This window comes from Salvelinus fontinalis, chromosome 14 (genome assembly GCF_029448725.1).
Source record: "Salvelinus fontinalis isolate EN_2023a chromosome 14, ASM2944872v1, whole genome shotgun sequence".
In the NCBI taxonomy this organism is placed as follows: domain Eukaryota; kingdom Metazoa; phylum Chordata; class Actinopteri; order Salmoniformes; family Salmonidae; genus Salvelinus; species Salvelinus fontinalis.
In genome coordinates this window covers 43,657,576-43,773,114 of record NC_074678.1, presented here as the reverse complement: position 1 = coordinate 43,773,114, position 115,539 = coordinate 43,657,576, and the positions used below count along the sequence as shown (strand labels likewise).

The 115,539-nt window shown below is 42.6% G+C and overlaps 3 protein-coding genes, 1 long non-coding RNA gene and 2 pseudogenes across 14 annotated transcripts; 5 read left to right on the top strand and 1 right to left on the bottom strand.

Moving 5' to 3' along the window:
- Positions 1–4,539: 4,539 nt before the first annotated feature.
- Positions 4,540–12,906, top strand: LOC129810928 (amyloid-beta A4 precursor protein-binding family A member 3-like). Of its 9 annotated transcripts, none has more exons than XM_055861936.1 (12): positions 4,542–4,847; positions 5,109–5,129; positions 5,230–6,603; positions 6,740–6,770; positions 6,854–6,999; positions 7,584–7,670; positions 8,246–8,434; positions 8,954–9,133; positions 9,687–9,899; positions 10,336–10,455; positions 10,868–11,008; positions 11,179–12,906. In XM_055861936.1, the coding sequence occupies exons 3-12, from the start codon at positions 5,455–5,457 to the stop codon at positions 11,248–11,250; spliced, it is 2,328 nt and encodes a 775-aa protein (XP_055717911.1). In that variant the 5' UTR covers positions 4,542–4,847; positions 5,109–5,129; positions 5,230–5,454; the 3' UTR covers positions 11,251–12,906. The 9 variants fall into 9 exon arrangements, with proteins under 9 accessions (XP_055717913.1, XP_055717911.1, XP_055717912.1 ...); XM_055861937.1 differs by having other exon boundaries at positions 5,109–5,133; XM_055861933.1 differs by having other exon boundaries at positions 5,106–5,129.
- A 1,452-nt stretch (positions 12,907–14,358) lies between these two features.
- LOC129869288 (uncharacterized) lies at positions 14,359–18,960 on the bottom strand. The gene is made up of 2 exons (XR_008761878.1): positions 18,877–18,960; positions 14,359–17,557 (listed from the first exon to the last, which is right to left on the bottom strand). It is a non-coding gene; the product is annotated as an uncharacterized LOC129869288 (long non-coding RNA).
- Positions 18,961–23,362: 4,402 nt separating this feature from the next.
- On the top strand, positions 23,363–26,584 carry LOC129869332 (R3H domain-containing protein 4-like; annotated as a pseudogene).
- A 3,779-nt stretch (positions 26,585–30,363) lies between these two features.
- On the top strand, positions 30,364–79,458 carry LOC129810927 (AT-rich interactive domain-containing protein 3A-like). Its single transcript, XM_055861928.1, has 9 exons — positions 30,364–30,616; positions 46,280–46,987; positions 47,323–47,614; positions 71,430–71,502; positions 72,893–73,076; positions 73,505–73,752; positions 74,048–74,332; positions 77,003–77,092; positions 77,278–79,458. Exons 2-9 carry the CDS (start codon positions 46,647–46,649, stop codon positions 77,412–77,414), a joined length of 1,650 nt encoding a protein of 549 aa, XP_055717903.1. The 5' UTR covers positions 30,364–30,616; positions 46,280–46,646; the 3' UTR covers positions 77,415–79,458.
- A 13,234-nt stretch (positions 79,459–92,692) lies between these two features.
- LOC129810924 (CTD small phosphatase-like protein 3) lies at positions 92,693–105,126 on the top strand. 3 transcript variants are annotated; one of them, XM_055861924.1, is made up of 12 exons: positions 92,695–93,441; positions 95,219–95,348; positions 95,444–95,578; positions 96,471–96,582; positions 100,094–100,205; positions 100,338–100,424; positions 100,557–100,619; positions 102,410–102,489; positions 102,676–102,802; positions 102,907–103,002; positions 103,242–103,262; positions 104,121–105,126. In XM_055861924.1, exons 1-12 carry the CDS (start codon positions 93,346–93,348, stop codon positions 104,184–104,186), a joined length of 1,125 nt encoding a protein of 374 aa, XP_055717899.1. In that variant the 5' UTR covers positions 92,695–93,345; the 3' UTR covers positions 104,187–105,126. The 3 variants fall into 3 exon arrangements, with proteins under 3 accessions (XP_055717901.1, XP_055717899.1, XP_055717900.1); XM_055861925.1 differs by lacking the exon at positions 103,242–103,262 and having other exon boundaries at positions 92,723–93,441; XM_055861926.1 differs by lacking the exons at positions 103,242–103,262; positions 104,121–105,126 and having other exon boundaries at positions 92,693–93,441; positions 102,695–102,802; positions 102,907–102,997.
- A 499-nt stretch (positions 105,127–105,625) lies between these two features.
- LOC129810926 (transmembrane protein 79-like) lies at positions 105,626–107,665 on the top strand (annotated as a pseudogene).
- Positions 107,666–115,539: the final 7,874 nt, after the last annotated feature.

Sequence of the window (115,539 nt, the reverse complement as noted above, 5' to 3'; positions counted from 1 at the left end):
TAATTGTCCTCCTCATGATGCCATCTATTTTGTGAAGGGCACCAGTCCCTCCTGCAGCAAAGCACCCCCACAACATGATGCTGCCACCCCGTGCTTCACGGTTGGGATGGTGTTCTTTGGCTTGCAAGCATCCCCCTTTTTCCTCCAAACATAACGATGGTCATTATGGCCAAACAGTTCTATTTTTGTTTCATCAGACCAGAGGACATTAGGACAAAAGGTACGATCTTTGTCTCCATGTGCAGTTGCAAACCGTAATCTGGCTTTTTTATGGCAGTTTTGGAGCAATGGCGTCTTCCTTGCTGAGCTGCCTTTCCGGTTATGTTGATATAGGACTCGTTTTACTGTGGATATAGATACGTTTGTACCTGTTTCCTCCAGCATTTTCACAAGGTCCTTTGCTGTTGTTCTGGGATTGATTTGCACTTTTCGCACCAAAGTACGTTCATCTCTAGGAGACAGAACGCGTCTCCTTCCTGAGCGGTATGACGGCTGAGTGGTCCCATCATGTTTATACTTGCGTACTATTGTTTGTACAGATGAACGTGGTACCTTCAGGCATTTGGAAATTGCTCCCAGGGATGAACCAGACTTGTGGAGGTCTACAATTTCTTTCTGAGGTCTTGGCTGATTTCTTTTGATTTTCCTATGTTGTCAAGCAATGAGGCACTGAGTTTGGAGGTAGGCCTTGAAAACATTCCACAGGTACACCTCCAATTGACTCAAATGATGTCAATTAGCCTATCAGAAGCTTCTAAAGCCATGGCATCATTTTCTGGAATTTTCCAAGCTGTTTAAAGGCACAGTCAACTTAGTGTATGTAAACTTCTGACCCACTGGCATTGTGATAAAGTTAATTATAAGTGAAATAATCTGTCTGTAAACAATTGTTTGAAAAATGACTTGTGTCATGCACAAAGTAGATGTCCTAACCATCTTGTCAAAACTATAGTTTGTTAACAAGAAATTTGTGGAGTGGTTGAAAAACAAGTTTTAATGACTCCAACCTAAGTGTCTGTAAACTTCCGACTTCAACTGAACATAGCACAAGACAATGTGGAGCTTTTTTTGATATGGTGAGAAAATAGTGTGATAATAGTTCGTTTTTTATCTAAAAGATTTGAAAATGATCTGCTAATAGGCCTACGTTTTAATCAATCGTTTGTTCGTCGTCAGGGTTGGGGAGAAGCGGAGGACAGCCTACTTTACTCACCAGTCCTCGCAGACGTTTCAGCACCATGGCCACCTCCTCCAAAGACGCAAATTAAAGCGCTTGGTACATCAGCACCTGGACAGGGACTTGTTTAACGTTATCAATGTTATGTCAGTACTGGCACGCAGGATTCTTCCGTTAACTAGGCATAATCTGTTTCTAAAGGTTGTAGACACTAGTGTACAGTGGTTCTGATATGCTCATGTTTGTAGGCCTACGAAAATGGATGGTAAACATTTTGTCACGTCTGCCACTAGTACGTCACGAATGCGTTGTCATTCACATTGCAAAGCATAACATGCCCATATCATGCCAGCGTCAACATTGGAAAAACATTAGTTTACTGTACATTACAGAGAAATTTAATTGAACATAATTCAATTTTAACACAGTCAAAATGGATGGTAAACATTTTCTCACATCTGCCAGTATCAGATTATGCCATTCTTAGTGCAAATTTCGGAAAATAAAAAAGACCGAGCTAAAAGATAAATAGCAGTTAATTTTTTCTGGGGCTTTGTTGTTGAACTGGTGTTATTGTAGTCGCTATGAACCCAGATTCATTTGTTTTGTTGTTATTCTCTGTAAATTCAGAGAATAGCTGGTTTCTGTATTACAGCTCTACCAAGTATTCATACCACTGACAGACTTTTATAAAATATGTTTTGACTGCAACTAAATCAACTGTAATTTGGATTTTGTATACGCTCATACCTAGTAATAATAAATTATAACAACAATACCTTGTTAATCCATAGTCATTAACAAAGCATGACACGCCACTATTAAACCAGCTAAAAGATATGAAAAATACTAGTTTACTGTATATAACAACTTTGAGCCAACATAATCAAATTTTAACACTGTAAAAATGGATAGAAAACATTTTCTAGTTTACAAAGACGAGTAAGATAATATTGAATAAAATATAGCACAGTGTTAACAACCCAGATTAGGAGTGATGAAAAAGAGCCAGTGGGACCTGAAGCACATCGGTCTTCCAAGGCATCTTACAAGGCTGGATGATACAATAGTATGTGGACACCCCTTCAAATTAGTGGATTCTGCTATTTCAGCCACACCAGTTGCTGACAGGTGTATAAAATCCAGCACACAGCCACACAATCTCCATAGACAAACATTGTCAGTAGAATGACCTTACTGAAGAGCTCAGTGACTTTCAACGTGGCACCGTCATAGGATGCCACCTTTCCAACAAGTCAGTTCGTCAAATTTATGTCCTGCTAGAGCTGCCCCGGTCAACTGTAACTGCTGTTATTGTGAAGTGGAAACGTCTAGGAGCAACAACAACTCAGCTGCAAAGTGGTAGACCTCACAAGCGCACAGAACGGGACCGCCAAGTAATGAAGCGCGTAACATGTAAAAATCGTCTGTCCTCGGTTGCAACACTCATTACCATACTCCAAACTGATTTTGGAAGCAATATCAGCACAAGAACTGGTAGTCGGGAGCATCATGAAATGGGTTTCCTTGGCCGAGCAGCCGCACACAAGCCTAAGATCACCATGCACAATGCTGAGTGTCGGCTGGAGTGCTGTAAAGCTCGCCCCAATGGACTTTGGAGCAGTGGAAACGCGCTTCACCATTTGGCAGTCCGACGGATGGATCTGGGTTTTGTGGATGCCAGGAAAACGCTGTCTGCCCCAATGCATAGTGCCAACTGTAAAGTTTGGCGGAGAAAGAATAATGGTCTGGGGCTGTTTTTCATTGTTCGGGCTAGGCCCTTTAGTTCCAGTGAAGTGAAATCTTAACGCTACATCATACAATGACATTCTAGACGATTCTGTGCTTCCAACTTTGTGGCAACAGTTTGGGGAAGGCCCTTTCCCGTTTCAGCATGAAAATGCCCCATGCACAAAGTGAGGTCCATGCAGAGATTGGTGTGGAAGAACTTAACTGGCCTGCACAGAGCCCTGACCTCAACCCCATCAAACACCTTTGGGATGAATTGTAATGCCGACTGCGAGCCAGGCCTAATTGCCCAACATCAGTGCTCAACCTCACCAATGCTCTTGTGGCTGAATGGAAGCAAGTCCCTGCAGCAATGTTCCAACAGTGGAAATAGTGGAAATCCTTCCAGGAAGTGTTGAGGCTGTTATAGCAGCAAATGGGGGAACAACTCCATATAAACGTCCATGATTTTGGAATGAGATGTTCGAGGAGCAGGTGTCCACATACTTTTGGTAATGTAGTGTACCAGGAAACACACCCAGCTCTTCTGAGAGAACACAAGGACTCAACAAGACACGTAGAGTATGTATTGTATATTCCATATAAGGTACGTAGATGAAACCACACTGTGACGTATTGTTAAATTAAGTAATTTATTTGGTTAATTTTAAGATTTGTTCGTTTTTGCTATTTCAAAACAATAACAAACCTATTTTTAGTTGACTTAACTGTGTTTCAAGTGTTTATATTTTAATTACCATGCCAGGCTATTTTGGTTGATAGCGTATGCTGATTTGTGTTACATTTAGAAAAAAACACGTTTTTGAAACGTGTTTTTATGGCACACATAGCGACCAACAATACCAGTAAAACAACATACAAAGACAACAGGGTATCTGAACTTCGTTGTCGATCAAATGCATCCCTTTATGGTATATCCTTGCTGGAACCATTACTTATGAACCCTACCCTATCCTTGTGGCATGAAGCAATATCCAGCGGAACAAACCCATTGGCAGATAGATACATTGCTGCAATAAAGGGACGCACCTGATTGGCAATGACGTTCAGATATCATGTGGCATTCAAACGTTTATCTACCAGTATCAATGGGCATTATGTCTGAAACTAAAACACCCTACAACATCAAACTGCCACGCAATAATTATCCTAGCTTTCACCAGGTCAGTCTATTTCATGGAATTGGAAGTCTACCAGATAAAGTTGCCACTCATTTATTCATTTTTTTACTCCAGCCACACAGGGTGCAATTTGAGAAATGGAAACCGCGCCAACAAAATGTTTTATTATCTTACTTAAAAGTCCACTGTAACATAGAATAACCAATTATATTAACCCATATTTTAAGCTGGCATCGTATGGTTCAAAATGGTCATCACACTGGATGAATTCTCTACTAAAAAACATATCAAGCGATCTTGCTGTGAAGGTGTGTGTGTGTGTGCTTTGACAATTAAACATTTCATGAACAGCACCGCCGTTAGGCTATTGCAGCCTCTGCCGCCTCATTTTACTCGTTATATCAAACTGTTTGCTTTGAATGATTTCGTCTCTGTCTCTGCATGACAGCGCTTCCGACACTGTTCCCCCTACCAGAAAACACGCGGTACCGTAAAGTGGTGTGTATTCGCGCAACAAAATTCAGGCGGAAACTGAAGAGCGGATGAGTTGAGTCGACCGCGTTTTGCGAGTGTCGGTTTGACTGCAGTGAAACAACGACATCGTTTTATGTTTCATAAACACGATATGAGCGTCCATACAAATGTACTTCTCAAAATGCTGTTACATTTGTAGCTATTACTATTAGCTGACTTACATTGCTGACTTCTCTGTTTTGTTGCTGAGTTCCCAAACAAGGAAACTTCATCCGTGACAGTTAAATTCAAGCAGTTGTCAGTCATCGGATCCAGAATTTAACCGGGTGAGCATCTGGATCATGTCAGATTTATGTTGGTAATGCCAATATTGTCCTCAATGTCTCGTAGTTGGCAAACCAGCAGGAAGATACCTTATTTAGTGACGCTTCTTGACTGTAAATTAGCTTAGTAGCCAGAGGTAGCTAAATTAGATAGCTAGCAAATTAGCTCGGGTGATCCAAACTGCAATGACAATCCAGCTACTGTAATTTCTCTAGCAGCACTGCCAGCATATAATGTGTTTTCGCTGTAATTATTTTCAGAAGATTGGAGTCTTGTATTTATTTGTAAGTGAGTATCTCACCATGATCATAATCACTTATACAATGTTTTGATAGTGCTATTTTTATATTTGTTACAGCTCTTTTACTGGTCATTTTGTTACAGATGGATCAAATGTTATTATACACATAATAGCCTAATACAAATAAACCATATCATATTGTCATAGGCTAAATGCACAAAGGGTACTTTCTATATTGGTGACACGGATGACAATGACATGTACTTTGAGCCTGAGGCAATAGCATTGCAATCTTGATGGACATAGGTCAATGAAGAGACTAAAAAAGAGTGGTCGCTCTTATTATTCCCCTGCACAAGAAATGGTGAATGCAAAAACGGTCTACTTTCACAGTGACAAAATACAAACTTCCGACAGTTACCCCTATAAATTGCAGAAACACCCTACTAAGCATTGAAAGGGGCTTGTATGTGGAGTCTCCATCATTTCAACCTGGTGATGTGCTGCCTATGATCCGTGCTCTTATCCAAAAAATGGAGGCAGGTAATTGCCCCGCTGGAAACGAGGAGAAACAAACCGTTTCCTCACCTTCAGCTCAACAGGAGAACACTGTATTTCAGTTCTCTAGAGCTGCTTCCAAGGCTTCTTACCCTGAATCAGACGACCTGGACTCCTTTAACCTGATAGAGCCCCCTCCTCTGGAATGGAGGTCAGACGACTCTAGTGAAGCATGTTCAGTGGAAGAGATGGACGACCCTAGCTTCCCTCCCTCGGTCCCTGTGGACAGTTCAGAGGACGGACTAAGTGAGTCCCTACCTCCCTTGTACACCAGTGACACTGCAGCTTCTTCTGAGGTAGTTAGCCAGGAGGAGCTAATCGACTATGCTCCTGAGGATAACACCCCAACCAAACAGGTTCTGGATCCTAGCAAAGAGGGAGGAGAGGTGGGGGATGAGATGGAGGAGAAGGTTGAGATCAGGAGATCAAGTGATGAAGACCACACTCGGATCCACCACCTGCTAAGCCGACTCCAGGTCATTGGAGAAAGCCCTCTCCCCAGGGACTCAACCTCTGACCCTACACCACCACCATCAGCATTCTCTGAGCCCTCTGAATTTGAGCCTCCAGGCCCATCTCTGTTGATGGACATCAGCCCATTGCTACCAGACCCAGAGCAGAACCTGAAACAGGCCTCGGAGATGCTTTTCTCAGAGAGTCTCCAGAGAGACCTATTAGGGCTGTTGGAGTGTACAGAGGTAGGGGCTTCCCAGCCCAGTTCCTCTGACATCAAGGTTCCTCCTTACATGGCCCGGAGAGGGGAGATGGACGCGGTGGTGTCGGTCTCCTACAACCAGGAGGATGGCGAAGGATTCTTGGAACACTTTGGGAACGGCTGGCGGCTGCGCAATAGGGATGACTCCGTGGAGTCTTTCCCGGAGGACGAGGTCCCAGAGCCCGTATGGATAAAGTTAGGGGAGGAGGCTCCGGAGGTAGACTCTGCAGAGAACAGTCAGCGGGTAAGTTTGACATGCTAAAATATGTTTATCAATGATGAATGGTGGTGTTATTAGTGTATATTACTTTGCTGATGATTGGTTCAAATGAGCTGTGTCTTTCACTTTGTTCAATAATCACTGACCTCTTTATTTACAGGGCGCAGAGGACCGCCCAGCCTATAAAGACGGTAATCTCAATTTAGGCTGTATGTAAAACGTCTATGCTTCTCTCATTGGACTCTAAATAATAATAGTAATGCGTTTCTGTCAGTGCCTGGCCCCTGTGACCCAAATGACCTTCTGGATGGGGTCATATTTGGGGCCAAGTACCTGGGCTCCACCCAGCTCAAGTCTGACAAGAACCCCTCCACCAACGCTCGAATGAAACAGGCCCAGGAGGCTGTGGACAGGATCAAAGTGAGTTTTCATTTTACATTGTAGTCATTTAGCAGACGCTGTTATCCAGAGCGACGTACAGTAAGTGCATTATTCTTAAGGTAGCTAGGTAAGAAAAATCACATATCACAGTTGTTTGCGGACCGCTGGGGTAAGAGTACGCTGTGACAGAACCGTTTGCGGGTTATATTTCTTGCTATGGGGTGTTGCTACGATCATAGTAAGGAAAACCTTTCCTCAATAAAGTTAAACAAAGTCAAGGCTAGTATGAAAAGATAAATGCAAGTGTTAGTGCAGGAAAGGCAAGTGCAATGGTAAGGTGTTTGTTCTTTGGGGGATTATTTAAGATTCTGTTTGAAGAGGTAGGGTTTCAGACATCACGGAAGATGGACTGGGAGTGTAGTGACATTAGGGGGAAGCTTGTTCCTTCCTTAGGATGCCAGGACAGCGAAGAGCTTCGACTGGGATGAGTGCGAAACTGGCTTCTCATAAGGATTGGAAGGCCAATAGACCAGAGGTGGCAGAATGGCTCAGACCATTCTGCTAAGAATGGGTGATCTGCTTTAAAAAGTATCATCAAAAGGTTTGCTCTTGTCTTCCTCCAGGCCCCAGAGGGAGAGTCTCAGCCTATGACCGAGGTGGATCTCTTCATCTCCACTCATCGCATCAAAGTCCTCAGCGCAGACACACAGGTAGGCAACTGCTGCCATTTACACAATCAGCCGAGCATGACGTGGTTTGAATGGATGACAAAGTAGTTGAAGGTCATTCCTTGAATAGCAGGGTCTCTAATTTGAGTCAAACTCATCCTGTACAGTTGACTAGTAAAGAGAATCAAAGTGGGTCAGTTTGTCAGCTTGCTCCCTTCTGCATGGCTGGCTGCGTCTAGATATATAGTGGGTGCTGTTAGGCTGTGTTCAGAGGCAGCCCAATTCTAGTATTTTTTTCTACTAATTGGTATTTTGACCAATTACATCAGATATTTTCATATCAGATCTTTTTCAGAGCTGATCTAATTGGACAAAATACCAATTAGTGAAAAAAATATCAGAATTAGGCTGCCTGTGTAAATGCAGCCTTAGACTAACCTAGCCCTCTTCATTGTTAGACCTAGTGGGAATGGGTCCATCATGGATTTTTTTCACATTCTTTTACCAAAAATCATTGCCTCGGTACCATTAACGTGTTAGTTAACTTACATGAAAGTGTTAGTAAAGAGTTAGTACATGTTTCCTCCACACATTCACCCCTTCTGTTCCACCTACAGGAGGCCATGATGGACCATCCTCTCCAGATGATCTCCTACATCGCAGACATCGGCAGCACCGTGGTCCTGATGGCCCGCAGGAAGCCGGCCGGGGGGCGTAAGGGCCAGGAGGGGAACCCTGCTGAGGTCAACTCCCCCGGGCCACAGACAAAGTGCTGCATGATCTGCCATGTGTTCAACTCTGACGAGGTGAGTCATTCAAGCAGAAACCGTACAGCATTATGTCCAATTGGTTTCCTGTGGCGTTTTTTTGTTGTTGAAAATAATCAGATTAGGTTGCACTGTTTAAAAAATATATATGTTTTATTCCCAGTGCCAGTCTTTTTCTACAGGACTTGAGCCGTCAGTACTTGCCATGCAACTAGGTAGCGGAGCTTTGTTGAATACAAAAACAAACAGCCTGGCAGCCAGGTTACTTTTCCATGCCAGGAGTTGTTAAACAAGAGGAAATTAGCAGTTCATTACTGTTATGGTTAGATTAGAGTTTGGGATAGATTATGGTTAGGTTTAATATTAGGATTGAGGTAAACCAATGGGCCATATCTTGATGGTTAGCCACTATTTTGACAACTTGAAACGCTCTGTAAGATTGTGAGGAGGAACAGGATTGCCATATTGTTATATGACAAGGATTATTGTACTCTTACCTGCCAGTCTGGGACACGTTTGAACATGCCCACTGGCTCACTGTGTCTCTCCTGCATGCAGGCCCAGGTGATCGCTCAGGCGATTGGCCAGGCCTTCGGTGTGGCCTACCAGCAGTTCCTCCAAGCCAACGGCATCAAGGCCAGTGAGCTGAGGCCCAGCGAGTATAGTGACTACCTGGGGACACAGGAGCACTACAACGGAGACCTGGTACACTTCTCGGATTCAGATAACATCAGAGAGGTACAGAAACCCCTCAGTATTTCAGCACCATGTTGTTATTACCAGCCAGGGTTTCCTTTTGAGTGTAGGCCTTTAAACGCAGTATTCCTCCTACCTTTAGCCTAGATAAGCATCTGTTTTTACTCTTGATCTAATTGACTCATGTTCGCATATCGAAAGCAGTCAGTGGCGATTTAACCATCAACCAGGAGCCTATGAAATCTGTTTTATGTTAACATTTGGTGGTGCATGGAGTTAAATGTTGGCCTTCATAAACCGAATAGATATTTGCTGGTTGTACACTATGCAACAAGCACTTCCTGTCTTGCTCAAGACAGTGTTGAAACAGATCCATACATTTCATGATGTGTCTTAAGTGGAATGTACATCAACATTGTGTTCAGTTGGGGAAAAAACATTTTGAAATGGAGTGAGGTAATACCTGAACTTTTCCAATAAGTACATAGTTTTTTGTTTTCAATTGCAAAACGTTTTGCTACAGTGTTTCTCTACTGAACACCACCCATGAAATCCCCCCTTTCTCTTAAACCATCTCCCTACTGTCTGTGTCCAGGTGTCCATCTCCAAGGCTCCCGGGGAGATAGTGGGGGTGGCTGTGGTGGAGTCGGGCTGGGGCTCCATCCTGCCCACGGTGGTCGTGGCCAACCTGCTCCACGGTGGTCCTGCAGAACGCTGCGGGGCCCTCAGCATAGGAGACCGCATCATGTCAGTCAATGGCACTAGCCTGGTGGGCCTCCCCATAGCCACCTGCCAGAGTATAATACGGGTAAGAGAGGGACTGTGTCTGTGCCTGTTTCATTCGTTCCTGTGAGCTGTCTTGACCGTGTCTATTGTGTCGTTCCTAGAATGTACACTAGATGGTGCTGTATTGCTGAAGTCATAGAGACTGATGCGTGTGATATGTAGAGGGAGAAGAATTGGTGGAAATGTTTGCTTTCCAGGTATTATTTCAGCATGAGGTTGGACCTGATGGCAGGTTGTTGCATTTTGTCACCTAATGTTGTTTTGTTAAATGTATTCCATGCACATGCACGGACACACACACACAATACTCCTCTCATTCTGTGAATGTCTTTCATTATCTAAGAAGCACAGAATGCAGTTAGTGAACAGATACTTTAAGGTGACAGAGACATTTATCTTTGCAGACATCTTTCTAGTATTTGTATTATATATTTTTTCCATTTTTGTTTTTGTAAAAGGATTTTAAAAAACAAGCAGAGGTGAAGCTCAGTATCGTTCACTGCCCTCCTGTCACCATGGCAATTATCAAGCGACCGGACCCAAAATTTCAGTTGGGCTTCAGTGTAGAGGACGGGATTGTAAGTGACAGTTGCTTTATTATTTTACTCTACAAACTTGTATGGATACAACTGCCAGACAGAATCCCCAAACAGGGTCCAACATTCATGTTTTATTTACGTTTTTATTATTCTTTTTTTTTGTTTTTGCTAAGGCCCAGTCCAGTCACTACTGAGTAGTATTAATTTGAGGTTCTTTTCGTTTATCACAGTGAACATGGTCTGGAATAGAGATAAAAGTGAATCTTAAATTGATGTGGTCTGAAACAGCATTTTAGACTGAACAGTACGGCATCCATTTTAGGAACTCTATAGTAGTCAAGCTAAAATTGTCAATTGTCCTTTTTCACTCACCTCAAAACTCTCTCACTTATCTTTTAATCTGTATTTTTCTATCTCTCTCACCCATCCTCTTTCTCATTGCCTTGAGCAGATCTGCAGTTTGATGCGTGGAGGGATCGCAGAGAGAGGGGGCATCCGGGTCGGACACCGCATCATTGAAATCAATGGGCAGAGTGTGGTAGCCACTCCTCACGAGAAGATCATCCACATTTTGACTAACGCAGTCGGGGAGGTGAGAGAGGAATTGAACACCAACTCAGATCAGAAGCACTAGATTTCACACTGACTTTCATTTCATGAATCCTACTTTCTGTGTTGACAGAACATTACTCAATAAGTCAATTAATTGGTCATAGAAATATTAGCATTGTCATTCATAGCTGTGCTCGTCTTTCTGAACAGATTCACTTGAAGACCATGCCAGCCTCTACATATCGCCTTCTAACGGGACAAGAAACGCCAGTATTTCTCTGAGAGAACGCAGGAGAGAATGCTGCTGGTGCTCTCAGAAGAAAACAAGGAAGAATAGCGTTTTGAAGCTATACACATGCACACACGCAGCCTCAAATAGGACTATGCAATTGGACTGTATCACCTGGCTATTGATACACCACTGAACATAATGGGGTTATCCACCTGAACAGAATTTTTGATGATGTATGCTGGAATATCAGGATGATACAGCAAATGTTTTGAAAGATCGAATTGTTAATAAATCCCTGTTTATATTTATGAGATGTTAAAGCAGATAACCTCACTTTTTCTATTGACAATCTCAGTTATCTTACTACTATACTAATTATCTTTCTGAACAGGAAAAGCATGAGTACCTCCAATGAATTGCTTCCACCACCATTCTTTAGTTGCCGATGTGCCTCAGCTCAGTGGAACTTGAATTCATGGAGAGGAGCCTAATTTAAGATAGCTGGTCCATATCTCTCGTCATTACGTGCTTCCCACCTCTAGACAATGTCATTGAGTAACATGCACATCAACAAGCGACTACTACATCAGTGTTACATTGTTATGTATCTCCGAACAGTGTACTATTAATATGCTGAAAGATTTTACGTTGTGCATGCCATTCCCTATTGTTCCCATTTCAGTGCCTGGAAGAATTCAGAACGTAGTTCTGTATTTTCAGGATCAAAGGTAACTGCCTTTAGTGTTAGAGATATACACTGAGTGTACAAAACCTTAAGGACACCTGCTCTTTCCATGACATAGGCTGACCCGATGATTCCAGGTGAAAGCTATGATCCCTTATTGATGTCACTTGTTAAATCCATTTCAATCAGTGTAGAAAGATGAAGGGGAGGAAACAGGTTAAATAAGGATTTTAAGCCTTGAGACTATTGAGACATGGATTGTTTATGTGTGCCATTCAGAGGGTGAATGGGCAAGACAAAATATTTAAGGGTGCTTTTGAACAGGGAAACGCTCAACAGCTTTTCCATGGGTATCAAGAATGGTCCACCACGAAAGAACGTCCAGCCAATTTGACACCTTGTAGAGCCCATGCCTGACAAATTAAGGCAGTTCTGAGTGCAAAAGGTGCTGCAACTCAATATTAGGAAGGTGCTCTTAATGTTTTGTACACTTAGTGTATATTTTTAATGACTGCAGTTTTGTATGTTTATTTAAATAATATATCCCAAACAATTTCCATTTGTTTTTCAATTGAATTGATTATGAACTGGGGACGTGTGACTAAACCCTGTATTGTATACTGCTGTTCTGATGGTATTGTGTGATATGTTATGTCCTTGTTCTACCTCCAAAGTTTCATATTTGATCCAATAATGGAAAAATGTACACAATTTTTTAAACAATATAACTCTGTGACAATATTGATGCCTTAGAATGCTCATAAGTGGGAGTAGCTGTATGGTGGGTCATTCTCTGCAATGTATGGAACTTAGTTTTTATGAGTTTTAGGTCTGACCCTACAGTGACAGGGTGGCAATGGCATCTAGCGCCCTACATAATTTCTGTGATGGGGATATGGCCCGGCCACATTAGCCACCACAGGTGAGTATCAGGGTCATGTATTAAGGGCACACAATAGCAAATGTTTTGAAAGGTTGTGCAACGGAATAAAATGACCTTGATGAATATTTAATCACTCCACTATTGAAATCAGTTGTATACTGCAATGCCACTTATTCTTTTGCGAACACAATTCCTGTTGAATGTTATGTGCAATATGTCATGCAGAATGTTTTATATTTTTTAAAGGAAGGCGTCTACAAAAAAACTAAGAAATGTCGAGTTATATTGTTTTATTCTACAGTTAAGAATATATTATAACCTCTGTACTTTTTTCTGTTATTATGTAGCAATATTAGTCAACCTTGTTTAACCGTAACTCTCATACTCCTGGCCAATAGGCTTCATTTGTGTACCAAAATATAGGTAGAATTGACAGTGTTGCAACCACTCAGATAGGAAAAGGGTTTCTGTGACCGACTGTCATAATCATCTTTTAGCCAATCAACATCGACCAGTGGGCAGATGTTTTAATCTCCAATTACAAACACTTGAAATGGAGAGTTTAAATCAACGAGTTACTGAAATGACTTATTTGGGACAGCTTCACTTGTAAATAGGAATATGTTTGAATGAATGCTTACAAGCGAGCTGGTGCCCACCATCGCTCAGTCAAGACTGCTCTATCAAATCATAGACTTAACTATAACATAATAACACACAGAAATACGAGCCTTAGGTCATTAATATGGTCAAATCCGGAAACTATCATCTCGAAAACAAAACATTTATTCTTTCAGTGAAATACGGAACCGTTACGTATTTTATCTAACGGGTGGCATCCATTAGTCTAAATATACCTGTTACATTGCACAACCTTCAATGTTGTGTCATAATTACGTAAAATTCTGGCAAATTAGTTCGCAATGACGCAGGCGGCCCAAACTGTTGCATATACCCTGACTCTGCGTGCAATGAACGCAAGAGAAGTAACACAATTTCACCTGGTTAATATTGGCTGCTAACCTGGATTTCTTTTAGCTAAATATGCAGGTTTAAAAATATATACTTCTGTGGATTGATTTTAAGAAAGGCATTGATGTTTATGGTTAGGTACACGTTGGAGCAACGACAGTCCTTTTTCTCGAATGCGCACTGCATCGATTATATGCAACGCAGGACACGCTAGATAAACTAGTAATATCATCAACCATGTGTAGTTATAACTAGTGATTATGATTGATTGTTTTTTATAAGATAAGTTTAATGCTAGCTAGCAACTTACCTTGGCTTCTTACTGCATTCGCGTAACAGGCGGGCTCCTCGTGAGGCAGATGGTTAGAGCGTTGGACTAGTTAACCGTAAGGTTGCAAGATTGAATCCCTGAGCTGACAAGGTAAAAATCTGTCGTTCTGCCCCTGAACAAGGCAGTTAACCCACCGTTCCTAGGCCGTCATTGAAAATAAGAATGTGTTCTTAACTGACTTGCCTAGTTAAATAAAGGTGTAAAAAAAACTCTAGCTACACTAAACCCATCTGTAATGTACAAAGGTGTGTCGTGGAAATTCTACACAGGGTCACTCGAAGTCAATCTTAAATTAATAATTGTTTATTAACAGTTAAGTGGAGAGGTTCCAAGAAACTGGATGCACCATAGTACACACCTGTCAGGAGCTCTCTCGGGGCAGTCCCGTCAGATCTCTTATATACAGGTTACAGACACGTTACATTCAAATCAAATTTTTATTAGTCACATACACATGGTTAGCAGATGTTAATGCGAGTGTAGCGAAATGCTTGTGCTTCTAGTTCCGACAATGCAGTAATAACAACAAGTAATCTAACCTAACAATTCCGCAACTACTACCTTATACACGCAAGTGTAAAGGGATAAAGAATATGTACATAGAGATATATGAATGAGTGATGGTACAGAACGGCATAGGCAATGGTGCAGTACATGGTATAGAGTACGGTATATACCTATGAGATGAGTACTGTAGGGTATGTAAACATAACATTGGCGTAGTTCATAGGGTTGGTTCCAGCAAGTCTCTGGCATAGTCTCCTATCTTAACTTATAGAACATATTCTGGGTGTTCTGCCAGGTGGTCCTAAGGAGGAGGTAATGTCGCCACCCCCTCATATCTTTACCAAGCACAGGCAGGAACCAAGGATTATTTATGACACTAAGACAAGATGAACATTTTCAAGTCAGTCTCTTCACAAGTTAAAATGTTCCATCACAGGTGTATTAAAAAAGCCTGTTTATTTTCTGGATTAAGCTGGTGTGATCTACCGGTGTCGTCTGCTGCCTGTAGGGAAGTAGGATTTATAGGACAGTGTGCTCCTGCCTGCACCTGAATTATCCATGTACTTTGGCATTAAGTGGAAATACGATATCAGTTGAAATAACAAATATCCCTATTTTTCTGCCTGTTTGACATTTCCAAGTGGAGGTGCTAGCACTGCTGTTGTGTAATTCTTGGGGGGTCAGAACACAGATAAGTAACTCTGCTCTCCCTCATGTTTTGTTCCTATAGCGTTGCACAATGGGTTGGTAGCACCTTGCAGCGCAACATGGGGATTGGGACTCTGATATTGCTCCTACTCTGGAAGAACATCTACCGCAGAAGGAACAAGTTGGGAATTGAACAAAACAGGTTTTGTGGTGTAGCAGTAGTTGGCCCTACATCACATTAACAGACAACTTGGATATAAAGAACCAACATTTCTCTTTATACAAATTCTATAATGTATTCTGTTTCTGATTCTAACGTTTCTACTGAACATGTCCCCTTTTATCATGAATGAAATTGATATCCATGCTGTAGTCGAATGAATGAAGCCTTTATGGCCATTGGGCTATACTAGCCACTAGCCCTTGTGTGTATGATGATGTCTTCCCTTTCCCTTACTCCAGATCCCCTGTTCCTGTTCCTCATCCTCATCTCAGTGCGTCGCTCTCATCCTCCCTACGAACCGAGCGAATGTGAGTGCTCATCATTCAGTCTTCTCTGGTGTTGACAGTGCTGCTCCAGTATAAGCTGCCTACCACCTCTGCCGTAACACACAGGGTAAACGCTCCCTCCCTCCTCTGAAATTTCCAGCCAATCACATAAGCTGATTAGCTAGGTAAGAGTGATGCTGGGTGCCACACATACTTTCCCCAACCTGTTAGGCTCTTCGTCTTCATCTTGCTTATTAAGGACCTTTGTCATGCAGTGGTTCAATCACACAGTCATAATATTGTACGTATTTCAGGTTAATCTTAGTGTTTGCATTTGAGTCCATGGTTCACGTCAGTGAGAGTGTTTAGAATCTGGTTTCAAGCCAATCCTTGTCTTTCTAGGCAAACTGGTTGCCTCCCACATTACAATCCTCTGACTGACATTTCTGGGACTAGGCCAATCCCTCTGTGTTGAAAGGAAAGTGATTATTACACACATCCAAATATAGCACAGGAACTGGGCAATAGTTCACCATGTTGACATGTTTTGCATGTCTTAGGACAATCCCTCAGCTAACAAGTATACAGTGCATTCGGAAAGTACTCAGACCACTTCACTTTTCCCACATTTTGTTACATTACAGCCTTATTCTAAAATGGATCAAATATTTTTTTCCCCCCGCATCAATCTAATACACAATACCACATAATGACAAAGCAAAAACAGTTTTTTTGAAATGTTGACAAATGTATAAACAAAAAAAACTACTGAAATGGCTTATTTACCTACGTATTCAGACCTTTTGCTTTGAGTCTCGAAATTGAGCTCAGGTGCATTCTGTTTCCATTGATCATCCTTGAGATGTTTCTACAACTTGGAGTCCACATGTGATAAATTCAATTAATTGGACATGATTTGGAAAGGCACACAACTGTCTATGTAAGGTCCCACAGTTGACAGTTTATGTCAGAGCAAAAACCAAGCCATGAGGCTGAAGGAATTGTCCGTAGAGCTCAGAGACAGGATTGTGTCGAGGCACAGATCTGTGGTAGGGTACCAACAAATGTCTGCAGCATTGAAGGTCCCCAAGAACACAGTGGCCTTCATAATTTTTAAATGTAAGAAGTTTGGAACCACAAAGACTCTTCCTAGAGCTGGCCGCCCGGTCAAACTAAGAAAAATTGGGGGAGGGCCTTGGTCAGGGAGGTGACCAAGAAGCCGATGGTCACTCTGACAAAGTTCCTCTGTGGAGATGAGAGAACCTTCCAGAAGGACAACCATCGCTGCAGCACTACACCAATCAGGCATTTATGATAGAGTGGCCAGACAGAAGCCACTCTTCAGTAAAAGGTACATGACAGCCCGCTTGGAGTTTGCCAAAAAGTACCTAAAGGACTCTCAGACCATGAGAAACAAGATTCTCTGGTCTGATGAAACCAAGATTGAATGCCAAACGTCACGTCTGAAGGAAACCTGGCACCATCCCTACAGTGAAGCAAGGTGATGCCAACATCATGCTGTGGGGATGTTTTTCAGTCCCCAACAGTATGTATTCTATTCACATAATATCGTCTTTCAGCCACTCTGGTGGCTTCACATCCCTTTTTTGAGCGAGCTTGTGGCTCTGTGAGCATTCTCTCTCCTTCCCCCCCTTTTTGTGCATTGTCTGTGGCCTCAGCCTGTGTGGCTGGTAGATCTGGTAGAGCTCTGACGTGTGTTTTGTTCTTCCGTACCTCAGCTGAGCCTGGGTCAACCACATAGGAGTGTGGGGCATCCGCTTTCCTCAGCACTATTGCCGGTGTCTTTGAGTTTGTAATCAGTTCGTCAGTCAACTGTAAGTGCTGTTATTGGGAAGTGGAAACAACAGATTGACCGTTTTTAATGAAGCCAGCAATGCTGATACCCCCCCACTTTTTTTGTTGTAAACAAAAAGTTCACATTGTCAGAGAGAGATGCTTACACACATACAGTTTATGTAGCTAGGTCTACTGTAGAACTCACACTATATAATCAGATTGCTTCAACTGGATTAAAGTATTAATGTGGCCACGCCCCCGAGTAGGGTACAGCCTTTACTCCCATGTAATTAGCCTAACTTTGGCGGCATTCTAAGCAACTTACTGACCCTTTTTTGCCATTTCAATAAACTTTTTCTGCAGCCTCACGTGTCATTATTAACATACTTGGCTGTCACAAAGTTATTCTACCACTAATTTGTTACACGACCTGCTAACACTGACAGTAGTTGGCTGGCTAGCTAGAGAAGTTTCTCTGTCGAATTCGCTTGTTTTAGATATGTTGTATAACTACTTCCAGTCTTTGCTGCCCTCGAACGTCTAGGTATTTAAAAAAGTTGATTCTTGTCGGCTTGCCTATGTGTCCTTTCAACTTGCTGTTGAGCAGCTGGGGAGACGAAACTACCAAATGGCCCAAAGTAGCCTATGGCGATATCTACACCTACTACCTAGCCAATTTATTGAAAGCTAGCCAATTTATTGAAAGCTAGCCAATGTAACTTTTACTAGCCTAGCCAGCTACTGTAAATGTACATTTGCCTGCTCAGGAGGGGCTAATGTTTCATTAGCCATCTTTGTCAGTGAATAACAGTTTTGAATCATGATATGTCTCATTTCAAGTAACTAGCTGCGGCCTTAAAGAAACATTCAAACATTTACTTTGCACAGAAACCCACCTAAAAGCATGTAGATCCAAATATGTTTGTGTGTGTCAAGTATGCTAGAATGGAGTTTTAACAACTAGCCGCAGGCTTAAAAAACATTCAAACATTTACTTTGCATAGAAACCCACATAAAAGCATGTAGATACAAGTGTGTGTGTGTGTGTCATGTATGCTAGAATGGAGTTTTAACAACTAGCCGCAGGCTTAAAAAACATTCAAACATTTACTTTGCATAGAAACCCACATAAAAGCATGTAGATACAGGTGTGTGTGTGTGTCATGTATGCTAGAATGCATATTAGCCAACACAGCATATCCAACACACATAACATACATTGCAACATAATCTTCTCTAAAAACAGCTGGGCAAAATGTATCCAATGTGCCCTGCAATAAGATAAACAGAGCTTGATTTCTAAACTCATTCGTCAGTATTACAGGTTTGCCTAGACAAATACAGCCATAGATTTTTCAACTAACCTGGTATTGGTGATACTCTCTTCGTTATCGATTCTGGAAAACAAATCTTATAAATGTTAGTGTCCAGTTGCAGGTGGTTCTACAAACACCAGAGAAAACTCAAAGATAGTAAATCATTTTGTACCGCGCAAGCTGCCGCACATCTAGAATTCTCCAGCATCTTTGCCAGAACTAGTCATTTCTCTGCGACACAGCTGTGTCCATGTGTAGAAGTAGATGACAGTGTGTCACACAGTGCTACCAAAACAAAGATCTACACACGTCACTCGATAGAAAACACGGATTTACTATCTTTGAGTTCTCTCTGGTGATTGTAGAAAAGTATCAAAGTAGGCTATTACCACTTTAAGAATAATGAATACTTTGGGCCTTGCCAATGGATTGATATTCAAATTATTATTACATTCTAAAATATGTGAGAATAATGTGGACTTGCCTGACAAAATAAATTGGTTGCATGCATGGCGGTTTTTCTAGGCTATGTGGCTGACGCAGGCACACATAATAAAGCTATACATAGTGGTAGGATTCATTTCACCATGACGGTTTTTATAATGAGAAAGCGACCAAAAACCAGGTTCCTTTTTTAATGTTGGGATTTGTATGGAAAGCCATGTTGAACAGAGTAGCGCAATACCCTTCAGTTGAAACGCCGGGAAACAAACTAAATTGGCCATATCTCTCACAAAAACAGGGGAAAATGAAATCATAGAATTCAGTGGTGACCCGTCATTCAGGGCAGTTGAGGCAGAGGCCCACCTGTTTAGCCTGTTTTGCATGTTATTCTGGCATTAATACGTGTCACATACCTGATCGACCGGCTATATTGGGTCTTATGTAGCAAAATTTGAAAATGTGCTTTTTACATTGGATAAAAGTAGAGACTCCGAGCTAGAAAATTGTATATCGTACACTACAGTTGAGGAACAATGGGAAAGTAATTCTGCTTTGAAAGATAAATATTCAAGGGCCATTTTCTCAAAAGTGAGGTTACAAGTTTTGGTACCTACTTGAGAGCTCTTCTTTGTCTACACCCATTCAGTATCCTTCTAAAGGCTTACTAAAGGCTTACTTATACTACGGGTGTGTTAGTAAATTTAATCTGGAGTGCCAGAGTGTGCTCTGGCCGTTTGTAAATTCAGAGCGTTTCGCTCTCGGAGTGTTCAGAGCGCACACTGGAAGTAGGACACACTTATGCAGTCCTACTATGTGATATCTTTCCAAAAAGCTGTGTTAGAAAGGATTACCTACACATACTGACCAGCTCATATTAGAAAGAAGCGTGTTACATTGCAGACCAATCCGAACTCATCTCTCGGCATGTCCATGTCCACTCATTATTTTAGCTAATCATGGCTAGCGGGAAGGTTCCTGCCTTCTTCCGTGGCTAAGCCAACTAGGCTCATCAATTAACAATTGTATTCGTATTTACAGATGGCATACATGTTTGTTATTAAGGCACATGAAAGTTCACGTTGAAGAAGGTATTTCTGCCAGAAAACGCATTTGGATTTTTAAAAAAAAGTACGTTCAAATGGCGTTCCTGTGAAGTAGTGACGCGCGACATGCGCCTAGTTTCTTGATACGAGTCACATATCAGTTTGCAAACAATGTAAACATTTTTTTTTAGAATCATTGAGTTAAAGCCGCATTCAAACATGGTTTCTTTTTTGCTTTCTTGAGTAAGGCAGCTCCAAAATGCAGGGGTTTCAGCATAGCTCAGTGCTTTCTGTGGTGGTGGGGCAGCCCGCGGATAATACGGAGCGTAGGGGTTGGTAATGTTCTCTAGTTGTGCCTTAATTGACTCAGTTCTCTGTCACTCATGGGGACACTACTTCAGGTGAGAGATAGAAAATTCAAGCCCCTTGGGTGCTTCCACAGAGTTACATTAGAAGGGCCATCCAAGAAGGCTCAAGGTCATTGACCACAGAGAAAATGACTTTAAATCACGTTATATCTACAGTAGTTTTAATTGGACTGTCAACATCATACTTTCAAAATCTTAGCTAGCAAGCTAGCAGTCATCATCATGAATCAATGCGCCAATCTACTGGCAAATCCTTTTAAATCATTGTCATAGGAGGAGAAATAATGAATAGAAATTATAGATAAAACGTATCGGTGCTCATCGGCCATTGAACATAAACATTACACAAGTTGGAAATCGCAAATTCAACTATGAATGGTTTGGAAGTTAGCCACTGCCGGTGGCTAACTGCAAGTGTTGCAAAGCAGTCACTAGCCTGTTATTCAGTTGAGTGGATGTGTGGTCCCAAGTCTGTATTTAAAGGTCTCTTTTCCAAGCTTAAAAGGATAAACATTCAACATTGGCCATGCTGTCAATCCAACATGACTTCTGCCGTGCTCAAAACAACTGGAAACTCAGGACTGGGAAATCTAACTTCAGTGAGTTCAAGACAACTGGGAACTCAGAAAAAAAACAAGCTCCGACTGGGAAAATACGTTTTGAATGGTCATCCAATTCGGAATTGCAGTCGGGAACTCTGGCCTCTTTCTAGAGCTCCGACCTGAAGATCACTGATGTCATCATGATTCAACCTTGTTTTTCTCCGAGTTCCCAGTTGTCTTGAAAGCACTATAAATCCATAGAATGACAAAGTTTAATGACACAATTTGCCCACGAAGGACTGCTGCGCCACCTTTCTGTTCAAGTGAGCAACGCACAACACGCTGAGTCCAAAATGTATTGAATGCTGCTGCATGAATTATGTAATATGCCAGGGAGATATGTATACTGTAGCTAAGAAAGTGAATACTAAGTGTATGTTGTGTGGTAAGCTGTTAGTAGCCCATGTGCCTCACCCTAATAATTTGGTCCCTTTCTCCCTCTTAATTTAGCCTACTGTTCTGACTTGGTGGCGCACATGTAGCCTATAGCATGTTTTATAGAAATGTAATCATTGAATATTGTAAGAGCTTTCATTGTCTGCTTATATCCCCCTTATTTATCCTACGGTTCTGACTTGGTGTACTGGGAGAATACTGTAAGAACGGCCCATGTACAATGACGTAATTCAGAACATTTCAAACGTGCTGAACAAATAGTTATATTGGCTACGTGTATATCATAGCTCGCTCATTAATGTCTTAATCGAAATTACATATTTCCTCTTATCCGCTCGTCTTCCCCTTTTGCCATAGTTTGTACATCTCAATTGTCAATAGAAACCACATTTGTTTAAACAAGTCAGCCATATCAGCAATTTATTTTTTTAAAGGCAGTAAATGAGGCTGAATGAACGGTTTCACTGCCAGACAAGGCTCCGCTGATAACCAGGTGTAGCAGTAGTAAGGGTTTGGGACTGCTGTTGGGACAGCTTTATGTAGGCCCTAACAGTTTGTGGGCACCGTTTGTCACCGTTATAGTGCAATAAATATATTGTTGAGTGTTTTTGTGGCTTTGCTGGCATGCATCAAAAAATATATAATTTTAGTTTGCCCCACCAAGATTTACATGCTAAAATCACCACTGGTTATAATATTGAAATATGTTAGTTACTAAATATCAGTGGTGTAAAGTACTTAAGTAAAAATACTTAAAAACTTTTTTGGGGTATCTGTACTTTACTATTTATATCAACTTTTACTTTTATTTCACTACACTCCTAAAGAAAATGATGTCCTTTTTACTCCATACATTTTCCCTGACAACTAATAGTACTCGTTACATTTTGAATGCTTAGCAGGACAGAACATGGTCCAATTCGCACACTTATCAAGAGAACATCCCTGGTCATCCCTACTGCCTCTGATCTGGCGGACTCACTAAACACAAATGTTTTGTTTTTAAATGATGTCTGAATGTTGGCGTGTGACCCTGGCTGCTTGTACATTTTTATTAAGACCTTTTTTGGAAGTACATACTGGTATTAACGGGAGTAAATGAAGATAGTTTCTCAGCGAAACTCCATATTTTTTGAGTAACTAAAATATGTTGACATTATAACGCTTGCAGAGTTGTCTAATGGAAGTGTGAATCGTAGCTTCCTGGGCATCAGAGACGTGACACGTCATACTCATCAACATCGCCAACGCACAGATACTGTGTGGGGCAGATGTTACATTGATATTGAAGCCATTTCAAGTGGCTGACCCTAGTAAGTAAGCAAGTTGCTAAACTGGTTAGCAGTTTAATGCTCGAGTCCTTTACCCCTCTGCTCTGCTCATGCAAGATATCTGGCAGGCTTTTTTTTATAGTCAGTCGTTATATTCTCTGACTAGATCTCTTCTACATACACTTACGTACTTTTACGATGTAGCCAGCCAACAATTTTTTGTTTCTCATCATCACAGCAACTTCATTTGCATGAGCAATGTGTTTGTTTGTGCACCTTCTCTCAACTACAATGTTGCCATCTGGTCTAAAAGTGGCAACAGTGAAAAACGACCAATCAGAGCTCGAGAATCTGAATGGAGCGTGGCTTTGAAATCTAACCTATTCTATGCTCAGTATAGTTATAGCAAGATGGTATACTACTTTATTCTATAGTAAGGCCATTTAGAAGTAACTAGCTACACAGGAATAAATCAATATTTTGTGAAGAGGTCACCTCCAAATGCATCAGTCCTCAAAATTAATGCTCTCTATTTTTCCCAGCTTGATAGAGGAGCACAAATGCACCTCTCTGCCCAACTCCCCAGCCAAATGTGTGTCTCTGACCAAGAAGAAACAGTTCTTCATCAACCAGGCTATACGCAACTCTGACCTCACACCCAGAGTCAAAGAACCAAAGGCGGCAGGAGAACAGTAAGTTCTCACTCTGCTGCAGATGTTGGGTTGCTACAGATAGAAGATGCTTGTCAGCACATATTATCAATACCCACTAGCTTGATTGCAGCATGTCTGAACACATCCATTAGTCATAGCCATTAGCCACACAGCATTTTATCAACATCTTTATCAACATTTAACGATGCCTATTCTTTTCCTCTGTCCAAAAATAAAAGGTTGCTACCATGCCAATCTTCTTGAAAGAAATGAGTCCTCCAAAGATGAGGCAGAGGTATGCAGTAACTGCCCTCCCTTCAAACTTCACTGTGGTCTGCACCAATGGCAACTACGTGGAGGTAGGCTTCTACTGGTCCCAACATCTTTCAAAAGCCTTGCTTGTTGCAAGTGAATATTATACCACTACTAACCCTAACTACATTTTTTTCCAAAATGCCCCTAACTTGAAAGGGTAAGATGTAGCTCATTGTCCCGTTGTCTCTCTCCCAGCAATGGAATTGACTTCATGAACCGCTCTAGAGAGGAGCAGGAGAAGCTGCAAGTCCTTCTGGGAGAGGCCAAAAGGAACAACTGCAACAAGCTCCTCAAGGACCAGAGAAAGGGTGAGAGCCCAGGGTCAATGCCTGGCCACACCACAACATACACTCCCCTAACAAGCTTGTAGAGTTAAGCTGTTGAAAGTTCATTACCTGTGTCACAGCCGGCCGTGACTGGGAGACCCATGGTGCGGCGCACAATTTTGCCAAGCGTTGTCCGGGTTAGGGGAGGGTTTGGCCGGGGCGATTTCCTTGGCTCATCGTGCACTAGCGACACCTTGTGGTGGGCTAGGAGCCTGCAAGCTAACTTCGGTTGTCCATTTCCTCCGACACATTGGCGCGGCTGGCTTCCAGGTTAAGCGAGCAGTGTGTCAAGAAGCAGTGCTGCCTTGGCGGGTCATGTTTCGGAGGACGCATGGCTCTTGACCTTCGCCTATCCTGAGTCTGTTGGGGAGATGCAGCGACGAGACAAGATCGTAACTATCAATTGGATATCACGAAATTAACTTTTTAAAGAAAGTTAATTACCAAGCCTATATTATGGTTTGAGGTGTTTTATCACTACAAGTTAGTAAACAATGTTTCATAGGTTGAAACATGCATATTTTGGGACACATGAAGTTGACATGAACTGATAAATGTTCTACTCTGCAGTAAATCCAGACTTCAATGCTCAAGACTACTTCCAGAGGATTGATCGGAGGCTGTGTGCTACGCTCAAAAAATTCCCATTGTAAGAGTCACGATTAATCATTAATGTCATTTTGAGACATGCTTGTTAACCACACCATGGTTTAACCAAACATAGTGCCACGTGTCATCCTCGACACGTACTAACCAGGTTTCCATCCAACCATTTCATGCAGATGAATTACCTGACTCATAAAAAAAAAACAATGACAGGGCTGATGGAAACAGGAAATGTCGATTCAAATTCATAAATGCTGACACACTGTTCATTCGACATGGAGTCCATAAAATGAATCGAGAAATGGTGGTGGAAATGCCTTGATGTGCAAATATTGATATAATAACCATCATATCGATGTAAATGTGAAGTCATGTTACGTTGTAGGCCTACCACCACAACGTGGAAGAGCATGAAATGTTTATAGGCTGATGAAATAAGTTATTATTATCAGGTATCAAGGTAAAACCCAAGTGCAGACTGTGTGAAGTAACAATGTTTATTGTAACAGGGGCAGGCAAATGACAGGTCAAGGCAGGCAGGGGTCAATAATCCAGAGTAGGAGCAAAGGTACAGGACGGCAGGCAGGGTCAGCGTCAGGCAGAGTTCAGTAATCCAGAAGTGGAGCAAAGGTAGAGAACGGCAGTCAGGGTCAGGGACAGGCAGGGGTCAAAAACCAGGAGGACGATAAAAAGAGGCTGGGAAAAGATAGGAGCTGACAAACAAGACAAACTGGCAACAGACGGAGACACACAGGTATAAATACACAGGGGATAAGTGGGGAAGATGGGCAACACCTGGAGGGGGTGGAGACAAGCACAAGTGAAACAGATCAGGGCGTGACAATTAGGAACTTCACATGGTGGTTAAGTGCACGGTGATAATGCAAATTTACAATAGGCTAAATATCGAGTATAGGCTATTGAATGCTGGTGACATGATGATCAGTGCTTGGCTGCCAATTATCAAATAAAATGATCTTGCTCTTATCCATATGTCATCAAATAAGCCTAACCTGTCCACTTTAACAGCAAGCTCTTGTCTAGAGAGCATGCGCCAAAACCAGAATGGGCAAGTTTTCTATTTATCGCAAGCATTTTTGTGACAAAACCATCAGTAGAGTTAGAAACCCATTTAACTTATGTTTTATTTGTTACATGGGAACTTAATGCAACATTTATTTTTATGTGCAGGGCCGGACTACCGCATTTGGGGCGCCGGGGCATCAACCTCCAAGGCACTGCGTGACCGTTCAGTAATCCGGCCCAGTTTATGTGCACTACGTCATCAGCACAGCCTTTTATCCTCAACAAGTCAGTTTGATGGAAACATACCTCTCGTGAGAAAATCCCTGTATTGTTTTTAATACAGATTTTAGAAGATTTACATGAAAATTTGTCACCAATTGGATGGAAACCTAGCCATAGACACTTTTACTTCCCTCGCTCACATTGGTTTAGGGAACACTTGAGGTACTTGGAAGAGAACATTCTCAGTTTCTTTGGTGCTCAACCTCACTCTGTTTACGCCACCAACCTTGGAAGCAGGTACTTTTTCCCTCTGAAGATTTTCCGAGGTGAAAATGTAGACGTCCATCTTGGCGAAAGACTGGACTTGCATAGATACTGTGGGAAATGATGACCCAATTAACTAATTTCCAGACAAATGAGATGGAAGGATGTTATTGATTATTAATTTAGCTTTGAGAGGCTACTGCTGACCTTCATGTCTTAGAGTAATGATGGAATGTCATTTCTCTTTGCTTATTTGAGCTGTTCTTGTCAAAAAATGGACTTGGTCTTTTACCAAATATGGGTATCTTCTGTATACCACTCCTACCTTGTCACAACACAACTGATTGGCAAACGCATTAAGGAGGAAGGAAAGAAATTCCACAAATTAACTTTTAACAAGGCATGCCTGTTAATTGAAATGCATTCCAGGTGACTACCTCATGAAGCTGGTTGAGAGAATGCTTAATGTGCAAAGCTGTCAAGGCAAAGGGTGGCTACTTTAAAGAATATGAAATATAAAATATATTTTGATTTGTTTAACACTTTTCTTGGTTACGACATGATTCCATGTGTGTTTTTTCATAGTTTTTATGTCTTCACTATTATTCTACAACGTAGAAAATAGTAAAAATAAAGAAAAACCCAGTAATGAGCAGGTGTCCAAACTTTTGATTGGTACTGTATACACTACTGTTCGAAAGTTTGGGGTCACTTAGAAATGTCCTTGTTTTTGAAAGAAAAGCAAATTTTTTGTTCATTAAAATAACATTAAATTGATCAGAAATACAGTGTAGACATTGTTAATGTTGTAAATGACTATTGTAGCTGGAAACGGCTGATTTAATGGAATATCTACATAGGCGATCAGATTCCCATTATCAGCAACCATCACTCCTGTGTTCCAATGGCACGTTGTGTTAGCTAATCCAAGTTTATCATTTTAAAAGGCTAATTGATCATTAGAAAACCCTTTTGCAATTATGTTAGCACAGCTGAAAACTGTTGTTCTGATTAAAGAAGCAATAAGACTGACAAGTTTCAAAAGAAAGTTCTTTGTTTCTGGCCATTTTGATCCTGTAATCGAACCCACAAATGCTGATGCTCCAGATACTCAACTAGTCTAAATAAGGCCAATTTTATTGCTTCTTGCATCCAAAGATTATTTTATAAAATATCTGCTGCAATTTCTAAAGTGGGCTTTTTCCGTGTATCTTTGATTGTGTCAAAGTTTCAGAAAATTGGGAAAGAAAGCACAAACTCAGGATGTATGTTTAACTTACTGTTTATTTATTTTTGTACTTAAACCATGCTACGTTTTATACGTTGGTTAGTTAGAGGCTAGACTACCTGTGTTGCTGCTGCAGACTGAGGAAGGGATGGAGTTGGGTCGGAGCAAGGGTCTTTGATGCTACCACTCCTTTTTGACTTTCTGCTGTGCGTATCAGCCAATCAGACCGAATATTGATGATCAAATGGTATGCTGCTGTGGCAGTACTGTTGATGTTTAAACTAGGTAGCTAGCTAAACACACTTGACGGTTCAGAACAACAATGATACAACTTTATACAAACATTTCTCATTTTACCGCCACCCAAAAGGGCATTTTGCAAGTCGGGGGGCAAAGGGGTATGTGCTCGGCACAGGTTGAAGCCTGTCTGTGCATATGCCTGCTGTACAGTCATGCCCGTTACAGTTGGTTAATTTCTGGCAGTATTTCCTCCTGTTAGCAGTGTGGAAATAAATCACACATTTAGCATAGGCCTATATGTGCATGGTAAATGATACAATGTTTTGTTAGTGATCATGTCAGATGTTTTTCAACGCTGTCAAGAGTTCTGCTACAGTAAATTGCTTGCAAGACAGTGTCTTCTATTTTGAGAGTTGCCATAATTCATGAATCTATCCACTAGATGGCAGCATGATGTTGGTAAAGCTGTAAATATGGCACTTTTTGGGCAACAAGACAAAATTCACGTAGAAATTATAGTTATAAATCTGACATTCTCATTGAAAGCAAGTCAAAGAGGGGATTTATCTGTTTCATGTGTGCTATTTCTATGCTTGCTGTTTTAAAGTTTTGTTTTTGCATCTTTTACTTTAGGTTTTGTACACCAGCTTCACAGCTGAAAATACAATATTTTTGGTTATGGAAAATATATTTCACAGCCGTTTAGATGGTACTATGTTTCTCTACACTGTACTTGCTTGTTTTGTCACATAACCTGAAACTAGGCAAACTATTAGAATTGTTGTAACCAGGAAACGGAGATTTCTGCATAGTTAACTTTAATGTCTTAGATTTTTTTTTTTTAAACAATCTTTCATGTGTTAGAAGAAACTTAAGTTTTCCTCAGTAAACTTCAATAAACGATTTTATTTGTTAACTGACACAAAATGTCTTATAGGTAAATTGTTGATACTGATAAGAATTAAATTATGCTTCAATCAAATACTCAAATACTTGTGCTGAAAGTGGACTTAAAACGGCAATCAGCAGTTAGAACAATAACAAAGCGTACACCCCGCCCCTGTTTCAGTTAAACGTTGAGAGATGAGGCCGCAGAAGTGTAACCACTCTCAAATTCATAGACTGAGCCATGGATTCATGGAATGACCATCCATTATATCAAATATATCATTTTAACCATGTTTTGAGGCTATATGGGGTTTGTTTACATTTACTTTGTTTACAAACATGGAGTAAAACAAGCTTTATTTTGGGTTCTGATGGGGTACGAAAGTTGAACTATTTTCTTCAAGAATGAATGGGTACATAATTAATATATAAGTAAAACAAATGGATGTAGCAACTGCAGATTGCCTCTTTAAGTCCTGTCTCACTTCCGCATTGTTAAAACTGACATTTGACTATATTTGACTATAAAATATAGCAGGCCTACACTAGGCCTGCAAACCAAATATTTTTATAAATGTATACAATTTGTGCCAAAGATCTACATTCTTCATTATATCACCTTCAATGGCAAGAAAAAACATATATGAAACCAAACCTGATTTAAAAGTATAAATGATATCAACACATTATGCTGCTTAAATCAGAAATGCAATTCTGCTCAAGTATCACATTTGTTTAAATGAGTAGCCAAATCTTATCAGGATTGCAGTCTGGGCAAGAATAGGTGACCTCAACTAATTCTTGCTATGGTCAGTAGTTTGACTATTATTGTACTGTATTGACTCTTTAAATAATTTAAGGAGAGTAGTAGTAATTTGATACATTAATTAATGACACAATCATTTAAATGTATCTATTAGAGCTCATGCAGTTATTTTCGGTTTAGTAATTGGTATTTATAATTACAAATACTGTAGCTGTATTGTAGCTAATCTTTGCTGGGTGATTGAAATGCATATCCCCTTTATAGGACAAGTAGTCTAACTCTGAAGAAACGCTAGATTTCTCTTATTAATTGTTATGCATTAATGATAGTTAATATAATAAGCATTATTAATGATATTATAATAATGAAATAATTGACGTTTATTTCCCAAGAAAATTCACATGGTAAGTTTGGTAAGGAATAAGTTAAATGTATAAGCGATAATTAGGAGCCGTGGACTTAACTCTTCATTCGGTCTGCTTACTTCTTGTGCTATATATTAAGCATACAGTAGACACCACCCACCTACCCGCTGTATGGTTAAAATGATCACCACCTAAGGGAACGTCGCCAAAAGCTCTACATGGGTTAGCTAGTCTTCATTATCATTTCAAGGGACAATCTGCCAAGTTTCCAACCATGACGACGCCGAGGTGTGCTTAGACAGAAAATTGTTAACGCATTCCTCGAATTATAGAACGTTTCAACATCTCTTAGTTATTTCAACAACATGAAACGTATAAAGTCGGTTTATAATGCAATTATTTCCCCCCACATTGACAGCACATATATATTACACTTGCCGACATTCCCTTTGTATTGGGGTAGGTTGGCCCCCTCTGATTCAGAGGTTAGGAATTTGCATCCGATTGCTGTTTGTCAACCAATGATTTGACTCTACGACCGTGAGCACGCCTTGGATTAGGCAAATATACAATGTAACCTCTGAATCAAAGCCATACGTTGAAATCGAATAAGATGTATACAACCGAATAGAAGTATCACAATCAATTGATATCAGTTTACTACTATATATGAAATGTACAATCAATAACCACCAGAACGCCGTAGATTCAGGGGAAATCAGGAATGTTTGTTCCGAGTGCAAAAACAAAACGGAAGCTGATTTGGTAAGTTTTTTTTCCCCCTTTTTTTCTCTCTCTTATTGTGGCTCACATATTCGATTTGATTTGGATTTATACAAATAAGCGTCAGGCTTATTCTGCCTACTGTTTAAAAATATATATCATGTCTGATTTAACTTGACTAATCGGATACAGTCCAATGTATTCGTATACGTATGCTGCCATGTGTGCAGTACATGCACCTTTCGATATGTGGCGACGTGCCAAGTAATTAAATGATCGTTATGATATAAAAGCTTCAGTTATTATTATGGAACCCACCAATATGTTTCTGTGAAGCCTTTTCAACTGCAGTTATCCAGAGTTTGGGTTAATTTTGCATTTGCAAATAATTATTTAATAGACTTTCTAATATAAAAAAGTGTGCTGTGTTATTTTTTTTATTTAACCATTATTTAACTAGGCGAGTCAGTTAAGAACAAATTCTTATTTACAATGACGGCCTATACCGGCCAAACCTTCCCCTAACCCAGACAACGCTGGACCAATTGTGTGCTGCCCTATGGGACTCTCGATCACAGACGGTTGTGAAACAGCCTGGGATTGACCCCGGGTATGTAGTGACGCCTCTAGCACTGCAATGCAGTGCCTTAGACCCCTGCGCCACTCACTAATGTGATGGTCACGTTAGTCTGGGGAATGGGGAAGTTGCAAACAGATATGGTAGCTGTATTTACAACTGGCCTGAAGCCAAGTTAAATAGAAAACAAAAAACTTTCATGAAAGTTATGAATATAAAAACCAATGGGCCTATTATATTTATCAGGTAAATTACATGATATTGCATGGAATCAATTGGGCCTTTTCAGCACTGCTGGTCTGTTTTTGAATTGAATTGACTTTTTGTAGATGCATAAAAGTTGCAGCATTTAGATGAATGGTGAGGGGGAAACACTACACTCTTAGGAAAAAAGGTGCTATTTAGAACCTACAAGGTTTCTTCCGCTGTCCCCATGGGAGAACCCTTTGAATAACAATTTGTGGTTCCAGGTAGAACCCTTTTGGTTCCAGGTACAAAGAACCCATTTCAGTTCCATGTAGAACCCTTTCAACAGAGGGTTCTACATGAAACCCAAAGTGTTCTACCTGGAACAAAAAAGGGTTCTACCTGGAACCAGGTGGGAACAGCTGGAAACCCCTTTTGGAACTCCTTTTTCTAACAGTTTTAATACACAAGCAGTGTTACCCCAATATTCGATTGCACAAGCCATCCTTGCTTTGTAAATTGCTAATGAATGCCTACATGTGTATCAACTATAGTGCATAATGTGTATATGTGTGGTATATTCATCTATGTCTATATTTGTTTAGACAGCCCAACTTGTATGTTGAGATGGCAAATTTGAATAAGTAGAGCAAAGCAAGGGGATAGGAAGTGTCTTACTTAAGTGCCCAAAAAAGGGTGTTTCGGTCTAGCAGTATGGAAGGAAATGAAATCTGCAACAATCAAATGTCATCTCTTTGACTGTTACTACATCATGACATAAGGTCCCTGTGTCTATGGTTTCAATTTGGTAATCCATTGATTCTGGCCTGTAAAGGTTTTGAGAAAGCCTCATCACATGTCTCTTTTAAGTGTGTGACAAAAATGTCCCTTGGGTGAGCTGTAAGCATGGCATTTGTGATTTCATTGGAGATGACTAACCAGGGTTAAACTCTGGAAGAACTTGCTAAGACTTTCAATCATTGTGTGTATACAGAGGCTGACTTACAATATACTCTTGGAAAAAAGAGTCCAGAAAACACACACATGCAATGTTGTTGTTTGTTTGTTATTTGTCAGGCTAACATGAATAAAATAAATACATCAAAACAGTATTTTATCTCACTATCATGCCCAGCCAAGGTAGTATCTCTACTTGAAATCTGTGTGGACAGCATGCCAAATTATGAAACCATAGTTGCTCACTTGGTGCCGTTCCATATTTATAGCCTACTGTAACTCAGCATCCCATACATATTCCTTTTCCAATGGCGGGCCATTCTCCATATTAGCCTGCAATGAGTCCTCGTTAAGAAAAGGGGGATTTGCTCAGTGATTGGACCTCTTTGAATTAGAAACGTATGGTAGGCGATCAAGCTCAGATCTTAAAGGCCCAATGTCTTTGCATAATGAAGGCAGTCTAATGAATAACATGCCTTGTCAAGGCAGAATTGATGTTACAGCTGGCCACATGTTGTGTCCAAGAAATTGTTTAGAATGTGTTCAGAGGAAGCGCTTTTGTAGTTCCATCAAAGTGGAAACTGTAACTGAAATAGTGAGCCGGAAAACAAACAAGTACTTTTGGTTGGACATGTACCATCTATCATATGATTTGTACATGGTGTAGTCTCGAGATAAAGTAATTTTTCTAGGAAGCCGGGGAGTCAGCTGACTTTTTAAACGTTTTTTTTAACCTTTTGTGGAAAATATTCCTGGTCCCTCCCTCTTTTTTTATTTCTTGTTTTCTTCTTGTGTGAAAAAAAAACTATTGGAGATCTTCATACTTTTGTTTAATGGAATGATACCTAGTTATGTTTTACAGAATATGTCAGGAATTATGTAAACAACGAGATTCTGCACATTGTGTCTTGAACGCTCAATATAAATTCAGTGTTGTAACAGAATGATTCACTATTTCCAGTAACACAACACTAATCCTGTTGTTGCATCTGGAATTCAATCAGCAGTCATTTTATTTATTTTTAAAGTAGTCAAACAAGGGCAATTTGTAGAACAGTGACAGCATCTTCATCCTTGTCGATACATTACAATAGCTAAAAACCCATTTGAAATGAGCTATCGTGTTTCTAAGCTATGAGCTTAACATCCGTCCAATAGTTCTCTGCTATAGCCTTGTGTGAATGTCTCCTTTTCCCAGGTGCATTGAAAATACAGACTCGCCTCACAGCGTAGTTGTTTATGAACACACTGGCAAAATATGAAGAAGAAAAATGTGGCCTATGTTTGCTGTTGAAATGTACGTTTTTATAGACACGTTTATATCAGTTTTAGCTATAGTTACGATAGAAATGACATTGGTGAAATATTGTTACTATCCAATCTTACATCTACAGTGTAATTGGTTTCAAGTGACTTCATATCACAAAGGATGACCGTCCTCTAAATACACATTTAGTTTTGCCGTATTACATACATCTTGTGATATTTGCGAGACATATTCATAACAGACAAGTAAGCAATTTGAATAAGTCTATAGTATCAGTGAACAGTAACCACAAGGCCAATGAATTGAGATTTTGTTTTTAAAGGAGGATAAATCTTCAACAACGTCAAATACTGTATGCTTGAACTGAGTGCTTTATTTGTAGTGATCATGCTTTTGTACTGTCATCGTCTTGTTGTTGCTCAGATATATTTGTTACTATAAAATGTAAATTGACATCTGTTGTCTTGTATAATTGTAATATCGTATGTCGTTTTCTATTACTGCTGCTCAGTGACCACACAAACCCAAAATGTGTGTGTGTGTGTGTGTGACTGGTCCCCAACTGCCTGCCTGCCTCTTTACTCCACTACTGTAGTTTCCCTGCCATTTAAGGAGGAAGTGTAGTGAGTTGGCTCGTTTTCTGCAGTTCCTTTGCCAAAACCCACATTTCAAAGTCTCCTTCTGGCACACAAGCAGTTTCTGTGTTTCCCCTGACAAAAAAAGGAAAAGAAAAACACTACTTCACTCTTTGGGTTGAAGCCATGGGGGAATCCCGGAAGACTGATCGTGACGTAATGTAGGTGGAATGAAGCTTGGGTAAGAATCTCTCTGTGGGAAGAGCCATGTTATTTGTCCACCAATAACATTGATATACATTTTGTGTGGACAACTGCCAGTGCAATTATATTGAAAGCCAGAGTCCTAGTCATCCAGGACTATCCTTACATGTGTCTGCCTTGAGACCAACACAGAGCTTCGCACGTGTCCATCTAGGAGTTTATATGCGCTTCATATTTACACCCCTTGGCATGAATGTGTGCTGAATGAGCAAGTTGGCAACTTGCCTCCAGAATAAAATCAAGACGGAGGTACTGGATAACTATATTTTCCCGACTGGGCTCCCGAGTCGGTTGCATGTTTTGCATACACAGGCACACAGCATGTGTCATGTAGCCCACATGTATGTGTAAATTATTTCACCAGACTAGATTAGGAATCCATGCCAAAGAGCTGTTTCCTGCCTATCGCTCCTCACTTACCCAGACAATGGCTGGGTTGTACAAGATTAAATTGAATCAAATTTGATTGGCATCGCAGGTTATTGCAGGTGCAGCGAAATGCTTATGTTTCTAGCTCCTACGGTGCAGTATACCTAACAATGCACACAAATCCCCAAAATACAAAGAAATATCAGAACAAGCAATGTCAGAGTCCGGTGTGTGTGAATATATACTGAATAGGAAAGGTATGTACAGCAGTTATATAGGATGACTAGAAGACAGTATATGCAAATGAAGTGGGTAAAACAGTATGTAAACATGATTAAAGGTACCAGTGTTAAATGACTATGGACAGTGCATAGGGCAGCAGTCTCTAAGGTGCAGGGTAGAGTACTGTGTGGTAGCTGGCTAGTAACAATGACTGAGTTCAAGACAGGGTGTTGGGCAGAAGCCAGCTAGTGGTGACTATGGCCTCTGCAATTTTATGAATCAACAAGTTAATCCAGTTTGGGGCATTGGTGTTTCAATGTAAATACACTTCATACGCATATTAAGTTCAGCCTCTTCAGCTCAGTCCTTAGGGAGAATTATTATCCTGTGTCATGTAAAGAGTGAACATGGAAGTGAGTCTCACTGCGTCTTATCTAGGAAATGCATTTCTAGGGCTGTTTCTGAAATCTCCGGGAAATTATATAAATAATGGTGCTTTTTAAAGGAATTAATAGAATCAGACATTATCAATGTTATGTGCAAACAGGGAATAATGGATAATGGGCAGTGAAAGGCCAATATCCACAAGAGAGAACTAACTGTATCGACAGGCAGAATTTCATTTCAGGGGTCAAATAACATCTATGTGTGCTTCATTCATCCTATACAAGAGTAGTCTTACAGTTGCAACAGCTGTGCAAGGTTTAGTTGTTTGTTACGCAGGAGATCTGATATGTTAAGATCACCATTGATTCAGAAGCCAGAGTGCTGTTGTCAGAACCTAGACAACTGAGCACTAGCAAAACTGCAATGGCCATTGCTGGTGCTGCAGTAGAGAGAACCTATCAAACTGAATTAGTTACATCTCCTTAAGTTGTTGATGACTTTCCAATTACAGCAACCTTATTCTCTGATTTTAGCTTTCTTATTGGAAGTACGTGGCTGGTTTACTCTTCTGCATGGTCAATCTGGAACGTATAGTCTCAATTAGGGCTGTTGCGATGACCGTATTACCGCCACACCGGCTGGCTTGAAAATGAATCACACACATATTATTTAGTATATGTAAAGACAAGATTAAATCAAGAATAGTCTGATGAGTGACTATTAGCCTATCACCTGTGAATTATATAATATCACTTGTGAATAATGCCCAGCATAAGAAACTGCCTTATTTTTGTTTAAACTTTTTCGAATCGTGGTTGCACACCTCATGTAGCCTAGCCCTTAGGCTTATTTTTTGATGAGGTTTGTATCACAACTAAAGTGGCCAAATAACTTCATAAAATTAAGCACATTATGCCGCTTTTCAAGGGGTTTAGAGCCTAACTGGCATACATAAGCAGCCAGTGAGTTTCAAGTTTGGGGAAGATCATTTTCACCATTAAAAATTCACTATTTTGATAATGGTGTTTTCCTGCTATTGGAACATTTGCACTTATAGCCTACTGCCATGTGCGCATTGCTGCACTTATAATGAAGAAATAACGTAATAGTTTATCAACAACCTCTCCCTCAACATGATCAAGACAAAGGAGATGATTGTGGACTACAGGAAAAAGAGGACCGAGCACGCCTCCATTCTCATCGACGGAGCTGCAGTGGAGCAGGTTGAGAGCTTCAAGTTTCTTGGTGTCCACATCACCAACAAACTAACATGGTCCATGCACACCAAGAAGAAGGCACGACAAAACCTAATCACCCTCAGGAGGCTGAAAAGATTTGGCATGGGTCCTCAGATCCTCAAAAGGTTTTACAGCTGCACCATCGAGAGCATCCTGACTGGTTGCATCACTGCCTGGTATGGCAACTGCTTGGTCTCTGACCACAAGGCACTACAGAGGGTAGTGCGAAAGGCCCAGTACATCACTGGGGCCAAGCTTCCTGCCATCCAGGACCTCTATACCAGGCGGTGTCAGAGGAAGGCCCTAAAAATTGTCAAAGACTCCAGCCCCCCTAGTCAAAGACTGTTCTCTCTGCTACCGCACAGCAAGCGGTACCAGAGCGCAAAGTCAAGCCATAAGACTCCTGAACACCTAGTCAAATGGCTATCCAGACTATTTGCATTGCCCCACCTCTCTTACACCGCTGACCGCTGCTACTCTCTTGTTATCATCTGTGCATAGTCACTTTAATATCTCTACCTTCATGAACTCAGCAAAAAAAGGAACGTCCCTTTTTCAGGACCCTGTCTTTCAAAGATAATTCGTAAAAATCCAAATAACTTCAGACATCTTCATTGTAAAGGGTTTAAACATGGTTTCCCATGCTTGAACCATAAAGAATTAATGAGCATGCACCTGTGGAACTGTCGTTAAGACACTAACACCTTACAGACGGTAAGCAATTAAGGTCAAGGTTATGAAAACTTAGGACACTAAAGAGGACACTAAAGAGGCCTTTCTACTGACTCTGAAAAACACCAAAAGAAAGATGCCCAGGGTCCCTGGTCATGCGTGAACGTGAACGTGCCTTAGGCAAGGAGGCATGAGGACTGCAGATGTGGCCAGGGCAATAAATTGCAATGTCCGTACTGTAAGACACCTAAGATGGCGCTACAGGGAAACCGGACAGACAGCTAATCATCCTCGCAGTGACAGACCACGTGTAACAACACCTGCACAGGATCGGTACAGCCGAACATCACACCTGCGGGACAGGTACAGGATGGCAACAACAACTACCCGAGTTACACCAGGAACGCACAATCCCTCCATCAGTGCTCATACTGTCCGCAATAGGCTGAGAGAGGCTGGACTGAGGGCTTGTAGGCCTGTTGTAAGGCAGGTCCTCACCAGACAACACTGGCAACTACATTGCCTATGAGCACAAACCCACCATCGCTGGACCAGACAGGACTGGCAAAAAGTGCTCTTTACTGACGAGTCGCGGTTTTGTCTCACCAGGTGTGATGGTCGGATTCGCGTTTATCGTCGAAGGAATGAGCGTTACAACGAGACCTGTACTCTGGAGCGGGATCGAGGTGGAGGGTCCGTCATTGTCTGAGGCGGTGTGTCACATTATCATCGGACTGAGCTTGTTGTCATTGCAGGCAATCTCAACGCTGTGTGTTACAGGTGAAGACATACTCCTTCCTCATGTGGTACCCTTCCTGCAGGCTCATCCTGACATGACCCTCCAGCATGACAATTCCACCAGCCATACTGCTCGTTCTGTGCGTGATTTCCTGCAAGACAGGAATGTCAGTGTTCTGCTATGGCCAGAGAAGAGCCCGGATCTCAATCCCATTGAGCACGTCTGGGACCTGTTGGATCGGAGCGCGAGGGCTAAGGCCATTCCCCCCAGAAATATCCAGGAACTTGCAGGTGCCTTGGTGGAAGAGTGGGGTAACATCTCACAGCAAGAACAGGCAAATATGGTGCTGTCCATGAGGAGGAGATTTAATGCAGCTGGTGGCCACACCAGGTACTGACTGTTACTTTTGATTTTGATCCCCCCTTTGTTCACGGACACATTATTCCATTTCTGTTATTCACATGTCTGTGGAATTTGTTCAGTTTGTCTCAGTTTTTGAGTCTTGTTATGTTCATACAAATATTTACATGTTAAGTTTACTGAAAATAAACGCAGGTGACAGTGAGAGGACGTTTCTTTTTTTGCTGAGTTTATTACCTCAACTAACCGGTGCCCCGTACATTGACTCTGTACCGGTACCCCCCTGTGTATAGTCTCGCTATTGTTATTTTACTGCAGCTCTTTAATTTCCTGTTACTTTTATTTCTTATTCTTATCTCAATTTTTTTAACTGCATTGTTGTTTAGGGGCTCGTAAGTAAGCATTTCACTAAGGTCTACACCTGTTGTTGTATTTGGCGGATGTGACTAATACATTTTTATTTATTTGACATTTAAAACTAAACGTTCTGATCTGTTGCGTCAGCCACTTTGCGTAAAATTTTTATTTTTGATGCTAGTGGTTGTATGCTAGTGGGATCTATCACATCCCACAACTGTCCTAGACTATGTTTGGAATATTTTTTTCTAGCACAGAATAGGTCAACTTTTGTACTATAGGGATAGTAGATTGACATAGGCTAGTGCTTTTGTTGTTTGTTAGGCCTACTCTTTTTGTTGGCTGATGAAAAGTAAATGTGGACAATTCTTCCAATATCTTTAATATGCACCTCAGAATTAGATAAGGACAGGTGCAGTTGCATCCCCGATGTGTCTGTCTTCACTTGTAGCCTGTGAGAAATACCCAATCACATGATGGAGAGCCATGTGAGAGCGGGCAGCACTCAGGGAGAAGGGCACAACGCAGCACTCCAGCACAACGGCCATTGGATATCAGAAGGCATGGATTTTTTTAGGGTGCATTACAGCCACACAAAGCGGATGCCGCCGTGAAATTCGAGGCATTATCAAGTGCTTGTCAAATTGTGAATGAGAGACTGATAAAGTGTGTACAGCCTGCACAAAAAACAAAGCAGAGCCCATGCCTTACAAGTACCTTTTTTTAAATCATCATTACAGTTGCATCATACAGCATTAGTGTATTAAAAATCTAAACCTATAGCCCTACGTTTGTAGAACTAAAGTTACATAACTCTAAATTAAGCATACCTATTTCTTTGTTAACCACTCAACACAAATTAGTTGCATGTGCGCACTCGTTTGGAGAAAATATATTTTCTATTCAATTGTATTCTTCATAGTATATAATAATATAAAATAATGCCACGGAATTCTAAGCAAATCTTGTCTGCTAAATGAACTAGTGTAGCCCACAGAGTATGCTTTTCTTTTCTTCTGTATGCTTTTCTTCTGAAATAGACCAAATTTTCTTCATATCATGCTTCTTTAGACCCGTCTAAAATAAATCATGTATTTTTTGTGAAGGTGTAGGCTATATTGCATGGATTTATTCGACTTTTTAAAATGTAGATGTTCCCAAAGGTCTGCATCTGTGTGGAATCCAGGAGATGCTAAATGTGTTCATGTAAATTACCGTGAGACCGACCGTTATTTGTTTGACAATCAGCGGCTGACAATTTTGTGATCGCCACAGCCCTAGTTTCAACTGAAATCCTGACTACGCCAATCGTAGGTTGACTTCCACGTCACACTATTTCCCTCCCATGGCTCAATGGAGAGTACAATGCTGCTCTTGATAGCAGGGTTGTTGCTAGCCTTGTTGCTAGCCTAGTGTTAGCCTATCATTCAGAGATGAGCACAGGCCATAGTCAATCCATCCATCCTTCATGTATTTTCAGTCCCATTGATTGACCATGCTTTTGCTCTGAAAAATGAATAAAAACTGGTTTGCAGTTTCATTCCATCAGGACTATATTGAAGTGAATAGTCAGTAGGTTACTACCTGTGTCAGCATTTTCAAAATGGCTGAATATGTGTGTTTGATTGAAAACTCCCCAAAATTCCTCTAAACTTTTATAATAAGGAGATCATTGGATTACGATTATTCTGAAATTCGACCAACGTAATTTAATGGCTGGCTTTGCTAATCAGATTTGAGCCCCATTCTGAATGTATTGTGGAAGAGGTTGGTGGAAAGTGCTGGTGACACTTCCTGAATGATCGTGTTGTTAGTGTAATGGGCTCAATAAAAGCAGTGTTATTCTCTCCAGAGGTAATACTTGGAGGAATGTGACAGAATACCACATACCAGTAATCAAGACCAGCACTATTGACCAGGTTTTAGAAAAGGACCTTATATATTAGTGCTCTGTACTGTCTCATGTGTTCTTTAGGAGACTATAGTTGAATATTAGAGCACCCTTTATGTGAGGCGGCAGAGACCCTTTATCACTTTGGAATTAGACCCTTAGCGCTTTCCTTATCTCTTTGTCCTGTTTGTTCAGACCTCACAATCTTCCACCCTCACCCCTCCCGCAGCCTCTGTGCCAGTAGGTAACCAGAGGATTAACCCAATAGCTCTCATCATTCGTCCCTTATCCTTCTTTTAAACCGGCTGTCCACCCGGTTGGCTTCGTGGCAGTTCCCCCCTCATCCAGTTTCATCTAGCCTCCAACAATAACCCTATGGTCAGATCACTTATGCGTGTCCATTGCTGTAGTTTGAAGCCAAAATACATTTAAATAGGTTGCAATGATACAGTGATTGACTCAAGGTTGTGGTTCACATTGTGTGTAGTGTAGAGCAGTATACTGAAGTTACTCAGTTTGCCCTAGCCATTCACCACCTGTGACGCAAAATAACTTGTTTGTACCAGAAGGCTGACCACACCTACATCAGTTTTACATCAACAAAGACGAATGATAATGGCATTATTATGCAATCACATGAATCTTTGATATAGTCCCAAAGTTGTTTATATAATGGTGATTAATGCGATGCAGTGCTTCATTGTTCCCTATTGACAATCAGAATGATGAATGGATGATCTAACACATACAGTCCTCACTCTATCTTGCCATGTCTGTAGGAAATCAAAGATGTTGACCACCAAAAAAGGCATTTGAAGCAGAGAAACCACTAACACCTCCCACAATTCAATGTATTTTAATCAGGAACAGCAAAGACCTTGAAAGCAGTTTGCTGTTCTGCTATGGTGTGTCTCTGTAATGGAATATTTCCAAATATAGGGAAGCACATTTTGTGCCAAATTCGTGAAGCGGTCAGTTTTTTGAATTGGGCTTAACCACTGGCTAATGAAACTGTATTGTGAAACATTGGGGGCTGCAAATTGGCGTAAGATAAATAATTATGGTCAATGCATTTGACTGTTGATGATTCAACATGTATGTTTAGAATGTAATAGCAACACCACAGTTTTGGTCTGTAACCTCTAGTCTAGTTTTATGGTTGCAATAAATAGACAAGATACTTGTTACCATAGTGCTATAGAAGTTGATACAATATGATACGATATATGGCCAAAAGTATGGCCGAGCAGTCGCACACAAGCCTAAGATCACCATGCGCAATGCCATTCATCGGTTGGAGTGGTGTAAAGGTCGCCGCCATTGGACTCTGGAGCAGTGGAAACACGTTCTCTAGAGTAATGAATCACGCTTCACCATCTGGCAGTCCGACGGACTAATCTGGGTTTGTCAGATGCAGGAGAACACTACCTGCCCCAATGCTTAGTGCCAACTGAAGAGTTTGGTGGAGGAGGAATAATGGTTTGGGCTAGGTCCCTTAGTTCCAGTGAAGGGAAATCTTAACGGTTTGTCGAGATCGTTGTAGAAGAACTTGACTGGCCTGCACAGAGCCCTGACCTCAACCCCATCAAACACCTTTGGGATAAATTGGAACGCTGACTGTGAGCCAGGCCTAATCCCCCAACATTAGCACCTGACCTCACTAATACTCTTGTGGCTGAATGGAAGCAAGTCCCCGCAGCAATGTTCCAACATCTAGTGAAAAGCCTTCCCAGAAGAGTGGAGCCTGTTATAGTAGCAAAGGGAGGACAAACTCCATATTAATGCCCATGATTTTGGCATGAGATGTTCGACGAGCATGTCTACATACTTTTGGCCATGTATTATATGATGTTCTATAGCTACTGTTTGGATCCAACAACTGCAGTGACACAGTTGCCCTCTGTGCCAGAAAATAATGTTGCGTGAATCAATATTGAATGTCTCTCACCTCTGCTAGTACAACTGTTCATCTGGTGTTTATTTCTTGTCTGCTGACACACAAGCCCATAGAAGGGACAAAGAGGTTTGCCAGTGCTGTTTTAGTCACTGTATTATCCCATTCATACTAAGACGTTTTTCTGCCAACTTTACCGTACCGCAAACTTTTTTTCCGCCTTTTCATTTTATCTTAAAGGTATTGCCGGTATCAAAGCCAAAACTTTTTTACTTTCCGCTTAACGACCTAGTAATCATTTCGGTAAAAAAGTGGAGGTGGTATAGCTCATCTATTCGTTTGCTCATTTATCACTGATCAGAAACTTTTAGCATGCAATAATGCAGCCCAAATCAAGTGTAGGCCTATTATTTTGCCCGATTGCGTATAGGAAACTCCAAAAGCCAACGGAGGTCGTGAAATATGAACACAAGACAGCTTTTGAAAATAGGATTGCTATTATTTTCAGTCGGGGAAAATATTCTTTGTATTTTATTCTGTTATATTCCATTATATTCTTAATACAAAATATGTGTGTTGACTGTGATCGTGGTAGGTGTGTCTTGTCTGTTTAATGAACAAAATAATGAACTATTGATTTAATTCATTTGGGTGTAGAATAATTCAACTCAAACCATGCCATTTTATTGTTTTGAAAATGCATTTCGTTACTCTTATGTTTCTTAGGACCTGCCTAAACGAATTAATAATGGATTTCTTTTTGATGGTGTATATTCAATGGATTTATTCAAATAGACGCCCACCCACATCTGCACACCACTACTACCTCTCCTCCCCGGCATCCCAGCATGCTCATGGGAGGTTTAAAAGGAGGAGTATGCAGGCAAGAATGTGGTACAAAATGGGCCTGTTTGTAAGGGGGTCATATAAGCATTGGTCAATTTATTTTACAGGCAAAATAAGTGAATCCTATGTGAAAGCAGTAGATTTTGTAAAGAAGCACATTCATCGTGAACACTCATGACTGGAGTCATAGGCCCATGGTCAAAAGCAGTGCAGTACAGGGTATTGGCCAGGGTGTCATTCCAGAGGCAACCTGGTCTGTTCAACACCTGCTAGGAGAATCTGTCTTCATATCCCTGTCAGTGTGTCCTATTGTTTCTAGAGCAACATGTGTAAAGCTTATCTTTGTTCTGACCTAGATGTGACCTAGGCCTTGTTCAGTCAAAATGGAGACCGTAGAAGCAACTACAGTGTCTTCAGAAAGTATTCACACCCCCTTGACTTTTTCCACATTTGATGGTTACCAGGAAGACAGTGAATATGTCTGAGTTACAGTTTTGACTTAAATCTACTTGAAAATCTATGGAAAGACCTGAAAATGATTGTCTAGCAATGATTAATAACCAATTTAACAGAAGAATTTTGAAAATAATTATGGGCAAATGTTGCACAATCCAGGTGTGGAAAGCTCTTACCCAGAAAGACTCAGAGCTGTAATCGCTGCCAAAGGGGATTCTAACATGTATTGACTCAGGGGTGTGAATACTTATGTAAATGAGACATTTCTGTATTTCATTTTCAATAAATGTAAAGCAATTTCTAAAAACATATTTTCACTTTGTCATTATGGGGTATTGGTTGTTGATGGGCGAGAGAAAATTATATTTAATCCATTTTGAACCCAGGCTGTAACACAACAAAATGTGGAATAAGTCAAGGGTTATGAATACTTTCTGAAGGCACTGTAGGTGTCAAATCTGGCATATCTCCCTATGAATTGCTGTTCATGTGAGTCATTTGAGTACAGTACAAATAGGTCTTAGTCATCCTAGAAAATACTCTGAGTAATGTTTTATTGGACAAATTGCATACTGGTCATGCAAATCGGGGCTGTGTCATGGATTTCCCCCTTATATTTGAATTTCTGACCAAAAATATGTCCTACCATGAATAGGGTGCCTTTTTATGTCCTTCAGCCATTATGTGTGTAAATGTTGGTAAAACACTAAATTTAACTGTTGGATCACAGACATCTAACTAAATGAAACAAAACCATTCTAATAGCAGTGTGTTGTCATTAAAGTATGTCCTTTGTTTTCTCAGAAAATCCCAATTTTGGCTTGTCTCACGTAATGTTTGACCAACTTCTAGGAATATTTTAACCCACCTAACCCCAAGATTTTCCCAAGTTTCTACCATCACTGTAAAGCCCTAGTTATTTTGTAACTTTGGGAAAGGAATTTCTTGAAGATTTTTACTTTTCTAATGTGATTCATTTACGTTTGTCCCTCAGGTTGAAGGTCAACCCTCTCCTGTGAGTTGAACTCTCGTTTTAATATGTTAAAACTATTCCTTAAATATAGATATTATAATTAAGAAACATTGAACATCTATTAGTGAAATCATAGTGTCAAAGCTGATGAGCGTAACACGTTGACCCTGTTACCCATAGAAAGATAGGCTAGTTTACATTTTTTGTTAGGCTTGTATTCAATTGCCCCTCCCTGTTGCACACAACACACATTTAAGAGAAAATGGTCAACCCTGTTACAGTCCACCCTGTCGTTCAAATGAAACTGAGTGGCTGCGGATCCAACTTCTCTAGACCCCTCTTCCCGACAGCTAAAGGTCAGAAGCTTCTGCGCAGGATTCTTTACTTTGCGCACCGTCTCTACTCGTTCGGCTACCCAGAGAACAGACTACTCTGGCGAATGGTGCTCATTTAAGAAAGCTGAATCAATGTCTGAAAGATCACATAATGACAGTATTATACAGAACCGAATATAATAGCATAGTATAACGCAACTTTAAGACAAAAATACCACCTCTTTAATTATAGGATTTTATAATGATTGTGCGAATGGTGGCCAATACTCAACAGCGCGCACCACTAGGCAAAATAAACTTGTTTATGCCCCCCCCCCCATGCATGTCTTGTTTTTGCTTTGTGTAGTGCCAACTGATTCAACCAATCAAGCTTGATGATGAGTTGGTAATTTGAATCACCTGTGTAGTGCAAAACATGTACCCAGGGGGGCCCCAGGACCGACTTTGGGGAAACCCTGCTGTAGCTTACATAACTCAAGATCTAAATGCATCTTCCCATGAAACTGATTGAGATCACAAGGTTGGCATGCATAGACATTTTCCAAATTGACTGGCTTTCATGTCTTAAAGTAATGATGGATTGTCATTTCTCTTTGCTTATTTGAGCTGTTCTTGCCATAATATGGATTTGGTCTTTTACCAAATAGGGCTATCTTCTGTATACCACCCCTACCTTGTCACAACACAACTGATTGGCTCAAACGCATTAAGAAGGAAAGAAATAACACAAATTACCTTTTAACAAGGCACACCTGTTAATTGAAATGCATTCCAGGTGACTACCTCATGGAGCTGGTTGAGAGAATGCCAAGTGTGTGCAAAGCTGTCATCAAGGCAAAGGGTGGCTACTTTGAAGAATCTCAAATAGAAAATATATTTTGATTTGTTTAACACTTTTTATTTTGTTTACTACATGATCCCATCCCTACATGATTCCATATTTGTTATTTCATAGTTTTGATGTCTTCACTATTATTCTACAATGTAGAAAATAGTAAAAATAAAGAACAACCCTTGAATGAGTAGGTGTCTAAACTTTTGACTGGTACTGTGGGTGCTTACCAACATGTGAAAAATGTTGAAGCAGTGGCTGGTGCTTTGTCTCACGTGTTTTTCTCTTTTCCACCGGCCCTGGTAAAGCCCTTCCCGTGAAGTCCACAGAGAGATCTTCAGCCACTAGTTCTTAAGTACAGCACTCACATGGACGCTGCTAAGTGGTGAGACTTCACTGACCTTCCCTGCACTGAGAAACGGCACAAGTCTTCCGGCTCGGGAGCTGTGGACAGTGTCCGAGTGCATGTCTCATCGCTCTAAGAACCCTTCCCACTCTTCAAGAACCTACCCGTCAAAAGAGCTCTGCAGCCGCTGAGTTAGTTGGTCAGGCCTTCTATCCAGCCCCTCAGCATCAGGACTTAGAGAGGTGGCAGCCCCCACCGGCCCCTGTGACTGGAGCTGTTCAGGGGGGAAGGGAAGGAGACCACTGACTGGTGCATCACTTTCCCTTGAGATGAAGCTTCAAGCCGTGATGGAGAACCTTCACAGGCAGCAGAGGGCCAAGTTGCTGATGGAACTGGAGCAGCAGCAGCTGCAGCAGGGTGGCGCTCTGCAGGGTCACGGATGTACCTCCGCCCGCATTGGGGATGAGCTGATGGGAAGCCCCGCCCCCGAGGCGGAGCACGCCCAGATGGCGGCGCTGGCAGCCATGAGAGCAGTGGCGGCAGGGCTGCAGAGGGCCTCAGACAGCCCCACTTCAGAGCGCAGCATTAAGGGAGAGGAGGAGGATGACGAGGATGAGGAAGGAGAGGAGCAGTACAAGGATATGATGGACTCTGTGGAAGAGGAGCAGATGTGAGTAGGACTGCCTCATTCTTCTACCCTGTTGTCTTCATTTCACCTTGAATGTCTGACTGGGTGCTTTGCTCTGGTCTAGGGTTTTGTCTGGTCTTTGTTCATTTGTAATGGGTGAGCGTTTCATACACATTTCCTCAATCTTTACCATTTAGCCTATATAATGCAACACCTTTTTAAAGTTTCAATAGTGTGTTAGCTAGCTTTCCATCGGATGTGATCATTGCCCTTACTGGTTACACAAGTGCACCAGTATACAGGTATATTTCAGGTATATGCCATTTTGTGTATGGTGTTGTAACATGCGGGTGGTGTGGCTTTTCTCTCGGCTGCAGAAAGCAGAAGTGGGATGAGGAGGACTTTGAGGGGGAGATGGAAGAGGACTACGAGGACGAGCTAGTCAACGAGGGCCTGCCTACAGGCCGGGAGGCGGTGGCCCCGGGGAAGGGCATCCTGCTGCTGCCTCACCGCCAGCTGCACCCCCACTCCCAGCTGCTGAAACCGGCCCGGCCCAGCACCGACCTAGACCAGGAGCCCAGAGCGGCCATCCTCCCCCCACATGGATCCCAGAGCCAGCTGGGTGGTCTGGACCATGGGGACTGGACCTACGAAGAGCAGTTCAGACAGGTAGGACTCGGGGGGGGGGGGGGGGGGTCTGTCATGAGCCCTGTAACATGTCACTTAACCCATATTGCCCCTGTATACTCTGGATAGAGAGTCTGCTAAATGACAAAAATGTAAATGTTATAGTACACTCAGTAGTAGTAGGATATCATAATACACAGCGGGGCTCTCCCATTTGCACCCTCCCTCCATTGAGGTATGCTCACATTGGAAAGAGTCCTGGCAAATTTCAATTCTGTTGATGTAAGCAGGAAGACGCCTAGTTGTGTATGAGGATGTCATATATGCTGAGTCTACCTTTAAACTTCCTTAGCAGTCTCGTGTTTACTGTAAAGGATTTTGGTTATGAGTAGCTGTAGTTGAGCGCAGTCGTACATTTAGTTGCTCTCAAGAACAAACATTAACCATTTGGTACATACATTTAAATCTGGGACATTGCATTTATACTCCTAGCGTAAAACAATGGCAAATGGCAAAAACAAAACATGTGCAGGACACAGGGCAGTCCTGCATCCACATTGTTTATGCATATATTTCCATTGTAGCTAATGCCTGGTTTAGCAATGCTAAAAGTTAGTTGTGGGAAAATAATAGGTTAAACCTGTGAATTCAATTGCATTATTTAAACCTAAATGATATTATCTGGTGTGAAAACAAAGTGTTATCAACCATAAAACATGATTGTTAGCACTAACATGCCTAGCTGTCAGAAATATGCACTTCTACATAAGCCAGCCGCTGTAAACGCTGCCACAGGGTATTTTAGAAAAATTGGGAAATGCAAGGTTTGCTACACAGATTGTCATTATTTGATCAGACTTCGGAAGTTATGTAATAATGACACAAAAATGGTGGTAATGTATAGAGGAGTTTGTGTACTTGGTCATATTACAGTGTAACTAGATTTTTTTAAACCATAATTACACGTCTTATGAGTTTATCTAAAAGCATATATGCCTTTTTAATGTGAGTTACTTAAATTGTTGCTTTCAACAAATGTTTGACTGTGTTATAAGACCCACTGCAAAATGTGTTGCATTTGTCATGTTGTAGTACATGTTATCAGGAAATGTCAGTAGCTAGGTTTCCATCCAATTGGCGACGGATTACCCTGTGAATATTCACGTTTTTCCACCAGTGGTGGATTTCCACCAAATTGTCTTGTTGCAGATAAAAATCAGCGCGTGATGACGTCCTGAAAAATGTACCTTTTCCCTTAAGTTTTCATGTACGAATCATTTTTTAAAAGTTCCATATGTTTCCATCGCATTTTCAACTCTACAGTTTTCTCACAAATAGCAAATGTGCCTACTCTGGTCTCGGCACGTGCGCTCTAGCCGACAGCTTGCGGATACAGTCTACATGGTGAGACTATTATGGATAAGAGAGAATATTTCTATTTGTCAAACGGCTGTCAAGCATCGATCATCATGTCACCAGAATAAGATCCTCGGTATTTATTGGAAAGAAGCCCTGTAACATGTCACTTAACCCATATTGCCCCTGTATACTCTGGATAGAGAGTCTGCTAAATGACAAAAATGTAAATGTTATAGTACACTCAGTAGTAGTAGGATATCATAATACACAGCGGGGCTCTCCCATTTGCACCCTCCCTCCATTGAGGTATGCTCACATTGGAAAGAGTCCTGGCAAATTTCAATTCTGTTGATGTAAGCAGGAAGACGCCTAGTTGTGTATGAGGATGTCATATATGCTGAGTCTACCTTTAAACTTCCTTAGCAGTCTCGTGTTTACTGTAAAGGATTTTGGTTATGAGTAGCTGTAGTTGAGCGCAGTCGTACATTTAGTTGCTCTCAAGAACAAACATTAACCATTTGGTACATACATTTAAATCTGGGACATTGCATTTATACTCCTAGCGTAAAACAATGGCAAATGGCAAAAACAAAACATGTGCAGGACACAGGGCAGTCCTGCATCCACATTGTTTATGCATATATTTCCATTGTAGCTAATGCCTGGTTTAGCAATGCTAAAAGTTAGTTGTGGGAAAATAATAGGTTAAACCTGTGAATTCAATTGCATTATTTAAACCTAAATGATATTATCTGGTGTGAAAACAAAGTGTTATCAACCATAAAACATGATTGTTAGCACTAACATGCCTAGCTGTCAGAAATATGCACTTCTACATAAGCCAGCCGCTGTAAACGCTGCCACAGGGTATTTTAGAAAAATTGGGAAATGCAAGGTTTGCTACACAGATTGTCATTATTTGATCAGACTTCGGAAGTTATGTAATAATGACACAAAAATGGTGGTAATGTATAGAGGAGTTTGTGTACTTGGTCATATTACAGTGTAACTAGATTTTTTTAAACCATAATTACACGTCTTATGAGTTTATCTAAAAGCATATATGCCTTTTTAATGTGAGTTACTTAAATTGTTGCTTTCAACAAATGTTTGACTGTGTTATAAGACCCACTGCAAAATGTGTTGCATTTGTCATGTTGTAGTACATGTTATCAGGAAATGTCAGTAGCTAGGTTTCCATCCAATTGGCGACGGATTACCCTGTGAATATTCACGTTTTTCCACCAGTGGTGGATTTCCACCAAATTGTCTTGTTGCAGATAAAAATCAGCGCGTGATGACGTCCTGAAAAATGTACCTTTTCCCTTAAGTTTTCATGTACGAATCATTTTTTAAAAGTTCCATATGTTTCCATCGCATTTTCAACTCTACAGTTTTCTCACAAATAGCAAATGTGCCTACTCTGGTCTCGGCACGTGCGCTCTAGCCGACAGCTTGCGGATACAGTCTACATGGTGAGACTATTATGGATAAGAGAGAATATTTCTATTTGTCAAACGGCTGTCAAGCATCGATCATCATGTCACCAGAATAAGATCCTCGGTATTTATTGGAAAGAAGCACTGTGCACTTTCACCACCCTGTGAAGTTCATCTTATTTCATCTTCAGCCTGACAAACTGCATGGTTTACCGAGTCGTAGTGAGAGGACGATGGCCATTATATTAATATTTGCACATAAAGGCATTTCCACCGCCATTTCTCGCAGAATACATTTTACAGACACAAAAAAATCCCACCATGTCAAACAAACAAATGATCTGTCGGCATTTATAAAATTTGAATCGAAACTTCCTGTTTCTATCACAGCTGTCCGGATTTTATTTTGTACGGTATGACTTTATTCGCATAAAAACTGTGAATGGAAACATGGTTAGTGTTGCTGAAATGATCCGAGTTATATCATGGTTACCTCAGAAATGATGAATATTGTTGACAGTTAATAATTAAGAGTGGCAGTATGTTTTTTCTTTGCCTACCCCTCCCCCCCAGTTAAATGTGTTTTTCTTACGATAATAGCTGAGTAGAAGTATTGTGATGGTCTGTGCCTCTCCCTGGGGAGGAAGGGGTTAAGACTGTAGAGTTTATTTTGGGTAGGTGGGTGGAGGCAGTTGGAATGTGCCTGAGGGAGCGTGATAATCTGTCCCTTCTGGACCCTCTCAGAATGCTGCATGTCTCTATCAGTCTGTGCCAGTTGGAACCATTCCAATCTGATATGTGGGCCCTACATACAAACTAGACATTCAGGTGAGCGTATTATGGATGTCCATGTTACATGACAGCCAGTGTATAGCTGCCTTTAGTCAAACCTGGTCATGAAACATAGGAGTGTCTATGCTCTTGGCTGAAGAAAGGTCTGACTAAATCAGCCTCAATGTGGTCTGGGCGGAGGTCTGATAAAATATGTGGTCATTAATTCATCAACTTTTCTAGGCAGGTTGCCACTAGCCTCTGATAGAATATATCTGCCAGAGGCAGCTGAATTTAAAAAATGATTCATTGGGTGGATATCAAATTATACTAGCAGTGGATAATGTTTGCCAGTTAAACTGATTTGCCCCTGGTATAGTGCCATTTGAACTGTGTTATTTTAGTGAGACCCATCCCCACCCCCTGGCCCCTATACATACACCTATCCTCAGATATTTTTATATGACAGCACTTGTTTTACTACTACCTGGCCCTCTTTTTCCATTCTGAGTTGTTTACTCCCTCAAACATGACGGAGAATCTTTCACTTTTCTTTTCTTTTCTCTACCAACATGTAGGCCTACATGTATCTGTTACTATTTGACATCTGATAAGGCATAGGTCATCATAACCATCCATTATCACAATCACATGAGGTGAGAATCTGGTGCTTTTGGGGCTACTTCCACAGTGAAAATGTACCTGTGTTATGTCCAAAATGGCACCCTGTTCACTGTACTACTTTTGTCCAGGAAGTAGTGCACTATCTAGGGAATAGGGTGCCATTTCAGAAGCAGCCTTGGTGCTCATTCACCAGAGGCAGGGTTCTACACTTGTCACGAACGTCGTTGTAAGGATTGTCGGACCAAAGTGCAGCGTGGTATGGGTTCAACATATTTATTTAGTGAACCGGCACAAAAAAACAATAAAGCACAATTGAAACGTGAAGCTAATGGCGTGCTCACAGGCAACTAACCAAAAAAACAATATCCCACAAAACCCAGTGGGAAAAGGCTGCCTAAATATGATCCCCAATCAGAGACAACAATAAACAGCTGCCTCTGATTGGGAACCATACGAGGCCAATATAGACATACAATAACCTACATAACCCACCCTAGTCACACCCCGACCTAACCAAAATAGAGCATAAAAGGCTCTCTATGGTTAGGGCGTGACAACACTGACCTTTTTTTACAAGGAGCAAGTGTGCGCCTAAGTTGGAAAATGTAGGCGCACGCAAAGGAATTTAGAAGCACAATGAAAAATATTAGAAATGATTCAAGCTAGAATCTTAGATTTTTCTAGCCGCACTTTGGCTCCTAAATTAAGTCTAGGTCGCACAGCAAAATATTTAGCATAAAATGGATGCACTGTAGAACCATGAGAGGGTAAACTCCATGTTTTACCTCCCTGTTCAGAACTGACTGATTAACCCTGCAGCTAGTGTGTAGACATACATATTCACCTCTTCTATTTGTTCAAACACGTTTTAATTATGATGACAGCATGCAGTGTATTCAGACCTCTATAACCTGTCCAATTCAAAGATCATTGCAAGCACTTTTTAAATAGAGAGACATTTTTAAGTAAAATTATTAGCGTTTAACTTAGTGGTTTCGCCTGGAAATCGTTATCTGGGATTTTTGTATTTTTGGTCCTTTTAGGATAACAATTACCACGTTCCTTAAAGTTGACTAATCACAACAGTCATTGTGTTGAAGGGGAATCTGCTGCTTGTCCACAAACAAGGCGGATAGTGCTTCAGAAATAATTGTGTTGACCTCCCGACTGTCCATTGCCTAACCCTTCTCCCATTACACTACCATTCTCAGGCTAGAAAACTCCAGAAGCAAAAAAAACCTTTGTACCCACTCTTGTCTCTCTCCTTCTGTATTTTTAAATACACACAGCAGGGAAGATGGAACACAGATGGACAGTAAAGAGGGTATCTCTTTAAAAATTCATTGCACTCCCTATTATCAGGGACTTGGCATTAAATATTGATTTGCACACACACACGTGGAATGGGGGAAGGGCAGTGACCACAGGAAATGAAGGCCGAATTGGAGCCAATACAGAGTGCCACTTATTGGGATTGCTCGCCAGCACGATTCTGCTGATACAACTCCTTGTGCTGATGGAATTCCTTAATGTTCGCTTCTTAAATGTGTTAACAGTTACTTCCTGACTGTTTAGTCAGCGCTCAAATGACTAAATACATGTAGCCTATAGCTAGGCCAGCATACTTGTTCGTGTCAAAAGCAATTGCCATGCAGTTTTGCGTTTTTGCTTATCTCAGTATTTTTCAAACCGTTATTTATTTTGTATGACTTGGTGTTTACCAGCTGCTGTCTATTTATTGTAACAATTACATTTTTTCATTCTAAAAAAATATGAACTGTCTAAAAAAACAATTTCACTATATCCTGTAACGGGGGTCCTCCTCCTCTTCAACCGAAAAGGAGGAGTAGTGATGGAACCAAGGCACAGCGGGTTGTGAACACATCATTTATTTAAAGACAAGACGAAAAAACACGAACTTCACTATAACTAACAAAACAACAAACGGAGTAGACAGACCTGGACGACGAACTTACATTAAACACGAAGAACGCACGAACAGGGAAAATAGACTACACAAAATGACGATGAACAAAAAACAAACCGAACAGTCCCGTATGGTGCGACAAACACTGACACAGGAGACAACCACCCACAACGAACACTGTGAAACAACCTACCTAAATATGACTCTCAATTAGAGGAACGCCAAACACCTGCCTCTAATTAAGAGCCATACCAGGCAACCCTTAAACCAACATAGAAACAGAAAACATAGAATGCCCACCCAAACTCACGTCCTGACCAACTAACACATACAACAAACTAACAGAAGTAGGTCAGGAACGTGACATATCCTGAGGTTTAGCTTTTAATATAATTTAACAGACTTCTACATTTAGGCCTAAATCCTAAAAACATGATATTGATCAGCCAATGACTCTGAATATTAGTGAAACATTCTTGTAACACACAGTCTTGCTCAAATGTGACTTAAGCCTTTTTGCCTTTGGTGTAACCACTGTAAAACAGTTTGTCTCTCTGAAACCATTTAGCCTATAAAGGTTTGCTCATACAAATGTAATCCATTGGCCGGATTATAAATAAATGAAATCAAAACTTGGAGCAAAATCAGTGAAGTATTGCGTCCATTTCGCACAGCATTTACTTGTGAGCCAACCATTTTGTATTGTGCACAACAGACCATTGGAGGATCATATGCTGAAGACAGTTTGACAACTGAATTTTTCTACAGATCTGCCTTAGTGCCCTGGGAAACCTTTGGGTGTGCGACAGGCTCCGTTTAACACAAAGAAGGAACAGGGTTAATGGAACTTGGCATCCCACAAAAAACAATGGCATGAAAACAAAAGAAACAGCGACATGGGAAGCCCTATTAAAGTCTTCCTGTTGAATCAAGGAGAAATTAAGGGATGTAACTAAAGGGTCTGGGAGGGAGAGAGCAGGGAGGAGTTACAGTTTGAACAACAGCCAAGCAGTACAAGTGTAGTGAATACTGGCCTTTGGCTATGAAGTAGTGTTGGAAAGTGTCCAGCTTCTAGTTACTGTGCAGCTGATGTCAGAACTGTGCAACCAAGGGAATTCTGGAAATTGGCAGGCGCTCAATATGGCGTTGAAGGGGGGTAGCTAGTAGCAGGAATGTAAACAAAGATTGCATAAAGGCCAGCACTTTTTTGCGTGTTCCCATTTTGGTGCTTGAACTTTTTTGTATTTGGTTTGAAAGGGAAACCTAGTCAGTTGTCCAACTGAATGTATTCAACTGAATGTATTCAACTGAAATGTGTCTTCTGCATTTAACCCAACCCCTCTGAATCAGAGAAGGCACCTATACAGTGTTTTTAGTTATCTGAAAAGTCTAGCCTTGTATTTCTTCATAACTTGATTTGATTTAGGCATAACCGTGAGTTGTCTCCTAATACATTGTCAGGGAGTGGACTGAGATTATACAACTTTCGTTTCCTTTATTGGCTTAAAGCAATAAAAAAAACTAAAAGGGTTGACTTTGCTGGACTTCTCAAGCCATACATCTGTCTTTGTGGATGCCTTGTGTCTTTTGTAGTGTCTAATCTATACATTTCTATACAAAGCTTAAACTCTCATGTCTCCATTTGGTTCTCCCCACCTTCTTACTGTATGAAAGCCTAGAATGTGACCTTGTGTAATAATACAAAGATATGTATTAATGTTTCACACTGCCTCGCATTTTTGAATCCACCTTATTTGAAATAGATTGGTGTGATAGGAAAATGTCAGTAGGGTAAAATATGAACTTACAATTTAATCTGTAAAGACCCATTATGAGTGTAACATTCATACAAAGCATGATGTGTGAGATTAGCAAGCCACACCTGGTTTGGAATACATTTACATCTGGAAGATGTTTAGGATTCAAGTCAAAACAGTGGACAGTGTCATGACTCCCCCTGATCTCATATGACAATGGTGGGTCTTCGTCAGCTGTTTTGTCTTGGTAGGAGATGGGCTTGCCAAGTCCAGGCTGAGTAGCACACCTCCTACCACCTCCATGGTTCCTTTCTTTGTTCTTTAACTCAATCTCCACAACATGGGGGAGGACAGCTGACAAGGAGAGGACAAATCAAGGGTCAGCAGAGGTTAAACGTTCACCCATACAACCTATTGATCTGGATGGTCCGGTCACGCGACCAGGACATCTCCTTCCCTAAAGAGCCCTATGGAAAGGGCTGCTGAGGGGGCAGGACCTGGGCTGTCGTCAACCATTACCTTCATAGCCCAAGCCATCAATCATTCTGATTGACACGTGAGGCGCCTTACCCCATCCCTCTGCTGCACAAACAACTGGAGCCTTTCTCTCCAGACATAACGTCTTCTGTTCCCTCCAGATTGTCTGCTGGTCCTGTTAGGTGACGCAGGCTCTGGTTTGTTTTGTGACACTGGCTTGAACCCTGAGTTTCGCTCCTATCTCTGTCTCCATCTCTCCAACGTTTAGAGACAACATTATCACTTCATCTCCACTGGCGCTGAATAAATGCTTCCAGCTTGCACATGAATAGTCATTAGATGTTTATCTCGTTGCTAATGTAGCGTGGTTCGTTCTGCGTTGTGTAATTCTTAATGAAGACGCTGCCACAACTGATGGTCTGCTCGTTGAAATCTTTTTATTTGCCCTGCACACGAAGAGACAACACACACGTTACCCTTGGTGCAGTCACAGCTCTCCGGCACCTTGCTAGCCGAGGGTCAGGCAAAAGAGAACGATAAAGTGGTATGGGGATACAGATAACCCGCGATGGGCCAAACCAAAATATACAAAACTTTTACAATCACTTGTATGTACAATATTGGTATGAAAAAGTGTTTGTACACCAAATAAAAACATTAGCTATGCAGCTGTAATTAAATAAAAAAATACACTGAATTATTATTATTATTACCAGATTATTAACATCCCCTCTTGACCTGGCCTATTTGAATTGGTCCTTGTGTGCAATTTGGTGCGTAATCTAGGGGAACAACATCACACTGCTACATTCACCCCCACTGTTTTACACTAGATTATAGACCCAAAACAAAACACATTACCTCAAAGGTAACAAAGCAAAGAAAGAAAAAAAATTCACACCCACAGGGCGACAGAGTAACCCAGTGTAGTCCCTTAATTCTAGACCCACAAATGGTCGATCAGCTGAAAAGCTATCCCGCGAAGGATTAGGAAAAATAAGGGGTAGCTAATCCCTTATTCAACCGTATACGAAAAATGCCATATACATTTTATGCCGATGGACTACACACAAAGTTACATGAATTGTCAAATATATTAGACAAACCCACAAATCATTCTAAGACATGCTTAGATTTCCTACATTCCTACAAAAGAAAAGGTAGGCAATATCCTACCGTCACTGAAAAAACAAGAACTGTTTCATTTCCTGTGTAGACATAGTTTGGATTAACCTATCCACTGGCTTAATAAGTCTACCCAGTCTAGTCCGAACACCCTCACCCACAAACCTAGCAGGAATGTCACAGACAGCACTAACCCTGCTCAGAGGTCTAACCTCAGGATGGGGAGTACTACAGATCCGCATCTCCGGAGCCAGCACACTTTCAGTTACCGACTCAACACTAGTAGTGTCAGACGACTGATCAGAATCCTGGTAGATTGTCACAGACCACACTGACGAAGCATCTTCAACCAAGGTAACATCATCCACACTGAATGGAGTTTCGCAATCAGAACTCTTGTAGGCTTCGGGGATATCTCTCTGGTCCACTTCTGCTGAGCACACCTCACTTAAGGGGACTTCATACGGTTGTTCCACCTCACTTCCATCAGCCGGGACTTCACCATCCTCTTGGAGTATCCTCCCAGAAGACTCAGGAAGGCCTGCTACCCAGTGGACAGTCCTGGCGTCACTCCCATCCATTTGGCTGGACATTGCAGACATCTCAGAGATCACGTCACCACTCGATAGAGATCCGTGACCCTCAGGTTCCTCCCACGAAGGTAAAGGCAGAAAGTTGACTGGCATAATCAGGTTCCTATGCACAGTTTTGATGCGTCCAGTGGTAGGGTGTTGGATACGATATGTGTTCAGTGAGCTGTTCTTTGCAACCACTATGTACACCACACTCTCCCAGCGATCAGCCAGTTTCTTCTTGCCCCTCTCCCCCTTGTTAGCAAGTAGAACTCTATCTCCCTTCTGCACCGAGTGACCCTTAGACCGTCTGTTGTAGACCTCGGCTTGTCTCTTTTGTTGCTTACTGGCATGCTGCTGGGCCAATGTCATGGCCTCTCTCAGATCCTCACCCAGAGACTGGACATACTTATCCACATCTACTGTGTCCCCATCCAACAGCACACTTTCAAACATAACATCTACCGGCAACCTAGGGGTGCGTCCGAACATCAAGAAGAAGGGTGGAAACCCAGTAGTCTCATGAACAGTGCAGTTATAGGAGAATGTCAATGTGTTCAACATCTGAGGCCATTTAGCCTTAGACCTAGCTGGCAGAGCTCTAATCATCCCACCCAGTGTGCGATTCAGACGTTCTGCTTGACCGTTACCCATGGGATGATAAGGTGTGGTGTGGGACTTTTCAACACCAGATAACTGAAGTAATTCTGCAATAAGTAAACTCTCGAAGTTTGCACCCCTGTCAGAATGGATGCAATCAGCGAACCCATAAATGCAGAAGAAATTATTCCAGAGAACACGAGCAACAGTCTTAGCAGACTGGTTTGGACATGGATACGCACAGGCCAGCTTAGTAAAGTGATCAGTCACTACTAACACATCAATAGACTTGTTGTTTGAATCTTCGGCAGTCCAGAAATCAATACACACAAGTTCTAAAGGTGCCGTTGTCACAATGGAGACAAGTGGGGCTCTCGCTTCAGGCTCAGGTGCTTTACTCAACACACATCTCTTACAGTGGGCCACATATTCCTTGACATCCTTCTCCATAGATTCCCAGTAAAACCGCTGTCTCGTGAGCCACAATGTGCGCTGCTGACCCTGATGACCAGCATCATCATGAACTCCCTTCAACACAAGGCCTCTCAAAGACACAGGTACGACATACTGGAATATTTTCTTCTTACTCACTGGGTGTTTTGAGACACGATACAGAATCCCTAACCGCGTGGTGAGTTTCCCCCACTGTCTTAGAGTATAAACTGTTTCTTTAGCTTCAAAGACTCGCTCTCTCCTAGATGGGCGCCGGCCTCTATCTACAAAGAACATTACTCTGCTGATGATAGGATCCAGTGACTGGTTATCATACAGCTCCTTGTGTGTAAGGACAGGTAAAGGGCTCTGACCCATGGACATCAACTTCTCAAGGTGCTGCACATGTGAAACGGACCTCACTGTGGCACCATCATCCCATCGGCGATGGGCTTGAAGGACAGCAGACACCTCTTCACAGGAAACCAACCCACTGACATCGTCTCCAGCTCTACTCAACTCACTCCCAGGAGCCATAGACGTTCCACAGCCAGCCTCGGGCTGCTCACAGGAGAGACGGAACATGTCTTGTACATCATCCAGTCGAAGACCTCTGGCTTCCTCCAGCAGGACATCATATGGAATTCTTGTCAGTCGGTGCAGAACTTTGGGGCGGACAAATGGCTCTCTGCTCAAAGCATCAGCAACGACATTCTTGGGCCCTGGTATGTACTGGATATCAAAATCAAAAGGTGCCAGCTTTGCAACCCATCTCTGCTCACATGCATCAAGTCTCGGCTTTGTAAGAATATATTTGAGTGGATTGTTGTCGGTCCACACCGTAAACTTATGCCCTCGCAGCCAATGGCTGAACTTATCATGAATGGCCCATTTCATGGCTAGAAATTCCAGCCGGTGAGCAGGATACTTGGATTGTGCATGATTAAGAGATTTACTAGCAAAAGCTATTGGCCTGGCTATGGCCTTCCCATCTTGCACTTGGGATAGTACCGCTCCCAAACCACTAGTAGATGCATCAACAGAAAGCAAAAATGGCTGAGAAAAATCTGGATGAGCCAGCAGTGCCTGGTCAACTAGTGCTGCTTTCAAAGCTTCAAAAGCGAGTTGACACTCGGCAGTCCAGTCTGCAGCAGTGAGCCTGCGAGAGGGACCAGGCCTCTTTCTGCCCTTGCCTCTCCTAGGTTTCTTCTGACCTGTAGTCAGCTGAAACAATGGCCTAGCAACCATGGAACAATTCTCAATGTAGTGTTGATAGTATACTACCATACCAAGGAAAGAACGGATTTTGCTAGGAGACGGAGTGACACCATCAGCTTCCATCATCTCACTCTCAGTCACATTCAAAATGGTTTGAATCTAAGCAGGATCAGTGGCTACGCCCTCCTGAGAAATGATGTGGCCCAAAAACTTAACAGACCTCCTCAAAAACTTGCACTTAGACGGAGACAGTTTAAGATTGTGCTCCTGCAACCGCTGGAAAACCATCTCAAGTCTCTGCAGACTCTCTTCCTCCGTCTTAGCAAAAACCATCAGATCATCCAAATAGCAAAGGAGACTTAGAAAGTTTTGGTCCCCAAAGATGGTCAGCATCATTCTCATAAACGTAGCCGGGCTGTTGCAAAGGCCCTGAGGCAAACGATTGTACTCGTGCAGACCTAAAGGAGAGGAAAAGGCAGTGTATTTCTTATCCTCTTCATGCAGTGGCACATTGTAGTACCCTGATGTCAAGTCCATTGTGCTGAAGAAGGCATTACCTCCCAGCGCCGCCAGTACATCAGCCTGATGAGGCAGGGGATGAGCATCCTTCACTGTGCGGGCGTTTAACCACCTAAAGTCAGTACATAGACGCAAGTCCCCATTCTTTTTCCATACCAGCACCAATGGTGAGGCATACTCGCTGCTGGATTTTCTGACGATTTCCTTTTCCTCCATATCATCCAGTGTTTCCCTGAGTTTTTGGTAATCAGCTGGAGAAAGCCTACGATAAGGTAATCGAAATGGGCGGTCATCAGTCAGCCGTATGCGATGGCAGAACTCTTTTGCCTCTCCACAATCCAGGCTATGTCTAGAGAACACCGTGTCATACTTCTCAATTAAACCGACAAGTTTGTCTTTCCAGAACTGTGAGACTGGACACTCCTCAACCGACAGGCCTTGAAGTCCAAGATTGCTCAGTGTACTGTTTCCATTAACTACACTGCCATCAACTGAACTCTTGGCTGTAAGACTGCCATGTGAGCTGTCACATTGTGCTTTTGCCACGTTCTGGTAAGCAGCTTTCTGCTTGACATCATCAAAATCCTCCAATGCAATACAAGGGTACACATCTGCCACTTTAGCATTTCGTCTCAGGGTAACTGGCGAAGTTGTTGGATTCACAATCTTCACAGGGAGCCATCCATCCCCCCACAGAGGCGTAACTACTCTCCCTACTAGTATGTGTCGATTCACACAACGAGACGTGCTGGGTTCGACAACAACAGTACTGCCCACAGAGAGTTTTGTCTTTGGGGGTAAGCGGCCCCACACAAGATGCTCACTCATGGGTTGGAGCGTTACTGCCCTCTTCAACTTAATGGTGCCCACTTTATCTGGGATGGAGTCTCCTCTCCATCTCTCCAGATTTGATAGGAGACGCAGGAACTGGCTGTCCTCACACTGTCCAGAGGGACCTGGCGTACCCACCACCTGCCAGTAGCTGTCATTTGATTTGAACTGTCTAATCAGAGACTTCAACACGTTAGTGCCAACAATGAGTTCATCAACCTGCCCATCTACAATCAGCACTGGGACTACATAACTGAAGCCATAAAGCTGTAGTTTCAAGTCACACATGCCCACTGGGCTAGTTTGCGTCCCACCACAACCCACCAGTATGATGTCTGAAGGAGCTAGAAAGTTCCCCTCTACCACTCCTGCCTCCCTCAACCGAGGTACAATATCTGCGCGCAGAGTAGTAGCCATGGACCCACTATCTAACATCCCCTTCAGCTCAACTTTATCCTGTACTAGCACGGTGGTGTAAAACAAACTGTCATTCTGAGAAATTCTCATTGTGTTCTGAAAAATTACTGTGTTGTTCTTGGGTACTGACTCACAAAAATAAGAATAAACAGATTGGATATCATCATCAGTGGAGGAAAAATTAGACTGCCTCACATTGCCCTCCTCAGAATGGAGACTTTCTAGTTTTCCTGAGACCTGCCAGTCTGCCCACATACAGGGCTCTTTCGCTTCCCAGTCTCACTACAGTCAAAGCTCATGTGGCCAGGAGAGAAGCACTTGAAACACAGCTGGTGCATCTGACAGTGAGCTTTGGTCCAGTGATTAGTGCTTCCACAGACAGCGCACTCACGCTCACGTTTGGGGAACTGTTTACGGGGCCCTCTGTTCACAGACTGAGTATTGCTGACAAGAGCCTTCTCTAGCATACTCAAAACCTTCTCTAATGTCCCACCCTCAGATACAGATTGGGCCTGTTCTGGTTCACGGCCACATCGAGAAAAAGATGACACATTAGGTCTGCTCTCAGGATCCACTTCCTCCTGGGGGGAGTCGAAGACAGCAGCCACCTGCTGTGAAAGTTGTGTTCTACATGCTTTACGCTCCCTTAACAGTTCATCCAAACGATCCTGTACCTCACTGGCTGTCCAGTCACGAAGGGGTTTGCATTTGAACACTTGGGCCAACTCTTTATCAGGACAGTTACGTACAAACATGACTGCCAACTCTGAGCACTGATTGGGCAAGGTTCTACCCTCACTTACAAGGTACTGTTCAGCTGCTTCTGCAGCTTTGTTAAGCCTAATCCAGAAATCTAGTGGACCCTCATTAGCATATGGTCTCATTGAATAGAAGTCAGCTAATGGCATACCTGAGTAGACAGTATCCCCAAAGTGTTGCTTGAGAACACTGAACACTGCCTTAACATCTGTGACAACAGGGTTGTTACGCATCCAGACTTTGGTCACATCCCGTGCCCTCCCCATGAGCCTAGACATCACCTCCCCAACATTCTCAGACCCAGTGTAACCCCTCTTCTCTAGGTAGACTCCCATTAGCTCCTCCCACTCCAGGACAGAGTACTTATCTGAGCCATCACCCCTGAAGAAAGGTGGAGCACTAACCTCTGACTTCACAACCAGATTCAGCTTGGACGCATCAATTAAAGTTGACCCACATTGTTGAGGCAGGGGAAACTGCTGGGATTGGTCAGGGGAATGGGCAGGAGAAAGACTTGAAGCCCCAGGCTGCAGTAAACTCGCTCTGATAGATTCTCCTATCTCTGAACCAATCTGCTTAATAAGGTCACTAAGCTGACTCGGTGTCCCATTATTACTGAGGACTGGGGACAATGGTACATCAAGAGACAGAGGTGGGATACCCTGGTCAGGTGGAGTAAACAGCCTACCCCTCCCAGTGCTTGTAAACTCAGGACTAGCAGCCACTCTACTCCCAGGAGCTGACTGTACCAATGGTGTAAATGCATGGACACCCCTCCCTCTACCCACACTAACCACACCAAAATCCCCAGCATAACTCATCTTATGGACTTGAGAGTCTTCCATGGCTCAATAGAGAACTAAACTACAATGTAATTTACTGCATACAAATACAAAAAAAATGCAATAAACAAATTCCCTCAAAACATGCAAATAAACGCCAATACAATTATCTAGTGAATATGCTACATTCACCTTCACTATTTACAGTATACATTCACTTATAGCAAACCATCAACAAGTGCGCATGCGCGGGTCGCGCATCTCCTCCACATGCACAGCTCCGGTGGTCAGCTTGAGCTAACCAGTCGGCAGGTCGCGGCACCAGTTTGTAGCGTGGTTCGTTCTGCGTTGTGTAATTCTTAATGAAGACGCTGCCACAACTGATGGTCTGCTCGTTGAAATCTTTTTATTTGCCCTGCACACGAAGAGACAACACACACGTTACCCTTGGTGCAGTCACAGCTCTCTGGCACCTTGCTAGCCGAGGGTCAGGCAAAAGAGAACGATAAAGTGGTATGGGGATACAGATAACCCGCGATGGGCCAAACCAAAATATACAAAACTTTTACAATCACTTGTATGTACAATATTGGTATGAAAAAGTGTTTGTACACCAAATAAAAACATTAGCTATGCAGCTGTAATTAAATAAAAAAATACACTGAATTATTATTATTATTACCAGATTATTAACATCCCCTCTTGACCTGGCCTATTTGAATTGGTCCTTGTGTGCAATTTGGTGCGTAATCTAGGGGAACAACATCACACTGCTACACTAAGCAGAACTTTTAATTACGCTTATCAGTCTCTAACGTGGTAATGTAGTGTGGAAAGGTTGCAATCTATATAAAGGACCTCTTTGTTTTGTTAGGTGATGTTGTCGTTCCTAGAACCTGTTCTTGTTCGTGCCAATAAAACATTTCCCCACCCACTCACATTGCTGCCATGTGAAACTGCAGCTTGCTCACAGTTCTGCCCTACCTTCTTTGTCGTTTATAAACATGATACTATTCATTAGACCGTATACAATGGGTGGGTCTAATCTTGGACGCTGATTGGTTAAAATCGCATTCCAGACGGTGTCTATTCCACAAGTTACCACCGGCTAAAACTGCCGTTGAAATGCCTTTTTACTCTGTTCCATCTCACTGCGCAATCCACTCTCTTCAGCCCAGCCAGACAATTTATAAACTTTATCTCCACTTAAAAAGCATCTAGACATTATCTCCCATTTCTTTTAGAATAGAAATTGTTTTTCAATAGCGGAGATTTGTTTAAACATTGCTGTCTGTCTGTCTGACATTTGCAACATTGTTTCAATAATGAAATTCGATCTCCAGCTGTCCTATAATAATGTCGGGATCGGGAGACGAGACAGACAGGCAGGCAGCGTTTCTCAGCCAGTCGAAATCATGAATCAGCGTAATTTGTATGGATATAAACAAAGAAATGTCAATAGCTGCATTTCATTTCATTTGACCTGTTTTCTGTCTTTCCAGCTTCAGTTTGAAGTGATTGTGTTAGCTGTGTTGTTGGCTAGCTCCTCTGAACAACAGTGTCCTGACGAGAGAACACATTTTCTATGCCAGGTGAAATCACGCGTCATTAGCTCATTCTTATGAATGTATCCAAATAAATGTCACTAGAAAACAGCTTTAACAAATGCAAATGCAGCTATTTTGCTGTTATTCTGGCAGCACTTTTTGACGTGACTACGTTAGCCATAGTTGGCTAGCTAACAAGCAAGGGATAAGAACATTGCCAGCCAGTATAACATTTAGAACAAACGATTGTGTCGCATCCATAGATGCAGAACAAAAAGACTTCACAACTGGGTCGTGTCTCTGGCAACCAAACCGATAGAACGAATGACCAGATGGCTTGCGTAGCAACCTCAGATTTGTGTCAGGACTATATCTCGTGGAATGATGAAATGGTATGAATAAATTAATCTAAATAAGGTTTTTCATGAAAATATGTCGGTCATTATTTGAATAGGTTGGTAAGCTGTTGTTTTGGAGGATATATTGGCACGGTTTGCCAGGCCTCAACTTCGTCTCGGGCCTAACGACACCCATGCCAATATATCCTCCAAACATCGGCTTCCCTGGCATTATCATTTAAGTGTAGTAAGGATAGGCCTTTAATACATCATCAATGCAGTGAGCCATGTAGAGGCTCTCACAAGCTACCAACTATTCTACATTCATTATCAAAGTCTGTACTGGCTGTATGTAAGAACAGCTGGGGTTAGTGGGAATGGGATACATGTATCATTTGAATTTTGTTCATTCTATTTCCATGTCATGTATCGTCAAGTGGTGTTCCCTCTCTTTTCACTTCAAATGTAAATATATACAAGAAAAGACATGATTATTACTTTGCCATAGGCCCTATATAGGATTACTTGAATCATTTAAATGTAGTTATTTTATTGACTACATTAATTGTCAGAATTCAAACATATTACATGTGCTATCACCATTACTCTTAATCCACACAAATCAATTCCTTGAAATTATTTTGACAATCCTCTCAACTCTCTTCAGTTCTTAGAAAATGCAGCAATACTCACTACGAGAAACAGCTTTTGTTTTTGCTTTTGAGTATTTCAGTTTCAGTTTTAAGTTCTATTATGTACAGGATACACATTGTATACACCGTTCAACGAAATGCTTACTTCCCTGCATCTTAGTCCCTTGATTGTGCCCCCAACCCTCTGTTCATAAGGTGAATCTTGGATTTAAAGATTGGGAATTCAGTCAGGATTAAGATGTGTTGGAGCGTGTTTGGCAGTGGCTTCTGTCTCTGTAGGTATAGTGCTCAGAAAGGCTGCATTTGTTCTCAGGTTCAAAATGAGTAAATGTCTGCTCATGCATAGGTTTCTGTATTTGTTTGGGTATAGAAAGAGGAGAGAGAGACAGACTGGAAAGTCATAAATGGACTAGTTTCAGACTCATTTAAATACAGAGTGGAACTTCTTTTGCTATTCATTCATTGACCATCCGCAAGTGTGCATTCTTTCTTACTGTGTTAATTATGTCTTCGCACTACACTAGAAAGAGGTACAGACTGGGGATGATTTTGGAAGACGTTAATCTTTATTTGCATACAACGTTGGTATATTCTGCAAGTCACTTACCCTGTAGGTATTAGCTCCTTATTTTCACTTCAAAGACAAACTACAGTATACTTTGCCGGTTCCTTCTTCTTGAGCTTAGATATTGGGAAAGGTTGATACCAGTTGTACAACTGAATGCATTCAACTGAAATGTGTCAGCATTTAACCCAAACCCTCTGATGCAGAGAGCTGCGGGGGGGCTGCCTTAAATCGATATCCACGTCATCGGCTCCCGGGGAGCAGTTGTATTTGGGGGTTAACTGCCTTGCTCAAATCAAATCAAATTTTAGTGGCAGAAAGACAGATTTGTGCCATGTCGGCTCGGGGATTCGATCCAGTGACCTTTCGTTTATGCTCCGACCCGCCAGGCTACCATGTAGTCTTCATTTCCTGTTCCTGCAGCCCAGTAAAACTTTGACTTGACTTCTACAAATTATTTTCCTCTTGAGTGGAAATATTCTCTAGAAGGCACAAAATATACACAATTATGATGATAATTTTTTTCTTAGGGGAATAAAAAGGTAAGCTCTTAGTTGTGTAATGTAGTAGGCCCTAGCATAAAATAAGGGTATTATACTCAACACAATGATTTATCTGTTTCTACACGCCAACTCAAATTGATAAATTCAGAACGGTTGGTTCTTTTAATTCAATGCTAGCAAACTCAGCTAGCGTACTGTTAGCTCTTTAGCTTCCTTACCTCACTGTGATGCATTTCCATTAATGTGGTTTCTTATTTGGAACTGTGGTTTTTATTATCTCTTTGAGTTGAGTGTGTATGAGTGTGATAATGAGTGAAAGGGAACAGCCAGCACCACATTGTGGTGTTGAACTGTCCTTGTTCACTTGACAGCCATGTGAAAACGCAGAAAGCTAGCATAGGAGGGATACAACTAGGAACAATGCACTATTTGAATAAGAGCGATCATGTACCGATGTTCACAAACCATATCCAGAACCTTCTCACACTGGTGAAGTCAAGCTGCATGTTTGCTCCCTCCCCCTCCTGACCTTTCCCTCCCATCCCCCACTCGTGTGTGTGTGTGTGTGGTGTGTGTGTGTGTGTGTCAGCCCTGCCCGGGGGTGATTGTCAGGTGTGAAAGGATGGGTAAGTGTTTGTGTGACACATCAGCTCAATGCAGTTCACTCTCAATGTCCATGTGGGGATACGGTTCAATAGCTAAGCCCAATTATGTGCTACGTGACACTTCTCGCCTGGTGCCATGATGATTTGCATGGGACTCCGGTTGCTGTTGATTATCTTAACTGGTTTGAGTACCAATTCCAGCTACCTGCGCTGGAATTATTTATGATATTTGACATGAAACAGATTTCTTTTTGTGTGTGTGTGTTTAACCCAACAGCCACACGACAAGCTTGACCTGCACACAGTAGTTAGAGCATTTTGAAATGAACATGTTGCTTATCTTGTGTCCAATGATCCAAGAGTTACGAATGAAGAAACATTGTAAACAGCCAAATAAACATGGCGCGCTCAACCATTTTATGTAGTTTGCACAGACAATGCATTGAAGTGGTCTCTGACTATCCGTTTGCCTATTCACATTGTAACATTCTGGGTGGATCTAAGGAAATCTGGTTTGGCAGGAAACCTGCTCACGTTAAAACTCCCTGCTACTAAGAGTTACATCTAAAACGCCTGCCTACTTTGCCGCAGTATCACTGGGGTACACGTAAAAGTAATGTAGAGTAATGCTCACCACCAATGTTTTTGCTCATTGACACAGCTCTTTGCGAGACAATCGCACACAAGGAGACGGTCAACGCCCTATCAGTGTGTATACTATAGATTTAGGTTAATGTGACAACCTGTAGTCCCCAAACCCCACCCAGCCCAGATAAACAGATGTGTTCTACTAGAGGTATGTGGGGGAGGGGGGGGGGGGGGTCTGGTTTGGAGGGGGGATTAGATGGGTGTGTGTGTGGGGGGTCTCTAAGAGTTTCCTGGGAAAAGGATGCAGCTGTATCCAGTAATACGAGAGAGAGGGGCCCAACTAAAGGGAGTGGTGGTTGATAGAGAGAGGGGGTGGGGAAGGGAACCTGATTGGTGGGTTTCTCTAGTGTCAGGACAGTTAACTGTTTAAAGAAAGAGGAGCATGCTCCATGGCTTTGCCTAAGTAAATTGATTCTGCTTGTCAGGGATGGTGTCGGTAATCTTGTTCAGAGTGGTTGCTGCTGTCCCTCAACCTCTCCAACTGTCTTGTTCACCAGCCACTGGTACTCCAAACCCTTTGCTATGGCTTGGCCCAGCTAATCAACTTTCCTTTGACATGAATCTCATGCTAATCTTCAGTCTAAACCAGGGACCTCCAAAGTAATTTTAGCGAATGGCCCATTGTTTTTAAAGAAAATCTTATTTTCAATATACAGTACAGTCTCACAGTATAGCAATTACCACATTGCCAAACCAGAATTGACTGAATTCATTGAGATTCACATTAGATTAGGTGGCTGGATACAATTGGGCCCCCAGACCACATGTCTCAGACCCCTGGTTAAGCTATGAAGCCAAAAGGGTATCCTATACCAGATGAACAGAGCACACAAATCACCCTATTGACTACACACAGTTGAAGTCGGAAGTTTACATACACCTTAGCCAAATACATTTAAACTCAGTTTTTCACAATTCCTGACATTTAATCCTAGTAAAGATTCCCTGTCTTAGGTCAGTTAGGATCACCACTTTATTTTAAGGATGTGAAATATCAGAATAATTGTAGAGAGAATTATTTATTTCAACTTTTATTTATTTCATCACATTCCCAGTGGGTCAGAAGTTTACATACACTCAATTAGTATTTGGTAGCATTGCCTTTAAATTGTTTAACTTGGCTCAAACATTTCAGGTAGCCTTCCACAAGCTTCCCACAATAAGTTGTGTGAATTTTGGCCCATTCCTCCTAACAGAGCTTGTGTAACTGAGTCAGGTTTGTAGGCCTCCTTGCTTGCACACGCTTTTTCAGTTCTGCCCATAGATTTTCTATAGGATGAGGTCAGGGCTTTGTGATGGCCACTCCAATACCTTGACTTTGTTGTCCTTAAGCCATTTTCCACAAATTTGGAAGTATGCTTGGGGTCATTGTCCATTTGGAAGACCCATTTGCGGCCAAGCTTTAACTTCCTGACTGATGTCTTGAGATGTTGCTTTAATATATTCACATAATTGTCCTCCTCATGATGCCATCTATTTTGTGAAGTGCACCAGTCCCTCCTGCAGCAAAGCACCCTTCCCACCCCCTCCCCACTTCGGCTGTTTGGCTCATTAAGGCCAAACAGTTCTATTTTTGTTTCATCAGACCAGAGGACATTTCTCCAAAAAGTACAATCTTTGTCCCCATGTGCAGTTGCAAACCGTAGTCTGGCTTTTTATGGTGGTTTTGGAGCAGTGGCTTCTTCCTTGCTGAGCGGCCTTTCAGGGTATGTCGATATAGGACTCGTTTTACTGTGGATATAGATGCTTTTGTACCTGTTTCCTCCAGCATCTTCACAAGGTCCTTTGCTGTTATTCTGGGATTGATTTGCACTTTTCGCACCAGAGTACGTTCATATCTAGGAGACAGAACGCGTCTCCTTCCTGAGCGGTATGGCGGCTGCGTGGTCCCATGGTGTTTATACTTGCGTACTATTGTTTGTACAGAAGAACGTGGTATCCTTCAGGCGTTTGGTTCATCCTTGGGAGCAATTTCCAGACTTGTGGAGGTCTACAATTTTTTTCTGATGTCTTGGCTGATTTTTTTAATTTTCCCATGATGTCAAGCAAAGAGGCACTGAGTTTGAAGGTAGGCCTTGAAATACATCCACAGGTACACCTCTAATTGACTCAAATTATGTCCATTAGCCTATCAGAAGCTTCTAAAGCCATGACGTCATTTTCTGGAATTTTCCAAGCTGTTTAAAGGGACTGTCAACTCAGTGTATATGTAAACTTCTGACCCACTGGAATTGTGATACAGTGAATTATAAGTGAAAATCTGTCTAACTAATTGTTGGAAAAATTACTTGTCATGCACAAAATAGATGTCCTAACCGACTTGCCAAAACTATAGTTTGTTAACAATAAGTTTGTGGAGTGGCTGAAAAACAAGTTTTAATGACTCCAACCTAAGTGTATGTAAACCTCCGCCTTCAACTGTAGATACTCTGTGGCAAACAGATATGCCCTCTTGTTTATGTTTGCTGTAACTTATGTGATCTCATTTTGTCCAGACAGTTCTATTGTCAAGGCGATTGTCTTGTCCCAGGCAGGTTAGGCCTATCTCAGGAGCCTACAGTAGGAATGCTGGCAGAGCAGACCGGTGTGGATTGGATAGAAGGAAAAGGAAGAACACGGCAGTTGCTCTGTGGAGGAGGAAGAGGTGGAGGGAGGCATGGGGGGGAGATCTATTACAAACTTGAGCGAGAGAGACTGAGGGGAGCCATTTTGAAGATTTATGGCACGGCACTCCTCGAAATGCAGGCATCCTGTAATTAAGACTTGCCTTGCCTCCAGCCCTACATTACCGCTCTCCCTGCCTAATCATCCAGCCCCCCATCCCTCTGATAATAAGATCTTACGACAGCTTGGCGTCACTAATGAGCGCTAAATGCCACAAAGAGAATGGCCTGTTTGTGGTTACACAGCAAGAGCCTGAAAAAAGCACTCCCAAACCAGAGTAAAGTTTTACATTGTGTGTTCTGGCCGAACTGTTAATATATATATATAATTTCTTTCACCTCAGGTATACATTTGGTTTGTAAGATGCACATTTGTTTAACATTCTAGCCAGTCAAAGATACTCTTCACACCAGCAAGTATGAATCAGACTGTTGTGAACAATCTTCACACCGCAATGGAAGTTGCCTCAATAGCCCACTGTATTCCACTGAGCATGTGATCCACTTTTACTGTTAACTTTCACTGAGCTTTCCAGAGCCATAGCAGCAGGGCCACATCAGGTTTTCATCAGACTGGGCCTCCTCTCTCGACTTGATGGCATTCTAAGGCTGAGGCTCCATCCTCCATTTTGGGGCAATAATGGCTCTCAACCTCCGTTGGTAATCTGCTCCCAGCTGTAACCTGTTTCATCTCTTCCCCCTCCCCTCTTCTCATCTCCTCAACAGCTCTATGAACTAGATGGCGACCCTAAGAGAAAAGAGTTTCTGGATGACCTATTCAGCTTCATGCAAAAGAGAGGTGAGGGAGTGTCGAATGTGCCAGAGAGTACTGTACCTTTCTGTCCCTGTATCTAGCAGAGCCACATCAATGCCAGTAACTGCCATGACTCAAAGGAGACTGGAAGGCTGTACTGTTTGCCTTGGTGGATTAGTACTGGGAGGCAGCGTTCTGTTCTCTAGCCCAGTGGTTCCCAACTCCAGTCCTCAACTACCCCCAACAGTACACATTTTGATAGTAGGCCCAAACAAGCACACCTGATTCAACTCAAAGGGTTTGATGATTAGTTGAATCGGGTGTGTTTGTCCAGGGCGACAATCAAAATGTGTACTGTTGGGTGTACTTGAGGACTGGAGTTGGGAAACACTGCTCTAACCCCCCCTGTCCCTCCCCCCTTCATTGACATACGAAACACCACTCTCAGCTTTCACCTCCATGGGTGGATCGTTATTCATTTGGAGATGATTGCCAAGCCCTCACTGTTCCCAGCGCGTCTAAAAGTAGAGAGTACACAAGAGTGCATGTATTGAGTTAGGAATGTATGTACGCATATGTTTAGGCTCCAGAGTTTGTATGTTGCTCCGCTCAGTTATGGTGTTTGGTTTGGTTCAGCATTCCAAGTGTGAATTGCTGCCTCAGAACATGGCAATTCCACACAAGCATATTTTATTAATCATAGTCAGACTGTATCTACAAAACGATGCAGAGAAACATCATGGAGAGTAGTCATTGTGGTTTCATGTAGTGTTTTTATTCAAGCATTTCAAACTGCACAGTACATTGTATAATGTTGATACACAAATTAGTTCTACTTTGGAAATACAAGGCCAACATGTTAAATGTAATAACAATAAATATAAATAAACGTCAAGATAGTCCGTGTGGAAAATCCAGTTTTGGATGTTTACAGTGTGTTTACTCTCAAACAAATGTATGGGCGGGTCTGCGTGCATAGTTTCTCTAATAATTGGACACTGCCCTCTAGGGACAATATAGGGAATTGACAAAAGACAAAGGAGAAAAATATCCTTTTTTTTTTTTTTTCAATTGCTTTCTTAATTGTTAAAGAAGATGTCACGTATTTGAAAGGATAATAAGACCCAATACCATAACAAGAATAAAACAGACATGGAATTGACAATGTATTATGTATTGAAGTATTGTGTGCTCAGAAAAGGTGTGACACTCTGTAGGAAAACAATACCCTCTGTCTATTAGACCATGACATTTCTGTCACCAACGCCACGCCCATTGAATGTAGTGTTGTACTCCTGAAGCGTTCAAACCGTTTCAAAATACTAGAAGGCTTTGTCAGTTCACACTCAGTTCCATAGCAACGTATCAAAAGAGAAACCTAGCAAAAGAGTATGGCGTAACCACAGGCAGTGAGTTGTCTTTTCCCTGTCTCCAGGAACCCCTGTGAACAGGATCCCCATCATGGCCAAGCAGGTCCTGGACCTGTACATGCTGTACCAGCTGGTGACAGAGAAGGGAGGCCTGGTGGAGGTCATCAACAAGAAGCTGTGGAGAGAGATCACTAAAGGACTCAACCTGCCTACCTCAATTACCAGTGCTGCCTTTACTCTCAGGACACAGTGAGTACCAGGGGTTGGAACCAACATAAACAAAGTAACTGTTTATATCGTTCCTTTCTGATCCTTTTTAAACCTTTGAAATCAACTTTTTATTTTATTTATTTTTTTAACATTTAGCACAACATTAAATAACTACACCAATCAATGTGGATAGAGCAGCTTGCTATGGAGCGGAAAGCTATTTACATGCATTGGACAGACAAGTGTAGGGTGCGAGATGTGATTGAAATTTTGCGGGTGGTAGGAGCGGAAGGAGGAGGAGGCTTGGCATGAAGCGCTGGGCATCTTGTTGTCATGATATACATTATCTGAATTAGTCCCAGTTTACAATTTGTAAACTTGTTTCAAGGTATACTTATCCATTGTAATAGTGTTTTTCACATGATTTCATAATGTTCCTAATACCAACTCAAATGACGTTTTCACAGATACATGAAGTACCTGTACCCATATGAATGTGACAAGAGGAGCCTCAGCAACCCCAATGAGCTCCAGACAGCTATCGACAGTAACCGGCGGGAGGGCCGCCGGCAGAGCTTCGGCAGCTCCCTCTTCACCTACTCCCCTAATGGGACCCCCACCATGCTGTCCTCCTCCAAGATGTCCATGCAGAACATGGGGATGAACGTGACCACCAACGGAGCATCTCTCACTCCCATCCAGAAAATCAAGAAAGGTGTTGTTGGAGAGCAACGGGTTTTGCTCATATCTTTTAGAGGATAATTATGCTGCATTGAAATTAGGAAGTTTGTTTTATTTTATTTAAATTCTTCTTTGGGTTCATTCAAATCATTCAGATTGAAGTGAACAGTAAACCATATCACGAACACAACCACAAAGTGTTGGGTGGGTTCATACAGATTACCACAGAACAGTTGAAGTGAACAGTAACCCATAGCATCATATATTTTATTTGAAATGCCAACACATCCAACACTATCCTGTTCCAAACTTCTCCATTTCCCCTGCAGAAGATGAGGGCGGTCAGCCCCTGTCTGGCGTGGGCCGCATGTCTGGGCATCCTCTGGCGGGTCACTCGGTGGCAGTGGTGCAGGCGGCAGCGGCCCAGGCAGCCATGGCGGCCCAGGTAGCGGCTCTGGAGCAGCTGAGGGACAGACTGGAGGCGGGCGAGCCCCCGGAGAAGAAGATGGCTCTGCCTGCCGAGGAGCACCAGCGACTGCTGCAGAGAGCGTTGCAGCACAACCTGCTGGCCATGACCGCCCAGATGCCCATGAACATCCGCATCAACAACCAAGGTAAAGAGTGTTGCCATTTTAGATGCACTTTAAATAAAGTTTGATTTGAAGGTACCAATATTGGGCCACCATTGCAGCCCACCAGTAAAATAACATATGTCTTAGTATGGTTAATAACCAAAGTATGTCACTCACAGCGTAGAGGCCTGAGGGCACACAGTGTGTTGTGAAATTTGTGAATGTATTGTAATGTTTTAAAATTGTATAAATTGCATTAATATTGCTGGACCCCAGGAGGAGTAGCTGCTGCTTTGGCCGCAGCTAATGGGGATCCATAGTAAATACAAATACAGCATTGGTTCCCAAACTTTTTTACATTGTGACCTAGCTAATGAAGGACTTTCAATTTTTCCTTGACAACCACCACATTAGACAAAACCGTATCTCTAAGCCACAACCCAGTCTGTAGCTACAACCCAGGGACTGGCTACACAACCCATTAGTGGTTCTCAACCCATCATCTGAGAAAACACTGGTCTACAGTACAGTCCTAAAAGGGTATTTATGTCATGTAGATCAGGCCTCCTGTTCTGAAGCAAAATTGTCGACCTTGAACTGGCCATGTCAAACAATTGCGTACATTGACCCCTTTTGCACATACAATGTGCCCCAGCAGCATAGACTCTATACGTAGGGGATTCAACAGCAGAACTTTCTTATCCTCTTATCAGTGTCTAGTAAAAGTACAGAATGCTGGGGAATTTTCCTTGACATTAAGTTTTTTTGTTCAAATGAATGAGTACTATTTCATGGAAATGCCCTAAAGCTATGTAGCTTTTCCCCCCTCAACTCTTCTCTTATGTGTTTTCTGTCTATTTAACAGTAGTCTCCACAGAAACGTATGAGGTTGTGTGTGTGTCCGTGCTTCAGTAGTAGGGTTGTGTTTATGGTTGCTCAGACGTTTGGTTGTTCAGGCTGTTTGTATGTATAGTTCAGCAAGGCAGTTTACATAATAGGTTGTACAGTTAGTATGTAAATGTTAGGTTGTTCAGTGACTTTGTTTAATATATTAGCTTGTTCCGTTTGTTAGGGTTGTTCACGTAGTTAGTTTATTCAGATATCCATTTGTACGTGTTAGATTGTTTAATGAATTTGTTTGTTTATAAATTAGGTTGTGCAGTTAGTTAATTAGTTTACAGGGCCTTCAGGAAGTATTCCTGTCCCTAGACTTATTCCAAATTGTTGTTACATCCTGAATTCAAAATGGATTCAATGGATTTTTTTTCTCACCCATCTACACACAATACCCCATAATGACAAAGTGAAAACCTGTTTTTAGAAATGTTAGCAAGTTTTTTGAAAACGAAATACAGTATCTGATTTATATAACTATTCACACCTCTGAGTAAATACTTTGTAGAACCACCTTTGGCAGCAATTACAGCTGTTAGTCTTTCTGGGTAAGTTTCTAAGAGCTTCCCACACTTGGATTGTGCAAAAATGTTCCATTGTTCCTTTCAAAATTCTTCAAGCTCTGTCAAATCCATTTTTGATCATTGCTAGACAACCATTTTCAGGTCTTGCCATAGATTTTCAAGTAGATTAAAGTCAAAACTGTAACTCGACCACTCAGGAAATTTCACTATCTTAGTAAGCAACTCCAGTGTAGATTTGGCCTTCTGTTTTAGGTTATTGTCCTGCTGAAAGGTGAATTCATCTCCCAGTGTCTGGTGGAAAGCGGACTGAACCAGGTTTTTCTCTAGGATTTTGCTTGTGCTTAGCTCCATTTTTATCCTAGAAAACTGCCCAGTCCTTAACGATTACAAGCATATCCATAACATGATGCAGACACCACTATGCTTGAACATATGGAGAATGATACTCATTCATGTGTTGTATTGGGATTTGCCCCAAACACAACTTTTAATTGCTTTGACACATTTTTGCAGTATTACTTTAGTGCCTTGTTGCAAACAGGATGCATGTTTTGTAGTATTTGTTTTCTTTACAGGCTTCCTTCTTTTCACTCTGTCAATTAAGTTAATACTGTGGAGTAACTACAAAGTTGTTGATCCATTCTCAGTTTTCCTGTATCACAGCCATTAAATTCTGTAACTGTTTTAAAGTCATGGTGAAATCCCTGAGTGGTTTCCATCCTCTCCAGCAACTGAGTTAGGAAGGACACCTGTATCTTCGTAGTGACTGGGTGTATTGATGCACCATCCAAAGTGCAATTAATAACTTCACCACATATAATTGTACATATCATTTAATGATATTTACCCATTGATTCTTGAAGAATAACATATAAATGCATCATGAGCTTAGTTTAACTGTCATATCCCATCAACCTGAAATAATATAAGCATGTTTTACTCCAATGTTTGTAAACAAGTATCCTATTTTTCGAAAATCGTCAGTCCACATGTCAAGTGTAATTGCGCCATTGTATTTGCCCAAGTTCTCTCTCAACTCCAGGACCACCCTCCAGCAGATTTGTAAACAAAATGAATGTAAACAAACACTATATAGCCTCAAAACATGGATAAACTATCATTTTGATATGGATGGTCTGTCCTTGCATCCATATCGGTGTCTATGAATTTAAGAGTGGTTATGTTTCTCCAGCCCCATCCCTCAGCTTTTTATGGAAACAAGCAGGGAAAACTCTTTGTTGTTTCAACTGCTGATTGCCGCTGTGTACGTTACATGCTGTGTGTGTTTTCTCAGATGGCCGGCAGGACTCCGCTCTCAATCTCACCACAAATGGCATGAGCAGCATCAGTATGTCAGTGGAGCTCAATGGAGTCATGTACACTGGTGAGTCACCAGTCAGTCTACAACACTCTTGTGTTACAACTGTCACTCCTGACTTGTTGCAACTCACAACATTGGACCGTTGTAGGTCAGGAAAACACAAGTTGAACTTTCAACTTGCTATCTTTTTGCAATGACATAAATGTTACTGTAAATGTTACTGTAACTCTGATTTTGTTTTCATGCAGGTGTGCTTTTTGCTCAGGCAGCAGGGTCAGCCTCGTCAGGCCCCTCTGGATCATCAAGTAACAACAAAGCCCCTGGTGGGCGCAGTGGATCCCAGCCGCTACCCTACACACCTACCTCAATCAACCCATCATCTTAACAACTCAACTCCTTCCCTTTTTGATGCCAAAACTAAAGCCAAAAGAAACAACCACATTTTCTAAATAGTCTATGCCAAAAAAACATATACAGTAAAACACAAACTAAAACTCAGTGTACTTCAAGTGGTCTCTCTCAGGTTCTCTCATATCTTCTCCCCTCTTCTGTTCTTTAGCCAAAATAAGTTTGAATAACCCAACAAAGAGCCGGTATATGATTACGATATATGCACAGCCTGTGAATAATTTATTTCTACATAAATGCAGTGATTATCTAAGAACAAATAAAAATAATAGGTTGGAAGGGTAATACACTGTTTACACATTTAACACAGCTACTGACTCACAATTAAACTTATTTTATTTTTAACATTATTATTCTCATCTTTATTATTATTATGATTATCATCACTAACAATATAGTCAATGCAAAACATATATATATTTGGATTCTATAAAGCAGAACATTTTAAATATCTTCTATTTTAAGTAGAAAAGCCTTAAAGATGTTATTTCTTCAGGGCATAACAAAGTAACATTGTGACCTCATGTTATAGAAAACCTCTACATTTGCATAATGCAGTCGCACACAAATCAATCTTTGTTGAGATTTTCTATTAATTGTACCTCAGACACAGATAACTCCCCCCCCCCCCCCGTGGAAGTCAACAGGAATTGTTAATTCTCATTGGTACTTACATGTGCAGACATGTTGGTTTTTCTCAGGTGTCCGCCAGCTTGCTGTGAAACAATAACTGTGTGTTTCACTGCTCTATGTTTCTGTCATAGTTACAAACTATACAACTGTATTTGCTGGTTTGAGTGTTTGTTACTTTCATGACCCGTTTAAACCATTTGTTTTTAGTTTTAGAATTTAGTTTTCTATCCGGTTGTCTCATCAATTACCCAGGGTCCTCTGTACTTTTATAAGTAGAGGGATCATCACTCTGAAGTTAGCTGCTCTTTTGGATGTCTTTACTTGCAGCTTTTAGTAGGGGATTGATGGGTGCAGGAATTCTTAGCTCTGCAATAGTGCGGCTTTAAAACAGATTTGGGGTTGAAGTAGCTTTACTTAGGGGCTTGAAATCATGTCTTAAAAGCACCTACACATTGATATGACATCTTCATAACAACAAAGCGTTTATGAATTTAGCTACAGGATTGGGGTGGAAAAGCCAATCAATTCCTGTCTTTGGATCAGCACTGCTCTTTAAATTGACCTTTTGACCCCCTTGTCCCCAAGGCAACATCTGAGCATCTGGTAATTAAGAAAATATCTATTTTTATCAGGTAGGTATCCATTGATTTGCAGCGATCAGAAATATTAGCATTTTAACTGCTAAGGTACCACAGCTACTATGAAGGTTGTTTTTGCATCTTCAAGAAACTGCATGGATTCACACTCAGTACTTTTTTTTTGAATTTAGAATCCTCAGCGAGGGTGGATTTTTGAATTCATTGTACTGACAATCAGGAGATGTTACAACATTGTATACCTCGTGTGCTCTATTTTTCCACAATGAAGCCCCTCTACCTCAAAGACTATGATTAGACTATGTCTCTTGTAAGATCATTACACAGTACCTTAATGAAGTAGTATATTGCGGTTATATCTTAAAGTGTGATATATCATGCTGCGCTTCATGACTTGGGTTTATACTGTACAATGCATTGACAGAGATAAGAGATTGTAGTTAGATTGTGGTCAGGGAATTCAGCTTTTGATAAATAATGGTTGGAAGGATAGATTATTGCAGACAATCATATTAAACCTTTAATCTTTCCTCTATCATAGCTGATGATAATTACTTTGGATTGTTTTGGCAACATGCAATGGAGACCAGGGTAGCCTCAGTCAGAAATACTTATTTGACTGCTCTGGGATGCTGCCCCCTGGTGGATTTATTTGTTACAGCGCACAACCACGTTTCAGGGATGGATATGTTTGTTCTTTTGGCCCTTATAGCTAGCGTACAGAAGTATTGTCTTTAAAGAAATTACTTGCCTTTCCCCTGTTTATATTTGATTGCAACCCCCCCCCCCCCCCCCCCCATTTCTTAATCTCAACCAAAGTTAAGAGACCTACTTATTTCTAATCAAAATCATTCCATGAATTTTTAGCCTTGATATGAGATTTACCACTTGCTTTAACTATTTGTTTGGTAGATAGTATATCGCAGGGACAACCAAAACATGTGGAGATTAAATGAAATGTTATGATAAAATATCTGCTGTAATTGCAAGATGCCTTATGCTGTGACAATTCTTCTATGAATTAACCTGTATAGATAACACTTCTGAAAAGGCTTTGGATGGCTGTAGATATGACTTACTTTGTTTTCACGTTTAAGTTCTTCTTTAAAAAAATATGATATAGAAACCTAGCACAGAGATTACATGATGACATGTATCATAATATTAATAATAACAGTCATAATATTAATGACGATAATAGTATTGTGAGATTTGGGGAAGCACTAGGTTGACATACCGGCCTTGGTTTTGTTAACTATTTTGTTTTCATGTACAGTACTTGGAAATTCAGAGTATAAATGAGGCTTTTTGTCTTTTACTTCTCAGGAATATACTTCTACCTCCAGTTTTACAGATGTATCCCTGCTAGGGCTAAAGTTAGTGGGTGCACAAGGGGTCGCACTCTTCATTGGTGTTCTAGTTGGTTTTTCAGCTTTCAACTACTTCTTATAGATACAGGCACAAAAGTATTTTTTAATCTGTTCTGTACACGTGTGCAATTATTATTTTTTTTCAATATTTTCTACGATGAACCTTTCCACTGAATGGGATGCTTCCCAAAATATGAGGAAACAAGTGAAGTTGAAGTGTGGCATGTGGTGCCTCTTTAATAACCAGTTATTAGTATGGTGTAGTGCCCAAATAACAGATCATCAACATGCTTTTTAGAATGTGTGACCTCTAATGCTTTTAACCATTTTCTGAGGGGTGATGAACTATTCTTGCATATTTAATCAATATGTATTTGTGTGAATGTTTTATTTGGGATTTTAATAAATATCACTTTTTCCTAGAATGTCAGCTGAGGTGTTACGTGCTGTTCTTGTCAACACAAATATACAGTACCAGTCAAAAGTTTGGACACCTACTCATTCAAGGGTTTTTCTTTTTTACTATTATCTACATTGTAGAATAATAGTGAAGACATCAACATGAACACATGGAATCATGTAGTAACCAAAAAAGTGTTAAACAAATCAAAATATATTTGAGATTCTTTGAAGTAGCCACTCATTGCCTTGATGACAGCTTTGCACACTCTTGGCATTCTCTCATCCAGCTTCACCTGGAATGCTTTTCCAACAGTCTTGAAGGAGTTCCCATATATGCTGAGCACTTGTTGGCTGCTTTTCCTTCACTCTGCGGTCCAACTCATCCCTAACCATCTCCATTGGGTTGAGGTTGGGTGATTTGTGGAGGCCAGGTCATCTGATGCAGCACTCCATCACTCCTTGGTCTAATAGCCCTTACACAGTCTGGAGGCGTGTTGGGTCATTGTCCTGTTGAAAAACAAATGATAGTGGGACTAAGCGCAAACCAGATGGGATGGCGTATCACTGCAGAATGCTGTGGTAGCCATGCTGGTTAAGTGTGCCTTCAATGCTAAATAAACCACCGACAGAGTTACCAGTAAAGCACCCCCACACCATCACACTTCCTCCATGCTTCACGGTGGGAACCACACATTCGGAGATCATCCGTTCACCTACTCTGCGTCTCACAAAGACACAGAGGTTGGAACCAAAAACCTCAAATTGGGACTCATCAGACCAAAGGACAGATTTCCACCGGTCTAATGTCCCATGCTCGTGGTTCTTGGCCCAAGCAAGTCTCTTCTTATTATTGGTGTCCTTTAGTAGGGGTTTCTTTGCAGAAATTCGATGATAAAGACCTGATTTCACGCAGTCTGAACAGTTAATGTTAAGATGTGTCTGTTACTTGAACTCTGAAGCATTTATTTGGGCTGCATTTTCTGAGGCTGGTAACTCTAATGAATGTATCGTCTGCAGCAGATGTAACTCTGGGTCTTCCTTTCTTGTGGTGGTCCTCATGAGAGCCAGTTTCATCATAGCGCTTGATGGTTTTTGCGACTGCCCTTGAAGAAACGTTGAAATTTTCCAGATTGACTGACCATGTCTTAAAGTAATGATGAACTGTCGTTTCTCTTTGCTTATTTGAGCTGTTCTTGCCATACCAAATAGGGCTATCTTCTGTATTCCACCCCTCCCTTGTCACAACACACCTGATTGGCTCAAACGCATTAAGGAAAGAAATTCCACAAATTAACTTAACAAGGCACACCTGTTAATTGAAATGCATTCCAGGTGACTACCTCAAAGCTGGTTGAGAGAATGCCAAGAGTGCAAAGCTGTCAAGGCAAAGCGTGGCTACTTTGAAGAATCTCAAATAGAAAATATATTTTAATTGAACAATTTCTGGGTTACTACATGATTCCATATGTTTTGATGTCTTCACTATTATTCTACAATGTGAGAAATAGTCAAAATAAAGAAAAACCCTGTAATGAGTAGGTGTGTCCAAACTTATGACTGGTACTGTAGTTTATGAAAGTTAAATCAGGAAGGCTGGTCTGAATGGCTTGTCACTTAATTCATCTTAGTAAACACAATTCACATTGGTTCCTATGTCACTCATCAGCATAGCAGGTGTTTATATGGTAGTGATTAAATCGTTACCTCATGCAAAGCAGGTATCCTTATGGATGGCTGCATGTTGCAGTTGGTCGGAAGCAACTGCAGCGACTTGACGGCGACTTCATCAAAACCAAGGCAACTTCAAAAACTGCATGACCGTTGATCACATGATTTTTGTCAAGTTCATAGTCGACATGCAAGTCAGACAACTTTTATACCCATATTGCAACACACTTTAAAAGTCGGTGACCAACGTTGATCAATGTTTTGACAAAAGTGATCCGCTCTAATGCGCCCGTTGACTCAGGTTGTTTCTGAACCACCATCCATTGATTACAAGTGCAGCGTTACAAGGCTTGTCACTAGTTACCACAGCCACTTTCTGGTTTTCATTTAAGGTTAGACGTGTTTACTCATCTCATATGTATATACTGTATTCTATTCTACTGTATTTTAGCCAATGCCACTCTGACATTGCTCGTCCTAATATTTATATATTTCTTAATTACATTATTTTACTTTAAATTCGTGTATTCTTGTGAATTGTTAGATACTACTGCACTGTTGGAGCAAGGAACACAAGCATTTCGCTACACCCGCAATAACATCTGCTAAATATGTGTATGTGACCAATAAAATTTTATTTGACTTGTCAAACCCCAGTCGTCACTGGCCTGATCTACTTGGTTTGTTTTGCAAGGGCTCCCAGTTGTCTTGCGATGATGCGCTTCTTGGTTTAGAAACTCTGTGGGCCTGTTCAAGCGGATCACTTTTGTCAATGGTCACCACCTTTCAAAGTGTTGTAGCGACCCGCACAGACAGCTGTGTGTTATGTGTTAGGCTAGTAGGTGGTTGTGTTCGCGGGGTCCGACATGTCAGTCAACCTGCTATCTGCCAATCACGGGAATGCCTGGAATGTTCTGATGCCGGGCATCCTGGTGGTTGGCGGAGTGGCGTGGAGGGGGGTTGGGCAGGGGGATGGAGCATTGGAAGTTAAGACCAGGTTTTGCCTTTGTTCTCTCTCTTACGTCTGGGCTTCACAAGAGAAGGTCACGATTGGCTTGTGGGCTATCTTTCATTTATTTGGCGTGGGCTACGGCCAAACAGTAGCCTGTGTAAAGTTGGTTTAATAAACCGTCCATTCGTAAACTCAATCCTCTGTCTGGACAGTTGTTCTTTTATGATCTAGTCAGGTCATTACATTGGTGTCAGAAGTGAAAACGTTGATAAAAGTTAGCCAGCTAGCTAGCTGACTTCTGTGGCTAGCTACCGTAGGTGAGAACGGGGGTTGAAAATGCTTCGAGGGAATCCGAAAGTGAAGGTGGAGGTAGGGGACGATTATGGCCAAGGAGAAACGTGTGAATGGACGTCGGAGGTTCTGGCTGAGGAGATCGCCAGGGCGTCGGAGCGCAGAGGCCGCTTGAGGGAGGACGCTAGAGTGATGGCGGCTGAAGCGGGCATGAGCGCCTCGTCGACTGTGTTTCGCGCGGATTCTGGTGGGCGGGCCGAAGTGGTGACGTCGACACGGCGGGACGAGGAATCTGGGGCTCAGGATGTAAACAAACATGGCGGCGCCCAGTTCCCAGCTGCGTCCGTATCTGTTAAGACCCCGAAGTATTCCGGTAAGGCGGATTGGGAAGCTTTTCATGCTCAGTTTGAACTGTTAGCTAATTTTAGGGGGTGGTCGGATGAAGAAAGGGCACTGCAGTTGGCTTTATGCCTCACGGATGAAGCTCTGTCCTGTTTGATATTGATTAGCCCCGAGGACAGACATGATTATGGCGCTTTAGTGGGAGCACTGAGGAGGCGCTATGGACAGTGTGTACAGCCCTGGCTACTGCGCTCCGAACTGAGTAATAGACGCAGGCAGCCAGGAGAGCCTCTACGGGTGTTAGCTAATGACATTGAGAGCCTCTCTCGGCGGGCAAATGCTCACATGCCCCCCTCCGTGCAGAGCGAGCTAGCACGGGACCAGTTCATACAGGCGCTCTCTCCTACGGAGCTGCGCATACAGACCCAGCTGGCTCATATTGAGTCATTGCAGATAGCCTTGGAGATGGCTTTGGAGAGGGAGCTGGTGTGGGCTGGGACTTCAGCTGGGGCTTTGGTGGGGGTGCAGGGAGACACACCCTCTGTGCGAGCTGGGGGGCAGAGCAGCCCGGAGCCGGAAAAGCCTGCATGGGTGGCTGAAATGACAGAACTCATTCGTGCTGTGTCGCTACAGGCGGCACAAAACACACACCCTGGTCCCAGGGTCTGCTGGGGTTGTGGCCAGCCAGGCCATCTGCGCCGAAATTGCCCCATGTCCCCCAGAGCTCAGGGAAACGGCTCGGGGTCCGCATAGACCGGGTAGTGCGGACCCCTGGCTTTCTATCCCAACCACCATCATCTTCAGGAGGAGCCCACCGGCACAGACGGGGAAGCAAGGCTCCACTTCCCCCAGAAGCAGACGAGAGCAAGCGGATGGAGCCTGTTGTTGTGGTGGGCCGGACCTGTGTTGTGGACTTTTGTCATGTCCCTGTCACTGTGGAGGGTGTGCCCTGCTCCGCCCTGGTGGACACTGGGTCCACAGTAACCCTGGTGAGGCCAGATATTGTGGCAGGTTGGACTCAGTGTGAGCCTACAACTGTGCAGCTCCGCACAGTCACAGGTGAGCTGGCACCCATGAAAGGGAAGGGAATAATGACTCTGACAGTAGGGGGCAGGACTGTGCGTCATCCTGTGTGGGTGGCGGCTGTGCAGGACCCTTGTATCCTGGGGTTGGACTTTCTTAGGAGCACAGGCTGCCAGTTAGACCTAAATAGGGGCACACTGAGCTTCCAGGGAGGGCCGGAAGTCACCATGGCCCCCCCTAATGTCACATTTACTCAACCCAACAAACCCTTTACTCCAACAGTTAAAGCAGCAGAGACTCATGGCTGCCCCCCCTCCCCCACAGCTGTGTGTGACTTTTCCCCAGCCCCCCTGTCACCTACTGCGGTGTGTTACATTCCCCCAGCTACCTCCATGACACAGCCCTCTGTGAGCCCAGGCCGCGCCCCCCCAGCCCAGCTACCCCAGATGGGAGAGGAGAGGACACTGTCTGCAGTGAGGGAGATATGGGGGAGGAACTGTGTTGGTCTTGACCCCGAGCAGCAGGAACGGTTGTGGCAGTTGCTGTTTGAATTCAGAGACAGCTTTGCGCTGAGTGAGGAAGAGGTGGGTCAGACTCATCTGGTGCAGCATGAGATCGACACAGGTGATGCTCGGCCCATCAAGATGCGTCCCCGCCGTATCCCGCTGGCACGCCAGGAGGCGGCAGACAAGGCTGTGTTGGAGATGCAGCGGGCAGACTTCATTGAGCCCTCAGACAGCCCCTGGGCGGCGCCAGTCGTCATGGTTCCGAAGAAGGGGGGCAAGCTGAGGTTCTGTGCGGACTACAGGCGGCTGAATGAGGTAACCAGGAAGGACTCATACCCCATACCACGTATCGATGAGTCGCTGGACCTGGTTAGGGGGTCCTCCTGGTTCTCCTCACTAGACCTCCGCAGTGGCTACTGGCAGGTGCCCCTCTCCCCAGAGGCCAGAGCCAAAACTGCATTCTCCACTAACAGAGGACACTGGCAGTTCAAGGTCCTGTGCTTTGGCCTGTGCAACGCTCCAGCTACTTTTGAGCGTTTGATGGACAGGGTGCTGGATGGCATCCCCAGACAGCAGTGTCTGGTATACCTCGATGACATCCTGGCCCATGGCAGCTCCTTCCAGTCAGCCCTGGGGGCGCTACGGCGTGTGCTGGAGAGGGTGGCTGCCGCAGGTCTGAAGCTCCACCCCGAGAAGTGCCACTTCATGAGGAGAGAGGTGTCCTTCTTGGGCCACCGAGTGGGGAAGGAGGGGATCAGCACCATGGAGGACAAGGTAGGGGCTGTCAGAGACTGGCCCACCCCCACCGACCAGCGTCAGCTGAAGAGCTTCCTGGGCCTGGCCTCGTACTACAGGAGGTTTGTACGGGGCTTTTCAAGCGTTGCTGCTCCACTGAACCGCATGCTGCCGAAGGACAAAGCTTTCACTTGGACAGTGGAGTGTGAGGAGGCGTTCAACACCCTCAAACGTGCACTGATCGAGGCCCCCGTGCTCGCCCCCCCTGACCTCACCTTGCCCTTTATCCTGGACACAGACGCGAGCAATGTGGGCATGGGTGGGGTGCTGGCCCAGGTGGGGCCAGCGGGGGAGAGAGTGGTGGCGTACTTCAGCAAAACATTTGACAAACATGAGCGCCGCTACTGTGTCACCCGGCGGGAGCTCTTGGCTGTTGTGGCTTCCGTCAAACACTTCAAGTACTACCTGGGTGGTCTGCCCTTTACTGTAAGGACTGACCACTCTGCTCTCCAGTGGCTCATGTCTTTCAGAGAGCCAGAGGGCCAGGTGGCACGCTGGTTGGAGGAGCTTCAGCCGTATGACTTCACGGTGGTGCACAGGGCAGGGGCACGCCACTCCAACGCCGACGCCATGTCCCGTCGGCCCTGTACTGCAGACGGCTGCCGCCACTGTGAACGGAGAGAGGGACGGGAGAGAGAGCTGTGTGCAGAGGGGGTCTGTGCCACAGTGTGTCGGGCGAGCGGGCCTGTCTGCTGTGAGCTGCAGACTGTCGACGTGGCTGAATGGCGGCAGCAGCAGGGACGGGACACAGACCTACAGCCAGTGCTACAGTGGGTAGAGGCGCAGGTGAGGCCACCATGGGAAGAGGTGACAGCGCTCTCACTCGCGACCAAAGGGTTGTGGTCAAAGTTTGAGAGACTGCGGCTGGCTGATGGCGTGCTACAGCGGGCATGGAAGGAGTCAGCTACGGGAGAGGAGAGGTGGCAGGTGGTGGTCCCAAAAGCATTGCGGGAGGCTGTGCTCCAGAGTACTCATGGCGGGGTGGGGACTGGACACTTTGGGGTCACAAAAACACTGCGCCGTCTCCGTCAGGGCTTCTACTGGGGGCAGCACAAGAGGGATGTGGAGGACTTTTGTCGCCGCTGTGACAACTGCACAGCGAGAAAGGGCCCCCCAGGCCGCTCTCATGCTCAGCTCCAACAGTTCCCAGTGGGGGCTCCCATGGAGAGGGTGGGAGTGGATGTAGTTGGGCCGTTCCCCACCACAGACAGTGGAAACCGCTGGGTGCTCACGGCCATGGACTATTTCACAAAATGGCCCGAGGCCTATGCTCTGCCTGACCAGGAGGCAGAGACCATCGTCGACGCCCTGACAGCGGGGATGTTCAGCAGGTTTGGAGCTGCAGAGTCCATCCACAGCGACCAGGGCAGAAACTTTGAGTCCCGTGTGTTCGCCACCATGTGTGAGAGGCTGGGTATGCACAAGACCCGCACTACTCCTCTCCATCCTCAAAGTGATGGCCTTGTAGAGCGCTTCAATAAAACGCTTGGACAGCAGCTGGCCATCGTCTCTTCCAAACACCAGCGTGACTGGGACAAGCACCTGCCTATGGTCCTCATGGCATGCCGCTCCGCTGTCCAAGACTCCACCTCCTGCACGCCTGCCCTCCTCATGCTGGGGAGAGCGATCCGCACCCCTGCGGAGATGGCGTTTGGTCGGCCCCTGGATAGCCCTCATGTTCCCCCGGGGCCGGAGTATGCCCGGAGACTCCAGGACCGCCTGGAGACAGCCCACACCTTCGCCAGAGAGCAGCTGGTGAATGCAGGTGTGAGGCAGAAGAGGAACTATGACGTGCACACCCGGGGAAGGCACTTTGTGGCTGGGGAGCTGGTCTGGGTCTACAGCCCGCTAAGGAAAAAAGGCAGATGCCCCAAGTTGGACAGTCACTGGGTGGGACCCTGCAGTGTCCTGGAGAGGGTAGGGGAGGTTGTTTACCGGGTGCAGCTTCCTCCCAGGGGGAGAAAGGTGGCACTGCACCGGGACAGGTTAGCCCCATAGAGGGGCCTCTTCTCCCCAAACCCCAGGAACCCCCACAATTCCCCTCTCTGGCAATGCCATTCTCCAGGCACCCACCCCCAGGTGCCGCAGACAAGGCTCCAGACAGCCCACTCCCCCTGTCTCCCCCCCTGTGTCACCGCGTGGTTCCCCAGAGCCACGGACTGTATTACCCGTTCCCGCTTCCTTGTCCCCCATATCCCTGCCTTCATCCGCTGGTTCCCAGAGGGGCACTCTGCGACCATCACGGCCACGCAGGCAAAGGAGACCTCCGGGTCGCTTCAGAGACTTTGTTTGTTCCCTCGGGGACGAGGGACTTTGTGGTGGGGGGGCTGTGTAGCGACCCGCACAGACAGCTGTGTGTTGTGTTAGGCTAGTAGGTGGTTGTGTTCGCGGGATCCGACATGTCAGTCAACCTGCTATCTGCCAATCACGGGAATGCCTGGAATGTTCTGATGCCGGGCATCCTGGTGGTTGGCGGAGTGGCGTGGAGGGGGGTTGGGCAGGGGGATGGAGCATTGGAAGTTAAGACCAGGTTTTGCCTTTGTTCTCTCTCTTACGTCTGGGCTTCACAAGAGAAGGTCACGATTGGCTTGTGGGCAATCTTTCATTTATTTGGCGTGGGCTACGGCCAAACAGTAGCCTGTGTAAAGTTGGTTTAATAAACCGTCCATTCGTAAACTCAATCCTCTGTCTGGACAGTTGTTCTTTTATGATCTAGTCAGGTCATTACAGTGTGTTGCATGGATAAAATTGTCTGACTTGTGACTGCATGAACTTTACAAGGTCATGAAGTTGACTGTAGTCGACTACAAGTTTCTGCAGTTGCTCTTCACCAACTTCCTCCTGCAGCCATCGGCTGCATTGTGGGAGGCTCTATATATATCTAATACATTGTCAACCAATCATTAAGGTGTTTTTGTTCGACCCACACGATGACGGAAACAGCAACCAACTTTGCCATAATTCATAGTGGCTACAAGTTAATGTGATATTTAAGGCTCACTGATTATACAATGTACACACATGATTTCAGTTTGAGTGTGTGATATGGGGTTTGGAGACGTGTATTTCCACATTATATATTTTTATATATATACAATGGCAACACTGCTATGTTAATCTGAGCTTTGCTGTTGGAAAATCACATTAGTGTCCGACTTTTGGCTGTCGCATATGCACATCCCCCGACTTCACTCCGACTTGCATCTTGTCGGTTGGTGTAGCCTTACCATTCAAACGCGCCCTGTGTTAACAAGGCAACTCTCCATCTTAACTCCTCCTTCGCATTTACTGGTCTGGTTGAACAGTGCAGAAGAGTACCTCCCCCGACAGTTTTTTTTTCTTCTCGTCAAATGTAACAGTATTACTTTAAACCGTCCCCTCGCCCCGACACGGGCGCGAACCAGGAACCCTCTGCACACATCAACAACAGTCGCCCACGAAGCATCGTTACCCATCGCTCCACAAAGGCCACGGCAACCCTACTTAAAGTCTCAGAGCAAGTGACGTAACTGATTGAAATGCTACTAGCGCGTACCCGCTAACTAGCTAGCCATTTCACATCCGTTACACTCACCCCCCTTTCAACCTCCTCCTTTTCCGCAGCAACCAGTGATCCGGGTCAACAGCATCAATGTAACAGTATAACTTTAAACCGTCCCCTCGCCCCGACACGGGCGCGAACCAGGGACCCTCTGCACACATCAACAACAGTCGCCCACGAAGCATCGTTACCCATCGCTCCACAAAGGCCACGGCAACCCTACTTAAAGTCTCAGAGCAAGTGACGTAACTGATTGAAAATGCTACTAGCGCGTACCCGCTAACTAGCTAGCCATTTCACATCCGTTACACAAAGACCAGTGTAGAGCACAGGTGTCAAACTCATTCCACGAAGGGCAGAGTGGCTGCGGGTTTTTGCACCTCCCTTGTACTTGATTGATGAATTAATGTCACTAATTAGTAAGGAACTCCCCACACATGGTTGTCTAGGACTTAGCTGAAAATAAAAAACAAAAACCTGGAGACCCTAGACAGTTCATTGAATGAGCTTGACACCCTTGCCGTAGGGGATCTAGCTCTGTGAATAGAAGATTACGCACATACAGTTCTATGAGCTATGGACTATGCTAGTCATTCAATGGGATATCCTTCCGCCTGGCGGCAGGATGAGTCGAGATATTAATATCCGAGTAATTCCGTGCCGCGGGTGTGATGCGCGTGCCCCCACCCCTTATAAATACCTGGGCGCATAGCATCACTTCCTCGAGACTCTTCCCGAGGCTACAAGGGAACCGACATCTGGACTAGCATAGTCCCTAGCTCATAGAACCGTGGTTACGTGAGTAACCTTTGTTCTATTTCACTTGAGGGTCTATGCTAGTCATCATCTGGCAGCCGCACATGTCAGACAGAGCAGTGCCCAGGAGGTGGCAACGTTACCACAGACTATGTGACTGGGCAACCAGCTAGGCTTGCAGGATAATGTCTACATTCTAATGTGAGAGGCTTGCTCTGTACTTTATCGCCAAAGCACACAAACAGCTGATCAGAGCGACGGATCACCTTGCTCCACGTACATGTTTAGGGATTTCACAGGACAAAGAATGCATCCATCAACATCATTAGCCCCAGTGGGCATGGAGGTGGATAAGGCTGTTAGCACCATTTGTTCACGTGACCTGGGGGCAGGACCTTTGGTAGGAAGGAAGGATTAGGCCGCATTGTAACACATGCCTGGGGCTCCCGAGTGGCGTAGGGGTATAAGGCATGGCATCTCAGTGCAACAGGCGTCACAGCAGTCCCTGGTTCGAATCCAGGCTGAATCACATCCGGCTGTGATTGGGAGTCCCATAGGGTGGCGCACAATTGGCCCAGCGTTGTCCGGGTTTGGCCGGGGTAGGCCGTCATTTTAAATGAGAATTTGTTCTTAACTGACTTGCCTAGTTAAATAAAGGTTAAACAAAATAAAAATTAAACAAATAAAAACACTAACCGATAAAGCATTGAGCTCGCCAATCCTCTTGGTAGAGGCGATGGTCACCAGAAACACAGTCTTAAGAAGAGGTTTCAAGTCTATAGTGTCTTAAGGTTCAAAGTGAGGTCTAGATAGTACTCCAAGAACCAGATCCTGGCTCTTTAGGCTCGTAATCGGCGGACTCCCTTAAGAAACCTTGCCATGAGCAGATGGCTGCCAAGTGGACCGTCTTGCTCTTCATCATGACATGCTTAAATGACTGCTGCGTACACCTTAAGTGTGGATGCAGCCCTGCCAGCATTGAACAAAGACCTCAAGAACTGGACCACGGTTTTTATGCCGCAAGCCGCTGCTCCCCACACCACTGGCAGAACATGTGCCACCTTATGTCATAGGTTGACATGGTGGACAGGTTCCTGGCAGTCTGTACGATGTTAACAACAGAGGGCTCAAGATGTAAACCAGACCATTTTCGCTGTTCAGCGGCCAGGCCCACAGCTGCAGGCCGGAGGGATTCGGATGCCGCAATGTGCCCCCCGCTTGTGACAATAGGCCTGGCCTCCAAGGTAGTTCCCATGCTGCCCCCTCTAGGAGTGACAGTATTGTGCTGAACCAGTGGCGTTACGGCCATCTCGGGGCAATCAGAAGGACCTGGTGACCCACTTCCCTGATTCTGTCCAGGATCGATGGAATCAGCCACTAGTGGGCCAGGGCATCTAGGCCCACTAGAGGGTTGGGGTTGGATATCGAGAACCAGAGGGGGCACTGTGTATTCCTCTCTCTTTTGTTCTTTTTTTACCCCCTTTTTCTCACCCAATTTCGTGATATCCAATTGGTTGTTACAATCTTGTCTCATCGCTGCAACTCCCCAACAGGCTCGTGAGAGGCGAAGGTCGAGTCATGCATCCTCTGAAACATGACCCACCAAGCCGCTCTGCATCTTAACACCTGCTTGCGTAACCTGAAAGCCAGCCGCACCAATGTGTCGGAGTAAACACTATTCAACTAGTGACTGAAGTCAGCTTGCAGGTGCCTGGCCTGCCACAAGTAGTCGCTAGAGCGCGATGAGCCAAGGAAAGCCCCTCGGCCAAACCCTCCCATAAGCCGGACGACACTGGGCCAATTGTGCGCCGCCCTATGGGACTCACTATTCGGCGAAGAGCAAGCATCGCCCAAAAGTAGTATACTCTACACATTCAACGAAAAACTCACCTATGGAGTCTTCACATCCACTTCCGCTCACCTACTCTGATATTACTATCTCGACTCATCCTGCTGCCAGGCGGAAGGATATCCCATTGAGTGACTAGCATAGACCCTCAAGCGAAATAGAACTAGTTTCAGGCATTTCTTTTATGCTTGCTACATTAGGAGTGTCGCCATAAGATAAAGTATTAATCTTTATATCGGTGCCATCATAGTGTCTGTGACGGCATGGGCAGCACCATTGAGGCTACAACCCATTGGAATCCCCACCTAGTTGACTACTTTAAAATGGCAGAAGCATGGTGGAAGTCCTCAATGGCCATGCCCATGCTAAAAAGGGTTATATCCATGATGTGTTATCTATTATCTCTGAGTGTTGCCTTGTTAACATCCAAAAGCGGGAAGTTGTGTCACAGGCTCTTTCCATAGGGGAAACACTCTTTTCATACCGAAGTGACTTTTTCGTAGCAGGTTAGGAGACTGATGTTAATGTCAAGAAGGGGGTTAGGGTTAGCGAAAATCACTTTGTATCGAAGTGGCATGAAAAGGGTATCCCACAGCAGCCGTAACAACAGTTTCTAAACACAGAGGCGCAACATCGCAAGACTTCCGGGAACGCTTGTAAAACAGAACAAGCAGACCAGGTCAGGGTTTGGGGATTGAGAAGTCAATGAGAGAAGTGAACAATTCTTCCTTAGTTGTGACTTTTCTAGAAATCTAAAGGTACAACCTAGATTCGAGCCAGTGTTAGTTGAACATGTTAATACTCCAATCTCATTTTCGTCAAAAATAACTTTAAATCGACAGAGTGCCTTTGATTTTACGACCTTTACATGCACAGTTCGGCGCGAGACGACCGTTAGACCCGATAACGTATTGTGGGCATGAGTTTAGATAACCAACATCGCCTACAAACGTGATCGGGGATTTATATCGGAGAAGCAGTTTCTGTCTATCTTCACACTATGCTTTCTTCGCGTGAACCTTTCCGGTAGATAAAAAATAAAATAAAAACCAGACGGAACAAGAACAATCACAAACAGGAACTGTTTTTTTCTCTCGACATTTTGAGTAGGCCCAAGATTATTTTCACAAGCTGTATAACGTGTAATGTTTGTGTAACTACACAACACATTTCAGTTTGTGAAGATGAGACTTCGGTCTCGAAGTATTGCTGACCCTTCATCAGCACGGTTTAACGGTCGGTGGAACTCAAAGAGAGAGGCGCGGAACGTAACTCAAAAGGTAAATCGAGAAACTTGTTTTGCCAAAATTGCTTGGCTTAATGTGAACTTCGAATGCGTATTACGCACTATCGTTGGCGAACAAACTACAGTAGCTAACTGCCATAGGAGCTTGATAGCTAACTGGTTTAACGTTATCTAGCTAATGGTTGTCAAAATTGGTTATATCGTAAAGATTTATGAAAACACATGCTTTTTGGTCTTCATTTAAGGCTATTCATAAGGTTGGCAGTGTGGTTAAGGTTTATAGTCAGATTATTATGAGACAGATTGTAGAAATAGGTGGGTTTAGTCTTATGACTTTGTCTGTGGGAACTTGTGACGTCCCCTAGCTATGTTTGTACAATTCGAAAAGTAAAACAATTACGCGCTTGCGTACATGTGGCTAATCGACTTATGGCGCTTTCATAACAACTGGGAACTCGGGAAAATAGGTCAAATCATGATGTCAGTGATTTTCAAGTCGGAGAGACGGAGCTCTAGAAAGATGCCGGAGTTGGATGACCATTCAAAACGTTTTTCCTAGGTGTCTAGAACGTCCGGAAGTCGGAGATTTCCAAGTTCCCAGTTGTTTTGAACGCGGCATTACAATGTACCACTCATTGCAGGGGCAAACGGAGAAAAACGAGTTTCCAATGGACAAATTCAGGTAGGCCCCTAAACCGTTCTCTTCCGTTTAAAGGGTAGGACACATTTAGTTTTTACTCACCAAAGACTTAGTAACGTAGTTGTAGTCACGATCTGGTTACCTGTAACTACAAACCGTTCAGTTTTAGCGTTTTTAAGTAACTTATTTTCGGATATCTTAGGAACTACCCACAATGCACTATTTCTCAACGTCATATGGATAACTTTTCCTACCTAGCTAGTTCTAGCTTGCTAATGTTAGCTACTAGCCATACTAGCATGTAATTACATTCCAAACCAAGTGTTGGCGCTGGTAAGCTACTATGTACATCCACAATGAAACCATGTCCTGTGTGTTTGGTAGTCGAGCGAGTGAGTGTTAGAGTAGTTTTCATTTGTAGCTAGTGCAGTAATACCCACAGTGCAGTACTACTCACAAGGATGTGATTACGACTCGTTTGTGTCCCAAAAATGAGAAGGAAACTGAAGTTGGAACGGTTTGTCCGGTTGAAGCTAGTGTATTGGAGTATGGGAACCATGCTCACGTCTACTGTATGTGGTGCTCGTTTCACCCCGGAGGACTTTGATGGCTTAGTATAACCAGTGGAAGGCAGGGTTGGGGAATGATATTCTGACAGAAACCAGGTTCTGTGCTGAGTGTGAATGTGAAGCCTGTAACCTATATTAATATATCTTATTGGTTAGCTAGCTGCTTCTCCTTGGCTCTTCTTTGACTTTGGTAGCTAAGTCAATCGGTAAGTCAATTTCTCTACTTTATCTGCTGGCATTTTTTGTGTTCTGTGGGTTCCTGTCTGGTTTTTCCAAATATATTTATAACTAATCCTGTCTGTGGTTGTTCTCTAGCTAGGCTGGGCAGCCGGCCAGGCTAGGCTAGTTGGCTAACTGGTTAGATGGAGTTTATGTATTTTCAAAACTTTAGTTTAGTTTAATGTAGCTGTACGCTAGGTGTTGATAGCAACTGGCTGACTCACGCAGGTTGGTAGGGCTAAAATTAGCAGGCTTTGGTAGCTAACTCGGCCATCAATCGGTAAGTCTCCGCTCTCTCTACGTCATTTAGATTCTGATCCTTTGAATGAGAACTTTTGGCTACTTTTTCATACTGTTGTCTCAATTATATTTTCTGTGTGTAGGATGAAGAGGTACAACAGCCAGACGACCAGTCACTCTACTCTGATGATATCCCCACCGCTACAAAGCGCCCTCTTGTACAAGGGCGTGGGAGGAAAAGGGTGGCAGCCCTAGACTATGAAGAAAGAGAAGGTACCTGTTTATTTTGGTGAATGCAATTGCTCTATTGACATTTATTTCTAAATGGCAACACAATACTGACTGAATCATTCTGTATACATTTCCAGATCTGGGCTTCAAGACCCCTGTTAATGTGCGCCATCACCGGGTGCTGTCGGAGCTAAACCCCTCCTTTCCCCTCAATTCCACTGTGCGAAATATCTACTCCCCTGTTGTCCATTTCCTCACTCCTACCAAGGAAAGTAAGTATAGGTTCAAAATTGCATACTTCCACACAAGTGGTACCGGAACGCCAAGTCAAGGACCAAACGGCCCATTAACCATTTCTACCCCCAAGCCATAAGACTGCTGAACAATTAATAAAATGGCCACCTGGACTATTTACATTGACCCCCCCCCCCCCCCCCCCCCCGCACGTTTTAATACTGCTGCTACTCGTTGTTTATTATCTATGCATAGTCACTTTACAAAATACCTTGACTAACCTGTACCCTCGCACATTGACTCGGTACAGGTACCCCCTGTATATAGCCTCGTTATTGTTATGTCATTTTATTGTTACTTTTTGATAATAATAAAAAATAAAAATAAACTATTTAGTAAATATTTTCTTAACTCGATTTCTTGAACTGCATTGTTGGTTAAGGGCTTGTAAGTAAGCATTTTACGGTAAGGTCTTGTATTCAGTGCATGTGACAAAATTAGATGTAATTATTAGGTAAGCATACGAGTGTGTGTGTTAGCTTTTGTATGCAGGTGGGATAGTCTGCCTGAAAGACCAGAGGCTAGTTCATGGGTGTGCAGTTTTTCACAGCGTTCAGATTGAAATGTTTTGTGTAAAGCAGAACAGACTTTCTTCGTCTTGGAGAATAGGCCATCATGATTTGGCACTTTCCTCGGTCCATTGGGTAGGCCTTTTTGTTTACAGAGAAACTGTCATTTGTCAGTTTCAAATAAACAAACTACTGTATAGGCTAGCAAGGACTTGCATTGTTTATCAAACATGCATGTCATTCTGTGATTCTTGAGGCAAGGGTGGATGAGGTCAAAACAGTAACATCTTAATTGGTCTAGTGATATACCAGGGTGAATGAGTCCTATTCATTTTAATCGAGGCAGTTTTTTCCTATTCAGATGTGAGAACCCCCAGCAGTGGTGATGTGATGAGCCCAGAGCAGTGTGTGTTTGGCTATGGTTCCATTAGCCTTCTCGCTGGAGATGAGGACCGCAATGACACTTTCAGCCCGTGAGTTATGCCATTTTTATATTGTGTTCTTGGTGCTGTGGAATACAATTATAGGGCTGCACAATATATCGGTGAGCATATCAGAATCGGCTGATATTAGCTAAAAAATGGTCTAGTTTTCTGATGTTCAAAACCAATGTCAAAGCTGATGTGAATAACGTAGGTCGATGACATAATGACGCCATGAAAAATACAGCGCTACCAGAACAAAAGCAGAAAAATACTAAGTGCACACTTCCAACTACTTAACAAGTTCAGGTTGAGCAGTCATTTGAAAGGGTAAGAAAATTTCAGCGAGACAACTCAGGCAAAATCCGTTAACCTGTTGAGGCTGGGGGCGCTGTTGTCACTATTTATGCTAATCGTGTAATTTTTGAAACGGCTTCCTACAAAATTCTTGATCGTACAATATGCATATTATTATTATTATTGGATAGAAAACAGTCTATAGTTTCTATAGGAGTTGAAATTTTGTCTCTAAGTGGAACAGAACCCATTCTACAGCAATTTCCCTGACATGGAGTCAGATTTCAGAAATTTTGGCCACTGTTCTGGAGTCAGTTTTAAAGCCAATGTTATTCCTATGAGTATACGGACACTGCTTACGTCTTCCCCTGGATGCCTTTACGTGATGACGATTTGAATGGGGTCGATTGCGCGTTCACAGGCACTATAAATTAAAAAACCCTGTAGCTAGTAAGTCTTTTGCAGCTGCGTCATGCGCGTGGAGGACACCGACCCGCACCTGTTCCAAGCATTAGTGTTGGGAGTAATCTTTCTCCGGTCATGTTAAGACTCGTTATAGGAGTTAAAAACATCATAAGGTAGTTAATTTAAAGCGTTTTATAGCAATTTATATCCGTTTAGTGCGATTTTGGGACATTTATTTCTGAAACGCTGTGAATCGCTGGGCACGCTTCCAGTTCATGCTGAACGCAGTTGGCATTTCCACATGGCAAGAGGACAGCTTTCCACCAAAAGACGATTAGACCCAAGAAAGGATCCTTTGCCCAAGATACTGATGGAAGAACAGCTCAAAGTAGGAAATTTTTATTATGATAAATCGTGTTTCTGTCGAAAAATGTTAGTGGCTTAGGACGCCATGTTTTTTGACGTAGCTTCGCTTGGCGCAAACTGTATTGAAAAGTAAGGATAATTTAAAAAATGTAATTCCGCGATTGTATTAAGAATTAAATTGTCTATCAATCGCTGTCCACCCTATATTTTTTAGTCACGTTTATGAGTATTTATGTATACGAGTAGATCACTGTCTAATATGGCGCACGGACATTTTCTCACCAGCTGGGCTACTTTCCCCATTGTCTAACCATGATTTTGGTGGCTAAATATGCACATTTTCGAACAAACTGTATATGCATGTTGTAATGTGATGTTACAGGGGTGTCATCTGAAGAATTCTGAGAAGGTTAGTGAAAAAAATAATATATTTTGGCGATGTTTACGTTATCGCTCACTTTGGCTAGAATTAATGCTGGGGTAATGTTTGCACATGTGCTATGCTAATATAACGATTTATTGTGTTTTTGCTGTAAGACACTTAGAAAATCTGAAATATTGTCTGTATTCACAGGATCTGTGTCTTTCGATTAGTGTATGCTGTGTATTTTTACGAAATGTTTGATGATTAGTAAGTAGGTAAACACGTTGCTCTATGTAGTTATTCTAGTCCATTTGTGACGGTGGGTGCAATTGTAACCTATGCCATCTACCTGAAATATGCACATTTTTCTAACAAAACATATCCCATACCATAAATATGTTATCAGACTGTCATCTGATGAGTTTTTTTCTTGGTTAGGGGCTATAAATATCTTAGTTTAGCCGAATTAGTGATAGCTACTGTTGTTGGTGGACAAAGAAAAGATGGTGGATTATGCTAATGTGTTTTTAGCTAATAGATTTACATCTTTACATATTGTGTCTTCCCTGTAAAACATTTTAAAAATCGGACATGTTGGCTGGATTCACAAGATCTGTGTCTTTCATTAGCTGTATTGGACTTTAATGTGTGAAAGTTAAAAATAAAAAAATAAAAAATTAAAAAATTTGAATTTCGCGGCTCTGCCTTTTCAGTGGGGGTGGGGGGGGTGTGCCGCTAGCGGCACCCTCATCCTAGACAGGTTAACGGCAAAATAATGGAATTCATTATGCTACTTGCTATGGGCGTCACGACTGACATTTGGACCAGCGACGTCAGCCCCATGAGCATGCTGAGTCTGACAGCACAGTGGGTCGACGAGGATTTCGTACTGAGGAAGGCCATATTGCATGCTCATGAATGTGCTGGTTCTCATACCGCTGCTGCCATTTCAATGGCATTTGAGAACATGTTTGAAACTTGGAAACGTGAACACACTCCTATCGCCAATCGAACTGACTAGAGAAATAAGCTAATTAACTGCCTCTGCCTCAGATGTGGTACCCTCTGTCATGGCATTGAAACGCCTGCTCAACAAAACTCCCAACACAGACCGTGGGGTTAAAACTTACAAAAGTACTGAAGGCTGTGGACAAGCGATTCGGTGGTATTCTCTCTGAGCCTTTTTACTGTGTTGCCACCATGCTTGATGCTAGGTACAAGGACCGCTACTTTGACGTATTCAAGAAGCAGAGTTTACGTGAAATGTTACATACACAACTGGACAAGATGGAAATGGACAGTGACAGTGTGCACCGAGGAAGAGAGGCCACGGACAGACAGCTGAAACTTCACTGCTTGACATGTATGTTGAAATCCTGGTTGAGAATGAAACGACTGAACAATGAAACAGCACAGCAAGTAAGTGAAAGAAATAGGTTTTGATTGTTTTATTGGTAATGGGGGACATTTTGTAAATGGCGATTAAAATACGTTTTTGGTGTGTGTGTGACCTTTATTTTAACTAGGCAAGTCAGTTATGAACAAATTCTTATTTACAATGACGGCCTTCCTGGGCCAAACCTGGACGACGCTGGTCCAATTGTGCGCCGCCCTATGGGACTCCCAATCACGGCCGGATGTGATAAAGCCTGGATTCGAACCAGGGACTGTAGTGACGCCTCTTACACTGAGATGCAGTGCCTTAGACTGCTGCGTCCATGTGTGTTAACTATTTAACTGTACTAGAGTGCTTAAAAGCCCGCTAAAATTTAAAATATCGGTATCTGTATCAGAAAAAAATATCGGAATCGGACAAAAATGTCATATCGGTGCATCCCTTCTGCACGCCATACCATATATTATTAAATCCAATGTCTACTTATTGAGTTGAATCAACTATGGGGTTATATTAAAATGCAGGATCAAAGAGTTACCAACAAACCACCAAAATGGTATCAAATAACTTGCAAGTTAGCTGGCCAGCTTGACCAACTTAATAGTTCCTGCTTTGTAATGCACTTCTGCTGATATAATCCACTGCCCGGAATCGCTTTTCCATTGTCTGTGGTTCTGGAGGACTCACTGCCTTGTCCTGAAAGTAATTTTAATCCGTTGCATTGTTGTCTTTAGCTTCTCTTTCATCAAGAACATTCCATCCAAGTGCCAGCAATCCAAACCCTGCATAAGAGACATCCCACCTAAGACAAGGAGTACTCCCCAAGCCACGCTAGTTTTAGATCTGGTGAGTGTTTGGTTTAACTTTTTGAGTTCAGTGACTAAACAAAGCATTTACCTGATTATATTAATATTTATTTGATGTATTAAATCAAACACTATGTGGTACCAATTGTTTGGAATTATTTCTGTGTTCTAGGATGAAACGCTCATGTACAGCTCTCTGAATGTGATTGAGGATGCAGAGTACACCTTCCGCACATGCTTCCAGGACAATCCGTACAAGGTGAGTGAATCAACCAGTTCCTTCTAGACTTGTAATGACTGGTGTTTATTATTATTTTTTAAGTAGAATGAATGCCTGTTTTATAATGACAGTAAACAGAAAAGATTGTAGTATCTTCTCTTAACTCAATAGGTCTACGTGATTCTACGACCATATGTGAAAGAATTTCTGGAAGCCATGACAAAACATTTTGAGGTAAGCTTCTAGGCTTGATTGCTAAGTTCTTATGTGTGATGTACCCATATATATTAGTTTCTTTTGCAACATACTCAACTTTTCCCCCATTGTGGGGGTTCTACTAAGCTACAGTGCATTCGGAAAGTATTCAGACCCCTTGACTTTTTCCACATTTTGTTAGGTTTTTAGAATTTTTTGCACGTTTAAATAAACAACATACCTTATGTAAATAAGTATTCAAACCATTTGGTATGAGATTTAAAATTGACCTCAGGTGCATCCTCTTTCCATTGATCATCCTTAAGATGTAAATACAATGTGATTGGAGTCCACCTATGGTAAATTTAATTGATTGGAAATTATTTGGAAAGGCACGCACCTGTCTATAAAGTCCCACAGTTGACAGTGCATGTCAGAGCAAAAACCAAGCCATGCGGTCGAAGGAATTGTCAGAGCTCCGAGACAAGATACAATTCCGCAGCATTTAAGGTCACAGTTGCCTCCATTCTTAAATGAAAATAAGTTTTGGTAGTTTCAGACTCTCAATTGGGGGGGAAGGACCTTGGTCAGGGAGGTGACCAAGAACCCGATGGTCACTCTAACAGCTCAAGAGTTCCTCTGTGGAGATGGGAGAACCTTCCAGAAGGACAACCAATCAGGCCTTTATGGTAGAGTGGGCAGATGGAAGGAAGCCACTCCTCAGTAAATGGCACATGACAGCCCCGCTTGGACTTTGCCAAAAGGCACCTAAAGGATTCAGACCATGAGAAAAAAGATTCTCTGGTCTAATGAAACCAAGATTGAAGTCTTTGGCCTGAATGCCAAGCGTCATGTCTGGAGGAAACCTGGCATCATCCCTTCGGTGACGAATGGTGTTGGCAGCATCATACTGTGGGGATGTTTTTCAATATCAGGGACTGGAATACTAGTCAGGATCAAGAAAAAGCTGAACAGAGCAATGTACAGAGAGATCCTTGATGAGAACCTGCTCCAGAGTTCTCAGGAAGTCATACTGGGGCAAAGGTTCACCTTCCAACAGGACAACGACCCTAAGCACACAGCCAATACAACGCAGGAGTGGCTTTGGGTAAATTCTCAGAATGTCCTTGAGTGGCCCAGATTGAACATCTCTGGAGAGACCTGAAAATAGCTGTGCAGCGACACTCCCCATCCAACCTGACAGAGCTTGAGAGGATCTGCAGAAAAAAACTGGAGAAACTCCCCAAATACAGGTGTGCCAAGCTTGTAGAGTCATACCCAAGACTGTAATCACTGCCAACGGTGCTTCAACAAAGTACTGAGTAAAGGGTCTGAGTACTTATGTCAATGTAATATCAGTTTTTATATATATATATAAATGAAAAACAAGTTTTTGCTTTGTCACTATTGGGAATTGTGTGTAGATTGATAAGGAGGGGAACAATATAATACATTTTAGAATAATGTGGAGAAAGTCAAGGCGTCTGAATACTTTCCGAACACCATCGTGTTCGTGAGAGTCGTCTTTCCATAGGGGGTCATAATAGTTTGTAGGCCAAACCGTTTGGACGCTACAGTTGATTTTGTGAGAAGACCAATTTTCAGGATGTCTCATGGTCTGGCAAACACCACTGTAGCTCTGTCACCTTTCACCACAGATGTGTTGGATTGAGACACGTTCAATGTAACAAACAAAAAAACATCTGGTTTAAACTGATGGATTTGTATAGGGATTTTTTTATTATTCTAACTGATTTCTGCAGGGGCATGGACCAACTCAAGAGGGTTAAGGACATTTAATTAAATATATCAAATGTGTTTGTTTTCAGATGTTTGTTTATACATCTGCGAAGAAAGAATATGCAGAGAAAATACTGGACATCTTGGACCCGAAGAGAAGGCTTTTTCGGTATGAGAAGTTAACATTGTAACTTGTGTTGCTGTCTGTTATTTTAGCCATACTTGTTTTTCTGTATTGTTTTAGAGATATTGCAGCTGCAGAGTTTTGTTTACCAGAGACAGGCTGACAATATCATCTGATTTCAGTTGATATTTGGATGTACTTAACTCTCCTTTTTAAAATTTCCTTTTATAGACACCGTTTGTATCAACAGGACTGTACCTGTGTTCTGGGGCACTATGTCAAGGACTTGGGTGTACTTGAGAGGGACCTTGCTAAGACAGTGGTTTTGGACAACGCTCCACACACGTACCCCTACCATGTACATTTGCTGTGATGTTATTCACTTAATTATAAAATGCTTCGTTGTTTTTTTTGGATGCAGAGTGGTTTTAATAAACTTAACTTCCTACTTTATTTCTGCAGCTGATGAATGTGCTTCCCATCAAGAGCTGGTCTGGAAATGATGATGACAAAGAACTTCAGAAGCTCATCCCGTGTCTTGAGAGACTGTCAGGAGCAGTAAGTTGACAATGATTTGGTATCCCACCTCACAGGGCATAAGTGTTTTTATTTTGGGTATTGTCTTTTTAAAGAAATCTTGACATTTCCATAATTTGCTACCTATACTGAACAACAATATTAACCCAACATGTAAAGTGTTGGTCTCATGTTTCATATGCACAAAAAGCTTATTTCTCTCAAATGTTATGCACAAGTTTGTTGACATCCCTGTTAGTGAGCATTTCTCCTTTTGATAGGATAATCCATCTACCGGACAGGTGTGGCATATCAAGAAGCTGATTAAACAGCATGATCATTACACAGGTGCACCTTGTGCTGGGGCCAATAATAGGCCACAGATGTCTCAAGTTTTGAAGGAGCGTGCAATTGGCATGCTGACTGCATGAATGTCCACTAGAGCTGTTGCCATATAATTGAATGTTCATTGCTCTACCATAAGCCGTCTCCAACGTATTTTGAGAGAATATGGAATTAAGTCCAACCGGCTTCACACCACATGTAACCAGGCCAGCCCAGGGTCTCCATCTGGCTTCTTCAGCTGTGCGATCGTCTGAGACCAGCCACCTGGACAGTTGATAAAAATGAGGAATATTTCTGTCTGTTGTGGGGGAAAACTCATTCTGATTGACTGGGCCTATGCCCTCCCAGGCCCACCCATGGCTGCACCCCTGCCCAGTCATGTAAAATCCATAGATTAGGGCCTAATGAATATATTTCAATTGAATGATTTCTATGTATACACTCAGTAGGATTGTTGAAATCGTTTCATGTTACATTTATTTATGTTCAGTATACTTGTCTTCTAGGATTAAATCCAGTTTGACAAAACAAATGTTGCATGCTATAGAGATCTAATTTGGGAAGTGGGTATAAAATGGGATCCTTGTGAAAAACATGTTCCCTTGGGTGTAGAGAAAGCAGAGGAACAAACCTTGAATCAATCTCAAACACTTAGCCAGTATTCTACAAAATACCACAAGTCAAACTTGTCTTATGTTTGGAAATGTCGTTCAAGACTAGGCCACCGCTTGTATTCCACAAGAAACATCACCAGCAATTGACCTACCAAAGAAATAGTTGATGTTTACTAATTTGAAATCACAATTTTTCTGTAGGATGATTTCCGGGAAGTACTGGAGAGGAGGACGGACCACTTTCACAGATTGCTCTCTGAGGATTGAGAACCAAACAGATTTGATCATCCTTATCCTGTAATATGTTTAGTTGTGAACATGAACTGGATCTTTGTGTACTATCCTAGCCCTTCTGTATGATCCCTGAATGACCAGTCGGTTACTGATGTAGTGTGTTAATTTCAAACATGTACAGTTGGGGTATGTTTCCACACAATATCACTCTGCAGAGCAAAACATTCCTAATAATAGTTAAAAAAATAACACAACTTGAAATAGCAACTTCAAATGTGTATACTTAATCATGCCAATTTATTGACAGAAAATAGCTTTTTTAAAGTGGTCTACATATTGTTTATTTTAGTGACAGTATGTATCACCTCAACAAAAGCCAGAGCAATTTCTGTAACTAACAAACAACTTTAACCATAATGGGGGGTTTTCAGATTTTATTTGAGAAATGTCATGATTTAGTCTTCTGTTTGGATAATTCTGGGAATTTTTACGCGCATATCGTCTCCCTTTATGCGTGCCTTTTTAGTAGGCCTACACTGCAGAAATGTCACGAATGTGTAGCCTACTCCCAACCTATGACGTTCATAGTTAGCATATTTAATCGTTTTTTGTACTAATCTGTGAAATGTATATTTATATGGAATTCTGACAGTGTATTGACCTGGAAGAATGAGTTTTAAGAACTAACTTGTCAAACTTGGACATATCCCCATCCCCCCTTTAAACGGACGGTCTCGCCAAAGCTACTGTGAAATTCTACTCCGTTTCCCCCCACATGCGGTTAGAACCCAAAGACGGCTATTGTTGGTTTCCCTATTCTCTTACATTAAGTTTCAACATACTTCACAAATCGGTCACTCAGGGGTTGGCACATGGTCACCTTTCAGTCAAAACAAAGGTTTGGGTAGGTTAATTTTAGAATGCCTTGGAAACCTACATGTGAAGAGCTTGCAAATAAAGTTTAAGTAACTGATTTGTTTTTAAATCTCTGGGAGGACCGGTGTGCATTACAGAATGTTTTTATTTGATTGACCACCTGCTGGTGACTTTCTATTAAGATTGAAGTAAGATTTGTTTTTGATCTGGACACAACAGAGCCCCAACCCCCTGGTGTATAGTGTACGCTTTTGATTTATTTGCGCCATATGGTCTGTGTGACATGGTACGGAGAAAAGTGTATGGGCGGCATCGCGATCCTATGAAAGCCTATGGTGGGCGGTGGCTGAACCTTAATATTTTGTTCGACTTGAAATTTGATTGAGAAGTTCATTGTGCAATAAGACAAAAGTTGGGGGGAAGGGGAAAAAAACCGAAGTTGGGTGGAAGAAATGTTACAAATACATTTAAACAACAGTAATTCTGCATCCCTCGAAAGTATGTAACTTATTATTATAATTTTTTTTGCAACTAATTAAACAGATTGTGTGTCATTCATTATTAATTATTCACAACATTGACATGGTGGCTGAAAGATGAGTTATTTTTTGTTTTGTATAGAGCTTGATTCCTGCCAACAGCAACCCAGCAAGGGCTTCACGGCTGAGCGAAGACCGCATGAGGGGGGAGAGGGAGTTCAGGATGGAACTCTTTCCACTCTGTTACAGTGCACAATTTGGAAGACCCGGCGGAAAACTGCATCAGCACTCCAAAGTCAACCTCTCTGAGAGACATTGCCAATGACACAGACACAAAGAGATTGAGTCCAAAATCCAACAATCTGGTGCCCACCATTGATGAAGGCCAATCCGTTGCTCGGCTTGCCACCGGAGGGCATAGAGTTGACTATGTGAGGCTGTCCCAGAGGTGGCAGGCATGGTACCGTTCTGTTGCTGCTGTAGATGCTGCCGAAGAGGCCGCGTTCCTGTTGTGTGCTCAGTCCTGGCCTCCCTTCTGTTTGCTGCGGGGAGTCTGCACTCTATTTCTGCGTTCCCATAGATGCCCCAGACTGCCCTGACATGGTCAGCTGCCTCACTTTCACACTTTGCTGTTCTGTAGCTGCAGTCCCCATCTTGTTGGTTATGTCTGAATCATTGTTTCATGTTCGACTCAAACAACTATGCCTGTATACTGGGCTCTACAAACCTACTTATTTAGTTGGAGCAATCCATTTTTAAAATATATGCCATTTAGAAGTCTCTCCAATTGCCTCATCTGTCTGTCAAAGGCTTAGTCTTTAATTGTCAACACTTTTAACAATACTGGATTACTGGCAATTTCCTCCCTCTCCTTATAAATAGCTTAAACTAAAATAGAAAAGATGAGGATAACTAGTTCTCCAGTCACCTGGGCTCTGTCCTAATAGTTTCCATTACTTTCCTCATTTCCTTTATTTCTACTGAAAGGACCTGACTGATGAAAGCAACAATGGCTAAACTAATCCCTTCAACTATTGGTGGTCAAGCAGGAACGGAAGATATTATCAAAGACTGATGGGAAAGGATGCTGAAGACACATAATGCCAGACAGGCATTTTTACACTGCATTACTCTCCCTCTAGCTATGCTGATTGGTGTGATGTGCCAGTTCTGCACTGGGTCTTTGAATGCAGCTAAGGCTCTCCCCGGAAGACCGGCCATTCAGCAGCTGTTTGTCTATGGAGCAGTTGTGTCTCTACATTCTCAATCTGTTGGTTCTGGCTAAATTCCTGCCTCAAAACCAGCTGAGGGTGGTGCCCATTTTGACTGTGGAGTTTTCGTTGAAGGAAGGTGAGTTGTTTTAAAGCTATTGCTCATTGTTTGACATTGCAAAGCTGATCATGTTTTGAGTTTCTCTTTATTGTATTCCTGTAGGCTTGTCTACTGGCTCTGCCTCCATATTTGTAGCCCCTGGAGAGGCTTTGGATCAGGGATTATCATTTTCCCGCTCCTTGCCATGGTGGCTTTCGATCTGTACTGTCTGTATGACATTAGCCTCCGACAGCTGCTCTTTGGGTCTGGGGACACACTCTGTAATCAGACCACCCCTTCATCCTGGCCTCTAGAGATGTCACAGAGCCCCAGTGGCAAATTCAGATAGGGTCATTCCCACAGACAACTTGGAAACTCAGTGAGGAGGAGAGCACTTTCCCTTTCAACTTCAAGAGAAAGCTTATCCCAGAAATAGCCCATTCTTGTGATCTGTGTACAGTGAAGCTACACAGAATGCCTCTAACCTCTAAGTCTGTAAAGGCTTAAGTTGTATTTTGCTCATCATATACAGGACCTTTTTATGTGGATTCATGCATTCTATCTGAAATGCAAGAGCCGTTCCTCCCTCTAGTTGTGGAGGAAGTCTTTAAGCAATGTTCTACGTCTTAATGTGTAATTTTAAGCTATTCCGCTGCCTATATTTAACATGTTCTGTGAAGTACTTTGACTTAAAATGTATAATTGCAAATGGATGGATATTCTACCATTAGATGTGCTCTCATAAAAACCACTGAATGCAACTTGGGTCTTAAAAATATATTTATTTTATCCATCCAAAAGTTTGTGAATGATACTTAAGTAACAATAAAAGTTATTTGTAAAATGTTTTCTTCTGTTTCTGTTAGTCAACATGAAATTAGCCAATAATGAATTCTATACTGACTGAAGTGAGTCATGTTTCTCTTGAAGTATTGGGAATGTTGGTGAATGTAGATGTACTCTCGCTGTTCTCTGCCTGTCTTTCTGTAATACTGAATACCACCATCTCCACATCCCTGGACTCATCACTGCTATAACTGGTGCTTATGTCCACCTGGTTCCTGGCAGCACCACGTAGTAGAAACGACCTGTTCACCATCCATGCAATCGCCCACATGACAAACAAAATCACCAGTGGCCCTCCCATTAGAATACCCAGAACTGCTGCCGTCCGATCCATACCATTTGTTACTTTACCTTTGTGGTCCCAGGGGTAGACGGGGGGACTACAGGTACTGCGACGAGAATCCAAGGTGGAATACGGAGGGCAGTCCAGACAGTTTGTGTCCTGTTTGCCGAAACAAGTGTGGCAGTTGCGATGGCAGGGTAAGCACCTCTGATAGGAGCGGGTGCTGTTTCCATTTGAAACGTAGTAGTGAGGTGGACAGGCCATCAGGCAGATGTTCTCAAATACGTACAGTGGGTATATGCACTCTATAAACAGAGGATACTTGCTTGGTTAGTAACATTTTCTAGATGTCTTCCAGAATGTGAAATGACAGTGTGTGTGCAACTGTTTAATTGTAAACTAAATTCAGGGTATGAATAATGTAGCAGCCTGCCTTCACAGCCGCCATCAGAGTTCCTCACTGCACACTGCTGTACCACTGCCCTCTCCATGCGACGGCCTATCATGTGTTCAGCTGTCCCATGCAACTCCAGTTGAAATTTCAATAGGAATCCTTTGAACAAAGAAAAAATAAACTAGTTGGTGGCTGAGTACATTGTAGAAAATGCTCATTATGCATAATGTATAGCACACAAAGAAATAAATAGTAACTGGGAAAACAGGGAACAAAAACAAATAATTTTCATGTTATGACATGAATACATTAAGTAGTATATTTTGATGAGATGTGAAGGAGTGAGTTTGAACAATATGGACTATAACAGATGATGAAAGCCAGAGCCAGCTGCTGTCACGTCAGCTGCAGCACCGAGTGCTTTTGATTTGTAATCCTAGTTAAGGATGACAATACATTTTCTAGTTCACATTAGATGTAATGTATACTATTTCTTTCTGCCACTAACTAATTGAATTGAGATACCAGAGATGTGTTTTAAGAGACTCCCTGTGTTATTGAAGTTGACACCTTAAATTCCAAAAACGTTGTTTTCGTCAGTTTGAGACTGTCTGCTGAAGTCCGTGTACCTCTGTTGGTTGAATCTCCGTTGTTTTCTATCCGTAGAACCCAATATCCAGAGGGATCCTCATCCCAGCAGTGTGTACTCATGAAAGCCCAGTCTGAGAACCCTGCAGACGTTTTATCGTAGGGCCTGTGATGCAACATTGGATTGGAATATTTTTGTACATTAAAGACAAGATGGGTTACACTTGGACCTCTTGTTGCATATTGTAAACCCTGATACTTCACCATTATGCTGTATGTATAATATTTATTCTACCTTATGACAGAGTATCTATAAATGGTTTCATACTTCTATTTATTGGTTTCAAGTTTGCTGTCCATTGACTTGGCTGTGCCTTACCTGGTTGTGAGTAAATTGGAGATTGTCTTCTTCGGGCTAATGAGGGTGATGGAGAGATCTCCACGTCTGCTATAGGTCAGTGTGAGACGTGCCTGGATGTGCTCCAGAGACCGAATCCAATTCCTGGTGCCATGACAAGCTGTCACATTCCACCTCAATGTTAGTTTCATGCGGAATTCACTATCGGACAGACATAAAATAAAGTATAACAAATCTAACCGGCCAAGTTGGTATTATGATTTGGTTTAATGACAGTTCATGCTCAATAAAATCTGAAGATCATATTTATGTGTACTGTAAACAGCTGTAGAACACACTGATAGGTAGCTGTATTCCTACTGACTATCCATAAGTGAGATGAAAGTAGAAGGGTGTTTTTTTTTTTACAAGGATCTGGTAATGAGGTCAATGGTGCACTTCTTTTGAGGTTTGACTGTTTTCCATTTACTGGCCAAGTCCACCAGTCTGCCTGCATCCAGGAGCCCATATCCATAGTAATGGCTGACTATAATAAAGCAAATCAGATGGCAGTTCATTCTTTTTTTATACTCAATTTCATGCCCTACAGTCTAGCAAATCACATCTCAGTTTCCCTGAATGGTAAACTACCTAACAATAGAAGGTAGTGCTTTATGTCTCACCAGGTCTACCAACACCATTGGTACGCCAATCATGCGTTCGAAGATCTGCCAGTCTTGATGCTCGCACCACAAGGTGTTGCACATCACGCCAGGTAAGTCTTGGGCTGTGGGAGAAGTTGGGATTTTATCATCTTTCTCGATGACTCAAAGCCTTACAACAAATACGTTATCGAGTTGCAGGTGCACAGAGACAAGGGAGTGGTTACTTTGCCTCCAGAGCCAGTGCAATAATCCCAGCAGCCAGAGGGGCAGAGACAGAGGTCCCAGTATGGTCAGAGGTGCAGGACTGATGCAGGTCAGTGGTGATCTAGAGGGGAAACAACATCCAGGTATTTTGTTGAGGCTCTGTTACTGTTGCTGTAGGTGGTGAATGTGAGATAAATATTGACCTCTTTCAAGTTCCACACATCTTCAGCAACCTCTTGCATTCATGTGACTACTTTTTAAGCATGATTATTCTAAAGCTAAACTAGTCAAAGATTTATCAGAATGCTTTGTCATTCTAAATGCTTATTTGCACAGTGCTTTCGGAAAGTATTCAGACCCCTTGACTTTTTCCACATTTTGTTACGTTACAGCCTTATTCTAAAATTGGTTAAATAAAAATAATTCCTCAATCTACACACAATACCCCATAATGAAAAAGTGAAAACAGGTTTTTAGAAATGTTTGCAAATTTACATACAGTTGAAGTCGGACGTTTACATACACTTAGGTTGGAGTCATTAAAACTTGTTTTCAACCACTCCACAAATTTCTTGTTAACAAACTATAGTGTTGGCAAGTCGGTTAGGACATCTGCTTTGTGCATGACACAAGTCATTTTCCCAACAATTGTTTACAGTCAGATTATTTCACTTATAACTCACTGTATCACAATTCCAGTGGGTCAGAAGTTTACATACACTAAGTTGACTGTGGCCTTAGAAGCTTCTGATAGGCTAATTGACATAATTTGAGTCAATTGGAGGTGTGCCTGTGGATGTATTTCAAGGCCTACCTTCAAACTGCCTCTTTGCTTGACATCATGGGAAAATCTAAATAAATCGGCCAAGACTTTAGAAAAAAAATTGTAGACCTCCACAAGTCTGGTTCATCCTTGGGAGCAATTTCCAAACGCCTGAAGGTACCACGTCCATCTGTATAAACAATAGTATGCAAGTATAAACACCATGGGACCACGCAGTCGTCATATTGCTCAGGAAGGAGATGCGTTCTGTCTCCTAGAGATTAACTTACTTTGGTGCGAAAAGTGCAAATCAATCCCAGAACAACAGCAAAGGACTTTGTGAAGATGCTGGAGGAAACAGGTACAAAGGTATCTATAGTCACAGTAAAACGAGTCGTATATTGACATAACCTGAAAGGCCGCTCAGCAAGGAAGAAGCCACTGCTCCAAAACCACCATAAAAAAGCCAGACTACACTTTGCAACTGCACATGGGGACAAAGATCGTACTTTTTGGAGAAATGTCCGCTGGTCTGATGAAACAAAAATAGAACTGTTTGTCCATAATGACCAACGTTATGTTTGGAGGAAAAAGGGCAAGCCGAAGAACACCATCCCAACCGTGAAGCACAGGGGTGGCAGCATCATGTTGTGGGGGTGCTTTGCTGCAGGAGGGACTGGTGCACTTCACAAAATAGATGGCATCATGTGGAAGGACAATTATGTGGATATATTGAAGCAACATCTCAAGACATCAGTCAGGAAGTTTAAAGCTTGGTCACAAATGGGTCTTTCAAATGGACAATGACCCCAAACATACTTCCAAAAGTGTGGCAAAATGGCTTAAGGACAACAAAGTCAAGGTATTGGAGTGGCCATCACAAAGCCCCGACCTCGATCCTATAGAAAATTTGTGGGCAGAACTGAAAAAACTTAAACGAGCAAGGAGGCCTATAAAACCTGGCTCAATTACACCAGCTCTGTCAGGAGGAATGGGCCAAAATTCACACAACTTATTGTGGGAAGCTTGTGGAAGGCTACCCGCAACGTTTGACCCAAGTTAAACTATTTAAAGGCACTGTTACCAAATACTAATTGAGTGTATGTAAACTTCTGACCCACTGGGAATGTGATGAAAGAAATAAAAGCTGAAATAAATCATTCTCTACTATTATTCTGACATTTCACATTCTTAAAATAAAGTGGTGATCCTAACTGACCTAAGACAGGGAATTTTTACTAGGATTAAATGTTAGGAATTGTGAAAAACTGAGTTTAAATGTATTTGGCTAAGGTGTATGTAAACTTCCGACTTCAACTGCAAGTATTAATAAAAAAGTATTCAGACCCTTTGCTATGAGACTCGAAATTGAGCTCAGGTGCAACCTGTTTCCATTGATCATCCTTGAGATATTTTTACAACTTGATTGGAGTCCACCTGTGGTAAATTCAATTGATTGGACATGATTTGGAAAGGCACACACACCTGTCTATATAAGGTCCCACAGTTGACAGTGCATGTCAGAGCAAAAACCAGGTCATGAGGTCAGAGGAATTGTCCGTAGAGCTCCGAGACAGGATTGTGTCGAGGCACAGATCTGAGGAAGGGTACAACAAAATTTCTGCAGCATCGAAGGTCCCCAAGAACACAGTGGCCTCCATCATTCTTAAATGGAAGAAGTTTTGGAACAACCAAGACTCTTCCTAGAGCTGGCCGCCCAGCCAAACTGAGCAACAGGGGAGAAGGGCCTTGGTCAGGGAGGTAACCAAGAACCTGATGGTCATTCTGACAGAGCTCTAGAGTTCCTCTGTGGATATGGGAGAACCTTCCAGAAGGACAACCATCTCTGCAGCACTCCACCAATAAGGCTTTTATGGTAGAGTGGCCAGACGGTTCACCTTCCAACAGGACAACGACCCTAAGCACACAGTCAAGACAGCACAGGAGTGGCTTCAGGATAAGTCTCTGAATGTCCTTGAGTGGCCCAGCTAGAGCCCGGACCTAAACCCGATCGAACATCTGTGGGGAGACCTGAAAATAGCTGTGCAGCAACGCTCCCCATCCAACCTGACAGAGCACGAGAGGATCTGCAGAGAAAAATTGGAGAAACTCCCCAAATACAGGTGTGCCAAGCTTGTAGCGTCATACCCAAGAAGACTTGATGCTGTAATCACTGCCAAAGGTGCACAATCAACAGCCTGGTCAACTTGTATGCAAAGTAGCTCTTCATGAGGAAAATGGTGGTCACACCAGATACTGACAGATTTTTTGATCCACGCCCCTACCCTTTCAAGGTATCTCTGGCCAACAGATGCAAAGCTGTATTCCCAGTCATGTGAAATCCATGCTCCCGAGTGGCACAGAGGTCTAAGGCACTGCATCACAGTGCTGAAGGTGTCACTACAGACCCTGGTTTGATTCCAGGCTGTATCACAACCAGACGTGATTGGGAGTCTGATAGGGCGGCGCACAATTGGCCCAGCGTCGTCCGGGTTTGGCCGGGGTAGGCCGTCATTGTAAATAAGAATTTGTTCTTAACTGACTTGCCTAGTTAAAAAAACATTTTTTTTTAATGTACTCATTTCCTTATATGAACTGTAACTCAGTAACATTTTGAAATTGTTGCATGTTGCGTTTATATTTTTGTTCGGTATATATATATGAATGTTGAAAACAATAACATGGTATGAGTTGGGAAAAAAACACTTACAATTCTGTGGTGTTGAAAGCTTACACCACTGTAGGTAGTTGTTAGAATGGCCGAGCAGGGTTCACTGTAGAAGGGCAGAGTTCCCTTCTCGGTGGTACTACCAACAGACAATGTGTAAATGCTGTTGGTGTAGCCATCGCAGTTGCAGTTGTCAAAGCTGGCGCCCCCATTGCCTGAAGCCCAGACGTAAATGGAACCCAAGCCACCTCGGCCCTGTAAGGTATTGAAGTTGCTTTTTAATACTCATTGTATGATCTTACTGCAATAGTTACAGTGGGGCAAAAAAGTATTTAGTCAGCCACCAATTGTGCAAGTTCTCCCACTTAAAAATATGAGAGAGGCCTGTAATTTTCATCATAGGTACACTTCAACTATGACAGACAAAATGAGGGGGAAAAAATCCAGAAAATCACATTGTAGGATTTTTTATGAATTTATTTGCAAATAATGGTGGAAAATAAGTATTTAGTCAATAACAAAAGTTTCTCAATACTTTGTTATATACCCTTTGTTGGCAATGACAGAGGTCAAACGTTTTCTGTAAGTCTTCACAAGGTTTTCACACACTGTTGCTGGCATTTTGGCCCATTCCTCCATGCAGATCTCCTCTAGAGCAGTGATGTTTTGGGGCTGTTGCTGGGCAACACGGACTTTCAACTCCCTCCAAAGATTTTCTATGGGGTTGAGACCTGGAGACTGGCTAGGCCACTCCAGGACCTTGAAATGCTTCTTACGAAGCCACTCCTTCGTTGCCCGGGCGGTGTGTTTGGGATCATTGTCATGCTGAAAGACCCAGCCACGTTTCATCTTCAATGCCCTTGCTGATGGAAGGAGGTTTTCACTCAAAATCTCACGATACATGGCCCCATTCATTCTTTCCTTTACACAGATCAGTCGTCCTGGTCCCTTTGCAGAAAAACAGCCCCAAAGCATGATGTTTCCACCCCCATGCTTCACAGTAGGTATGGTGTTCTTTGGATGCAACTCAGCATTCTTTGTCCTCCAAACACGATGAGTTGAGTTTTTACCAAAAAGTTCTATTTTGGTTTCATCTGACCATATGACATTCTCCCAATCTTCTTCTGAATCATCCAAATGCTCTCTAGCAAACTTCAGACGGGCCTGGACATGTACTGGCTTAAGCAGGGGGACACGTCTGGCACTGCAGGATTTGAGTCCCTGGCGGCGTAGTGTGTTACTGATGGTAGGCTTTGTTACTTTGGTCCCAGCTCTCTGCAGGTCATTCACTAGGTCCCCCGTGTGGTTCTGGGATTTTTGCTCACCGTTCTTGTGATCATTTTGACCCCACAGGGTGAGATCTTGCGTGGAGCCCCAGATCAAGGGAGATTATCAATGGTCTTGTATGTCTTCCATTTCCTAATAATTGCTCCCACAGTTGATTTCTTCAAACCAAGCTGGTTACCAATTGCAGATTCAGTCTTCCCAGCCTGGTGCAGGTCTACAATTTTGTTTCTTGTGTCCTTTGACAGCTCTTTGGTCTTGGCCATAGTGGAGTTTGGAGTGTGACTGTTTGAGGTTGTGGACAGGTGTCTTTTATACTGATAACAAGTTCAAACAGGTGCAATTAATACAGGTAACGAGTGGAGGACAGAGGAGCCTCTTAAAGAAGAAGTTACAAGTCTGTGAGAGCCAGAAATCTTGCTTGTTTGTAGGTGACCAAATACTTATTTTCCACCATAATTTGCAAATAAATTCATTAAAAATCCTACAATGTGATTTTATGGATTTGTTTTCCTCATTTTGTCTGTCATAGTTGAAGTGTACCTATGATGAAAATTACAGGCCTCTCTCATCTTTTTAAGTGGGAGAACTTGCACAATTGGTGGCTGACTAAATACTTTTTTGCCCCACTGTACTTTGCCTCCAGAATCTTCAGCCAACGGATTGGTACTACTGATGAAACAGGTAA

Bases quoted from the DNA above. Each gene is read 5' to 3' on its own strand.
- LOC129810928 (XM_055861936.1), top strand. From the start codon at position 5,455: ATGCAAAAACGGTCTACTTTCACAGTGACAAAATACAAACTTCCGACA. The intron at 7,671-8,245 runs GTAGGCAACTGC...TTCCACCTACAG, and splicing joins TCCTCAGCGCAGACACACAG to GAGGCCATGATGGACCATCC. The intron at 11,009-11,178 runs GTGAGAGAGGAA...CTTTCTGAACAG, and splicing joins TGACTAACGCAGTCGGGGAG to ATTCACTTGAAGACCATGCC.
- LOC129810927 (XM_055861928.1), top strand. From the start codon at position 46,647: ATGAAGCTTCAAGCCGTGATGGAGAACCTTCACAGGCAGCAGAGGGCC. The intron at 47,615-71,429 runs GTAGGACTCGGG...TCTCCTCAACAG, and splicing joins ACGAAGAGCAGTTCAGACAG to CTCTATGAACTAGATGGCGA. The intron at 71,503-72,892 runs GTGAGGGAGTGT...CCCTGTCTCCAG, and splicing joins CAGCTTCATGCAAAAGAGAG to GAACCCCTGTGAACAGGATC.
- LOC129810924 (XM_055861924.1), top strand. From the start codon at position 93,346: ATGAGACTTCGGTCTCGAAGTATTGCTGACCCTTCATCAGCACGGTTT. The intron at 100,620-102,409 runs GTAAGCTTCTAG...GTTTGTTTTCAG, and splicing joins CCATGACAAAACATTTTGAG to ATGTTTGTTTATACATCTGC. The intron at 103,263-104,120 runs GTGTGGCATATC...ATTTTTCTGTAG, and splicing joins ATAATCCATCTACCGGACAG to GATGATTTCCGGGAAGTACT.